This window comes from Anoplopoma fimbria, chromosome 9, assembly GCF_027596085.1.
Source record: "Anoplopoma fimbria isolate UVic2021 breed Golden Eagle Sablefish chromosome 9, Afim_UVic_2022, whole genome shotgun sequence".
Taxonomy (NCBI): Eukaryota; Metazoa; Chordata; class Actinopteri; order Perciformes; family Anoplopomatidae; genus Anoplopoma; species Anoplopoma fimbria.
This window is the reverse complement of record NC_072457.1, coordinates 23073394-23217572: the sequence shown is the minus strand read 5'-3', so window position 1 is coordinate 23217572 and position 144179 is coordinate 23073394. Positions and strand designations below refer to the sequence as shown.

The 144179-nt window shown below is 41.0% G+C and overlaps 1 protein-coding gene across 1 annotated transcript; it reads right to left on the bottom strand.

Moving 5' to 3' along the window:
• Positions 1-33888: 33888 nt before the first annotated feature.
• On the bottom strand, positions 33889-142816 carry LOC129096245 (alpha-1,6-mannosylglycoprotein 6-beta-N-acetylglucosaminyltransferase B-like). The gene is made up of 17 exons (XM_054604971.1): positions 142749-142816; positions 137782-137894; positions 103764-103914; positions 94497-94606; positions 90899-90975; positions 90262-90441; positions 86158-86322; positions 80036-80205; positions 54421-54552; positions 47210-47343; positions 45568-45704; positions 41507-41665; positions 41142-41288; positions 40460-40576; positions 36998-37072; positions 35159-35442; positions 33889-34161 (listed from the first exon to the last, which is right to left on the bottom strand). The coding sequence occupies exons 1-17, from the start codon at positions 142814-142816 to the stop codon at positions 33963-33965; spliced, it is 2418 nt and encodes an 805-aa protein (XP_054460946.1). The 3' UTR covers positions 33889-33962.
• Positions 142817-144179: the final 1363 nt, after the last annotated feature.

Here is a 144179-nt window from a genome sequence, read left to right as displayed (position 1 = left end):
ACCCATTGACCTCGATGCAAGGGAACCAAAAGTGCAAAAATAATTTTACAGGTTTTAGGACTAATTCCTGCTCCACTGTATAAGCTTTGAGCTGACATTGAGGAAGTTTGCAGCAGCTGAGGAAAGAAGAGACACATGACACAATGTACAGTACATGTGTATTCACTTAAGACTATATGTGCCCGTCTATACAGCTTACAGTGAGTGTATATGTGTGTGTTTGTGTGTGTGTGTGTGTGTGTGTGTGTGTGTGTGTGTGTGTGTGTGTGTGTGTGTGTGTGTGTGTGTGTGTGTGTGTGTGTGTTGTTGAGTGACTTGCTGTTTTTAAATATCATTGGTCCATTCTCCTCCATGCAAATTTGGTCCAAAGCACCAGAGTATATGCAGAATATTTTTCCATCCCTCCTCCAAATATACAAAGTAACACACACACACACACACACACACACACACACACACACACACACACACACACACACACACACACACACACACACACACACACACACACACACACACACACACACACGCAAACACACAGCAGCAGTAGTCACCCTATTGAGAATTCAAAGTCGCTTCCATCCAGGACGGTGTGATTATGCTTTGCCCTGCCTCTGGCTTGACAACCTCTCTCTCTCTCTCTCTCTCTCTCTCTCTGTATGACTCCCATCTGTCTGTCTGTCTATCTGTCCTCTGTGCCGCTTCATTGTTAATCATTCCTATTTACTCACTGCACTTGCCAAATTACCTCTGGCTCTCCATATGCAGCCTGTGAGGATCGGATGAAGGGACCAGAGCAGACATGACTGTAAAGGTGGGGTGTATGTGATGAGACGCATACGGACATAAAGGAGGACACAACCACTTGCCATCTGTCTCCACACATACTGTAACCACAATGCACAATAGCAGAGGTGGTATCCAGCAAGTTCAACCCTGTTTTGGATAAACAAATAACAATCATTACTGTTTAAGGCTTGAGTCCAGTGCAATACTTAAAACCACTATAATGGGTTTTGGTTTCTTATACTGACTTTTGAATTCATTCTAGTTCTTTTAACAAGTTACACATGTTTAAACTTAAACTACTATACTTTTTATACTGTATATCAATTACGCTATGTATGTATGCACATTTTTTATACGACTTCAAAGACTTGTGTCAATCTTTATTGTAAACTTTCTTGCATTAATTCATTTATCCAATTTATATTCATTTTCCACACTGTGCAAGATATCATGGCCAGCTGTGATCCCAAAATAAAGTTACCCAAAGTCATATGCAAAGACAAGCTGTGCAGACATATGCAAAACATATGGAGGCAGAGGTGCATAGAGGTAAGCTGATATACACACATGCACTAGAACCCACATGCAGACACACATACGGATGGACAACCACAAAAGTGCATCCCTTTTGCCAGCACAAATACACACTGTGTACGTACTGACAGGCACAGGGGTACAAAGGCTCACACAAGGGCATAGCATAACAATCCTCTTAAGTCTCTCCCCGTTGCCTTGAGGCCACCACACACATACACACTGTCTGCAAGGCAGAACGATCACAGTGGAGGTCACACTCTCAAAATTTCAGGCTTTGTGGGCGGATGATAGTGTAATTATGCAGCCTAGCTTGTTGGTCAAAGTCACCAGATACATATATTTCCATATTCATGCCTGTTATTTCCAGTTAAAAAGGTCATATGCTCAGTAGCTATTTGCATAGCAGAGTGAAACAGGGAGGTGAGTCTTCGGTGAGTCACAGGAGCCCGTGATGCTTCAGAGGCCTTTGGTTATGTTGCTGTTTCTGTGCCAGCATAGTGATGTAGCAAATTCCTGAAAACAGTTCTTGGCCAAGGAAATTTCAAATCTCGATTGTGGCTGATGAAGGTGTTAAAAAAAAAAACATTATTATCTGAGTCTATACTTTTTTTGAACAGTGTTAACAAATCAGATAACATTAGCTAACACCTTTGATAAGGGTCCCTTAAATTGCGTTGATAAAGGGTGCTAAATTCCAAATTCAAAGCATGAATATGACAGAGGTAATGTTTTTACAAGACTCTCAACATGGCAACAGCTGAGACATCGGCTAGCAGCTAATGGAGCAAACAATGGCAACAGTGCTGACAGAGCTAACAGTATTAACTTGGAAGGGGGTACTCTAGGGTTGGCGCTACGCTTCCATGACGACGGTGCGGGTCAGGAGGGCATTATTGTCTGTTACCACCATAAGAGCTTATCTGATAGATAAACTGTATATTGGTTGAATTGTTTCTAAATATCTACAAACATATATATATATTTTGTTATTATTTTACTGCAATATCATTGACTAATTGGCTGACAGACATTAACAAATTAGTGAAAAGGTAATAATAGGCTCCAATTATTGCACGTTTTTAAAACCTAGTATTCTAGTATTTGAATAAAGTAGTACTACATTTGATTCAGTTCCGATCTCTGAAATGCCCTGACTGGAAAATATAATTTTGCCGTGTTAGTGGGTCTGTCTGTGTGAATGAGTGGATTTGTATGTAAGTTTGAAAGTCTATAGGAAAAGGAATCTCGAGGCCACAAACGTTCAAGGACCACCTATTAAATGAAAGAAGCCCAGGGAGGGAGATGGATAGTGAAAGAGAGGATAAGAGTGAAAGAGGCCTCCCACAGAGACCTCTGAAATGCCGGAGGGCACTCAGGAACCCGTTTTTGTTGAGCTGGACTTTTCTCCTGCCTCAAATGAAACCTGCAGAATCCTTCGCATACCAACTCACTCAGCAACAAGCAAGCCCAAGCTAGAGGAAACTATGGCTTACATTAAAATCCGACAAATATTCCCTTTGTTTTTCAGATGTTCTAGTAAAATGTCTTGTAAGCCCTTGAAAGTATGCAATAACATTGAATCTACCCCAATGGCTGGTTTGATAATGTCAAGGATTAAACTGGAGTAAAGAATAAAGATAAGCAAAAAGTTTTAATCATCCATTAGCAGTTGTTGGATCAATCGGTCAAGAATTAATGACCCTGATTAGAATTGGCATATTTCAACTACATCTTCTCCAAGCAAAGATCTCATTGCTATAATTGGGCAGCTTTTGTCAGTTTCCAAAACATAAATTATCGTCTGCATTTTAAATCTTGCTCTCAGGGCTCTTAAACCTACATGCAAAGCTCCTCCATTAGACAAACTGGACTGATGCAAAGCAACAAAACTTTAAGGAGCAGATTTGCTTTAATTATGAGGTCCATCAACATTATCACCCAGCCTCATATCCACTCAGTGCTGTCTGTGTTGCTCGCGTCCAAGTTGTTACACAGCTAGCAATGGAAACTACTTACTGCATGATGTTCTCACGGCCAGGTTCAAAATCCACACCCCATTTAATCACTATAGTCATTATCCAAACTGAAGACTCATCTTGCCGGCCAAAAAACGCTCCATTAGGCGGGCACTGCCAGCCGCTCCAGATGGCCATTGCCCGGCTCAGCCACCATGTGGCAAGCTTGGACTCATTGAGACAGAGTGAATCATTTCGCCATCCCTCTCTGCATCCATGCATGGCAAACACAAACACATATTAACACACTTCATACAGACACATATCAGAACACAAACACTGTGATGAAGACAAATGGCAGATTGCATCAGGGTCACCTTTGTTTAGAATCACAAGTCCTGCCAGTGGCAGCGAGGCCGCTTTATATGCCACTACTCAATACTTCTACATGTTTGGTGATGTGATGATATACGCTGACGACGTGAATGTGTCTACCATCGGGATTTTGCCAACCCTTTTATAGTATGGCATCTATGCCTTTAGTATCTCCTTGCATGGCAACCGGACTCATGCAATGTAAGTGAATCAGGTGAGAGACGACATGGAGAGGCGACTGTCCGAAACAACAATGCTGGCTCCTTTTCACTGTTGTTTGATGGACAGATGGTTCATCCAATCACGTGCCAAGTATATTTTGAAAGTGCCTGCCCTTCTCCAAAGAGTTTCCAATGCCATCTTCTCAGATGATTCTATGCAACAAACAAACCTGGCTGGTCAGGTTAGGGAATAGCCACCTTAAACAGGTTGCAAAGGCCCATGCCTAAACTCAGCTTCTCTTGCATTCTGAATGTTGAAGTATGAATTCTTTTTTTTACTTGTAGCTATTTATAAATCAACAAGTCCTCCAAGCATGTAATACGACAAATAAGTCAATGCCTTCTATAATGACACATAAAAGAGCTTTCTGATCTTACTGGTCTATTGACAGAACAACATTATTTCTCTGTGCCTTCCAAAACCTCTATAACTCACAGAAATGGTCAGGTCAAGGGATCTTTGTTGTCATGGTGACAAAAATAACCAAGATTATAAAAAGTCTTGGACATGTTTCCAAAACATAAAAACTTCCCTGACTGTTGTCCGCTGCGACTCTCTTGATGTAAAACCATCAGTCTTTTAACAATTGTCGCCCATTGAACCCATGTGGTGTGAATCACACAAGGGCTGAGCTGATGGCTTCATAAGCAATGAGATGGATTACAAAGAGATCACATGCAGGGAGCCATTTGAGGGATGATGAGCTGTGTCAAGAATGTGGGAGCTCTTGAAATAATATGCCTATAAAATAAGATATGACAGAGTGGATAGATAGGGAGAATGAACAGAGTTGATGTTTACTCATATTGACGTATATTCTTTGGTTCACTGAGCAACAACAATGCTTCTACCACTGCCATCTTAAAAGAAAACACTATATTTGCAGGCCTGATCACCATACAATTTCCCAGCATAAAGCCAAATTGAAACAACCACACCAAAGCACTAAAGAACCCCAGAGATAGACTCTATTCCCTCTAGATGCTCACTATGTTCCAGCAGTCAACCACATGAGCTGGTTCACATTGCTAGACGTTGGATTTGATCACAAGGGGATTCGTTTATGCTCTGTGTGTCTTTGTGTGTGTGTGTGTGTGTGTGTGTGAGTGTGAGTGTGTGTGTGTGTGTGTGTGTGTGTGTGTGTGTGTGTGTGTGTGTGTGTGTGTGTGTGAGTGTGTGCATAGGCATGGAGCTGATGCTGTGTGATTGCCTGGATCTAATGTGCAGCAGGCTCTTGGGGAACATCAGCCCGCATGTCTACACACACACTGCCGTGGCAGAGAAGCGTTCAACTATTCTTTATTTCGTTGTATTTTTTAAATTCTTCTTACACTTTTTGTTTTCCCAACTCAAGTCGGGGCGGCAGTGGCTCAGCAGGTAGAGGTGTTAGTCCACTAAACCGAAAATCATGGATGAAAATCGTTGGTTCGGTCCCCTGTCAATGTCTGTCCTTGGACAAGACACTGAACCCAAAACTGCCCTCGAAGGCTGTGCCATCTGTGTGTATATGATAAGAATCTGATGTTTAGGTGACAGCCTCTGCCATCAGTGTATGAATGTGTGTATGAATGGGTGAATGTTGACATGTAGTGCAAAGAGCTTTTGAGTTGTCAGCAAACTAGAAAGGCTTACTATAAATGCAAGTCCATTTACCGTTCATGCCAACTCGTCACATACTGACGTTTTGTCAGACCCTCTTTGCATCACTTTCCAGCTCAGTGCACAGTCGCAGTAAACACATGGTTACACTTGTTAAGGTTTAGGCAACAAAACCACTTAGGTTGAGGAAAAAGCCATGGTTGGGCTTCAAATAAGTATGTATGCTAAGTAAAACGTAAGTAATGTAACATAAGTAAGTAAACCATGTCTCAAATATCACAAACAACACTGGGGGACAGGACACTTTCTCAACAACTTATCCTCATACAACCGTTTGTATGATATCTCACAAAAAGTTACATCTCATTTTTCGCAACACATGTCAGTGTCCACTTGTTACATGCATGTGGTCTATCCAAAATAATCTTCACAGAAAACGTACACTACTTAGTTTTAGGAATAGATCGTGAAATAACTAATTATTTATAGGTGACAAAACTACTCTGTTACGTTTAGGCAGAGATTGTCCTTTGGGTTAAATAATCATGGAGTGCCGTAACTACATGTTTAGTGCAGAATAATTCAACATTTACTTCTATTTTTTCACCGGTAACGAACAGCGGCCGCCTGGCTTAAAGATCGCTGGTTGTTGGCCGCCAACGAGAGAATGACAACGAGCTTGAACACACACACACACACACACACACACACACACACACACACACACACACACACACACACACACACACACACACACACACACACACACACACACACACACACACACACACACACACACACACACCTAATGAATAATTTCGTGAAGTGAGGAGCGTAGAGGTTATTCATTTACAAGGCACTTCCTCTGCTTTCATTCGGCTGTAGGGGCATCAGTCTCACACTGAATGAATCCCAAGAGAGAAAGAAAAGTAGAGATGGATAATTTAATATGCCTAATATATTGTATGCTGCTTATGCGTCAAATTAGGAACTTGGCACTGCTCTGACAATCTTCTTCAGTTTCCCTTAATGTACAGCACTACCCAAAGAGCCCAGAACATAATGTGGACAGGATCCAAAATCACTGTGCACACATGTACAGGCCAATGTGTGTCTGCATTAATGTTGATTACTGTTGTATTTGGGTTAGCATAGAGTGATTTGATTTCTGAGTATTCTTATTGCCAGAGGTTCATGGAGAAATTATGACGACATTTAGTTTGGCAAATGTACTTTTACTCAGCTATAGCATACAGGTAAAACAGCAGGCAGCCACCTCGGGGCCTGAATAGTGAAGCCAAGGCAGAACCGCTTAAAGGTGCAGTGTGTTTACAGGATTTGGTGGCACCTAGCTGTGAGGCTGCAGATTACAACCAACTGAAACTTCTACTGTGTGCCAAGACTGTGGGAGAACTATGGTGACTGAGGCAAAAATGTGAATGCCCCCATCAAGAGCCAGAGTTTTTTTGTTTGACTGCTCTGGGCTACTGTAGAAACATGGCGGTCGGCTTTGTGAAGAGTTGGCGCACTGTATGTAGATATAAACGGATCATTCTAAGGTAACTAACATATGCCAATAGATCCGCCTACATACTGTTCCTTTAAACCTTCATTCTTTCTAATGGCCATCAGGGGGCGCCTCCTCTGGTTGCAAAAAGAAGTCAGATTGTATAGAGGTCTATGAGAAAATCATTTCTCAATTGTTTTATTACCTCAGTAAACGTTGTAAACATGAGTTTATGGTCTCAATCTCTAGTTTCAAGTCTTCTTCAATACAGTATGATGTTCATTTGGTAAATGATGGTCCCATTTAGAGTGAAATAAACCATAAAGCAGGGTATGCTCTAGGGCGTGGCTAACTTGTGATTGACAGGTTGAACCACGGCGTTGTCCTGTCTGGGAGTTTTCCTTATTTTCGTTCTACAACTTTAAGACTTAAAGTTACTTAAAGTTAAGAGAACATTTTTGGTCCACTAAAAATGTATTTTTCAGTGTGTTTTCAGTGTCTTAGCTTTACCCTCTTGTGTAAATAAACAAGGTAGTAACAGCCAAAATGCTGAACTTTGTTTTAAAAACAGGCCACAAACCAATAGGTGACATTACAGTGACTACATCCACTTCTGATAAACAGCCTATGATAAATAGCCACCATGACTAAACAGAAAAAGTAAACAATTGGCAGTTTGATTGACGGGTGACCTCCGGGAAGTTCAATAGCACGGCAGCAGTTAGAACTTAGCACCAAGATAATTGTGGATAAACAAAGGATTTAAAGGATTACTTCAGTAAATGATGCAGCATCGAAGTTGCATAGAGGACAAGGAACAAAGAGCTTGTTAGCAGAGAGCGGAGCACAGGGGTCATATCGTCAACATCTATTACAGAGTTACATGAAAGTATTGAAGGATGATCTGAGCCAGTGGAGGAGAAAACAATCTCTGCTAAGCGCTGGGGGAAAAAAAGACAAATAAGATTGTCAGGGCACTGAATACTGACCTTGGATCACTGTGCTTTTTAATGTGTTGATGGACCGATAATGAGACACCTTATTATGAATGTGTCTGTAGGTGGAGGCCATAAGTTCCCTTCATTTTAGGTCCATTTTAGATGCAATGCTGGGAAAAACACTCAACTTATTTGCTTTCCTTCTCTCTAACTTTGCCAGTTTAACATTATTTGCCACACACACACACACACACACACACACACACACACACACACACACACACACACACACACACACACACACACACACACACACACACACACACACACACACACACACACACACACACACACACACACACAGACAACATTTACCTCCCCTTCTACCCTGCCTGCTGTGCCAATGTGTTGCTGTTCTAATTAAAGGCAAATTCCCATTGGGGCGGCTGAGGTCATAAAATCATCTAAGTGACAATAGAACTCAGACGGTGTTGAAGTTCCATCAGTCGCCCCCAGAAACACAAACACCTACGCTTATTAATACAATTCCTGTGACTGAGATGGAGCGGGGTATTGGTTGCGTCTCCGTAGGTGTTTATAAGTTCACATAATTAACATGAATACAAATTTGAATGTCTGCATGGCTTTTTCTTTTTGTTTGTTTCGGTGGATATTTAGTTATGTGTGTGTGTCAAGGGTTGCTGCTCTCATTAACATGCCTCTCTATTAGAGCAAGATGTAACACATCCGTAACAGCTGCATGGGAAATAACAACCATATCTTTTCATAATGCAGCCGCTTTAAACTGTCAGAAGAAATATGAACTAGCTGTAGCCTGAACAGTAGGAGGATTCGCCCCTTCCTCACTGACGAGACGGCGCAGGTGCTCATCCAGGCTCTGGTCATCTCCCGCCTGGACTACTGCAACTCACTACTTGCCGGAGCCCCGCGTCGGCCATCAGACCTCTGCAGCTCGTCTGGTGTTCAATCGCCCCAAGTTCTCCCACACAACTTCCCTTCTCCGTTCTCTACACTGGCTCCCTGTAAGAGCTCGCATCCAGTTTAAGACTCTGGTGCTAGCCTACAGGGCAGTGAAAGGAACAGCTCCTTCCTATCTCCAGGCCTTGGTCAAGCCCTACACCCCCGCCCGACCACTTCGCTCTGCTGCCTCGGGGCGATTGGTTGCCCCGTCGCTCAGAGGTCCCTGCGGCCGATCCACCCGGTCACAGCTTTTTTCTGTCCTGGCCCCTCAGTGGTGGAATGAACTCCCCACTGACGTCAGGACAGCAGAGTCGCTGCCCATCTTTCGGCGCAGGCTGAAAACTCACCTCTTCAAGAAGTACAACCCTGAGCCTTCCTCGTAGCACTTATTGCATTCGTATGTTTGTTGCACTTATTGTATTTTATTATTGTATTTGTATTAGTTTGTTGCACTTATTGTTTTCGTAGTAATTTGCTTCTGCACTATACTTTTGCTCTGGTTTATGCTTTTAGATGCTTGTTTAAGAAAGGAGATGCACTTATGACTTCTGGGGACTAGTAGTTCTCTTGAATACCTATGTTGAATACACTTATTGTAAGTTGCTTTGGATAAAAGCGTCTGCTAAATGACTGTAATGTAATGTAATGTAATGTAGTACATGTTGATCACAATTAAGAGGGACAGAAAATGACTCCATGAGGACGGAGATGATCTCCCCACTGAACGAGAAAGTGGAACATCTGATCCTTCAGTAAAAACACCACAATTTGAAAGCCCTCCATGGTGAATTTGTGTGTAAGTGAGTTTAACGTGGCATTTAGCAAGTTCTTTTTGGGTCAAACACATGCCTCTGATCATCACTAAGAGGGGCCGCATCGGTGACAAGCATCCCCTCCCTTTTAATTTCATATGCTGTGGATTTACGCTGTTTACTTAAAGATTAATCACACCCACTGTTTGAGCCTGTCCCTGCCTAATGCAAAAATGATAAAAAATGTGTCCTAAGATGAATAAGGGAGTGGTAGAAATAGAGAGAACAGGTCCCAATGGGAGGCTTTTTTACATGTTCCTACCTCAGGAACCATTAGTAACTCCAGGCTTCATTAACAGCCACTAGTATAACTTAACTGAATCTCTTCTTGTTACTTTTGTTTGTAAGTGCTTTTTATATATAAGCAAAATAATGCACTCATAGTTGTTCCAATGAAGGGAGACGATGGACGAGTCAAATCAGCAAAGAATGCTATGTGACATCTCCCATTTGTTTGTGGACAGCTGTTTTGAAGCCTCGAGTTCGGCATTTGGTCCGACGCCATCTTGTTTTTATGCAACTAGAAGTGACACACGAGGATGGAGCTAAGCACAACCGAACACTGAATAAGACCGGAAATAACGCCCGGGTAGTGACCTGTCAATCACAAGGTAGCCCCGCCCTAACGCGCACCCTGCTTTATGGTCTATTTTACTCTAAATGGGACAATAATTTACTAAATGAACATCATGCTGTGTTGATGAAGACTTGAAACTAGAGATTGAGACCATAAACTCATCTTTACTGAGGTACTAAATAAAGCGAGAAGTAGGGTCATTTTTTCATGGACTTCTAAACAATCAGACTTCTTTTTGCAACTGTCGCCCCCTGATGGCCATTAGAAAGATTTGAAGTTTAACGCAATTCAACATTGGCTTCACTTTTCAGACCCAAAGGTTGCTGCCTGGACAGGAGCACTAGTATATATAAAGTCCCTTCCATTACATTTGGACACTGTATTGGACACAAACACGTCAGCATTCATATCACATGCGACATGTACACTAGTAGACAATGAGAGTTACCTCATGTTTCCGTGAATAGTTTGTTTCAGATGTGATGCTAACAAGCCAGGATGTTATACTGTGCTGCTTGTTTTACTGAATTAAGCAATAAAGGTCATCGCAATAGTCTTGCCTTACCAATCAAAATAACTGGGCTCTCTGTCTGTCCTTCGTCTCTTTCTGCCCATCTGTCTGACACGCTTCTAAATGAATCCTTCTAAGACCCCTATTGTTTGCGGCCTGGCTGCTCCACACTTTATGCTGTGGGATCGTACTCATTTATAGCACTGTGCGTCAGCCAAACTGGGACGCCTTTCAGCAGAGCTGCTCAGAGAGATTAATCTGGTGGGGAGAAAAGGGAAAAAAAGGGAGAGGAGAATAGCTAAGTGCTAGGGAAGTGAAGTGTTCCTCCAAGGACCCGCGCTGTACACCTGTCAGCATCCTGAAGTGATTTATTTTGTGCAGGGATGATAATACAATTTTAATATAGGGCAGAAAGACTCTGTGGTACCATTTGACAACTCCTTGCTGAAAACATAGAGATAGTAGCAACAGAGAAAACAGCTGTATACAGAGATAGCTACCTTTTTATGGCTAAATAGTGTTTTAGATATCAAGCAATCTCTGTATATCCTTAAAGGTGCTATGTGGAGTTTTGTCGTTCAATGCATTTCCTTTCTCATGAAACATTTTTTATTTCACAATTAATCGAACATGGTTCACATCTTTGTTTATTAGCTACCAGTCTTCTTCTTCAATGTCTGCTCCTTTTCTTTGTGTGTTACTTACATCAACTGTGGAAGAGCATGCTTGAGTGCGTTCATGTGTGTTTTCTTGGGTGTGCGTGATACGAACAAAATGGGGACCCACTCTCAAATACATTTGTTCCCTTGCTCCAAGTGGTTAAATACTCCTCAGGGTAGCATGCACATGATAAGTGCCAATGTCCTTTATTCCTGGTTGAGCTTTTGTAGTCTACATTGGCCCGCTTGCTGTAAATATTTCTTAAAGTGGTTGATGCTGAACAGAGCCTCATCATATTGAGCTGCCTTGTGTCTTATAAATCACGTTCCCACACAACGACATTACTTTGGTAAATGTTTTTGAGGGATACATATTTTCTCCTGGATTACGTTTGTTTTTAATGTATCACAAGTATGTTTCTAAGCATAGTCCGCAGAGTCCATGTGGGGATGATGTTAGGATGGATGAGAGAGTCAAACAAACGTAGGACTTTTTTACCCAGCAGACCGCTGTTTGTGTCCAGTTTGAAACCAAAAGTCAAAGCTGGCTTATTTCAATTCACCTTCGTAACATGAATTTTAACAAACATACTCATTTTAAGCCAAACCATTATTATTTAGGGTCTGTTCACATGTTGCGTCTAACAAACAAGTGAAAATCGCTGGTCATGCCGCATTCATCGTTTGAGCCAAGTTGCTTTGGGAGTTGGACCTCCCCAGTCTTTAGTGTTCATGGTTAACAGATGGTTGTTTGTCTAATTCTTTCTTTTACTTTCTTCTATTTCTTGTCCGGGTCTTGCCTTAGTGTCAATTTTATGTTGCTCAGAAATGTGAATCACCACAGTCTTTATTTCAGTCCTTAAACACCTAATAATACAAAATTCCGCAATCTGATGATATGAAAACAGTTTTTTAGTTTTTTTTAATAACATCAAGCAGCGAGAAAACTTTTTCCAACAGGGTTGGGTGGAGGACACCACGGCATGCTACCTCCTTGATGCCTTCCATTGTGAAGGCAAAGCCTGTTTACAGGGCAAAGGAAAAATAAAAGGCTTCCCTTCACTCAGATTTCCTTGTGTTGACACTGGGCCACCTCGTTTCAACATCAAAGCATCCCGCTAAGACACTCACAAAGTGCCCTTCTAGCACTGAGTCAGCGTTTGTTCTGTTTGGTGTGTTTTAAGTTAACTGCGGCGCCTTTGCACATCAAATAAAATACACTCACCTTATAAGGCACACATCTTTGTACACCTGCATCAGCTTACTGTAAATATGTTTGAATGTCAGCAGACTCTCAGTTATGACACACAAATAGACAAGCTGATACAATGTTTCACTATCTGGGGGAAAAAAAAGGAATAAAGGGCAGAAGTGCAGAAAACTGGTGAATGTTAAATAAAAAATTTAAAAACACATCAACAGCATTAAGATAGTGACGCGGAAAGGTAGAGCAGTGACCCAATTCAAGTGTATATCTTAGTTTGCATTAGTTTGCATATATACTAGAAGGCTTAGAAAGTGTTCTGTAGCTGTAGTAAGAGCATCTAGAGTTTACTTTAACCTCCAAGGTCACGCAGACCTGAAATGGAAGAGAGCAGAAGGAGTGGAGGAGAAAGCGAATTCTGGGCTCATGTGATTTTTCACACTTCTGTGGCTTTTGTCCTTCCCGTCATCAAGCTTCACAGTTAAAAAGCTTTTCGCAGCTTGAGACAAAGTACACTGTGTAAGTGTGTGTGTGTGTGTGTGTGTGTGTGTGTGTGTCAGTGTCAGAGAGAGAGAGAGAAGAAAATGAGAACTATTTTCAGATCTTCTAGCTGTACAGATCTGTATGTAGCCATAGACAGCGAAAAAACGAATATTACATAATGTTGAACACATGACACATTCGCGCTAGCATTCAATCCATCACCTGTGCACCGACACGGGCACAATCTCCCTCGCTATTCCCTTACTCCCCCCCGATCAATCAGCAGCTATCTATCAGTGTGATTGTCTTGGTGATTTGCTCTAAGTGGACTTTCAGCCTCTGTAACATCTGTGTTTACCTCGTTCACTGAGAGCAGACGGATCAGCCTTTCTCTGCCTCAACTGAACATCTCCTCAAAGGAGAAAAATCACTACAGAGAACACAGCTCAACGGGTCAGATGAAGCTGCAGGGTGACATAAGGGAGAATGTGGCGAGATTACATGACTGAACAATGCTCACAGGGCTTTAGTAAGCTTTTTATTGGCCTGTATACTTAAGTACAATATTGAGGCACATCAACTTTACTTGAGTATTTTCCCATTTATCCTGCTCCCTACTCTTTATTCTCCAACTTGTATTTGACAGCTGTGGTAACTTGTTACTTTGCAGATTGAGATTATCAATACAAAATATAAAATCATATAGTTTTTGATGATATATTATTAGAAAGTTAAGCCACACAGCAATGCATAAAGTATGAAGCTGGAAAAAACAAGCCCCTTTTCTAGTGTAACATTAAAAAAAAATGATGCATCACTTATTATAATCCAGTAATATGATGATTCTAAATTATGGGCCTTACTGCATAATGAGTACTTTTACTTTTGGTACTCCGAGTGTATTTCGTACTTTTACTCAAGTAAGAGTTTGCAAGACTTTTTTATTGTATATTTACAGCGTTGTTACGTAGTGATGTAGGCTATCATATTTTTATCAGCTGCGTCTCTGCTCTGCTTAACTTGTCATCTGGGCTTCTTCTTATCACTGTGACATCAACTATAGGTCACCAGGAATTAATGGTTATGAAATAGATGTTCAGCCAGTGTCGGTGTGTTTTTTCATCATCATTGATCATTATCTGACATCTCCTCCTATCTTACCTCCTTACTAACAAAGGCAGTGAACTTTCTCCTTTATTTGAATAGCAGTTAAAGGTTAAATATCGTAATGTGATACAGAGACATACGCACATGCACTATATCTAATCTACAATTAATGTGATTATATTTATAGTAGGGGTCTTAATAAAATAATTTGATTTAAGATAGTTATTTTGTCACCAACAGTTATTTCTTCTTGGGTGTTTTCTTGCTAGTCAATTTAGCTTTTCTGTTACTGCTTATCTTGTCCATAGATTCCTGTTGTTCGCTGTCATTGCTCTGTTCCTGTGATCTATGTGTTCAATGCATGGGTGCACACCAAACCTACCTTGTGAAAACACAGCAATAAAGATCAACAAATCCAAATGCCTGGTCTGACCAAATCAGTGAATAAACACATAATCAAAACAACAACGAAAAAAACCACATGAAAATAAATGTTTTCTATAAGGGCAAAAGAGTATTTTCCATTTACCAATCAAGACCTCCACTGTGCTGCAGAGTTTTTCCTGAATCCTGCATCTTAATTCTTCTTTTACTTCAATATCTGCCCCTACCTTTTTATACGTGTTTGTGGCCAACATGGTCACAAATCCATAGACAAAGGGGGGAAATAAGAGAAAGTACTCATATATATGACAACTTCTGTCTTAATGAAGGACGATCTGACAATTGCGGGGAATCAGAAGCACTGGCAGCCTTGAGGGAGACACTAGAGCACCATCACCAACAGTTCAGGGCTGCTCGGAGAATAAACCTGTCCTTAATAGAGTGGCAGGAAAGAAAGCCCATGTTCTTTCTGGTTTTGCTTGCTCCAGAGTGAGATAAATTGTTTTGTAGTGTTGTAGAGTGTTGAGAAAAGGTTTATAGTATCATAGCTTTACAATGTTTAGACCCTCTGTGAATCCGTTGATGTCTTCCAGTCATGCTTTTTTTCTGCTTTATAAGGATGTTATTTAAGTTGCATTTGGCAGTTTTATCTAAAAATATACTCGCAATGAACTTTCAAAATATGGCAGCTATTCACCCCATTGGTTAGTTTGGTAATATTTATTTGTGAAGCTTTAAATATTAAGACTGAGCCAGTAAATTCTGTCTAAAGCAGAGAAAACAGCAACACATTGAACCAAGCATTCCCCTTGTTCCTCTTCCCGTTAACAGTTGAAATTATAAAGTAGTCCTTATACTGTGTAAGTGCAAACATTTTCAACAATGGCAAATCATTTGTTCTGGAAATAAACATTGAGTCTGATGGTTGCGCAGATCTCTTTATATTATAATGACCCTGAAATCCCCTATGATTAAGTCCTCTCATTCAAGTACCAACATCTTTTCAGTTGGATGAATGTCATCTTGTGAGGGCAGCAAGGTGCAGTTTTACTTGGAGGCCTGTAGCTGTTAGCTGCACTGTGCTGCTGTGCCACAGGGAGCTTCCTTGAAGTGCCAGGTGGTTGCCGGATCTCAATAACTGTTCTGTCTCCACAGCTGCTAGGGCAGTAAAACCTTTTGCTGTAGCTGCTGGCCAACAATATCACCTTGCCCGGAGCAGCAGAGGAGAGACAGCTGCCAGAAAAAGTCACCATTATTACCCATGTTATTTGCAGTCAACGAGCCGCCATTGCATGTTCCCTGTCGGGGCCAATTCTGAATTGGCACAGCACAGATTTGGTGTTGTCCAAATACATAATGGTTAACCAGCCACGTCTTATTTTCTCACACATTCTCAGAGGTGGAGGTGGAGGGTGGAGAAGGCAACAGGCGTTGCACTGTTTTCTCAGCGCGTCTGCCTACAGCTGAACATCACCACATGCTGTGCTCTTGAGGTTGTGACCGGGTTTCTTCCTCATCTGCCAATTTAAGCCAACGTTGATGTGTCAGAGGAGGACATGGTTGATGTGTTTGTTGACGTACATGCAAACAAGTTGAATTATTATCTCCAACCCCTACATAGACCTCTTTGGACTCTTAATGCTGTGAAGAATGGCTATTAGACTTTCTCATGGGCCTAACATAAAAAAAGCTGCATTCTTAAAGGACATATTATACTGGCCCTAGTTTGAGCTTCCCAATTATTGTAGTGTATTTATGTTATTGCTACACATTTACTTTTGGAAATAAGCCTTATGGCTCCTATTGCATCCCAAGTCATCTTTCTTTTGGCCCAGAGCTGTAGCAAGCCACCATTTCTTGGTTGAAGTGTTGTGCATAACGCTGAGGGAGCCTCTCTCATAAGGAGCAGTCCTGCTTTATGAGCAATCTTCTTAATATATCAAAGGTGCCTTTTGTGTACTAAACCTACTGTATCATAAAAAGCAGCACTTTTCAAAGTCTGACACTGTGGGCAACTACTCAGAGTAAATTAAGCACATTGTGCCGCCTCCAACAGAGAAAGTACATTGTTGCCATGGAGTTAGGTAGTGAGCTGTGTTTTTTTTTTGTTGCCATTATTTATTCACATTTTGACCAATCGGCACCATTTAAAGTATGCTGGATCAGCTTTTTAGCAGTGGCTGTTCGCAGGGTTCCCTGTGTTTTCATGGATGTACATGAAACCATCACTGGATTACTTTGATACTGAAGAAATCTTACATTGTGCTAATTCTCAGGCAAGTTGTGGAGTTAAAGGTGCTAAATTTAAAATTTGAGCATATCTAATGCCTACACACAACTCTCAACAAGGCAATAGCTGAGGCGGAGTCTCACAGCTAACAGTGCATACTATGACAACAGTGCTGACAGGGCTAGAAAAGGGGGAACCAGCAGGTGGGTGCTATGCTTCCGCAACGCAGCCGCCAGCTTTATAACTTGTAATCGTAGTATGAGAGTGTAGTGTATTTTATCATATTCTGTTATACCTTGTTGTAATGAGGCCATGAAGTTGTTGCATGCTGTGTGATGTTGACCAGTTAGGGTTCTTAAGAGCTGGTCTGATAATGATCTCATGACCAACGTATGGCGTGACAGCCTTGTTTATGGTGATGTTTACGCAGACAAAGAGACTGGGTACTCAGGAACTGCCTGAACAATGACCTCATGACCTGCATAGGACATGACAACCTTGTTTATAGTGATGTTTACACAGATGGAAGATTTTGGGGTCTCAGGAACGTATTTCAAAAAGTGTAAGTTTCAAGGTGTCTGAATGAGGTATTTACTGCTCAGCATGTTTTATGCCTTTGTGCCTATTGAAGTGATGCACAAGACACATATAAGGCCGGCCCGAAGGCTGAGAGCCTCAGTCCATGCTGAATCTCTGTATGGGCTCCATTCTGCGCAGAATGATTTCTGATGCATTGATTCAATGAAGAAATTGTTGAAACTGCATCAGAGGACCTGGACATCTTCCTTTATCCTTTGATATCAAGTTATTTACTACAAGAGCAGCGCAGAGCAGTGCCCATGAGCTAGCATGCTCACATGCAATAAAAGCAAGCACCGCCGATTTGGCTATGTCAACAAAGCATTGATAAGCTGGGATAACAACACACACAGAGGGAGAGCAACTTCATTCCATGATCAGGTAAAGATCAAGGTATCAACTTGATCTTTACATTTCAAATAGTTATTTGCTGCTATATTATAAAGAGAAACTGTAAGGAGTAAGAAGTGTCTTTTTTCTTGATAACATAAAATTATATCCTCAAATTGTGTAAACCAAACTGAATTTAAAATATGTGTATCGTGTTTGTACGTTTAGATTTGACTGAATTATGTCTCAGAGAAGAAGAAGCCTTAACTGCTGGTCAACATGTGGACTGTTCTCAAACTGGCCAAAACAAGATAACTTCTTGTTGTTTTCAGAACAACAGCATGCACCTTTCCCTTTCACCTCACTCTGTATCTTTGCCACACATATCAGTTCAGTCCATTTACCATTCTTATTTAAGAACATTGAAATAACGACATATATTCCAGGTAAGGTAATGAACAAACTAACGAATGGAAGTTGACAGCCAAGATCTGATTGACAAAAATATAACATCTATTGCTGGTTTAGAAATGACTAATCAGGCAGATTAAATGAGTTGGTTTCTTCTTGTTCAGGCCTTTAAAACGGTATCCAGAGGACATAATCCTACTGCAAGAGAAGCATGTCAACCAAGGTAAGGAAATGCTGTTACAAAATTGACAAGAATCAACAAAGTGAAATATATACTCAGAGAACAGCATCAAAGGAGAAGAAAACTTAACTCAAAGCTGTGAGATCGTGTCTGTGTGTATGTCCAGGGGGAGTGACAGTCCTCAGGTAAATGAGAAAATGAGGAAACATGCCGAGCATGTCAAAGACTGCATAGAAAACTTCAGCAGAGAGAAAATACACATTGGGATTACAGATACCACTGAGAAAAGATCAACCAGGTGCATATGAGGAGCATTTGGAGTTCCATATTTCTTTTGTGGCGTCAGCTCTGCAGAATTCAGATTAACTCCCGTCTCTGTCTGAGATACCACCGGGGACAGCAAAGCACTGGGAGTGAAGCGTAGTGGATGTGAAGGATAATGTAACAGAAAATGAATTGGGTGGTTGGCTTTGTCTCTTAGAGAGGGACGGCATTCCAATATTCTTATAACACTAAATCCAAATTCTGCAAACAGAAGACAACTTCCTCTAAATATTATGTGCTAAAAATATTGTCATGGTGGAAACCAGCTCTGAAAATTTGAACTAAATGTCTCATAATTATTTTGTATGCAAATAACCTAATGTTGAACAACAAGATGGAAAATGGGTTATTTTGTTCCCTCTATAAAGCCTGTCAGGCAGCTGCCTACAAGGCTGAATATTTCTCTAACAGCAGGTGATAAGGAAACTGCACCATTTAATACTCCCCCAAAAACTTTTTTATTTCTCTAACAACATGAATATTGATGCATGTGCCACATCATGTCTACTTGACATGTTACCTCACTACTCCATGTCAAGGCTGAACCCACGGTCGGATAGCAGACACACTTTGGGGCACAGTGGTATTATGATCAGAAGATTTAGCATTTATGTGCACTGTTACTTTGAGAACAGTGCAGTAGGGGAAGTATTGAGGAAACCCAGCAAGGAGTCCACGACTGAGCGCTGGGTTTAAAGAACAGAGCTGCGTGTGTCCTTCAGTTTGTCGTCCCCTGTGGCGTCTGTAGCCAACGTGGAAGTGTCTTAAACCTACATTCTTTCTAATGGCCATCAGGGCGAGACTCCTCTGGTTGCAATAAAGAGTCTGATTGTATAGAAGTTTCTGATAATTTACCTCTACCAGAGCCCTATATGGCGTCTCTAAGTCATTCCTTCACCGTCCAAATATGGTCACATCCGTTCACTGGTTGCAAATAGCAAAGATGGCGACGGCCAAAATCGACAAACTCGAGGCTTCAAAATGGCAGTCCACAAACCAATGGGTTACGTCAAAACGATTAAGTTCATTTTTTATATGTTGGGGCGGCTGTGGCGTAGTGGAGAGTAAGGTAGTTCTCCAATCAGAGGGTCGGTGGTTCGATACCTGGCTTCGGCAGTCGATGTGTCCTTGGGCAAGACACTTAACCCCAAGTTGCTCCCGAGTTGCTTGCCATCGGTGTGGACTGGATGTTGCATGAATGTTAGTTAGAGTCTGATGGTGGCACCTTGCATGGTAGCCTGTCATCAGTGTGTGAATGGGTGAATGATATGTAATATACTACTGATTGTAAGTCGCATTTGGATAAGAGCGTCTGCTAAATGACTGTAATGTAATGTAATGTTATATACAGTCTATGGTTATGTTGAAAGGGCTGTTTCCCACATGTCTTCATGAGAAACCAGGGGGCCCTAAGCAACTGCTTACATCCTTTAATGTGAAAAGATGGCACAGAGCACAGGGTTAACAAGAAGCATCTGGCCGGAAATGGAAACACGGCCTTCTCTGTGTCCCTGCTTGATATCCTTTATCCCAAATCGACACAGCAACCAAAGCCTGCTGAGCCCACAGATTGAACCTTGAGAAGAGAGTTTAAAGGGAGTGAAGGATTTTGTGCAGCAGTAGAGAGGCACAAGTTACCAGATATCAGAAAGGGTTTTCCTGCCATCACAGCTACTCACCCTCACCACTCAGAATACATTCATAACTCCTTTTGAGATGTGGAATAAACACTGTACAGAGAGTGAAATTGAATGTGTGCTGACAAAGGTGGCAATGAGGAATGTGTACTATTTTTTCAGGTAAATTGTTTGTTGTACCTGTTGTCAGACTACCATCTGGAATTTACTCACGCGGCAATAATAGACAGAAGAATAGCAAAAATACATTTCCACATTCAGCCAATATACAAGGACAGTTCATTCTGAGAACAAGCTGGTGTTTTATGGTTTATGGGAAGGGTGAAGTCTGCTTATTAGAGGGAGGGTAACAAGCCCTCATTTCTTGTTTTCTGTTTTACGTTGTTTATAACTTGAGATATCACTTTGTTCTTGCCAGCACAGGCGTCAAATTCCGACGCTTTGGCAGTGGTGCTCCCTTGTCCTGTGTCAAATCTGAAATTGTGTTCTTTTTTACTGACGCTCTGTTATGCGTCGCTGAGTCACATGATGTTCCATCCGTAGCTTATTTTTTGTTACAAGTGTAACTAACTCTAATGTGTAACGTGTATTATACAAAATAATATGGCACATTGGTTTTCTAATTTTCTCGTATAATTCAAAATTTAATTCAGAAATTTAATAAAATGAATGTTATAAAAGTGTTCCTCCTAATCTTCGTGGAATACACATACAATTTGCAGGTACATACTGCAGAAAGTGAAACATAAGATGATGAAGTATGATTTGAGATCCTGTATAGTGGCATTATTCTCCACCATCTGTGTTGTTTGCTGATTTTTAATGAAAAAAATGCTAATTCAGAGCAACCAGCTGTCCTGCTTTGTACTGTACAAATAAATGGCCTGAGGCTTTAATACATAAACTAGCTAATTAAACACCTAATATCACTGACAATTTTCATTATTGTTTGTATCAATTACAACAACTCATTGCCTGAAGCCATTATGAGGCAGGGTCACCTCTTAAGGATGTAAGATGTCAATGGTGAATAACTAAAAATGAACTGTTGTGATTAGTTTGGGCCCAAGATTTTGACCTCCTGAAACAACATGAATTAATAAAACTAGGATCTTGATACCACCAGCACAGGGTGAAAAAAAATGTTCTATTTAAATTCAAACACTGGCTGTAGTAATGCGAATAGTCATAGCTTTGTTGGGTCAACACACGGGGATACATTTGATTGTTTTTCAGTGCAATTCACATCAACCCATGAGTGTTCTGCTGATCTGACGCCCTCTTTGGTAGGATGAACACACAACAACAGTACTTCAAAAAAAAGTATTTGCAAATTAAACTGGCGATTTCAGAAGTAACTTTTTGTGAAATATTCACTTCTTTTAAATAGTTTGATGAGGAGAATGATGCCAGTGCATAAAGCGCAGAGCTGGACCAACGCAACTATTAGCTCAGCTTAGCCTAGTATAAAGAATGAAGGAGCTAGCCTAGCTCTCTCTTAAGTTTGTAAATATGTGTAACAACACTTTTAAAATTTATACTTAGTATATATATATATATATATATATATATATATATATATATAGCTGTCAGTAATTTTTGTAGTATAGGTTTTTGTGCCGGCATGATGGTAGAAAATCTGGCAACTTCAAAGGTCATGTACTGGAATTTTGTACTGTATATGTACTGTAACTCCCACTTAAACCAAAAAAATCTTTATTGATTTTAAACCACAATAAACAAATACATATCTAAGATTTCTGAGTGAACCTGTCTCTGATTTGACGCACCATACCTATAAAAAACAAGGAGAACAAATCCCACAAACTAAACTTCTCTTCTATTGACTCCCACACAGCCCGTACACACCCTATAACTCCTCATACCCACATTCACAAATTCACAATAGGTACATTTTTATCATTTCTGTTTTTGTTTTTGGATTAAAAAAAAACAACGTTTCTACAACGTGTTAATTAGTGAGCTGTAGAAGTGCTGGGAGACAGAGCCAATAGCTGTTTAGTTTCCAGTATGCTAAGCTGAGCTAATTGCCTCTTGGCTCTAGCGCCAAACACATAACAAACATGAAAATGGTATGAATCCTTTCATCTAAGTCTATGAAAGAAATCAAATCCCCCCCCCATTTTATAAATATTGACATGAACAATTCTAGTGATTTGTTTGTTCAGTTGCAATTATACTGGTTTTCTACTTACAGTAATCTTAGGAGTTATCTCCTGTTTGCAACATCAAATCAATTGGATGAAGTTTTTTCACCATCTGCTGTTTTGATAAAAAAGCAGTTTGAGAACAGAAAAGCCTAACAAGATCTTACTGGTGTTTAATGTTTCTGACAGCTGGGAGAGTGATCGACTCTCGGGACAAAAGTATTAGTTTTGAAAAGACAGAGCTTAAAGTGAGACAGACACTCTAACTATAAACAACAGATTGGATTTCAGCAAAGCACAGGTTCCCCCAAAGTATTCCTTCAAAGTGTGTAGATACTTTCAAATAAATGTTATTATTCACCAGTATATACTTAAAGGCCCTAGAGACTATAATACTGTACGGTAAGTAAATATATTTTGCTATCATTCATATTGGCTTACCACGTACTTTCACGTAGAGCTGTATCGCTTCCTGTCAACAATATCTTCAACGTCCATCACACATCTCCTGAGGTTTACATAACCACGCTTGGAATTTTAAGTTGAATTTACATTTTATGTGGAGGGTTGATATGTACATTATTTCTGATGTATAGACTATGGCAAACCAAGGCTACTAAAAGTGTCTCATGTGTGTCAGTCTGACTACATATCATCATAATCCACCATTTTTTCTGTCCATGTTGCCTCTGGCTGATCAAAGCTCTTTTCTGCTGCAGAGGAGTCCCCAATGTGTACTTATGAATAATAATAATACTTATGAATAATAATTAACACACACACACACACACACACACACACACACACACACACACACACACACACACACACACACACACACACACACACACACACACACACACACACACACACACACACACACACACACACACACACACACACACACACACACACACACACACACACACACACACACACACACACACACACACACACACACACACACACACACACAAAACATGTCTTGCTGCAGTGTTTTGTCAACCTGAAGTCACTACTCAAATGAACATGCTTTGAGCTTGCAGGTAACATGATGAAAAAAAAAAATCTGCACTGGGTTTAGTCTGACACTTCCATTTAAAACAAAAAAAACAATATTATCTTGTGATTAACTTGATGTTGTATTTAAGATCTTTTAAACCTGCTTATCTGCCACGTCTACTGCAGTTAGTTTGTCATCATTGAGTGATTGTTACACAATAAAAGATTTTAGCAGTTGGTTTTCCATTTAACTTTCTGTTGCTATTGGTTACCACTGCTGGCACAGTCACGTCAAAGAGGTTACAATGACAAGAGATGACAGCATTTTGGCTGCCTAGATTAACATCAAAGTTAAAGCGTAAAGCATCAGTTGTGTCAGTCACGGATAAACACAAGCAGTCCACCTCCATTAACTGCTCAAAAGATCAGAGTAGGAATATAGACATTGGTTTCCCAGCGATCGCAACAGATAATTTGTTAACAGTGTTAAAGGTGACCCGTTGTTGTAACCAAACGCTGACATTAGAGGAGGCAGCAGAATAATTTCAATGAGTTATTGTAAAAAATGGCTGAAGAGCTGAGAGCCAAAATGCAGGCAGGTAACAAGAAAATGTAAAAGACTCGTAAACAGCAACACTTATGCACTCATGAAAAACTAACTCAAGGAACAACTGGGCCGGTATATGTAGCCAGAGGCTGAGTGGGGAAGTGAGAACAGGTGAGCAGGTCGGGTGAATGCAGGACTAATGAGGGACAGGTGAAACTAATCAGGGCGGGGCAGAAAATCAAAAGGGGCAGGAAAAACCACAAAGGCAGGAAGTGAAGTGATCTGAAATGATATGAGAGGCTAGTATCAAAATAAAACAGGAAACATGGTTAAACTAAATCTAGGAGCAGAGCAGATCATGGCGGAAGATTGCTTTGGAGATGAAGTAGGGTACAGCTTACAATTAAAAAATGTAAAAAGGAATGTCACTATTTTAATTACTTAATTTTATTAATTCATATTAATGTTACTTATTTATTTTGATTACTTTTGCATAACATTTCTAACAAATGTTTTAAACTGGGCAATAAAGCTTCACAGTCCTAAAAACATATGTATTCAGATTTTATTCAGTTAAATTACTCTGTTCAAAATACACCAGTCAAATGTCCCATGATATTCCCAAAGCTGCTTATGTAACCTTCTTCTTGGTTCGGTCAATACTCAGTGTTTCCCAAACATTTTTTTCTGGGAACCCACTTTTTTTTAAATGAAAAACATTGCAACCCAATTCAAAAAAGGCCTTATCTATAAATTGTGAGAAGAGTAAGTGCGTAAATGAACCTCCCTGAAACTTTTTACTGCCATTTCCACATTACCTTATAATATATTGAAAAGGTAAACCCACCAATCCTGATAGGTATTACTACAAGGAACTTATATTTTGTATTCATTTTGGCGGTCCCTGTGAACAAAAATGGTAGCGTTCCACTCACCAGAGTCCCTTTAGAAAACCTCTTATTTTACTGTCTGATATTCTGCTCACTCAGGTCCGGTTCTGGTTCTCCCGTGCCTCATTTCCCTCTAGCAGAGGACCACCCCAGGCTCCATAGAATAACTGTTGGCATAATTTATAAATCTTTACTCTTTCTACTGGGACTCGTTTGGACTCTATGTGTTTATGTTTCGTAGATTGATAACAATGCTGTACCTGCTAGCGGAGCGGTGCCTCTTTGTTTCTTCCTGGCATGAAGTACAATGTAATTAAAGGGAAACCCTGTCGATTTATGCCAGCTTTGTATCGTTGCAGTGTGGGTGGTGTGTGCTAATGAATAATGATACCTCCTTCCCTCTTTGTTGTGTCCACAGTGAAACAAAAGTTTCCCTTTAATTTCACAGCTTGTCATTTCTTTTGTTAATCCCGTGTCTTTGTTTCAGGATTTCTTACAGTTATCTACCTTTGGCCTAATTATTGTTTATGGAACCTCATCATCTTTTTCTGATTTGTAATCACTCTCATTGAATTTGTTGTTGTTACAATTAAAGGCCAACTGCTGTCTTAAAACCAAAGTGTAAAGCTGTGCACCTACTTCTACAGAATAGAGCTTTGCTTAGGTCGAAGAAGGACAATAATCTTCAGAGACCACGTGACCTTGTTTGCCAATAAAACATAATAACTAAATATAATTGTAAGATGCAACAACACATTCTGCAGACATCCACATAGTCCTAATGAGAGGTGCAATCAGGCACATTAAGTGAAAACACTCGGGTGGGTGCACCTCAGCTCTCTCTGAGAGGTTTAATCAACCAAGGAAATTAAAATCACCTGTGTAGATATATATTTTTGATTTGCAGGGCCTTTAATATGTATCGACTGAAATCTTCAGGGCAGTGAAAAACACATTGACAAACTCTGTACCAAAAAAAACAACAGTAAAAGCCAATCTCCATTGCCAGTGAAATGTGACTCAGAGCGCCATGGTGCTTAGCGTGCTATTACAGCAGGCAGTTTTAGGATGAAATAGACAAAAGTTCTTACGCTTAAGTGGACAGAGCTGCCATTAACAAGATACAAAACGAGGCAAATGTTCCCTGCTAACACAGAGTTCCAATTTTGTTTCTGTTGTCCTCATTAATGCGGTGTGTCGTTGCCTGTAGACCGTATTTGCTTTATGCATTTTAAAAAACTTAAAGAGAGGCAACATAGACAGACGACGGAGGAATCTTATATCTGAAATGGGTTATCTCTTAGAAAACAGCGTGTGTTAAAGAAAAGAAAATGTACCTTGATTTAAACTCCAAGATGAAACTGAACTCAGGCAAGGACTATAAATTAAATGCTAAATTATTACAATTTAATCAGCACAACTCAACATGTGGTCTTTGTTTACGGGGGAACATTTGGGTCACTCTTCCCTTCTCTATTTCTCACACGATGGCTCGCTGTAGGTGTCTGGCTTGTTGGCTTCCTTGTTATGTGATGTGGTCAGCGTGTGAAGTGTCAGGCGTTCAAGGTTGATTCAGACATCAGACAGGAAGCCTTGGACGAATGTTAAAAGACGCTCTCACTCCCGTCCTTTTTCAAAGGGGCCTCTTCATCTCCTTGGCCCTCCTGCTGAGCACCCTCAGTGGGCAGAGGGAAGCTCGGGGCCGGCCCCTCTACAGGCTCTTTCGCAATCTTTCATCATCCTTCCTCTCTGTTTATGTCTTTTTTTTCTTGGTTACAAGCAATTGTTCTCTTGCTTTAAAACTAGACAAAAGAAGAGACAATTTGTAAAGGATTCTCATCCCTTTTTCTCATTTCGTGTTGGGACAAATTGCTACTATGAGGCATTAGAAACAACAAGGCAGCTTGTACAAGTAAAAGCTTTTTGTTGCTTTTGAACTGTTGCTCCTTCTCTTCAGTGGAAGTGTGCGACTATGTTTCAATACGTAGCCGGTCTTAACAACACACTGAAATGTGGTCACTAATATGATGTTGACAAAAGCAGTGTATGTAACTTTGACATTGAATCTCTTTGGGCCCTGGAAACAAGTGGGAACCAAAGTGATTGTTTCCTGTTTCATTTCTACCAAACACTGATGGCAGAAATGTCTTGCTTTGGATTTCCAGTTGACTTGACCAGCATGTGACCAATAGAAGATACAAAATTAAAAGTTCTATATTTATTAAGGATGTCATGTTGGTTATTTTAAAGTTCTCGAAACCCAAGAACACATTATTATGAAACAGAAAAGGCACATTCTTCCCAAAAAACGTTGATGTAATGCAAAATGTAATAGCTACATGGTCACAGCTGTGGTTTCTGAAGTTGTGTAAAACGCCTCGAGTAGCATGACATGTTATGTGATAATTATGTTTGTACCGACTTCTGTGTTTTAATTTGGCACATCATGGCTTTAAAGGAATATTTGAACGAAAACTCAAAAAAGTGGAATAAAACTTAAATTGTTTGTGCTTGAGCCTGCATTTCATTTACCACTTTAGTACTTTCAGTTTTAGCCGGCCAAACTTCGCCAGCCATGAAAGAAGCAAAGAGGAGCATAGGTGAGGAGGGAACGTGGTTAGAGAGGAGATAACTGTGGAGCGGGTGGGCAAGAGAACAAAGAAGGAAGAAAAGCATGCAAATAAACGCACACACACACACACACACACACACACACACACACACACACACACACACACACACACACACACACACACACACACACACACACACACACACACACACACACACACACACACACACACACACACACACACAACAACAACCACACACTGCTCCTAAGGTGTTATCTGCACAGGTTATTGTTACACACGGCTTTGAGCCACACACAGCCTGGCTTCTCATTTAATACTGAAGGAATTAAATAAGGAAAAAGAGCGAGAGGGGTTGGAGGAAGGGGGGAGGGGGGGGCACCTGGGGCATCGCTCATTGATTTGCGCCTCTTTTATTTACACACAACTTTATTTATTCAGGCTCACATCGGCACTCAAGAGGAGTCTGGCAATTACCTATGCATTATTGACGAGGATGCCGCCGACCTCTTGTGGCTCCCTTCTCCACCTCTCCTCTCTCCCTCTTCCCTCGTTCCCTCTTCTCCTTTTACATCTTCTTTACTTTTGTCACCCACCCTACTTCCCTCTTCTAATTGCCTCGTACCTCATCTCCTTCTCCGTCCTTTATTTTCCTTCTTCCTTCATCTTTCGCTGCCTCCTTTACTCTCTTCGCTTTTCTTTTTTTCTCCCTCTCTATCTCCCATTTCCCCGGTGGGTCTTGATGTATTTTACTACTAAACATAGATGAATCACCATCTCCATCTTAAAGTGTTGGAGATTCATGCAGGGGTTATGTTACACATTTAGTTCTTCCTTTTGTTCTCACTTGATATTATGCTATTATATAACACACACACACACTCACACACACACACACACTTTCACTATGGTCTCCTGAGTTTGAACCATGCTAATCTTCAGTACTGGCACATTGGGGGAGGTTGTTTTCCAGAGACAGAGAGAGAGAGAGAGACTGAGAAAGCAACACATCAGAGGCAAACAGGAAATGGGCTCCAACTCCACCTTGATGTGAAAAGCCCAGCGGAGATCTGACCACACGACTGAAGGCTCTGGATGCATCCTACTCCTCCTCCACCTCTTCCACTTCAAAAGGAAGTCGGCTTCATTAAAGAGCTTTGCCAGGAAACGTGAGGAAGCAGCACAAAGAGACGAGTGTTTGTCTTCACATCTGTAGGTTTAGCTCGCACTTAGGAACACGCACATTCACCGAAAAAGCTTCCACTTAATTCTAGACTTCGACACAGCGGGGACATGTGTGATTATGCATGCACTTATAAAATGAAAACACACACAAATGTACGCACAAGCACTCATATTGTTGAATACTTTGAGGCTGAACCAAGGGTACTGAGGTAAAGACAAGTGGAAGTATGGTAATTAGAGCAATGCATGCAAGTAGCAGCAACAATGTACAAACAAATCAAGTGTGCATCGACAAAAACTGTAGAGTCAAAGGTTTTTGCAGGCAAATTGGACCACTGAGAGCCCATAGAAAAATAAACACTAACACAAGATTGTGTGCGTCCACGTGTGCAGGCCGCCGTGTCTACACGTTCACGCGTTTGTCAGTCTTCAGCCGAGGAAACGGCAGGTTCTGACAAACAAGTTTCCTGTGAGGGGTACTTTATCATCTGCATTGGCTCAGTAATTATTCAGCTGTGTACACTAATCTGTTCCTCTCCTGATTAATTATTGTTTAAACAGAATACATAATATGCTTAGATTCAAGTTCCTTAACAGCGGACGGACCAAAAAGGACTGATAATAAGCTAATTAATGCTGCTTTGTAGACACAGTCGCCCACGCAGCCTGGAAACACTGAAAACAGTGAGACAAAGACACACACGTGGGTTTAGACAGAGAGATCAGAATATAATCAGTATATTTTGTTCAGTTCTGTACTTATGTATAATTTTTAGGTAGTCGTACTTTGCTTGGGTATTTCCTTTTTTTTGACTACGTTATACTACTTTATTTCGAATGCTTCACTTCAAATGGTTTTCAGGATTAACTGCTTTACATAAAACTAACCATATTTTCGCCCCACCAGCAACACTAAAAACTGATTTCACATGAATGCATCAGTAATAATAATCCAATTCAAAATCAAGATGGCATGCTATGGCACGGCGCAACTCAACTTGCTCTTTATTGTTTTTCGGTACCATCTCGGTGGAGGCTCCAAGCAAGCTGAGTCGATTTGGAAAGATGGAGTTACAACACTGCAGACCAATTGACAGAGTGCAGACGTTCCTGTGCTTGGTTGCTGATGAACGGATTCAGGGAGCGGATGAAGAAGATGTCGCAGCAGTTTCACGCCGCTTTCTTCAGCGATTAGCTGAGTATCCCACCTCCACTGAGGGAGCACTCTCTGTATTTAAAAACCATATAGAGCACAGGACCTGGTACTAAAAGTGATTTGAGCCCAGACGACAACCTCTGTGGTCGGAAAAGTGAATGCGGAACTTTTCAATCTTTCTACTGGCCATTAGGGGGCGACTTCTCTGGTTGATTAAAGAAGTGTGATTGTATAGATCTCTATGAGAAAATGACTCTACTTCTCACTTAAATTATTACCTCGGTAAACACAGTAAACATGAGTTTATGGTCTCAATCTCTAGTTTCTAGTCTTCTTCAATACAGCATGACTGGTCTGGGCTTTATTAGTGACAAGAATAACTACGGAGCAGAATAATGATCAAAAACGTTGCCAATTAATTAAACCCTTGGTGTTAATATCTCGTTCTACAAATCTACAGGTGAGTTCCCTCAGTGTTAGCCTCTGCTGCTCTTTCCTGCCAACCAATCTCCACTAAAACCAAATTGTAAAATCAGATATATTGATTTTGAATCATCTCTGTCATTTTCATGTGCACTCCTCAGAGTAATTGTTTAATGAGAGTCTTCATCACGCATGGACGCTCCTTTAAACAGGAGGCAGATGAGCTGTTTTCAATGAAGGAGGCTTGATTAGGCGTCTCCCTCAGTGATCAGCTATTTTCTGTGGAACTGTTTCCCACTGTGGACCTTTTCGAGCGGTAGATATTACCATGATGAAGTCTTGACGGCACAATAATAACTGTCCTCAAAGAAGCAGAATATTTATTATTTTTGTCATTTTGAATCAAAGACAGAGAACATATGGACTAATAAAGCATGTAGCATTGACATTTAAATCCACTTATGACACGTTGTCTGGCGCTATTTATTTCTTTTGCTTTACTGCTTTGATTTGTATATTTCTGTCTGCATGGAGCATTCACTCAAAATGAATTGTAGCCCGAAGGCATTTTGGGAACTGTTAAGCTCAAGCTGTGCGGCGTATCTTCCCAAACGGCACACACACACACACACACACATACACACATACACACACACACACACACACACCACACAAAGTCTCTGTCCTTCGGAAGAAAGTCAAAAGGTTTTGTGATGGGGGACAAAAACAGGAAATGGGCAGCTGTTGGAAAAATTTCCCATGTGGTTCCTCTGCAACCATGTATAAAGTTTGAAAGTCACCTTGAGAGCAGATAGACCGACACAGACGATACCAGAAGACAATTGAGACCTGAGACCATAAACCTGGTCTTCTGTGGATTGCAATCATATTTAGCTCAATTGCATCAGTAATTTAATTCCATTGTAAAGCAGGAAGTAGCGTGAGACTCATTTGGTGCACTTAAAAGTTAAGGCGTGCCGGTCAGAGAGACACCCAGAAAGCATTTCACTTCTTCAGTGCAGGCCTGTGTTCAAGCGCTGTGTCTTACTAAATGCAAACGTTTTTATGTGATTGACAATGTGAATCTGTTAATTCACCACACTTCATTTTCCATACGTAGAAGAGAGAGGAATAAACGGTAATGTGTTTCCCCCAAAATGTATAACTAATGCAACATGTGCTCCGCTTTTAATTCATATGAACGAATGAATTATGATGTGACATCATCACACATTGTGCTCGTTGATTTGATATTGGACCCTTCTATTGGCTGCAGGGTTCATGGAGAGAAAGAAGCGATTTTTCTGCATAGGGCCTAAGTGCTTTTTTATGATCATTGTAAATATCTCACTCAAGAAGATGGATGAATTACGGAGATGAAAAGTATTCACAGCGATTTGAATTGCCTCTGGTGTTCTGAAAATTACAGTGTGCTGGTGAATGGGGTGACATTTTTTTTCCCCGTGCTAGTGCAGGTCAATGAGGATTTGATGAATCTACTTTGGCATTCCCATTTGTGATTTATTATTCATTTAATTCTTTATTCACTGGAATCGAGACCAAGAGCGGCTCTGTTTCTCTAACTAAAACACACACACATATAGTTAATAGTTAATCAAAGAGCTGTGTATTGATTATACAGATGGCCTTCATCACTGTTGTGGTTAATCTGATCCGGCTCAAATGAACAAATGCAGATATACTGCACTGAATAACTGTGCCTCTGGCCTCAAAGCAGCGGCTTTGGGTCGGCAACGCAGTGAGCCGTATTATCATTAGCAGCCAGTTAAGAGTAGTGAGTGAGGAAACATCAGGATGTCAATGGCAGTTTAATAATACATTGTATTTTGAGAAAGTGTGAGTCCCCGCAACCACAAGAGGTCCTTGAGAATGCATCCATAACTAGCCACCCATACTATTTGACAGTTTGCTGCAGCAGAATGCGAGATTAGCCGTGGATGGACACAGATGTGCACACTCACTCACTCGAGTGGGAGCATTATTCTCACGGCAGAGATAAATAGCCAACAAAGTTTTCACTGAATAAAAGTTTGCTTTGCATTTGGTGTAAACAAACCATTTGCAATAAAACTGGTATCTCCTTGCACAGGCTAGAATACAGCATTCATGTTTTTTTGGAACATGTGGTGAAAAGGAGGACAGAGATGTCAAAGATTTGGGACACCTAGACATAAAGCCATTAATTACGAGTGACCTGGACAAAGGACGTCTGGTCACTGCAGCCCCAGTGAATGTGTTTGGGAAAGTCTGGTCTGTCCGAAAATATGGTGTGGAAGGATCACAGCTAAGAAGACCGAGATGCTACCAGGTGTTTGTCATCTGGAATAATGAGAAAATATTCATTCTTTTTTAGTTGTGCTCTTGGTGCCAACAGTTTCTCTACACCTGCTTTTAAAAGCTTTACGAGTAATTCACTACGTTTCCCAGAATGCCGCTGGACAGCCTCCAGAGTATAAAAAATGTAGTTAGAGTAAAGGCATATTGATGCCTATCAGGAAAATACCGGACGTTAATCGGAAACCTGATTTCTCGCCCCCCATCTCTGTCACTTCATCCCTCGTTTCTTATCGCTGCTTCGACCTGTGCTGGCTGTCGCCTTCATGTGAAAAAAATCAAACGTTTCTCCCTCCAGTTAGATTGATGGAAATGCAGATGAATGTGAATGGTGGGAGGATTGTAACAGATGGGCGTAGGAGCAAGAACAGAAGAAACACAAGAAAGGAAGTCCCCGAGTGAAAACCAGACACAACATAAAAGCCACCTCAACACTTTGATCTGTTCAGATTTTTTTTATTTTCTGATTTTGTTTTCTCCATAATAAAGCCTGGAGGACTCTTTAAAAATCCAGTTGAGAGCTCTAAAGGCTTATTTATTGAAAAATAATCTTGCACCCATTATTTTTGTCCTCTGTCCTCCTCCTCCTTTCCTTTTTGCGACAAGAGATGATTGCATTGACCGATGCTGCCTCAGACTTTTGGTTCAGTCTGATAAATTACTCTGTCCATCATTGGAGGACGAGAGTAAAAGCGAGGGAGATAACCTGGTTGTCCATCATCCTTTGTCCAAGTGCAGAGAGGAGATTGGATATTGACCCGAGGTTGCCTTCTCCAAGCCAACTTATTTGAAGACTCTGTCATGGAATGACACTTTATCCCAATATTGAGTTTCTCTGCAGTTTCACACGCCTCTTTAAGTGCATATCTTCCAACTTAAACACCTAACTTTTGGTGAGACGCAGCTTCAAAAGATGAAATAATGTGTATCATATCGCCAGTAAACTTCTTGTAGTAACTCTTGTTGGCATTAGTAACCCAGCCTCTTCCTCTGGTTGTAGTGACACCTGCTATCATTGGAGCGCTGTTAACTCTGTTAACTCCAGCAAGTTACAGTACACAGCTGTTATAACAACCAAAGTCAACCAGAGTCCACACTTATGACCTGGCAGCTATTACATCCTGCTTTTAGCTCTTCTAATCCATGCATGCCTGTTCCTCATTATCCTACATTTACTGTTTTTTCGGCTGTTTGTCACAGCCCTACACTTGTACCGGCCTGCGGGTGCCTTCCAGTGTCCCTTCCAGTGTCCCTCGACCATCCCGCCAATCGGTGTCTAATTCTTTTGTGTCTGTCCTTCACCTGTACCGTCATTATAGACAGTCTCTGCACAGCGCCACCTGGCCCCGGCGGAAGTCCCTGCACGGGCAAAGGCGTCTGTATTTGGGGGAGTATCCTGCACAGCTGAAGAGGAGCGGTTCCCGCTGGAGGCCGCACTCCCGCCGCACCACCGAGAAGGCTGGGAGGATGTGGTTGATCTCGGAGTCCACCACCTCGCACTGCACCTCCAACCTGGGGGGGGAGACAAATGAGCAGAGGTCTGAATACATCATAAAATAACAGCTCACCGGATTTAATGACAGAGAAAATGTTCTGCCGAAGAAAAAAAGTAATTTTTTATTTGAGACAGGTAACAGGAAATACATGGAAGGAGAAACAGGAAACAAGATAAATTTCTTCACTTTCATCACACTTCAGATGCAAATTTAAAAAGAGAACGACGAAATTTAGTGAAAAAGTGACAAGGAAGTTGGATGAAACGGCGAGGCAGGTATGAGGTGTCAGTGTGAAGAAGATAACTTTCGTCAGAGAACAGACCCGAGCTTTGAGGAGGAGTAACAGAAGAGAAACAAAAGGAGAGCGGCACTATAAACCGAGACCGAGAAGTAAACACAAAAGACTCTTGGAGGATGAAAAGAGCAAAGAATAAGGAGCTGAAAGCAGTCAGTGGCGGGATGTTTTGGAGGAGAGACTCAAACACCAGCAGGCTTTCACTCTCAGAGCTCTGGAAACTTAAGTTTCTGGTTCAGCTGCCTGGAGCTGGTACAGTAGACTAAATAAATACCTGGTGAGATTCAGCCTCACCTGTTCTCAGTGTCAACTAATATAAAAAACGGGCAAAGCAGAAATACAGGCTTAGATGCTTTAACTTTGTGTGGATGAATTGTAACCACCAGGAGCCTTTTTAAATACAGAGCCTTGGTTTTCTTTAAGGAGAGATTATTGTTCTGAAAGACGAAAAAAATATCAGAAATTTCTTGTTTGTTTCCAATTCCTCTTTATATTCTAGACATGATTGACAGTTTTTTAATGACGGATGATCTTCTTCAGGAAAAGTACACCAGTATATCGAGAAAAGTTGTGATGCGACATCAATTTCATTTTGTGGGCACGACAGGAGTCCAAAGACTGCAACTGAGGACTTGTTACTATATACAAAAGTGTGTACGTATGCAGCTTTCGCCCATGTGGGGTCCGTGTAACTCAGATGGACTTAAGGCTGACTTACCCGCGAAGGGCTTCCTTGTTGTTGATGAAGCGGAAGTGAGCGGGCTCACAGATGAAACCATCCGAATGGCAAGCCTCCACACAGGACTGGCCCTCTTGAGATACGAGCAGCCTGAGGGAGCTGAGAGGAGGCCAGGCGGGGGGCGCCGTCACATTGGACGCCCAGCCAACGGCGGTGGAATTGGGCAGGGCCACAAACAAAGGTCCTGTAATCCTGCTGCTTCCAGAAGGACCCTGTCTGGAGAGGTTGGCTGGAATGAAGGGAGGCTCTAGGGCACAGAAGTCCTGGAGGGGGAAAGATATAGTAACCTTCATTTGTGCGAGTCTTTAATTTTGTTAATAGGCAAAATGGTGAGACAGCTCAGTGGAAAGAATATTAAAAGGTTTGGTTCACATTGAAACTTTTCTTTTGTGCATAGCTGCATTCCAAAGTTAATATGAAGCTAATGAAAGGCTTCAGCGCTCTGAGTGCGCCAAATCAAGTGGGGATCCTTCATCTGCCATTGATCAGCAAGGCAACACTGTCTAAGGGAAACCAAAGAGCAGGAATTTTAATAATTAAAAAGACAAACATTAAAATATTTCCACTTAATTGGACTGACTTTTGTGAAACATTATATTAGCTATAGCTAAACTTTTGAATGTGTTTCTGCATAGAGCGAGGACGATGGATTTTGTTCCTCATCACTAACATTGAAATCTCTTTAGGAAGGCACATCTTTGCAGCCAGTATGAACATGAGGAGCCATCACAGCAAGTTAACAAATTTACATATTTTCAGACAGCGACAGGTTTCTGATATCGATGTTTTGTATTTTGGATGGATTGGTCAGAGGACGCTACTCCACCGCCACAGCTGCTGGCTATATCCAATACTATTATTAGCCTGTATCAGAGCTGCAAGATTCTGTTCCTACCTACTGGAAACAAAATAGAGCAGGTTTGGTAAATAACACATAATAAATATATTAAGTTATTATATAACTCATATCATAAAAAGTTTTTTTGGCCAAGACCGGGTGATCAAGGATCTAAGCTGATGTTACTCCAAGACAACTTTTGGTAATTAATATGTCAAATCACTGCATTGTTTTCCTTGCATTGGTTTCCATGGTTGCCATGATCACACGACAATTTAAATCTATGAATAAGGCAGTGAATGTGAGTTTAAGAGATCCCCAACTGCCCTCTCGCTTTGTGCCGCTGCTACAGTATGCTAGTGTCTCATTATTACTGCTGCATGTGTGCATTAGTAGAAGGGATTACCAATTGTGAGAACTGGTCTTCATGTCTAATATTGATAAATCAGAGTCTCCTGTTTCCCTTCCGACAGTATTAATGCTGCATTAGCGGTTTTCTGTATCCAAACTACAGTTTGTCTGAGGGTGGGAATATAAAAAAAAAAAAGAAATCGTTCTTTCCTCCCAGTCCTCCATCATCCTAATGCCCACACTTCTGCTCTTTCTCCTTACTCATCCCTCCTCATTAGTGTCAGGAGACCTTCTGCTTTAGAGCTGGAGGGCAGATATGTGGTTTGTAATGAGAGTTAGCATGTAGATTAATCATAAGCCTACATACGTGAAGTACAGAGATAATGACACACACACACACACACACACACGCACACACGCACGAGCAGACATACACAATGTTCTGGGTGTTGAATGCACACAGTGAAATAATGAAATATTGAGCAGAGTGGGGAGTTTGAGAGCTGCTGAGAAGAGTGTATGTATGAAAGGGAGGGACGACTAGTGGGTAAAAGAGAGAATCACTGCATGTGTGTGTGTGTTCTTTCAGCGCTCTGTGTACATCTGTCTCTACGTGGACTGAACCTCACCTGGTTCTGTATGTAGGCATGTACTCTCTCCAGCATCCCCTCACAGGTGTACTCATAAGGCAGATATGGCTCAACCTGAAAATGACAAAGAAGCACAGTCCACACCCCATTCATATTTACATATTTTGCAATGTACATGATGTTGCTATCAATTCATTGTACACACTAATTGCAATAAATTGTCGCTCCTCTTTGTTCATCTCAACGGGTGAATGTTTCTATTGTCAGATTTCTGCGATGCCTGCTTGGAAACTCATTAGGCCTCATTTGCATACCAATAGATCATCCCCTGCTGTGATGTGTTGGATGTATAACTAAAATAACATTTTTGATTGTCCTAATTAGGGATTAGCTTTACATAAAAAATATAAATATAAATATAAAAATATATATATATAAATAAAAATATATATTATTTTTACGGTTTTCGCTAATACCAGTTCAAGCTAACAAACCAACACATGCTGGACGAATGCAAAAATAGTTCCAACTGCAGTGCTTGGATTATTAATAATTGAATTAGCTGATGTTATAAAAGTACTTTATATTGTTCATATCTTAATTGGAAATCGGCCGCACTCCATGAAATATGTCAATCAAATCTCCATGATTGACTTGAAGGAAGTTTTTACAAAAGTGTAACAAACAGAAAGACTTTTCTCCACGTTTAAACGCTAACAGCAGAGATGGAAGCGGCTTGTCTTTATGCCTCTGTAAATGATACACGACTCACCAAATTGCATTTCCAATCTGAAATCTAAGCAGTCTGATGTTCAACCATGTGTGAAATCAGACTTGGCCCATTTCAAGTGAAACCACTGTGAAAAAAAGTATGCAGGGATGATGCAATTTTAAAAAGTTACTCACACTGCAAATCTGATCAAAGCCCCGTGTTAATTTACTTTGTCAGCCGGAGCAGAAAGTAAACACGTGCACGGGGGGGGACAAAAATTTACTGTAACAGACATCCTTCTTTTCTTTCTGTCGTAATTTCCTTAACCAGGCAAGGTGACATGGAGCATGTTCTCATCTACAGGGTCGGAAGAATTTTACAATAGTACAAATCACAAATATTTTGCACAGACCAAAGAAGTCGCAGTTTGCAAAAAAAAAAAACAACAACACCTTTTATTTACCAAACTCTTAACATGTCGTTTTCACCTTCTATTAAGTCTAAACTCAATTGAATCAACTACAGCATAGAATATTGAACCATAATTTGGCCAAAGACATGCAAAGGTCTTCCATCACAAACAACTCGCCGGAGCGATGGAGGATAAAAAAGACTGAAGGTCGGAAAGGAGGAACGGATGAAGGAAAGGGAATAATGAAACCACGAACTAGAGAGAAAGAAAAAAACACACACAATGAATGAGATGAAGAAAGGATTTATTGGAACATGAGGACTTGTCAGCGAGCCAGAGATTGCTTTGTACTGCCTGACTGAACATGAGCCTCTGCCACACACACACAGCGTGACTGCTTGAGTGTGCGTCTTGAAGTCAATGGCTGTAATGTGTGGGTAAGGCTCTGTGTGCTGATAAGCCTGATCTGTGCAACTTCAGTGTCTCTCCAAATGCGGATATAAATGCAAGGAGAATAATACTATCTGACTGTTTGTGTGTGTGTGTTTGCTGGGGCGCCGTGCCTCCAGTGAAGGGTGAAGGGGTCCATCAGCTCTCTCTCAGTGGTCTGACAGTGCAGATGGAGTCGGAGCAGTCAGCCAGGGCTGCTGAGCTGTAGCTTGTCTGACATCACAGATGCATGCACACATTACCTTTCCTCTAATCTCCATGCACACCTCCTCAAATCTGCTCAAGGCACAAACTAGTACGGAGCATTTAAAAGATAATGCAGACAGATGTCTTCGAACTGCTCATGATCCCTCAGTGTCCTCCATGCAGTTGAAATTGATGCTTGAAATTGATGCTTTGTTTGTATTTTTTGAAATACAATATGAAACTAGAAAAGTGCATTCAGTAGTAGTAGCAGCAGATATTTGCCATGTGTGTCTGCAACAACCGACCCCCCCGTCTAGACCACTAGTGTATCAGACATGTTCCTCACTCGCACGTCACACTCAACAGATATGCTCTCATGTTAAGTTATGCAAATGTCTAAAATCAGAAAGGTGCACAGAATAACAGTTTCTCAAGACCTCGAAAAGTTTTTGAGCATGCAGCTATAACTGGCCGTCCAAAATACTAAGCAGTTTGCTGCAGAAGAATTCCAGATTAGCCTTGGACAGACACAGAGATGCACACTCACTCACTACTCAATCACTCTCGCACATGACTCATCACATGATGAGTCATGAGAAAATAAATGAGAAAATAATTAGCTAGATGGCTGAAATGGAAACAAAGAATGCCAAAGCCATATTATTTAAAGCCATATCTCCTTTAACTTTTGTGTTTGTAATGACACAAGGTACTTTTCTGCAGTATCCATGCACGGACACACTGCCTGAGACTATGCTTTCTCTCAACATTAAAAGCCATGTGTAGAATAGTGATCCACTGCTTGATCCCTCATTCAAAGTGGTGATTTCATGCTCTTGATGCACCTGAAATCTTAACTTTTCTAAACATACTTAGTTTGAAATATGACAGGTTCATACTGAGTGTGTCCTTCAATTTTATGAGAGCAGAAAGCTTTCGAGACCATTCAGACGTTTTGTCTATCTGGGTATCAGTCTCCCTCTCAATCTCTGTGTTTTTCTGTCAGTAAGCTCATCTCTCTCTCTCTCTCTCTATTCTTTTCCCATTTTCTCCCCCTTTGTCGTGCTTTTCAGAAAGATTTAATCTCCCTGGTTGACTCCTTAATTAACCTCTCTCCCACACTTGGCAGTTCCTACCATCCTCATATTCTCTTTCAGCCCACATATCCTGTGTGGACGAGTTCAGCACTGTGCAGTATTAGACTGCTACCTACACACCGACATAGTTTGGAAAGCGCCACTGTGGCAAAGCTACAGTACAGTTTGTCAAAGTTTGAAAACGCGGTCCAGTACTTTACTTTAACTTCATCACCGCTCCCTGATGGTAAAGGCAAACAAATAACTAGAAAACAGAACAAGGACATCTACAAATCTAACCTCACTGAGTAAAAGAATAGAATGGTTTATTATCTGATGGAGTGAAATTGTATTCTTTTTTTATAGTTTATCTTCTTGTTTCATGACGAACTGATTCACATCAGAGAACTGATTGCAATCCCAGCCCCCCAGCATTCATATTCAAATCAACCAGGAGGATTTCATGAGGTGTCCGTGCAGAACATCTATGATGCAGATGACTGATTTGACTTCAGGAGAAGCTGAATGGATAGAAAATGCTTTTCAGTTTCAATTTAAACTCATTGTCTGACAGCTTCTCTGACATCAGAGTGAGTTGAAAGCCCCGCCATACAACGTACACGTCTCATTTTCTATCGTTACAGAGAACAGCGGGTTAAAAGTACCTTGGTCCTCATGATTTCCCTGATGGCAGAGTCGAATTCCAGGGAGTTGTTGTAGTCCACCGTCATGACGTGAGGTCTGCCGATGTACTGCTCTGCATAAGGGTGCTGGGAGGACACCTACAGAACAAACATGCAGGACCTACAGTAAGAGCTCTGTGTCGAAAAAACAATCAGGTGTCTTAAAAGGGTCATTGTGGGGAGTTGGACTATCGTGCTTATTCATAACTTTTCCTAACAGTACTGATGATGCTGTCATTAATTAAAAAAGCTTTTTATTTTGGATATTTCTTCATATAAAATGCCAGTCTTATTGTACAAATAAAAATATCTTATTGATACACTAAAAGCAAAGTAAGTTGGCATGTCAAATATTTGTAGCTTTTATGAAGATATTATTTTCAGGGCAATAAAGAATGCAATGGGCCAGAAAAAAATATTGCAAGAATTCCTCCAAAGTTGTGTTCATTTTAATTAATAGCAACATAGATCGAGTTGTACCGGGAACGCCATGTTCCGGCCTCTCAACAGGCGCTAACATGTGCTGTCTGCTTCTATGGTTTGTGCCAGTTCTTTTAAAAAATCTATTGATGAATAAAGTTACTTGGCATCTTGGCTGGTAATGAAAACAGCAGTGGCCAAAATGTGACTAATGGTGGGGGAGTAATGGTCATAATGAGCTTACCTCTCTAGAAGTTGGCTTGCCTCTGAAAAACTCATGATTGAGAGAGCTGTGAGGTGGGTGGAACTTGGGCTGCAGGAAGATGCAGCCATTGGCTATCGCTTCCAGAGGGGCGGGGCCTTCGTAGGGGAAACCAAAGCCAATGAAGAGCTAGAAGAAATATCAGGAATGTTATTTTGTAATTATGATAAATAGTTTAACATGTCTTAAGGTCAGTATTGTAATTTGTTGTTAATCAGTTTCTGGATAAACGTGAGAGTACTGTAAAAGACAGAATTGATGCTGCAAATGAAGAGTCTGTATGCACTCAGAATGACACAACCAGTGAGAATATAAGTATGTAGGGAATGTTTTCTTCGATTTCTTGCCTTGGCCTTGCGCAGCAGTTGCTGCAGCTCATGCTGGGGCAACAGGCCGTGGTTCTTCACAAATGCCGGGACCTCCGGAGGTCTCTGGGTCTCATAGTACACTGTGCCGTGGACCTCCATGTACCTGTGGAGAATCTGCAGGAATCCTTCCTTACCCTGCTGGAGGAGGAGGGGGAAAAGATGGGTTGGTGAGATTGAGGGCGGTGGGTCAAGGGTTGAAGGTGTATGGAAAGGAGTGTGTCAGAACAGCAGATAGAGGTATATTATTAAAGAATGTGTGTCCAAGTACAGTGTGCTATGTAAGGTTTCTGATATTTGTGTGAGCCGTCTGCTTGCTTGTACAGTACAGTGTTTCCATGTTTGTCTAAAAATCTTAGACTGCATGCGTGTGAATGCAACTTTAAAAAAATAAATCACCTTTTACATATGAACACACTTGGAAAAAACAACAGAACTGTGGAATCTCAGCAGGTTGACATTTTTCTTTTTCCTTTTTTTGTTTCTGTCAGACGTGAACAAATACTACAAGATTCAAAAGTCCTGCGCTGCGAGTTGAAACAACGATCAAATCCCCTTTTCAAGCTGCAAAATGCTCTGACAACCAACATAATCATAAAGAAAACATTGTCCTTAGTGTGTGTGTGGATGTGGCTTACTCAACTTTTTATGCCTGTTTGTATTTCGATGTCCTTGTTCCATCTACGGAGTGTGTGTGTGTGTGTTTTTGTACGACAGTCCAACCAGAAAACAAGTCCTACGGATATAGACTTCAGAGAGAGATAAAGAGGAGAAACTAACAGCTGCAGGCTGTGAATAGTAAACACTTCTTTCTTATCCCGGAACAACTCTCTACTACTGCTACTACTCCCCTCTTTTCTTGCATACACATTGGATGGCTTGGCCCTGCTTATTCTATTACCTAGTGAGAGTCTTCCCTGCACATGCTTGTCCCTGAATATCTGAATATCATTTATGAAATTCACAGGCTATTTACTGAAAGAAAAAAAAAGTTGAAAAAGAAAATGTCATAGAGCTCTGAAGCGTTCAGCAGATAGGTATCTCCTTTGCAAAATGATTGTGCTTGGGTTTGTGTGGGTGGGAGAGGTGCGATACAGGCATCACTTGCACTTACTCATAACTTATCTATACTTATTTTCCACAGAGTAGGAAGTCAAGGTTGAACATTATGATTGGGAGAACAAAAACTAACCAGCATCAGTTAAAAAAAAAAAAAAAAAAAAAAAAAAAAGAATCATACGAATGGAGCGTAACCCTGGGCCAGAGTATTGACTCGGCTTTCTGGTGTTGAGCAGCTTACTGTATCCCTGTACTCTGGTGTGGCCACCCGCAGCCTTAATTGGAGGTTGTAGCGATCGATAGCTTCCTCTGTGAGGATTTTCTCAGCCAATTAGGAGATTAGCTCAAGCGCTAAGTGTAGCAGACAACATGAATTAGCAAAAGCAGAAACACGGGTGTGGAGTGGCGGAGTGCAGATTCCACAACCTACACAGCTGTGTGTGTGTGTGTGTGTGTGTGTGTGTGTGTGTGTGTGTGTGTGTGTGTGTGTGTGTGTGTGTGTGTGTGTGTGTGTCCAAGCTAACTCTCTCGACCTGCATTAGATTAGGACTAGTAATAAGTATGTTCTGCTGTGCTGGTTTTATTCCTCAACTAATTTCTTGTAATTTAGATTTTTAAAGATGAACACGTTGAGTTCAATTTGCACGGCATGTCGAAAAGGTGGTGATGATTAAAAGGAAGCATTTATATCCATTTTCTGTTAGTAAGCATGATGAGGTATTTTTGTTGACGGAACGTAGGTGGAGGCAGAATCATTTTCTGAATATGTTAATTATATGCTGGCTAGCAAGTTTTGTTGGCTTGTTTTTTTTTATAATGGCTAAAGAGAGTTAATCTCACACTACAGTCCCTCACTCTCCACTAGGACCACAGTTGGACAAATTTTTAGTAACATTAACCGGTGTTGAATGGAAGCAGGGTGGAATTAGCAAGGGAGCTAGCTAACTAGCCAGCAAATTAATTAGTACAACTTAACAACCTAATGCTTCATCCACACACTCTGGCTCATGGCAACACATGGCTCATGCCAGATAAGTGACAACTTTGTTTGAAACTTTTTCATTAACCATGGTTGCATGAAAGCATGGTGGAACTAGCAAGCTTAAGTAGGCAGCCATCTGTGAGTTATCGTGCTAATTCCAACAAGCTTTCATGCTACACTGGTTACAGAAAATTACCCAAGGTGAAGGCAATCTCTCAACCTCGAGAATGATTTAGCCTTCTGAGGTGCAGAAGCCGTGAAGGCAGAGGTTAGCAGAAGGCTAAACTAAACCATTAGCCACATTTTCTCTCCATCTCTGAAACTTTTGGCAGATATTGTAGCTCCCCAGAGCCTAGGATCACAGTTTACCATCTCAAATGAATGCAATATTTGATTCTAGCACCCAACAACCCAGCAAGAGGCATTTTGGATGTGGAACTTTAGCCCACAACTCTGACGTGATTTGCGTTTGCCTCCAGCATTTCCTTTGTTTTGCCTCTAACTGAAACCGTGACGTTATCATGACGTCAGCTGTAAAGGGGTCTGTTTGATGAGCCTCACTCTTCTTACTGTTAATACACCTGTCTAGCTTTCCTTTCTTGCATGTCAAATATGTTGTTTACAAAGAAAGCGGTGGCAGACTGACCACACAATATTCTTGTTAAATTAGGGAACAATCGGTCCTTGATTTCAAACAGAGGTGGACCATAGCAAGCTTCTCATTTGTAGCCGGCGAAACACAAAATACTGATAAAATAGCTATGAATAAGGTGGAAGCCACTTGAGAATACCAACATCATTAGTGCTGCATTTGCCACATTTTCGAAGTAATGTTCTCAGTTATAAGAAAATTGAATCATTGTGTTACACCACTAAACTTACATCCTTCAAATAACTTTCTGGCCTGACAAGTCCTCCGCCTTCTGACAGGTAACGAGGATAAAAAGATAATCACTGTCATACATAAAACTCTGGAAGAATAATGGCTAACCCTGTGAATGCTGTGGTGAATCTCGACTGCACTTGCTTCTCAAAAATCAGTCCCCTGGATCCAACCCTGACAATGATTGTGTTTGTATAACTGCATGTGTGTATCCCTTGACATGTTAACAGCTCGGGGTAACTTGTGCTGTTTTGCATATATCTAGGCTGTGAGATGGCCTTATGACTAATATGTGGTGAAAGTAGCAGGTTCTTACCTGAAGCTAATGAGCATCCGGCCGGATTCCCCACGAAAGAAAGAAAGAGATAGGAAAATAAAATCAGACACGTGTTTACATAAAGAATACAACAATGGGGAAAACAAAAAAAGATAGAGCAGACTAAAGTGAGTCATTAATGTATATGTTCTGCCTTTTCACCAGGCTTTTGTAGATTAAGCTCTCGTACTTTTATAACCCCCCTCCCCCCATCTCGCTTCTGTGCTCGTCTCTTTCACAAGCCGAAGCTATAAAGAAAGCCAGGGAATTGTACAGTCACACAGTGGAAAGTGCAGAAAACAACATCTTTATAATAATGTTAACAATGGAGGCACAACTGTGCCGCTCTACAATATGCAGAGGAACAAGCAGGCATCTTTTGAGAAGAAAATTGCCTGCAAATTAAAGCTGTACAATTGTATGTATTGAGCCGCATGAAGCTGAGCTGTAATGGTGCAAAGCAACGGGGGTGTGCAAAATGCTGTCATTGGATTTTTCACAGTAATATAATGTGGGGGGTATTGTGTGTGTGTGTGTGTGTGAATGTGTTTCTACGTTGAAAGAGACTGTTGTCTTTTTTTGTGATTTAACAGAGAGCCCTTACCATGTATGTGTGTATTTGTGAGAACTTACGGAATGTTTGCATGACTGTACTTGAACATGATTATATATGCAGTCATGAAATTCATGGTTGCCTACATGTTTGTTCAGTGTGTGGGTGTATTTGCTGTATATCTACTTCGTGGCCCTCCAGGAAATCCCTTTACTTTGTACATGTTAAACATTGAGCAGTGATTTGTAGCCTGTACCTTCCACATGCTGGCCTCTTTCCCATACACCACAGCCATGTTGTTGACTTTGTTCTGCTGGATGCTCCTCTTCTCCGTCTCGTTCAGCTCCTCCGAAACGAAGCCCATGAATGAGTTGTCTGGTGTGTGAGCTGAATGTGTGTGTGTGGTGCGTGCGTGTGAGAGAGAGTGGTAAGGTAAGGCCGGATAGTAGTAAAGCAAGAGAGAGAACAAAAGAAAGAAAGTTTAGTTAATAGAGAGAGACAGTGAAGAAAGAAAGAAAAAGAGCAAAACATCCTCGTTTGCTTCAGTTCACTGGCTAAGTGTGATTATCGACCCACTAAGTATTATTTATAGTGATTGTCATAAAGCCAACTGCTGTTGATGTGAGGCTGAGATGGTTTTGGCAGTACTAAGGTGTACTGAAATGTTTTTTAAAGTACTGACTTTAACTTTATATTATCAAAACCAAGTACATTCATGACTTTACAGCTTTTTATTGCATCAGTTAATGCCAATTTAGATTTTTTTGCCATGTGCATTCTCATAAAATGAATAAAAGTAATAAATCATGGCTCCTGTTGCTCTCTCACAAGTATTTAGCTGTTAATAAAGGTTGAGTCAGTCGTAATAGCTAAGGACAGTATGAAACGTTGGCGTCTACATTGGGCCACGTATTGACGTTATGATGATCCTGCTGTTGATTGCCAACTATAGCTGAAGGAGCGTGACATTGTTGAGTAGTGAATGGGAGAGCAGAAGAAAGTTAAGTTGTCAGTGTTTCAATCAGGGCCAGTGAGGAAACAGACAACAATGAGGGCTTTGAAAACAGCAGATCAGTCATATTGTGTAGCATGGATCAGAAAGAGGAAAGTGAACGAGATGAAGAACAGATACAGCTTGAAGATGCGGTGTTGCTGAAAATAGCTGCATTAGACACATTTTTCCAAATTAATGTGAACAAGCAGCCAGACCTGTCAGAGAAAGTGAAAACACTGTCAAAACTGGTGACAGATCTCTGTGTGTGTTTGTTGGGTGACAGTTTTAACTTTTATGTTTTGTCAAGGTATAAAGTACAAATGCTTTGGTTTGCAAAATTGAAGTCATAAATTAACAAGAAAAAACTATTTTCTGGGTCAAGGAACCATATTGCTGCACTATGGAAGGTTGGAGAAACCTCATCATAACACAAATGCCACTGTTAAACACAGCAGTAAGGTGAGTCGCCTTACTGCTGTGCAAATATATTGCAAAATATATTAATTATATTATTGTAAATTTATGTTTATAAAAGAACAAAGAAAGAACATGAGAGAAAAAACACCTATATGTATCTTTCAGGACCTTCCCCTCGCTCAGACACCATCCTTACCATGAGAACACTACTTTAGGCACAACCAAATTCAGACGCCGGCTGTCGTAAATTTACAACTTTAATCTTGGAAATTCTGAGTTCTTTCTCCCGGCTTATTTATTTATTTGTTTTACCTAAAATAGCCCTTATATGCCATTGTAGATATGATATTTGATATGAAAGTTTAATAAAAAATGTGTAAATCAATATAAAAAATTCTGTTACACAACCATTAGTATACTGACGAAAGAAAACTGATGAAAAACTAATCAAATCAATTTGTTCATGAGGGTTCTTTCTTACGGAACATGGTCATGTACTGCCTGGCGTTGAGGTTCCAGTAGCCCCAGTTGGTCCGGTAGCCGTGCAGCGTTGCGTACTCCTCATGATTGTAAGCTGGCTCCGTGCCAAACGTGTCAATCACTCGGATATGACATCTGTGAAGACACGCGGATTGCGAGCACAAACTGAATGCATGGCACAAAAATAAAATCTGTCTTGCACTTTTAAGTTAATAAATCTGTCTCTGTGTGATATAACCTATTCTATTTCCAGGGAGGGAGGTTTGACATGAAAATGACAAGATAAAAAAAAGCACATTGAGGTTGAGAGGTTAGAGTTGTGATTAGTCACTGATCCAGGATTACAGGTAAACACTTACACTAAAGCATTGAGGCAGTGCATCAGGGCACACACACACACACACACACACACACACACACACACACACACACACACACACACACACACACACACACACACACACACACACACACACACACACACACACACACCACACCCTTGGGCTTCTGTCTCTGTGACATAATACATTTCCTTGCCCCTCACCCTAACTTTAATCATCACAACTAAATGCTTGGCCCAAAACATAACCCAAACCTAAACTATATCTACCCTAAACTCTAAAACCAAGTTGGGTACTTCAAAAAAAGCAAAAACGTTAAAATGTCCTCACTCTGGGTTCTTAAACTCACATTGGTCCTCACAAAGATAGCTTCACAAGTATGCAGACACACATATGCACAGACAGCTCGCGATGCCCTTGTCTGTACCAGCGAGTATCTTCAATCTGGCCATTCTGTTAGCTCAGGGGGATTAACAGGAGCTAAAGGTGGCAGAGTCCACTTTCTCAGCTCTCAGACTTTTTCCTGTCAGATAACTGTCTGTGTGTCTGTGTGTGTGTGTGTGTGTGTGTGTGTGTGTGTGTGTGTGTGTGTGTGTGTGTGTGTGTGTGTGTGTGTGTGTGTGCATAGCTTAGTGTGAAACTGAGTCCAGTGAGATTTTTTCATTTAAAGAAGTCACTTTACTGTTTCTTGGCACACCACTGGCCCTGCAGTTGTTCAGGAGGTTTCTATTTTCAGATGCTAACTTTCTTATATAATGTTTTATTAAATTATTGTATCACTGGCTTTGCTAAAGAATCTGGACAATTTGTCATATTCTATACATCCAAGGTACTTATTCTCTTGAACAAGATCAACATTTCTGTATTACTCACTTTCAATGTTTACAATTTCATAGAAGAGCATTTTGCTTTTTATTCAGGGATCTGCTGCCCAGGCACCAACATTGGTGATTATTTATATATTGTATTGTGTAAAAATGTTTCTCTGATGGCATTCCAGTCTTGATAGAGACAAGATGAAACCCTGAATCTTGTTTGACACTTCCAAGATATTTATTTTAATGACTGCAGCATCCAAGAGGCCAACCAATAAATTGTCAGTGGTATATGTCGGAAGGCAGCTTACAAACATGTTCTTATCTGTAAGAGAGTTAAAAATAAAGGCACTTATCTGTTCAGCCTTGTTTTGAGGCATTAAGGAGATTCTGCACAAAATGTTGTGTCTATTTTGAAAGGGTCAAAGAAAGCTGACAATGAATTATTAATAATGATCTCCAACCTGCGCTATCAAATAACGTCAGCTCTGAAATGTTGCAAATGTTTCTGCCCACAGATAAGAGGTCCCCCCAAAGGGAGGCAAAACAAAAAGGAGTGGAAGAAGAGGGGATAAGCAGAAGAGTAGCTGAGCTGCATATCTATCGGGAGATCAGAGTATGGGGCTAATCTGGGTTAAACGGCTGCTCAGCATGGCTCAACAGTCCTCCGGGTTGAAGGGAATATGGCAGGGTGGTGAGTTGTCACGCGCAGTTGAGTTTCATCTTTAACTTTAGGGGAGCAAGACAAAATCAAGATTTGACTGGACAACAGCAGGCTCTTTACTTTAAAGCAGTTTTATTGATTCTGCTCCACCTGCCCCAATGAGCAATTAGCCTTTTCAATCAAGTTTGTTTTCTCTTTGATTACCATGCCCGTCAGCTTTTGGTGACAGTTTACTGATGTCAATCCACAAGCCTTCTTCTCTATCTCTCCTTTTATTTCCATCTCTTAGTCTCTATCTCTCTTGTTTTCTTAACTGTTGAGGGAAAAACATTTGCAGCCTCGAGAAACGGTATGATAGAGCTAAAACAGACTATTTATGCTACAAATGTCACTGTTATGTCTTATGTTTTTTTTCCTGATGACACGGATGATAAAATTAAGTTTTAAATGTCTTTTTGTTGATTTTATTTGGTTGTTGTGTAATAAAAATACAAAAAACAAAACAGATTAAGAAAAAAATCCTCAAACTTGACCATATGTTCATTGAATGTATTAACATTGTACGTGCTACAATGTGCGATTACATACAGAGTCATCTAATAACATACTACTATGTTGTATTAATATGTATCAATACACCAATATCCTTATAGATGCACTGTCAACATTGAAATGTCAAGTGTTGTTTAATTAAAAACTGTGTATAGTTTGTTAAATGGTAAATGGTACTCTAAGGGCACTTTCAAAAGCCGTGGTCAGTTTGGATGGAGAAATTGATACTTTTGGTTTGTTTTCTATCTATTTTGAGTTTCACAGTGCACAAATTAAAGCGACCAAATGTTAAAAAAAATTGCTGAAGGGTGTGCTGTTGAGTAAATTTTTCTTTTTCTTTTTGAGAGGTAATGCAGACTTTAAAAATATCGCCATTTGTTTTTTTACTTTGACTCGGCACTGATTTTTTGTGTGCTCAAATCGCCCTCTTCTCCACTTTATCTTGAGTGACTATACACACCAGTATTTGTGGACTTATTAACACAGTTGTTAAACTTCAGCACATGTTGTAATCTTAGTGTTTAAGAGCTTGTGTTACACAAAAGTATAACAGTTTGTTAAAATAAAAACCATGTGCTCCCATGGAGTGCTGTTCAAAGACAGGTTGAATAGGCATGTGAAGACACATTAAAAATAAAGAAACAATAACAATGGTTTTTATATTTTTCATGTTAAGCCGTGTACCTTTATCTTTTTTTTCAAAGTGCAGTGATGTGTGCAATGCTTAATAATAATAATAATAATCAATCCTTTATTAGTCCCACAATGGGGAAATTATTTCTCTGCATTTAACCCATCCCGGAGGAGCAGTGGGCTGCAATGAAGCGCCCGGGGAGCAACTTGGGGTTAGGTGTCTTGCTCAAGGACACCTCGGCATGTTGCCGGTAGAGGGGTTTGAACCACCAACCTTGTGGTTACGGGACAGGGGCTCTACCTCATGTGCCACAGCCGCCACAGCTTCCTCTTCCATCTATCATTTATCCCCCATTACTTTAGCAGATGCTGCGGCTTACTCACTATGCTACACCTAGGAGTCTAAGACTTTGTAATGGGGAACAACCGGAGCATGCTGAATACAAACCGGAGCCATTGTGTTTCTTTTATGTTTTCATTTCAATTGAGTGTAAGGTCACTGTTGGGGAAAACTCTGAATGATACAGGTGAACAGAGCTGGAAAGGGGCCAAGGAACATGCCAGGGAATATAGATATTAATTATGTCAGAGGAGCCGTTAAAGTGTTGTCAAAAGACCTAAAGGTTGTGCCCCTGATTGATAGACTACAGTATATGTTCTATAGAATGTCTAGAGAAAAGTTGCCCTTTAACCACAAAATCAAATCAGTTATTCTTTGATTCTAATTCTACAGAAGCAGAGAACGGCCGTGCTAGCAATTGCTATCTCAAGGTCACAAGTTATTAATTCTATGTCACGAGATAACAAAATAATCAACTCCTTACATCGAACAAACACAAGGTTGTTTCGTCATATTACTTATAATGTTTATCAGAGATCAGGAGTACAATGCCAGTATTCGTAGATAACTATGGTCAAGCAAACAGTTGGTTATAACATTCATTTTAATCATGGTAACTGCTTGGCGTTATTATTATCATAACTATTTTAACACCACTTTTAGCATTGTCTGTTTTTTATGCCTCAACTCCGGAGACCTCCGTGGCCGAGGGGCATTTTCGGCCTGTTCGCCTGTATGTTTGCTACATTCTAGTGAATGAGATTCTCAGGAACGTCTCTGTGTGAATTTCTGCAAATTGCTCACTGTGACCTCACAAACATTGACATTTTGGACATTTTGGTTGGTGAAGGCAAGGTGGTTATTCTAGTTTCCGTAGATAATATGTACATCACCTTGGAGAGGTACTCTTAATGAGTTTGAGCTAGATGATAACTTTACCATAATCACAACAAACAACCAACAACTGTGACCTCAAATATACCTGCTCTTTTGCCTAAAGTTAGCTGTGTGTACTTGAGCTTGTCTGGCATCTTAGAGATTTTCCCTTGAATATCTTCTCTAATCAGCCTTTTGTCAGAGCAGTAAATTCAACACGCTGTGGAGATCAATATGCTTGTCCTATTATCAGATGAGTTGGTGTGATTTAAGACTATCTGCTATCGGCTTTTCAGCATCTTTTACGTGCACCGATACACCCTGGGATGCACACAACAACACACCAAAAACAGGACAGCATCGTGTTGTCCAGGCATAATTAATGGTTGTGGATGTCGGTGGGAACATAAAACAAAAGTAATTAAAGGGAGCTGAAGGGCCCCGAAGCTCAGAGCACTTGATTAATGAAGCCTTTCAGCCCACAGGGCTCAACAAGAGAGAGAGAGTCCAAGATAGAAAGAGAGTGAGAGACAGAGAGAGAGAGAGGGAGAGGGCGAATTAGTACGTCATTGACCTGTCCTAAACCTCTGGGGATAATGGAATTATTGGGTTAACAATATTTTTGTACATGTAAAAGGTCTGTAGAGTGTAAAACCTGAAGTCCACGCCTAAAAGGAGTTACTCTTCCCCTCAGAATCACTGCTTCTGAGCTCCTGAAACGGCTCGATTGAATTCTCTCCTTCACTTATAACTTTATGAGGTCACAATGTTACGTAAGTGACGTAAAACTCTCTGGCTAGTTTGGCCCTCAAACAACAAAAGAGGGAGACGGAGCTGAAGCTCCGGAGGAAGAGTTTTTTGAAATGTGAAACGTTGTCCAATCACAACAGAGGCAGACTTTGCTTTCTGGAGGGAGGAGCAAGCGCTACAACGGAGCGTTTCAGAGAGAGGGTGAGAAGAGGTGCTGCAGGACAGCCAGGATGAGAAAAACAAGGAGGATTATGAGCATTAACGCATGTAAACATGTTGTAACTGTAACTAGAGATAAAAATATGCACCAGGAAAATAGCATAATAGGGCCTGTTTAAAGCTTCTAGTGTGTTAATACATCTGCACCTGACCAAATAATTGAATATCCCGGGTGGGCATCCTTCTTCATATAATTGAAATCAGCAAAGATAGATGTTCCTTGTTCCATCAGTATTGCTGTAAACATTCAGACAATTCCCTCATCATAAGCTTTCTGTGCAAACAAAAGAGCGTCTCTTACAAACACTAAAAGTCACATTCTGTTAGGGAAAGCAGAAATCAAGACTCAGCGCCGTAATGACGGAGCGGTAAGACTGCTGACCTCAGCAAGCAATTAGGTGCCGACTGCTGGCTGAGTGGCACCTTGTCTGGGGAATTGTGTGAGTGTGTGTGTGTGTGTGTGTGTGTGTGTGTGTGTGTGTGTGTGTGTGTGTGTGTGTGTGTGTGTGTGTGTGAGAGACAAACCACAAGAAAGACAGAGACAGCAAAACAGGTTGCGTGCTGGGAGAAATAGCTACCCAGCCCACCCCTAATGCTTTCTCTCTCGCTCATAATTGGATTTTAAAAATACATACGTGGTGCGGCCCTTTATATGTGGTGCCAGGTTGACTCTAGACCGATCCACTCTTTTTTTTTGTGGTATCTCTTCTCCTCTGTTCTCTCTTTTCTCCTTTGTTGCCGTCTCTCAACACACTTTCACCATGTTATCTCTTCCTTCTCGTTCATTTGGCCTCCTACTCACACAGTCCCTTTCCTCTTTTATCTTTCACTGTTGTTTTTCTTTACGCTGGTAGCAAGAACAAGGAAAGCAAAATGTCAATTGCTGCCACCACATACAGAGATGCCAATTTATTGGACCGGGAGAGATGTGAGGGGAGGGGACGGAGGGGGGTGGATGCAAGCTGTTTTTAAGGGGCTGGAGAGGACAAGGCTCAAGCCGGACTTTCAATCTTGTGTATTATGTTCTGTGGAAACAACATGGAGGACCTCTGAAGATAACACAAGCTTGTATTGCTGTGCTTTGCTGGGTTGTGCAGCTGATGTTTTTATTATATATATTTTTTTTTTACAAATGCACTGTGGCACTTTAAGTTCTTGAATTGGATATTGCTTTACTGTTCTCTTGCTGCGGTCTCATGACTGTCATGGCCTAGTTTCCAAGTTGTTCCATCTTTATAGCAATGCCAAAAGCCATTAAGCACACTTTTGTAACGGCACAAAAAAAACAACAAACCTCTCAGCCTGTGTCTTTTTAACGTCTCACTAATCTTTCTTCTTTCTCACGAGGCAGATGTCTCCTGTTTTTCTTCCTGTCTCTTCTTTTCTCTGTGTTTAATCGCCACCCTGCTGCTGACAGTGAGCCTCTCAATGCATTACAACAACAGCAATAATAAGCTGCGGAAACGGAGCTTGATTGGAAATCGGTCCACGCACAAACTCATGCTCATGCGCATGTCGCCTTGTCAATTTCTCATATGCCTCCAATCTCGTACTACTTGTGATATTTATATTATTCTTGCTGTGAAGAGTAATGGTGCATGACAGGTGGTGCAGTGCCAGTGTGTGTGTTTGTGTGTGAAGTTGTTCCAGTAAATCACAACAGACAAAATCTCTGTGCATTTTGTTGTCTTTAACTGTATGTATAAGTGTGTGTGTGTGTGTGTGTGTGTGTGTGTGTGTGTGTGTGTGTGTGTGTGTGTGTGTGTGTGTGTGTGTGTGTGTGTGTGTGTGTTTGTTTTCAGGAGTGTGTTTATCTGACAGAATGAGTGTATGAATTTAACAAGCTGAATGAGTTACAATCACACTGGACAGAGACATGTGCAGCTTATTACCGGTAATAATTAATCCATAAACGCATCCAATAAATCCACCCGCCTGCCTGGAAAGTTGCTGAAGCACACAAACGCACTTATGTACGGTGAAATACACACACAAACACAAACAAAATGGACACCCACTAACTTGTGTTTCTTGAGCGAGAGCCCCATGTGCTGCTTCATCTGCTGCATGCCGTGGTAGTCGGTGTAGATGAGGTCAAAGGGCAGCGGGCCGGTCAGTGGGCAGCTGCCTCTGCCTGGGGGCACACCGAGGAACCTGCAGCACACACACATACAAAAAACTCAGAGTTCAGACCATGACTGATAGAGAAGAGAGAACATTCACTCTGAAAACAGTGTGAGCACAAGAACTGTACCGCGAGCATTCATTATTGACTTGGACAAAAACATTTCAGTTTTGTTTCAGAAAGGAGCGGAAAAGAGAAGGTGAACACACAGTACAGCATTGTTTTACTGTTTACCCCTTTTTTGGAGTATTTCTATGGAGGAAAAACCTACAAGTGGAACATTTATTTTGGTGTTATTCATTAATCATTATAAAAATTTGTATTAGACCTTTATTGTTTTTCTGCAAGATTACGTTTTTCTATTCCATGTTCACATTATCCTGGAAATCATCATCTATCAGTGCATCGTATCATCACTGGTCATCTGTCAACCCGATCTCTAATAATAGAGATCCCAGTTCAGTCCGGCCTCATGCAGTAGCTGATTAGCAGGAGTGGAAGCTTAAAGTCCACATTGTTATTAATAAATGCCTCTGGGCAGTAATCAGGAAAAGGACAATCTCACACCAATTTAATTTAGATGTACTGACAGTGTTAGATATCTTTATTACAATAAAGACCCCAGATGTGATACTGCAAGGCTTTTCTCTAAAGTTTGAAGGTTTATAAAGTAAGGGTTATGTTATCATTGCACTGCATTTTTATGGACTATTATAACCCAATAATGAGCATGTTATCTCTTTCTGTTGCTCTCGCAATTATCACACTTTGCTGCTTTGAAAAATATGCAGCTGGTTAGCGTTCAACTTGCTTTCATTTGTACTTTTGTTTAAAAATTCTGAAATGGGTTAACAGTATTGTGATAATAAGTGTATTACAGTGATATAAATGTCATTGTAGCACTTAGTGTGAATTCATCACATTCTGAGCAGTACAGTACACATAATCTACGGTATATAGATTAATTGGCTAAATTGGCTCCAAGTTTGATGCTTATTACATAAATTTAATAATAAGAACATCTCTATCTCTCTTTTGTTTATTCTGTTTAGCCATTCGAGCCACATCGCTCAACACAATAGTAGTCTGTTGATGTGTCAAACCACCATGACCATGGAATGTCATGACAGATAGCTGAATAGACAAAGAGCTCTGTCTCCAGACACTGAACTTCATCAGCAGAAAATCCTGTTTGATTGACAGCTGATCTCTGAAGAGTGCACACACCACAGCGGTGAGGTCTTAGGGCAAAAATATGGGCAATTTATTTTCGAAAGAATCAGACCAGAGGTAAACATTTTTAGAATGCATGCCCCTTGAAGAAATCAAAGCCCTCAAGCCTGGAGCTGTGAAGCTCAACCCGCTGAGCTACACACCGACACAGTGAGAGAAACAGACCGTGTAGATGGCTGCATGACACCAGAGTTGGAGCACAGCATGAAGAGGAGTTTAAACCGAGATGAACTGTAGTAGTCACGCTTGAGGGTAGTTTTTGCATTGCGTGCCAAACTGATAAAGACCACCAGCACTATGGCCTTCAAAATATGTGGGTGACTGCGAGACAAAGTAACCAAACAAGGTGATGTGAAGTAATCAAATGCCCATCACTGCTTATCTCCCTTTGCTCTAGGAAATGGTTTCTCATATCAAAGTTAAAAATCTCATTCCCTGGAGTGAAGGGAATAAAAAAAAAAATACTGTTCTGACTGAAAGTTAAATTAAAGGTGTGTTTGTTGATCAGATGGTATCGTATGGGTTCAATCAAAGTCAAGCGAAGGCGCAGTGGGGAGGCCTTTGGCAAAATATCATTCAAACAAACAGGATGAAAAGAGATGAATGCGTAATGACCTGGCTGAATTGAACATTACAGCCGCAACATCAGCAACAACAACAAGAGATGGTTAATGGATGGAGGGACATAGAGGGAGAGAAAAAATACAGAGTAGCTGATGTGTTGAGGTAGTGTGTGTATCTGTGAGGTGCTTTAATGTATAAGCGCTTAGTGTCTGTATGATTTATTCCTGCTGTGTTGGTATACATACACACATACAACAGTATAAAACAAAGTAGAGAGAAGAGATGTTATTTAAGTGCGTGATGTACTGTGTCCAGTTTCCCATCCTTGTTTGACTCAGTTTCAAGTTATTGATCGACTAAGGGCCTCTCTGTTACCGTGCCGACAGAGCAGCTATTGGATATCTAACCTGTGAGTGGCCTGCTAGCTCTTACTTAGCTCTTATTTCTGTGACAGATGAGGCCAGAGGCTAATGGAGACTTTAATGCAATTCGTACCCCCGGTGAGTTTCATCCCGATGTGCTAGTTTTACGTCGGAGTCTTTTTGGCTGCGCTGTTCGTACAAAGGGTCATTCGATAGTGTTGCGTGGCAGCACTTACATGAGCTCTGCTGGCAGCTGTTGAACGCCACAAGACAGCAGCGAAAACACACAGATAACAGAGTTTGATGTAGTGATTGAAGTGAAAGATTTGCAGTGTAATGGGGGGGGGGGGGGATGATTCATCCTTGTACTACTTTGGACTCGAAGGTTGGGAACTGTGACAATGAAAAAGGGTTGAATATAGCCTCAGTCACACACGGAAGCTTTCAAAATGAGGATATTCAAAAATCTGGAAATGATTTATCTTTTATGGTAACATAAGGTATTTAATAAAAGCAGTGTGGTTTTTTGTGTTCATATTTGTGATTAATAGAAATGTGTTCATTGTGATCTTTTCTGCTTCTTTTTTCAATACAATTTACATTTTGTAAAACAGAGATCCCGAATCAAAAGGAATAAAACAGATGAGCATACACAGGGTGATAATGTCTTTCTAAAAGAATGAGCTCTGCATAATCTACATCATATTCTGTTCTTCAATAAATATTCTTCAAACAAACAGAAAAGAAGATTTGCTTTAGGGATGTTTGTGTCTATTGTCAATGTTACTAAAGTAGTATAGAGAGTAGTAGTCCCGGTAGTTATTAAAGCCCCAAGAAAATAAATAATTGAGCCGTACTTCACACACCCAATCAAGCACATATAAACAGTTATGTTGTAGTTATGAACCATTGTCTGTCCAAAATGTCAAAACTTCATCATTTTGAATTCTTTAAGACATTTGTGTGAAATTGTCATAAATTCTTAAGTTATGGCCCAATACCTATTTTGTGTTGTCACAATGACCTTGGACCATCAAATATCTAATCAGTTCCTCATTGAATGCAAGTGGAGGTTTCTGCCAAATTTGAGGAGATTCTCTCCAGGCATTCTGAGATATTGACTCATGAGAATGGATTGGACCTGAGTCTGTTGTACTAGGATGAATCACGACTGTAGCAGAAATGGGACAAAAATCTTCTTAACTCAAGGTCCCATTACTACCTTTTGCTGGAGTTTTGAGCTGCATGCCTGTCTTCACCATCGAACAACCACAACTTTAACTAGTAAATTAAGATCATTTTGTCTAATTGCTTTGTCAAAAAATTTACTTTATTACTATCAATTTATTAGTTATCCACCCACCCACACACACACACATATACATATATATATATATATATATATATATATATATATATATATATATATATATATAAAATATTACGTTTTACAAAGACTATGTACTTTTTACAAAAAACGTACATCAAAATCATCTTAACAAAGTTTTTGGTTCAATAGTGCTCAATATGAGATTGATAGCATATCAATAGCCTCTCATCGGCTCTCTGCATGGCGACGGCTGAGCCTGCGCCTCACAGCTAACTTGACTCACATTACAGTGCAAACAACCGCAAAAAAAAATCACAAGTCCATATGCACATTGAAACTGCAATTGATCCTCCTGTCCACACTGGCTCTGAAGAGATCTCTTCTAATGTGATCACTATGTGATACAGGACAATATTCACGGTCCTTGTTGAAAAATTGAGAACCTTTCTTTTACGTGGGTCCATGAAAAAGTTTCACGAGTCCACGTCCCTTATATTTCAACCCACAACGGCTCATAGAATCACACTGTAATGTTGCCTGCGTCAGAGCGTTTTAGAGGCTAGCCGCTATTTGCGGTTTGAAGCGCTGTGACACATTATGGAATAGCATGATGGGATTTCAAGTGTGCACTCTGCTTGGAGTGTGGTGCCCCTTATTAGTCTAGTATTTCCATTAGCGATACAATGTCTGCCTCCATCCTTATAGATAATGGAGGACCCTCATAGTTAGACAGGCATATTCAAAGAGATCATTCAATGAGAACCAATCACATTTCAGAGATGACTGTCAACAGTCAACAGTATTTATTACACTTGTTACAGAAATTATATTTTAATATATGCCTTAGGTCCTAAAGTCTGACTCTTTAAGTCAAGAATGAGAAAAGCTACATTGATGTATAAAGCTTTGGACAAAACACTTAAACAGGTGCTCACAAGGCCTCACCATGAGGGCTTGCTTTCTTGGCACAATCATTTCTACTAAAATATCTACTGTTCTATTAAAAATGAAAGCACAAGGTCAAAGATGAGCTCTCTCTCTGGTGTGGAAAAGAAAGAGAGAGCAACACAGCAGATTGGAGTAGGAAAGGAAGAAAATGTTTGAGAGGAGGATAGGGAGGGAGGAAATAAAGTATGAATGTCTTCTGATGATGCCTGGGAGTGTTGGGGTGAACATTTAAAACCACGGTTTTACAATGAGCAAACACTCCCAGTGTACCCCCAGGTTTCCAGATTGTTATACCCATTGTCCTCCCAGATTGCATATTCTCATTTTTTTTTTCTTCCATAAAAGAACAACTTCAATCTCATTTACCCATCCCCTTTGCAAGTTTCTTTCTCCTCCTCTCCCATAAAAACCTCATGACTGAAAAAGGGTTGAATATAGCCTCAGTCACACACGGAAGCTTTCAAAATGAGGATATTCAAAAATCTGGAAATGATTTATCTTTTATTGTAACATAAGGTATTTAATAAAAGCAGTGTGGTTTTTTGTGTTCATATTTGTGATTAATAGAAATGTGTTCATTGTGATCTTTTCTGCTTCTGCAGCCTTGAACATTTTTTCAATACAATTTACATTTTGTAAAACAGAGATCCCGAATCAAAAGGAATAAAACAGATGAGCATACACAGGGTGATAATGTCTTTCTAAAAGAATGAGCTCTGCATAATCTACATCATATTCTGTTCTTCAATAAATATTCTTCAAACAAACAGAAAAGAAGATTTGCTTTAGGGATGTTTGTGTTTATGTTAATGCATCGACATATAAGCACTATTGTCAATGTTACTAAAGTAGTATAGAGAGTAGTAGTCCCGGTAGTTATTAAAGCCCCAAGAAAATAAATAATTGAGCCGTACTTGTATCACACACCCAATCAAGCACATATAAACAGTTATGTTGTAGTTATGAACCATTGTCTGTCCAAAATGTCAAAACTTCATCATTTTGAATTCTTTAAGACATTTGTGTGAAATTGTCATAAATTCTTAAGTTATGGCCCAATACTTATTTTGTGTTGTCACAATGACCTTGGACCATCAAATATCTAATCAGTTCCTCATTGAATGCAAGTGGAGGTTTCTGCCAAATTTGAGGAGATTCTCTCCAGGCATCCTGAGATATTGACTCATGAGAATGGATTGGACCTGAGGTCACAGAGCCCTTGACCTTTGACCTCAATTATCTCATTAGTCTATCAAAAGTGGACATTTGTGCCAAATTTGAAGAAATTCCTCTCAGGCGTTCCTAAAACATATGCCTGCGCCGAGGCATAAAAAGCTATAATTCATAATGATTGCTCCACCATCTCTGGTTATTCATTGCGGCCATAACACAACATGTACAATTCATTTTCATTAAGCAGTGCTGCAGCTCAGTCAGGCCTTTTGTTTGCCTGCAGATGTCTATCAGTCACTCCGTATGTCGGTCTGTCTGCGATAACGGGCTGGACGGGAACAATGAGGCCCGTGAGAAAGGGTTTGATAATTCCAGTAATGTTAGCTGGGATTCAAAAGAATAAAAGAAAGAAAACAAGAGAAATACACAGAAGAAAAACCCGACTGTAATGTACCAACAATACAGAATACAAGCAGTTACTTGGTTCATCATTTTCCATCAAGAATGTGTTTCTCTCATTCTTCTTCTCTAACGCCTCTCTTCTCAGCTGTTTACCATAGCAAATCAGCCAAGGGTGAAAATGAGTTGTTTACTCCTGAAATAGTCTAATTTTTCTCGTTCTTTTGTTAAGGACGGACACAGAAGGTGTAAATCCACATTTTGGCCAATATGTAAAATTTACCCTGCACTATTCCTGGGGGCTTGGATTCAACACATTGTGAACATTTGTTGTTCACAATGTCAAATTATCATGGATCAACAACTATAAAGCGTTAATGCTGTTCTCCCAATCACATATTTCCACTGAATATTGGCTGATAAGGATCGACAGTAAACCTTTAATTTACACTACGATGGTCTAAAGGTGTAATCATCGGTTCACATGTGTGCCAAACGTGGGGGATCGTATGGATCATGGATCAATTGCGTTCTGTAACACCACTACTACTGCATCAGTAGGTCATAGGATCAATTGATATTGGGTTACCTCATTCCGCTATCGGTAGTGACTTTATAGAAATGTATTAAATGAACATCTTTGAGATTCTTCACTTTAAAATAGATTGAAGAACATTTTTGAAAATGATCATCATATGTTTATATTCAACCTTCCAAAGCCGTGGTTTTATATTCAGTCATTGCCTAAGTACGAAGTCAAAACTAAAGTTGTGGGGTTTGATGCAGGTGTAGTTGCAACACTGACACTGTTGGCTGGCAGTGGTGGAATATAACTAAGTACAGTAACTTAAGCACTTTACTAAAATTCGCTGAACAGCCCGACGTGTGTGTTCAGTAATTCAGGCTAATTAGACCTCTGCTCAGGTTGAAGGTGGGCTGGAGCTTTGATGGGAATTCACGAGGTCACAGATCTTCATCTACCATTAAAATTATTAAGGTGTAATTTTGTTCCTCCCTAAAAGGTTTAACAAAGCTAGCAGGAGACTGCAGATAACATGTGACTTGCAGATAACATGTTTTTAATAACCTACCTGAAAAATGTGAAAGCCATGTATTTTTAAAATTGGTGATTTTTACATATAGTTTTTGCTGAGCTGAAGCACTACATTTTGTCTTTGTGTGTTGAGAAAATGACCTGCCTCTTAAACATAATTAGCCAAATAAATCTTCTTGGTTCAGCTGGAAAATGCATGAAAACAAGGCTGACTGAGCTCAGGAAAAGTGGACTTTTTATAGATAAGTTGGTTGACAGGTGTCAAACTTTGCTCAGCCATAAATATCTACAACACTAAAACTGCAACATTAATGCAGCGGAAATATTAATCCAAAAGCATTATAATTAATAGTATAACACAGACAGGGCGCATAATACTGCATAAAGGTTATTTTATTTTTGATACTTAAAGTACATTTTGAAGTTACATTCTTTAAATCAACTAAGGTTCTTGAATGCAAGACTATTATTTTCATAGTGTGGTATTAGTACTTATTCCTAAGTGATATAGCTGAATGCTTCCACCACTGTTTGCCTAAGAGGTATATATTTAAAAGACTAAATATTGGGTAAACCATATACAAAGTCAGTTAACTAATCATAAAGTAAGCATTTAACCAAATAAAAAAATCAGGACATATAATTCAAATCAAGTTGTGTATTAACTTTGACATATAGAAGAAAGTCATACAGCACATAGTCCGTGTAAACATTGTATGTATCAACACCTTGTAATGTATGAAGGCTGACACACAGAAAAGTCCCAATACTCAGGTTCAAAATAGACATCAACAATACACACACACACAAACACACACAAACACCCACAGGATGGCAGCTATCCCAGACACAATTCAAGTGCCATGCAGGGCCACACAGGAGTCCAATTACCCAAGGTTCTCTTGTCTCCTGGCTGGCATCGAGTCAACAAGCCCTCAGACTGAAGACACATACACACCTACACACACACACACACACACACACACACACACACACACACACACACACACACACACACACACACACACACACACACACACACACACACACACACACACACACACACACACACACACACACACACACACACATTTCATTGCCATGTAGTATGAGACTACATGAGTGAGGGTAGACAGGGGAGCAGTGTACCAATTCATATTCATATCTATACCTATATCTTTAAAGAAATGATGTAGTCCAATCATAAATTGCAAGAATATTGTATTTCAAAACTACAAAACATATTTTTGCAAAAACTTTGAACTCTTTGCTCAGTCAGTGTGTGAACAACCAACATAATCTCTGTGAAATGCTGTGTATGCATGTGTTTGCAGTTCTTCTTTGTGTGAGTGTGTTACTTGTTATGTATTCCTGTGCATGGTACTATATAGCTATTTCGTTCAATACCAGATGACTGTATTGATCTCCTATGGAGCAATTTAGCAGGGTGTTAGGGACACACAAAAGCACAATATGAGCAATAACACACAGTGTAATGCTTGTGGAGAGCTAATATCTGTCATTTTGCCCATAGGTCTATTACTGTATGTGTGTGTGTGTCCTCGTTAAGTGGAGCAGAAATACAGATATTTGATCCTTTCTCACTCCAGCTCCCTGATATCTATACCCAGTGTGTGAGTTTATGTGTGTGTGTGTGTGTGTGTGTGTGTGTGTGTGTGTGTGTGTGTGTGTGTGTGTGTGTGTGTGTGTGTGACTGTGTCTGTTTGAGTATGTGATTATAAATGCATTTCCACAGTATTCAAGTGTGTGTGACGTCTGTGTGTGTTTGTCTGCATGACACAGAAGTTGAAGGGCATTCCAATCAGTGCTGACAGCTAATGTCATCCCCACTGTCCCGGCTGACAGAGGGCGAGACCGGGTCAACAATGAAAAGAGGATGGAAGCAGCTGAGACTGTGACAAGCTCTGCACTCGTGTTGTCACGATACCAAAATTGTGACTTTGATGCAATACCCTGTCTAAATATCTCGGTATAGATACCGAAACGATATAAAGGCTAAAACCGTAAACATCAGTAAAAGTAATGGAATAATAGATGACAGAACATGGAACTTACATTCTTTTATTTATTCATTCCATTTTTTTTAAATGTATTATAAAAAAATGTACACGGTATACAGTATTCTGATGTCCCCTATACTTGAGTTTATGTGATAACTCTGAAAGTAAACGTTGTATTCGCAACCAGATATCACATTAAACGTTTAAAAAGACTGTATTTGTAAAACAGCGCCCCCCCATTGGCACTTCAGTAGCAGTTTAGGCAAAGAGTGATCCTGAGGAATGGGTAACATCGAGAGGCTTCAAAAAGAAAAAACTTCAAAGCGAATAAATTCTGATGAAGTTCTCTGAGAAGTGGATGAGGGAAAAGCTGCTAAAATCAGGAAGCCACCACTTTAAAAACGCGCTGTGTTGTGTAGAAGTGGTGTTTCTGAAAGAATGTCACTCTCGCCGTCAGACTGCCTTTCCTTTCTGTGTCTTTCATGCTACTGGGAATCATGGTAAAATAATAATTCCAATCCATATTAAGACAATGTAGTTCACAGTATTAATTGTACCTTTTTTTAATGGATAGATATGATCATACCTCTCCCCTTACATAAAATAAAGACATGACAAAAACAGAGTGCTGATAATGTTTAGCATCAGAGCAAGATCAAGATTTTCTTATGGCCAGCACGTTATATCTACTGTTTTGAGCTTTGTATTTCATTAACTGAGCTACGTCGATTTACATCTTCCTCAATTTTTATTATCAACAAAAAAAAATGCACTGGCAGAATGTCATGAAAATGTTTTGACTTTTAAAGCAGAGCACTTTATTTTGATCTAATTTGATTTTGTCTTTTTTCATTCAAGCGAGTCAAAGCTAATTAAAACAATCCCCTGGACTTGACATGACGTCCAAATTGTTTGCAATTTCCAAACCAAAACAAAGCAAAGTGACACTTTACGAGAGTAAAAAAAGCGTTATAGAATTGCAGGTCTAAAGCTTTCATCCAGATTGTTTTGTAGATTTTAGCACAAAACTGAGGAAAATAGAGACCTGGTATGCAAGATGTGAACATGTTTACGAGCCTAACTGACTGTAGACAATTTCAAAGAAGGGCAACGCAAAACATAAAATAGTGAAACCAAAAAAACCTTGGTGCTGAATGTCATGGAAATGTTGCCTTGGTGTTGCATAAGGTAACATCAAAAAGTTTCTGCCTGAAGAATTGGTTAAAAGTTTATCACCATCACATGATGACAAAATTGTGCAACAACCCCTCTTATGTGTGGACCCCGGAGGCAGCTGTAGGCAGCGTTATACCACCACTTTAGGGAGACTGCTTTACATCTCAATAAGTTACCTCAGTGATGTGTGTGTGTGTGTAGCATAGACGGCTTGAATATATAAAACTCCTGGCTGAAAAAGTAAACACTGTTGTAAATCAACATGTTCTTAAGTGCAATCAGATGATTGACTCAAACGTCGATGTATCATCAGTTTCCACATCCCCCTGTAATTACACCCAGGGAATAGCAATCTGCGTGCGTGTTGGCAACATTTCTCTTTCTTGACACACACACATGCACAACCACACACACACACACACATACATAATGTACATACCATTCAACACAATCTTTTAAACACAAACACTCAAATGCATCGAAACACACATATATATATATAAATATACGGTCGTTCGATAAGCAGCTGACAGGCCCCAGTTATCAGCCAAGGCAAGGTGCACTAGATAAGGGAGCTGCAAGGCATCATAAACACCAATACGAGAGAGAGAGAGAGAGAGAGAGAGAGAGAGAGAGAGAGAGAGAGAGAGAGCGGAGGGAGGGAAAAATCAGAGATGAAAGAAGGAAAAGGAAAAAATTCACCACTCCTGTCAGAGATAATAAAATTCTCAGATGAAGAGCTCCAGTGGAGAGTGGAAGAATTAGAGACACCGGGGGAGGGGGGGGGGGGGGGGAGTAAGGTGAAAGGAGATATGACAAGACAGTTGCAAGGGATGGTTAGTTAGAGAGAGAGAGAGATGGAGAGAGAGAGAAAGAGGAATAACTGTGTGGGATTGAGTGAAGAGATTAGGATGTTAAAACTAGTAAAAAAGATGGATAACAATATCCATTAGAGATAAAGTGTATGTGTGTGTGTGTCTGTGTGTGTGTGTGTGAGAGAGAGAGAGAGAGAGAGAGAGAGAGAGAGAGAGAGAGAGAGAAGCAGCAGTACAATGATAATAAGACTATGGATGAAAATGTGAATTTACATAAACATACACACACAGATACATTCCTACATTACCAACAGTGGACTATAACATTACTCCAACAAAGTGTGGACCTCTGTTTCTGGTCATTTTGATAAAAACAAAAATGGAATAGAAAAATACTGCATACTGCAGGGGACTGTCTGTACCCATTTGTTTACCTTGTTTACCATACAGACTTACTTTGTATCTTTAAAAAAAAAAAAAACTGATAATAACCCCACTTCTATAACTTCCAAGCTCTGACTTTGGTCTCTGGGTGAAATGTGAATTTACATAAATGCACGAGCAACCCCACATACGCCACACACACACACACACACACACACACACACACACACACACACACACACACACACACACACACACACACACACACACACACACACACACACACACACACACACACACACACACACCACATATGCACCTTTTGCTAATAAAGCCAGCTCCTGCTTTGTCTCCCAAGGCGTCAAGCAGTCCGCCCTTTTCTCTTCGTCAGCAACTTTTGATCTAATCCCACTAAATCAAGAAGAATAAGAGTCGGCATTGGTTGTGACGGAAGCAGTCGAGGGAATTGAAAGTGCACACACTCACACTCACGCACACACCAGCGGATGCAAATGTAAGACCACACAGCTCGCAGCTCACAGACATATGAAAATGCATATGGTTTGATACGGATGTGTAAATAGATACTTTGGCGCATTATGCTCTCACACATGGTGCAGATCAGATAAATCCACTTTGCAACCTGCCACTGGCACTCAGGAAGGAACGAAACAGAAGAGGGGTGCCAGTCAAATGTTACAGCAGGCAGATGCCTTTCACTCAGGAGTGGAGCGAACGCACACATATGGATGAATGTGTCGGAACAAACACTCACAAATCACCCGAAGTCAAGCGGACGTGTGGATGCAAGCGCCGTCACACATCCCACCACACACACACACAGATGACTCAAGTGAACTCATTAGCACTACCCCGCTGACACGGCAAAGCGCCAACTGAGAACTCATTTTCAGCGATGTGTGTTGTAAGCCATTGACCCTCTGAAGCTGCACTCAGCTGCCTGACTTGAGCTCGAGCTCACACCTGAAATTAGATTTACATACCCCACACTGCCGTTGGTAGTCAAGCGACAAAATCAAGCTGTCATATGCATCGTGCCTCAATAAAACACAGTAAAAGTCTGCAGCGTTGTTTTCATCAGCTACTGTCATGACTGCAGCTTAATGACTTTCATTAATTGTTGAATAAGAAGCATTTTTCAAAAGGTTTGGTGTTTTTCATGCATGTTCACTAGGGGAAAGAAAACCGATAATAACAGTAAAACAGGAGTTGAAGCATCTTTCAGTAATGTGACATATTTCAAAATTGAACTGAATATGTGGATGGAATATGTCCCTGATATTTAATTGGATAAAAAAGTGGGATTAGTGATTATAGCATACTTGTGTGATACAGATTTGCAGAGATATTGAGCTGTAGAACAATTCACATCCATACACAACATCCATGCGCAAGTTGCTTGTTCACACATAGAGCTGAAATGACTGGAGCAGGCATGCAAAATATCAAAAGTGTTAAATCTTATAGGGTATATAGAGTTGAATCTGCCAATTTATTCGCACGCTCAGAATTTTTTTACATGGTCCTCCCATGAAAAACGACTGAATCGGCCTTTTCAGCAAACGCCCTGAAACAAAACATATTTTAATTCAAGTGAAAAGCCCTCTAGTGGCCATTGGAATTATGAATCCTGTCTGTTGGCAGCAAAGAAGGATATAGTGTGCTGTTTGTTATAAAGCCAAATAGTCTTCAGAAGGAGTAGTTTATAGTGGATTGTAATCTTTGACAAGGAAAGTAGATCTTTGCTTCCAGTTTCATACTCACTTACTTTCTGTTATCCATAATCACAATTGACCCCCGGCCTTAACCAAATAGTCTTTAGAGTGGGAAGGCTCTAGGGTTGGCAATGCTCGTCTGTCTGCTTGTCAGTCAGTCCTTCACTTTGGTCAACAACCGTTGAGAAAAAGTGGGGGAAAGTGGTTTCTGTGCGACGTAGATGTTATAGACTCTCCTACGTCTGCTCACATCTCTCTATCAGACAAATGGAGCAGAAACAAAATGTCGGTTTGTTCGGTGAAGGAGCTGTAAAGATGTTAGAGCAGCGTCTGTCTGCACCCACAAAAACAACTGCCAGTGTGTTTTATAACTTCATGTGAGCTCAGTATTACCCAGAATTTGCTGCCAAAACCAGAGATAGAGAGAGAAGAAAAGGCCGGGTGAGATAAAGTGGGATATCCACGGGAAAAAAAAGGAAAGGTGAGAGAAAAGACAGCAATCTATTTAGATTTGGAGAAATCAACACCTTTCTTCCCTCAGCCTAATTTCAAGGCTGGCTGCCCTAAAATGGCCCAATTTTCTCCTCAGAGAGAGCACGGAGATATCAAGTGTATTGACATCAGTTGGAGCCCGTCTTTGACAGCCCGTTGCTTTTCAAGCCATTAGGAAGAGGAAACAGAGACAGCATCGTTGAGTAAAATGCTCTGGGTTCTCGTGTTAACTCTTAACAACTCCACGGAGGCCTCATGAGGTACAGTATGCAGGCACCAAACCCAATTACGCTTGACTTTGCTCACATCAGCTGCACTGCCTTTTCAATGAATATGGAGATAACAAGAGCTCTGATATAACTAACAAGCACTGTCAAGTTTGCTAAAGGAAAAAGTGGATAATGAGAGATTTCTGACCCCTCTTTGAGCAGTGCTCGGCAGAGACATGATAAATAAGTGTCCGGTTTGATTATCATTTAAATGACTTTAGGTTTTGTAGACACAATTATATATTCTCAGAGTTAACAGTGACCAAGTACACAGATAAAGCTGAAATGCTCAAAACGAAACGCTGATAAAAGTCTGAACAAATTAACTAAGGACGAGAAGCCAAAATTTGAGAACACCATGTTTCACCATAATTGATGTTGTAACTATTGATATTTTTCTTTAATGCATGACTGCATATTTTCCCTATATAGAAATTGATGACTATGTGCTTGCTCTGCATGTGCTGCACACCGATTTATCAGTTGTGGTCATGCACCATTGCACTGAGAACCAATTAAGAACCATTATGATGTTGATAATCCAGGGCTCCTTAGTTCTCTTAAACCTAAAATGAACTTAGTTCTGTCTGCATCACGCTACAGTATCTGAGTTATTCCATATTACTCCGTTTAACCTTAATGAATAAAACTGTAACGCTGTATTAATACTAGCCCTGATAACTTTTGTTGGGTAACGAAAACATGTGTTTTCATACGTGATACATACATACATGATAGGACACTATACAAAGTACAGTTAATGCAGGCTTAGTGACACATCATTTAGCTGTACAAAGTTCATATTTCACATGTGTTTATCTAGTGCACCCGTGGTATTATTTTATTTTATTTTGAAAAAAAAACACGATTACTGAATGTAATTAATATCTTTTCATCCAGAATTATTTATTTAAAGATTGGGTTGGCAATAAAAAATAAATCTGCTTCAATGGCGAACACAAATTTGTTCAAACTAGGTAGTGTTGGCTGCCTCCGCTGAGTGAGCGACAAGCTAACAAATTCTTCAAAATCAGTTTCTTCCGCACATCATTTCTCTAGGTTTTCTAGGTGTCATTATCATCTGTTTGTCAATGCTTGCTAGATTTTCCCACTAAGTTTAAGGCCAATTCAGGCAAAACCCGACAAAGGCCAATTATTTCCAATGGCTTGTGCTGCGTCACGACGGCTTTCTGATGTATGTCGAACCCATCGGCGAGCGGAGATAGAACCAGGTTCTGTCTTAAAGGGCCAATAGCCGAGATAACAACAAAAGAATAGTTCACTGAGGGGTTATACATAGAGCATTTTAGGAAAAGCCAGATATTTTACGACATGAGATTACACTTCCTCAAACCTCTCCTTTCATGTGCTTTTCCTTATTTCTTTTTCTGTCTGCCTTAGGCGGCTTTTCGTGAGAAATAAAGCTCGGTGAGGGAAAGAAGGTTGATGAATGGCTGATAGCGTTGGTTTTACTGGCGCTCGGCTCAATGTTTCCCCAGGCCTTGGAATCTATTCAGGGCTAAAACTCCCCTCCCCTGCTTCCATTCCCAGTAAGAGGAGATTGAAAAGCCCTCAGCGCCTAGGTCTGGGATGACGAACTACACACACTTGTGCAACACACACACTGCGTCGCTCACACATCCCCTTGATGTACCCGTCTGTCTAGTTTTTGAATCACTTTATTCAGCCAAAGACAACAGTTTTGGCCTTGTAGCTGGTTGAGGCTGACCTCCCTTGGCCTTTAACTTTCAATTAAATGAATGAAAAACAGCATTTTGCAAGTTCTGTCCTGTGTCATTGTGCTAAGTGTTCATTTATGTAGTTACATGCTAATCATGTGTAAAAAGAAAATCAATTTTGAGTGTTTTTATGTTTCATTGTATTTTTTTTAACTAAAATCTCAAAATGTCTTCTTTTTGTAAAAGGTAACAATATTTTTGATGACTCATCTTGAACTACGAGGTGGTTATACTATTATATCAAATGAAATGGAATGTGGGAATGATTAGCTAAACCTCCCATCATATACATTTAAACCCCACTTGACGGGTAGCTAGCAGAGAGATATTTTAGTATAAGATGTGTGTTTGGATATCTGCTGCCAAAACTTTGCAATTTTTTTAATGATCTTCCTCCTCCTGATCTAACTAAAAATGAAGGAGTTGTGTATGGATGTGAATTGTTCTACAGCTCAATATCTCTGCAAATCTGTATCACACAAGTTATGCTATAATCACTAATCCCACTTTTTTATCCAGTTAAATATCAGGGACATATTCCATCCACATATTCAGTTCAATTTGGAAATACGTCACATTACTGAAGCTAAAGATGCTTCAACTCCTGTTTTCCTGTTATTATCGGTTATTTCTTTGTTGGGTTTTCTTTCCCCTAGTGAACATGCACGAAAAACACCAAACCTTTTGAAAAATGCTTCTTATTCAACAATTAATAAAAATACAAACAACAATACAGTAGAATAACATCATCTTAAAAAATATGCATTTAATTACACTGAAAAACACTTGTTGCAGCACTATGCTATCCATCCTAGCCGAGAACAAAGAAATGTCTGGCTGAATACCTTCCAAGTCATGTTATGGATATTCGCCATTGCTTACGTCAGAGCCCAAGAGGAATTGTGGTGCTTTAATGACATGAGTCTATGCTGCCTTCTAACCAATAAGATAAAGCGCTCCTTTGTTTTACGGCGGGTGATTACTATTATAGTGCCAGAGCCCAAAATATGGTATCCGGGACAGTCCACCTAGTCTCAATTTATATTATTACAAATTTTATTCATTGTTCTCTTTCATGTTCGAGAACTGCTCCAATGGGAGTGGTATGAATCCCCAACGTTACAAAAAAAGGCGTACCAGCAGACACAGTCATGTAAGTTCACCAAGGATTGTGCTAAATCAGCTAAAGAAGCATAGGCACAACTTGTCCTATTTGTATTTCCCAGTCCCAGTTGTGTCAAGCAGACCAATTAGAGGAGGAGATGTAAGTCAGAGCAACACCAGTAACAAAAGACAAAGTCACCCATGTGCCACAACTGCCTTTTTTCCCCCCACCTCAGTACTTAAAATCTGAGACAACAGATGAAGGAAGTCATTACCAAGAGTGTGGTGTTGTGTGTGTGTGTGTGTGTGTGTGAGTGTGACTGTGTGGCTTCAAGGGGTTATATGTAAGGGTAAGGGTGATGAAATGCAGTAAAAATCTGGGAAGCTGCTAACAAGAACATTGATTTTAGCTTAGAGGGGAACAACATAGAGACAACGTGAGAAGGAGCCAGACGAAGAGCAAGGGAAAATAAAGTGAAGAGACACAAGGCAAGGGAGGAAGAGTGAGGATAGGCGCTTTAAGCAGAAAGAAATGATGCAGACGGAGCATACCATTCATTTGCACGCTCTAGTTTTTTAACAAAGAGACAAGCTGACGCTCTATCTCACATACCAAACACACACACACACACACACACACACACACACTTAAAAAAACATTTCTCACAACTGATTAATGTTAATGTGCTGCAGTTTCTCTTATAAAGCGGTCTACCCAGAAGTCTCTTTAGGAGTTTCACACACCTCAGCAGCTTCTCTCGAATAAAGAGCTCGGATACATCCTCCCTTCATAACTCAAAGTTTGGATATTTTTAATAGGAAGGCGCTTCTCCCCTGCACTTACAGCCAAGTGTATAATAATGTTTTGAGTCATCTGCTTTACAAGTTATTTCCCCCCCTACACCTGCATAGATTTTGTTGCACGGCAGTGTCAGAAAGAAGAGAAAATTATAAAAGTTATGAAATGAAAATAAGAGAAAGCAGCGATGTAAGGAAAAGAGAGAACAGACTAATTGCCAGGCAGAACAAAGAAAAGCAAAATCAGGGTTTTATAAAACATATGGGTGTGTGTGTGTGTGTGTGTGTGTGTGTGTGTGTGTGTGTGTGTGTGTGTGTGTGTGTGTGTGTGTGTGTGTGTGTGTGTGTGTGTGTGTGTGTGTGTGTGTTCCTATCTGCTTTGGGCAGGTATAATAAGGCAGCTAGTAGCTAGCCTGTGGGAGAGCAGCAGGTGAACCGAGGTCCCCGACTCTAGACTCTCTACAGGATTCAATTTAATGATGGCGGAAAGGTGAGGGAGTCAGGTTGATGGGGGGTGATGGAGTGAGAAGACACATGGGGAGAAAGAGAGAGAGGGTTTATGGGGCACAGAGTCACACAGAGCGCGACTTTGACTTTTCATGGACTTAACAGAACAAAAACAGAAACCCCTCAGAAGAAAATGGGGAGCCCAGCAAACTCCCACAACCCCCCACGGATTCACATCCACTTGCTTACTCCTATATCTGCATCATATTTCTGCATATGTTTTTGCAAGGAAATGTATGTTTTAGCTGGAGGTGTGCAGAGAGAATTGTTTCAGAGTTTGTCGAGCCCACAGCTCTAACAAAAAAAGTCTTTGACTTGTGCACTTTCATACTCTAGGAGGTTGCCACAAAAATAATAATACATTTAGGTCAGAATACATTCAGTCTGTTGAAAGCGAGAGAGAAATTGTAACCAAAAGCAACTGGAGACACTGTAAGAAATTAAAAGAATGTGAAATATCCACAAATAGAGTTGAGAGCACGCACAAGACAGAAAAAGAGAAAAACAGTGTGCAACCAAGAGAAAATCTGAAGACCAATCCAATTTGATAAGGCATTACGTAACCTCAGTGAATGGCTCTTTTTGCATTAATCTCCGGGGTTATGCAAGCCATTTCTGGGCCAAATCGCTAGACTTATAGCAATGAGCTTATGATGCAAACTAGCTTTAGTTCTTTTACAGCACACAGTCATGTGCCTAAGTAGTACACATGGATTCACAAGCACTCTGTCACGCAAGACAGACAGACACGTCTGGATACTGATATTGCTGAGGTGGTGTGAGCATGTATAAAGTAGGAAAGACAGTGTAGAGGTCTGTTTACCTGTTTTAAGTACTATGAGAAACAGCTTGAAGCAACCGTGGGATTCACTGGGAAATACAGACTTATCCAGGCTTAAAGCAATTGAGATTGCGTTTGTTATGGGAATGATTGACTTCAACTGCAACTGCAACCTGTTACTAAGAGTGCTGTAACGACGGATTACGGCCCCTACAGAGAACTGAACCATTATCTTGTCTACCGGGGACAAGGAAATGTCTGATGACACATCATCTTTTGTGATGAAACACACAATTACAAACCAGCTGCAATAACTGTAGCAGTAATTCAGGACAATAGCATTGACTCATAAAATGTCGGCTGCAACTCATTCTGCAAAGGCAGCACTAAACATCAGCTGTAACTCATGAAACCAGAATCAACCAATAACGGCTACCAGTTGGGTTCAGAGGGGCAAAATGAGAAAGGGTCACATCGACTGAACAGAGGATAAGGTTTAAGTTGGGGTTGGTTTTAGGTTAGTCTGGATAAATCTCTTTTACGCCCCAATGGCACAACGGAGCACCACTTGAGCTCATGGTCTGGACAAATGGGGCACATGAGCGCTCCACATGCCCATCAAGTGCCCCTTGATGTGCATTTTGGGCCATTTGGACCAACTAGATCATCACCCGGGCACTCAAGTGTACTTGTACTGTGATGTGGCATGAGGGTCAAATAAAGGGCAATGCCATGTTTAAATTCCATTTCAAAAGGGCACTTCAGCACCCCCCTTCTTTTTTTTTTCTTTCCAATCACCACAGCAGTATGTTGATGTTGATTTCAGGTGTAAAAGAGTCTTTAGAGTGTGAGGCAAATGAATAGAAAAGAAAAGGCAAGTTCAATTGGGCCTATGCATGAGCAGAGCACACTGTGACTCTCATTTTATTGTGACTGTTATGCAAAGTGCAGGGATCCTTTTAGTATTGTAATATAGTATCTTCCTGTAAGTCGCTTTGGATAAAAGCGTCTGCTAAATGACTGTAATGTAATGTAATGTAATGTATTGCTGCTACAGTATACTGTACATAGGACTTTATGTGATTTGGAGAGATCTGAAAGCCTTCTAGCCTTCTAGACTTCTATACAATCAGAGGAATCACTTCCTCTGATTGTATAGAAGTCTATGGGAAAATGACCCTACTTCTTACTTGATTTATTACCTCTTTGTAAACATTTTAAACACAAGTTTAAGTTCTAAATTCTATTTTCAAGTCTTCTTCAATAGCGGATGACGTTCATTAAGTAAATGATGGTCCTTTTAGAGTATAATAGACGACGCAGCAGGGTTTGAGGGCAGGGCTACTTTGTGATTGACAGGTCACTACCACAGTGATGTTCAGTCAGGGAGTTGTCTGTGTTTTCGGCTAAAAATTGTAACTCTTTCATAGTGTGTTTTCAGTTCATGGAAGTTAATTGTAACCGTTTTGGTTGCCTGCAAGTGTCTCGAGCAGCCTTTCGTTGTACTTAGCTCCACCTTCTCGGATCACTTCTGGTCGCAAAAAACAAGATGGCGGCGACCAAAATGCCAAACTCCAGGCTTAAAAACACGAATGTGTTATGTCACAGTGACTTCATCCACTTATGAACTCTATCCATTGATATTTACAATACTGTGCATTATTTTAGTTTTAACTTATATAAATACTGTTTGTGTTTGTGGGTGTCAAATGTTAAGAGTGAAAAGGAGATATAGTAAAACAGTACTAGACGGAACAACACGAAGATCCATTTTTCTGTAGTTCTCAAATCAACACCAGGACTGAAAACACTTCACACATGTCAATGTTAGATGTTGTAGACCTCGTATCTGTCCAGTCCCACTATCCAATTATCAGCAGATCTCAGTGACAAAAGAGACTGCATGCTTTTTGATTCCCTACTCCTTCTCTTTCCTTGACTGTTTCTGAAGTGTTGATTGGCTGTAACTTTGTGTCTTTCCACCTCCAGCCCCAAAAGTCCCAAAGTCTGATCTCCATGGCAACTGAGACATAATCTGCAGTTGGGATGAGGTTGTGAGACTTGACACCTCAAGTTCGAGGAAGACATGGAGAGGGAGTGCACGAGACAGCAAGTGGCGAGTCACAGAAAGAGACTGAGAATCTAAAAGCCATGAGAACTGAGTTTGAGGGGGAGAGGGGAGAGTATTAACTTCAGTTGAGTTTTAAAACGATAATAAGGATATAATGCACTTGGAAAAATAGTCACTCTAGGGAATAGAATTATAATGGCAATAATCCATTTGACTATTTTGCTGGCCAAATATGGTCACAAGAATTAAATATACAAAAAATAACAAATCAGTATCTATACATGAAAGCATTAGTGAAACCATCACTAAAGCTTTGTTTATGTTAATAAATTATACAATAACATCTGAAGAATTGAACATTTGAGCAGTTTTTAACCAAAATTTTGGATTCTGGATTCTAGAAACCCTTAAAATATAAAAGGGTTCTCTGCAGAACGTCCTGGATGGGTTCTAGATGAAACCATTGGAATATAAAAGGGTTCTTTGTAGAGTGCCCAGGGTTGGTTCTTGATGAAACCACTTGATAATCACAGAGTTCTCTGAATAATGCCCTGGGTGGGTTCTAAATATACAATTGGAAAATAAAAGGGTTCTTGGTAGAACACCCCGAGTGGGTTCCGGGTAGCACCCTTTTAAGGCGGAAAGCTTCTGGGTAGAATCTCCAGAGAGGGTTCTGGGTGGCAGAACATATTTTTTAAGGGGTTCTGGACAGAACCTTTTCAAAGGTTCTACCAGAATTCATAAAGGGTTCCCCTATGAGTACAAGCCAAAGAGCCCTAAATAGTTCTAGTGAGCATCTTCATTTCTAAAAAAGTACTGTCACAGTTCACAGGGTGGTTCCAGAATATTCTACACTCCAAAGGGCAATATGTTCCTCTCCTGTGCCGGATTATTAAGGGTTTCAGTATAACAGAACCTTCAATATTTCTCTTCACAGCAGTGACAGGATCAGGCACAGAGGTGCTGACCATCCACCTTCAGTGATCTGCCCTCTTGAGTGTGTAATGGAGAGCAGACGGAGCCCTGTCTTTCCCCCTTCTCACACTAATCCATCTCAGGTGCCTTGCCAATCTAATTGGCACCAAATTCAGCTTAATTTCCATCAAGCTGCTCGGTTAGGCCACATTGTGAAGAGTGCACACTCAGCAGAGACGGGGAGATGCAAAAACCTGTATTGAATTAACTTGGGTTTGTGTGCTGTTGTGTGTGTTTGTGTGTGTGTGTGTGTGTGTGTGTGTGTGTGTGTGTGTGTGTCTGCAGGTGAATGGTGCAAGATAATTTCTTCAAAAATGAAGTACTGTGCAAGATCCAAAACAAAGGGATGGAAGTCATCAGGGAGCATTCAAAAAAAGGAAACGTTGTTTGCATATTTGAATAACACAAGTCCCCGCCCAATCTGCACAGATGCCAACTCAGCGCTTTGCTGTTCTCCCACTGTCCTCACTACTTCTCTATTCACATTTTTTTATCAGTCCATCACCCTGCACAATGGCAGCCTTGAGACTGATAAAAGTCACAGAAAAGAGTTATCAAAAGTGATAACTCTTGTGAGGGGAAATGATTTTTCCCATATCAATATGAAACGCAGGCCACGACACAATCAAGAGAGCACAAAAAACCCATTAGAATTCAGTGTAGTTGAGGTTTCACCCATATAAGTAAATCGCTTCCCAGCTGAATCAATAGAATATGTTTTAGTCCATATGTTCTGGTTCATCTTTCTCTCTCAGGCTTTGTCAGTTGGCCACGGTATGCTGGTGGGTTTCTGGGAGCTCTGATCATGCATCTCTAGTGAATAAGGTCCAGCCACCTCATAGTAGTACTGACTGGAAACTACAAATCAGTGTGTGTGTTATACACAGTAACACAACCCTGGACCAAATCATCCCCTCAGTGGCTAATTACAGCTACCTCCTGCTTCCTTCTCAGCCAACTCCAACTCTCAGATGTGGCCATGAGAGCAATGTATCACAGACACAAAAAAACAAGCACACACAAACCATTGTGAAAGTTGTGGAATTGTGGAGGTGGATTGACCCTGGGCACTTTAGTTTTTTTTCTAATGCTGGTCTGTCTGTCTCGCCCCCCAAGGAAAAGCGAACAAATGTTTCTAAATCTGTATCTGGACTCAACTTCCACTAAGCAGCGTCTTTTGGGCAATTTTGTGTCTGCGTGACTGGTTTCCCATTGTCTCGGTCCGCCTGCTTGTGCAGATTGTCATTGCCATTTGTCTCTATTTTTATCTGGCTACATCTTTGTGTATTTCTGCAAGCACATTATTTGGGAAAGGAGGAACAAAGGGAGAAGTGCAGTATGTCCACAAAAATGGACAATACTGGGAACAACTGAGAGGAAGTAAGTTGAGACAGAAACTATTTTGAGAGTTTACAGGTGAGCTGCAAGAGACAGAAACTGTATATTAAGGAATCTGAACTATAATAAGACTGTAGAATATACACGCAAAACCAATGTATGAAAGAAAAAAACATTCAATTATATCACATTGTTTTGTGTTGCGATAATACTCTATATTATTCCATTCTTTCACAAGTAGCGAAAATCAAAATTCATGCTTTTCAAATCACGAAACACTGTGTAGTTGTGTGTGTAGCTTTGTGGCGGGAAATATGGTGGATAAATATGTCTACTACAAAGTATCACAGTACAAATGAGTATCTTACAGATCAGTATGCCACGAATAGCTAAGAACAGAACAGTGTATCCTCTTTTAAGCAGCATCTGCTTGTCCAAAATTGATTAAATGTTGGCTGTAAGGTTTTTTAAACATTTGCCAAATATCACTAGAGACACAACACATTTGTGGGGAACAAGAGTGACGAAGGAAAGGCTTTCATTTTGTAACACCACTCCATGACAGCCAAACCGCATTACCATCTTTGTTCAACCGTAACTCTCCTTTTCTTTTTGTCTAACTGAAGGGCAAGGACCAAGGGAAATGAAAGGTGTGAGAACAGAAAGTTGACACGCCAACAAAAAAAACACGATTGGACACGCTGCATAACCCTTTTTCTGTTTCACTTTACTGCAGCAAACCATGGGGAAAGATCGACATCAGGAGGCAAAGTTGACGTTGCCATTTCTCACACCAGTGTTTTGTAAGGACCGAGTCATGATCCGAATGCAGTTTGAAGAAAGATTAGACTGCTGCCCCAAGTAAACCAGAGCTCAATGCTATTTTTTCTTACTCAAAGCCATTCCATGTGGGCAAGGTGGAAGGAATAATTCTTCATGCTGCTATGCTAGATGACCCTTCAAAAGCCGCCTAAAACACGTCGCCGCCCGGGCTCAGAGAGAGAGAGGTTTTAAAACGAAGGTCCCGAGACACTACAGTGACACGCACTGCGTAAAAAACGGTCCAGCCATCCATTTTTGAAGTCTGGCAACTGAGCTTGGCCTTGTAGATGTACCTGCCATCTCTAAACTCATTTTTTTAAAGAATATAATTCCTCTAGATTTTCATACTCTCCCCTGCTCCCTGCAGAAGTGTTTTATGTCTACCAAATGACTGCCGAAGGCTTGGGGTCAATACGATACTTCTTCTATGATTTGTGAGAGTTGTCGCAGGCAGTGCACTGTGGAAGGAGAGTACAGCGGGGTCTCTGCAGACATCATTATATTGATCTATACTCCATATCCGTGTCATTGCCGTGATCAACGATGGCAGAGAGACAAAGACTATCGGCCCAATCAAGTCTGAACAAAGACATCGGCCGTCTGCGGTGTGATTCGGTCGTCTTCTCAGACTCATACCTATTCAGTATTCTACAGTTCAACGTCAGCCATCCATCTTCACCGGAGCCTGACAACCTGTTTGATTTATTCAGTCTCGACCATGAAGTGGATACCGCATAGACTGGACGAAACAAGCCGGAGGGATCTCGCCTAACGGGCTTTATTTACATCCATCCACTCGTCTATGTGTGTGTGTGTGTGTGTGTGTGTGTGTGTGTGTGTGTGTGTGTGTGTGTGTTGTGTGTGTGTTGGCTCTGTAGCGGTATCCGTCAGCAGAAACATGCAAGTGTGCTGACGCAAGGGATAAAAAGACACGCCTACACAGTCGCACTGACGGGAAGCTGGGGAGTGCGTCAATACCAGTTCAATGCAGCAACAAATAAATCAACAGGACCTTTGGGCCCTGGTGCATAATTGGAAGTGGGAAAGTAGTGTAATTAGAGCGCAATGCACTCTGAAACATTTCAACTCCAATATGCGTACCTACAAGAGCACATTAAGAAACAGGAGGGTTGTAAAACGTCATTGGTTTTAATCACAATAGTCATCTAATTCATTTGGAGCAGATATTTTGTATCCTAATGACAATGTTAAATACAACTGTGACAGGATGACAATATAGTAAAAAATGTACACAGTTAATTAAACACGTAGATGTTAGAAATGACCATTCCGTTTACTTGTAGCCTTGACCCTGCCAACACTGGTTGATTGGGTGAAGGAGAAATGGGTTTAACATACAACAAGCACCATCACCTGTTCAAAACCAACAACCGCTAACAAGTCAAGCGCAGTTAACTCACCCCTGCAGCTCCTTGACGGACATGGAGATCTTGAGGTTATGTCCCAAAACGTGAAGCGCAGTGAGGATGTCGGCCCACTGGACCATCTCTCCCAGAGGACCCCCCTTCAGCACTTTGGGGCTGAAAACATCTCCGGACTCCTCGGTTAGGAAGCCTACGTGGACCAGGATCTGAATGAGGACAGGGACACAATGTGGCAGAGAGATTCAATAAAAGTTTGCGCGGAGAAGATCACCAACAAAAGCTCCATATGAGAAGAACGTCGGCCGTAATAAATACAATAGGTGTTGACCAAATATTCAAGATCATTTATATTATCTAAACTACTTTGATTGGAAGTAAAAACAGATGTGAGTAAACCTAAAGTATGGTAAGTAAGTAAAAGTTGAACTAGAGTGAGAGATGTTGGTCTAAAAAATGGGATGGACGTTTACAACTAATTTTAATTTGACCGTTAAAGACTTATTTTGGACAAATCTCATCTATTAACTTTAGTACAATTTCATAACCAAAACGACTTGCAATTAATCAGAATTACCCCTTGTTGTCAACAGGCAGTTGTGAAAAAAGGCGTGAATGTGTTTCTGAATAATTTCCTCTAAACTTAACAAACTGTTTACTGACATTAACAACAATTCTCCCAATACTATTTATGTCCTGCATTGTAAAGTGGAACCACTTAATTTGTAGATTAAATGCAAACATCCTGAGTAAAATATCTAAAAAGCTATAATTTAATTTGTTTATTTACCGCAATTTGCATCTATTGAAGTTTACGGTGCTGCGGTAACTTATACACACACAGAATTCACAATGTCATTAAGTACATTTAATTTAATCTGATTCATATTATATCGTTTATGTATGTGTGGGTACTGTACTGTATAAAACTAAGCTCCTTGAAAGTTAAGCCTCTGCAGTGCAAACTGTTTTAATGAGTTTGAGGATTAAAATCATTAGAATTTAAGACTCTTCCAACAGAAAATTATGGAAACCGAAAAGTAAATCTTTTAAAATCCCCAAATGAATTATCCCCTCATGCTCCAAAGGAACAGCATGCGCGTGTAGAAATCCATTCTTATGGACAACTCATTTCACCCTATGCCTGTATAGATAACTGCTGTGACTAATTCCCAAACACCCAATGGATCCCTTTTGTGAAAAAAAAAAATTGTATATCACACCTAAAGGAATTATCACAGTTTATGTGTTGCATTATACAAACTTTGCTCTTACAGGCTGCAGTCTTGTCATGCATGTCCACCTAGCTGCTGTGTAATTAGTGCAACCCACCAAGAAATGAGCAACATGTTGCCTTTCACAGCGGATTAGACGCACGCCATGTCCAAACGCTGCTCTGCTGGCTAATCCCGATTAGCCAGCAGAGCAGCATGAACACCTCCATGCAACATACGTAATGAGTTTAAGGCCAACTGTGTGGAGTTTGCCAGAAAGTTTTGACGCCTATGGCTCACTATGTCTCTCTCTCTCTCTTTTTCTCTCTCTCTCTCTGCTTGGATGTAAGTGCATGTGGGTCCTGTGTTTGTACACTCACAGCTTTGAACTGCAGAGGTGATGATTAAAAGCCTCCAAGAGCTTTTCAGAAGCGTGCCGCAGTGCGCTCTCATAATACTCTCTTCCCGTCTCCATCAAGCCACATTAGCCACAATGCACTAATGTTTGAAGGCTACCGTGCAGGCCGCAACAAACAAACGTACACACTGCACCGACACATCACACATCTTATGATCTTGGCTACGATTATGTCTGAATAACAGAAAGAGAGAAAAAAAAACAATGGATATTTATTTTTACTAATTTAATATAGATATAAATATATATATATAGTCATGGAAGGTTATTTGGTATTATAGCTGTTTGAATCCAGTTAAACTGCTCAAGTCATCCTACTAAAGCTAACATGTAAGAAATGTGTGGACAATGGTGAGCACTAGGCAGAGTCAAGCTCCAGTGAGACTCCAGCTGGCGTGAAAAATCCCCTGATTTAATAAGCCTGCTCTATTAACTTCTGCTTCATAAAAAAAAGATAAGTGAAATTTAATTACAGTTTGGGTGGCAGATGGCAAGAGTGAGAATTTCGCGCACCGGTACTGTGCACTCTCTTGGCTTGGTGGCAGGTCGGCGGCGGTGCTGGTGAGAGCGTGTCGCGCAAACACTGGCAACCGAGCGAAGATGGAGACAGGGGGGGGGGAATGCTCCTAAATAAATATGAGAAGTATCACACCGCGGTGGCAGAGCTGAATAGCTGTGGATTGGATTCTAGAAATCTGGCACCTGCACACAAACGAAAAGTTAATGGGGAGAGAGGTGAGGGTGCTTAACAAAACCTGGCAACTTGCACCTGTGATCGAGACTGCTGAGGGGGGATTTCGCTCTCTCTGTAATAGGCAGTATTTATCTCCATTTGCAAATGTTAATTCCCCTGTACGGGAACCGGATTAGAGTGGAGCTCAATGACACATATCAGAGCAGTAACCTTTACATCACAGAGCAGGAATCAAGAGCTAGAACGGAGAGGAGAGGGAAGCTAGTGCGTTTTATCGAGCAGAACGCAGCCGACACAATCGCACGTTATTGATCACGCGTTCGCACGGAAATGGAGACGAACAGGTGGGAGGAGCCGCACAATGGGAACATTTCAACTGATGCTGATGCTGCACTTCCTCATGAACTCCTGTATCGTCGCCAGCTGCCTCCCTCAGGAACCTGATCTCACACGAGAGGGTGGAGCTCTTTATGCAGAGGACTTATGACGCTGCCGGATGGTGTGTGTCTGTGCGCCGATGGGTGTTGAATTTTGTTTGTTCGATTGCGTTTGTTTCACATTGACATTAATCAGTGAACTCTGTGTGTGTACATGTGGATGTTTGGGTGTGATCAGTATGGATTCTAACTTCTTCATAGACCTCAGGGGATTTTCAAACGGATCTGAAGCTACTCTCTACTGTTAACGTCCCGTGGGGATTGAGCACAAAGACCTGCCCAACCCACTGAGACGGACAACAAATAACACTTGCATGCTCAAATCTCTCGCGCACCTTTACGCTACCCCGTCTGCTGGTCCGTGTGTTCATGCACCACCACATCTTGCAAAAAAATTTAAGCCACAAATCAAGGTCTTTTCACAACGTTGTCCCTGTTCTGAATGTGCTTTTTGGTGTGTGATTATATAACGCATAAGAGAAGCTTTCATGTGTTGGTGTTAGGACCTTTTCATGTAAAATATGTAAAATCCTTGGAAAGTCCTTGGCGCGCAGATATGCAGGCAGGAGAGTAGAAGTGGCTCTTAAGTATGTGGTCCCTCTTGCTCTCCCTCACTCATCACTAACTGGCTAACGACAGAGGAATGCTAATGCACGTCTCAGCATCTGTTAGCACAAGACATGGCATGAATGCATGTGTGTTTGAGTGTGCGTGTGTGTGTGTGTGTGACCCGGTTCACCCTGGCCCTTATGAAGGTCACAGCTGTCTGATGGAAGGCCACGGGTGGCAACGCAAGCTGGCGCTGCCAACCACAGCTACCCTACCCTTAAGGTCACCTTCTCCGTCATCCTCCTCCGTCTTTAAGCCTCTACAGACTTGCTTTCCTCTCTTTATTTCTCCTCACGTCTTTCATCGTCTACTTTTACTTTTTCTTATCCCCCACCCTCGCTTCTACTCCCCACTTTCCCTTCCATATCCCATTAGTCTCCTACTCTGTCTGCACTTCATCAGTCAGAGGTCAATTAAGTCTCAAGAGGGCCGACAGGGGGAGAAGGGAAATTAACAGTGTGGCATATGCTGACAAACACACTAAATGTGCGCATTCACGAAGTCGACACAGATGCACGGAAAAAGTTGCTCGCTGAGACACTTAAACTGACTCCAGACAGGCAGTGACTGTGCTGAAACAGGATAAGGTCAGCGTCCTTGAATCCGTGCTATCGTCTCTTTAAAGCCTCTCCGTTGTGCCGGGGCTTAGCTGAATATGTCTGGTATGATGTCTAGAAGAAAAAAGGAGAGCCGCAATTTTTTCCTACACAAAATATTCCATCAGCTACGTTATAATGGCTGAATGGGTCGACCCGGGCTTTTGATTGAGTTTGATAACGGCACAACTGTATCTGCTTTGAAAGTGAAGTGTAGCTAAAGGTTGATTATATTCTCTGAGCTCCATTTTTCAAAGAGGAAAGAGGCAGATTAATCACAAAATAAGAGATTTACTAGAATAGGCTTCTTCTCTTCATTTAGTGATGCACCCTGTATATAAAAATCTCTCAAGCGTCTACCTCTCAAATATATTTGACTGTATGACTTGACTTCAGAATAACATTTCTCAAAGTTTCCAGGGTCACTCTCTTGAACACACACACACACACACACTCACACACACCTCCCCGTCCTTGCATTTGGCACTGAGAGTTCAAACGCATCATCCTTTTTTCCCTGCACGCTTGCCTCTCTGCTCTGCTAATTTATTCTTTTTCTGAGTAAACATCCAGCCCGCTCACAATCAAAGAGAAAACCAAACAAGGAAACAGAACTGAACCAACAGAAACCCTGTTGGAATTGTGAAGACTGCACACTCAAGCAGAATGCTAAAGCTGCCACTGGAAGCGAGGGATTTTGTCAAAGCCAAAGGTTAGGCGAGAGCACGGCCGCAGTCAATTCACATCACACAATGTTTATACCGAGGTCAGAGTTAATTAAAATCAAACAGGGTTCTCAATTTTAAAAGTGAGCGGGTCGAAGTGAACATGAATCTTCCCACGTGTGAGGAGGGAAACGGTTGAAAAATGGTAAATTTGACTGGTACAGACTGAGATTTAATTTTTAAATAAAATGTATGAGATGCAGCCTTCGGCTTTTACTGAAATTATATTCAATTATCAGTCATGCACACAACCACACAAACACACACACACACACACACACACACACACACCCTTTTCCCTCCCATTTCTAATTATTGTGATAAACAGCTTTTGACAGGGAAGGCTAACTTCTACAAACACCAGGACATCTGCTGTTCAGATATCTGTGGCATGTTCTAAAGCTATATAGACTGTTACAGCAGCCATGATGGAGGATAACAAATCCCCTCTGTGCACTACAAGAGAGGAACACATCAATCTCAGAGAGAGAGGACTATTTCCACCCTTGTTAACTTATTTTAGAGAGAGAAATGGGAGCAAAGAGAGACATTTTTGGGGAGAAGGAGCAGAATGTGTCTCTCAGTCTGCCCCCTGACATTAACTCATTCATTCATCATTATTTTCTTAACTAAGAGATTATGAGCCTCCTCAGAGAGCGGGGTGAGAAATGGCATAGGTAGGGAGGTTTGTGTAGTGAAAGATTACATGCAGAAAATAGGTTTGTAAGACTTCCAAAGTTTTTATTATATATAGCTTCCGTTGACATTTAGAGAAGCCTTTAAACCTCACCCTTATTTTCATATCTTAACCAAATTTTTAATGAAAAACTCAACATCCACAGGCACCTCGGCCTTCAAGTCTTTTGTTCCTTTCGCACCTCGTGACCCCTCTCTGCCTCCATCAATCATTTCCTAATCCACATTCTAAAATACCTTCCCCTTTACCATTTATCCGCCTCTTGGCCATCCTTTCTCATCTTATTCTTCTCACTCCGACTGCAGTAACAACCTATCATTACCTCCTCTATCATTTTACTCCGACCACTATCCAAAGTAAGAACCCTCAAGAAGCATCTGAGAAAAGTATTTTTATGCCCAGCTACTTGAGTGGAAAACAGTGTTTGCCATGCCGGGGATCTTTGAATTCAAATGCTTTTAGCCAACCTTGAATCCCCCATTTAACTGGTAGAAATATGTTGATCACTTTAAAGTCTCGTACTGCTACTGTACTTTACTGTGCTTTTCTTACTGTACCTTTTTTGAAATAGACTTTCACTGTTGTGCATTGGTTTGTATTAAAACACTCGTCCCACCACTCTTTGTAAATTGAATGTCTTTCTCAGCTGCACTTTGCATTAAGGCATGACAAAAAAAAAAGAAGTAATTGAAGTACCTGATCACAACTGAAATAATAAACACTTCCTCTATCATCAATCGCCATTTTGTTTTTCTCCGTTCCTCCTCTCACCTTCTTCTGGTCCCTCCATCGCTGCTCCAGCTTGGCATCCAGGCGGTTGGCGGCCGTCGCCCACTGCTGCGCGAGGCGGCGGATTCTGCGCTTCATGAAGCTGAGGGACTCCTTTCCTGCCCCCACCTGGTCCAGCAGCACAGAGAGGTCTGTGCGGAAGGCAGCCTGGGAAGGTAATCGATTGAAAGTAGAAGAAGGGAAGGAAGAAGTGAAGAAAAAGCATGATCATGTAGTAATCAGGCAAATGGAGTACCACAGTCATTTGATATTTTGTTAATCTCAAGCTTTTAGCTAAGCTAGTGGGTAAGCTCTAGGTATGGCAGTGTTAGTGGTTCCACCCTCTTGGTCCAGACTGAAAAATCTCAACAACTACTGGATGGATTCCAATAACATTTTGGGCAGATATATATTGTGCCCAGTGGATAAACCCCACTGACTTTGATCATCCCCTAACTTTTCGTCTACCGCCACCAACAGGTTGTCAATTTTGGTTTAGAGTGAAGTATCTCAGTAACTGCTGGATGGGTTACCATGTGATTTGGTGCAGACATCCATGGGCTTTTTGAACGTTGGGGATCCTCTGATATTTCACATCTAGCCCCATCATCAGTAAATAATTGAATTGGTTTTCTTTACAATGAGCATTACAACCTCATAGAACCAGTTAGCATGACTGTCTTACTTTTGTCTTTTATTGACTAGCTTGGGTAGGTAACGTTGGATAAACCAGCAGGTGTAAGCTAGATCAAAATAAGGATCCAACCGAAAAAAAATCACCCCAGTGATGCAAACTCTTCTCCAATCAAAGTAAGTAAACAGCATTAGCTCCAAAAGTTGCTAAATGTAGCGCTGAAGTCGCCAAGTTGGCAGCCAGTCCCTTCAAGCTTCCCTCCAAAGCCACTCCCACCAAAAAGATCATAAAGAATGTAAACAACGAACATGGCTATTGTTAGGGCAGTAGCTAGCAGTTCATGGAAGACTCCTCTGAGTGCGTGCAGACAAGAAGGTAGCCTGTCCAATGATTTCATTCAGCCCTAGGGGCTAATCCCAGTCCTGCTACAGCCAAGGATAACAGATTTTAATTATTTTTTTGGTGAGAGATCTATTGATTGCTGTTGGGATGAACATTTCAACAAATATAACAAAAAGGTTTCCAAAAGTTTTGGACAGCAAGTAAAAAAAAGCAGTGGATGTAACCTTCTACTTGTGTGATGGTAATTCTGTATTGTCTGAAAATGCAGGAAACACTTACTGATAAAAAAAAGAACAAACCATTTTGCAACATGATGCAGTACTTTGCTTGTCAACGTTAATATTTTACAGAAATATGACTGAGTCCTCAGAGAGCCGTGTTCACTTTGCCATTTGTTTTACTACAGTATTCAGAGGCTTGCTTTAGTTTCCCTTGTCAGAGAAAAGTTACAACAGAATGCATTTTCTAACTAATGCTCTGAACACTCAATATGTTTCTCCTCTGAGAACAACCTTGGCTCAGCCTTGTTTGTGCGCTAGATACAGGAAGACTGTAATCCGCAGCTCAGTAATTTGGGTCACAGGGTAAGATGAAGATATCAGTCTTCATTTAAAGTGACATTTTGCTATACCTCCTGAAAAATTCACTGCTGCCAAAAATAAAGCGCAAAAAGCGAGGCGAAGGCATACACACAAGGACATAGTGTGCAGACATCTCTGTAATAACAACTTTAAACATTCATGATTGCTTTGTATTCCCAAACACACTGTAGAAGGATGACCACCCCGCTGTAACTAGGAACAATTTTGAAGTGTCCATTTGGTGAACATCATAATTCAAACCTTATGATTACGTCACTTCTTATCGCTCTGAAGGCCCAGAGGACACCTTCACCTGCACTACACAGGAACAAAGTAGTTCATACTCAAATTTAGGCAACTCCATTGGCCTTTGATAAAAAGCAGTTTATTTAAACCGTAAAATTAAGGGTTGAGAATTTTCCATTCTTATATAAGCCAGCAAAGGGAATTAAGGCTCAAAGATGTTGACTGCTCAAATTATGAGAGCGAGAGCTATAACTAGATACTTAATGTGCGAGTACTTTTTTGTGGGTGTGACCCTGCATAATGCTCACACTGGTGTTAGTGTGTATTAGTTTGTCTGTGTAAGGAAGGCAAGAAGGGATGCAAATATATATCCCGTCTATAAATGAATTGCTGATAACAGAAAATGTATATTAATATGGTTTATCCTGATAATGAAATTGGTTGTTGATAAATTGTCGGCCAATAATAAGATGCCAAATTGCTTATACACAGTCCGATTCAGTAGGTGGCAGGATGCACCTTTAAAGTTGGTCTGCGATCCGCCAAACATGTCATATCTTGGCCGTCCTGTCCCTCAGAAGTGAATAAACAGGTTTTGAAAATCTTTTAAAATGCAAAAATGTAAAAATATAGCTTATCTAGCTGCTTTTGGCCATGAGAAGAAGGTAATTATCGTTATCGGTATTGACTGAAAAACAAACCATATTGCGCGTACTTGATTTCGAGGATTATTCCACAATTTCAAAGGCAATGTTGAGGAAACTAGAGGGGGAGGAGAATGATGAGGGAGATCAGGGCCTGTCTTAATTAGTAGAGGGTGAAGCGGGTGAGATGAAAGTTAACTATTATGTAGTGATGGGGGCAAACTGCTCCTATTACTGAACAGCAAGTCTTTTGAACAAAAGGACAGTTAGCACTACTAAATGTTATTCTCCCTATTTGGATTGGTCATGTGACTGACAACTTAACGACCACCATAACTCAATCTATTCGTTTGTAATTTTCAGTTTTTCTCTAAAGCTGAAAATAAAAAGACAGCAACAATTTAGCATTTATAATATAGTGAGAACAATATTTTCTGATGGTATTTTTAATTTAGTAAAAGCAGTAAATAATTACAACACAACCAATGTTGTATTTGTCACTTCCGGCTACTAAATAAAAACAACATTTATTTTCCTCCCTCTCTTTTCTACTCTGTCGAGTATTCATGTCATGGTTATTTATTTTACTTCACACTACTTATTTGGTTGGTCTTCAATTCAAAGCTTTTTTTTTTAAACCCAGAATGCACTGAAAAAAATTCCACAGTCAAAGCAGCATCCACAAATCATCATTTGTGGGTTAAAAAGTGGACAGTAGTTGCATTATTTCTTAAATACATGACAGCTAAATGAGAAAAATATGAACGAGGTGAAATACAACAAAGGCTACTCATTATATGATATGAAATACCAAAACTGTTGCCTTGATTCCCCATGTTGTTACACATCCTCTGTTAACTGAGCTTGTTAGTTTGTTATTTGTGGCATTTTCAGCAAACTGAGGTGAAAGGTGAGGTATCCGTGGAAGTAATAGCCACAAATAGAGAGACAAATATTCTGTTAACAGAGCAGCAGGTCCTCCGCTGTCTTGGCAACAGATTCAACTGTATATTTAAACAGGACTAAATGCAGTCTATATTATCTCCTCTGAAAGATGCTACAACTGAGTAGGTTTAAATGATTAAGTTTTGGTCATAAAATGACTGTGGTAGGCGTTGTGTATGGAGTTAAGTTGTGTTTATGATACCTATGTAAGAAGTTGCTAGTTGCTGCTTTCGTAGTGCATGTAAGTGGTATTGTTAGTTGATACGATATAAGTGGTGAGCAAAGCATAATCACTTGTGTATTTACTGTACATCTTTACTGTCAACTGGTAGCATTCAACAACTGTGCTTGGGGCTGGGTATTGGCTCAAAGGTATCCTCTGAAAATAATCCAATACAAATATTATCTAAACTTCTTCAGTCAAACGATACCTGCATTTGATCCTTTTTGTGCCAAGATCTAGAAAAAAAATTGAGTGTTTGTATGGTTTAGCCCACAGCCAATCATCGGTAGGGTTCTTTGATTTAATTTGATGTGTGATCTAAAGAGCTCTAAACAGATGTTTTCAGATATCTGAGCCAGCAGCTTGAACCTAACGGTGCTAACAGCGTTGGTATCACTTTAAGACACCCAGCCCTAACTGTGGGTTTGCATTTCTCAGTATTTCAGTGTGTCAGTGGTGTCTGTTATGCATGTTTGTGAGTGCTCCTCTCACCTGTCTTTTGTGGGCCTTTGGCTGTAGAACATACTGGGTCGGGGGGCTGCTTTGGTTCCTCCAGGCCAGCGGGGGGCAGAACCACTCCACCTCGCTCAGGTAGACGAGGAAGGAGCAATCTGAACCGTCGACGCCGTAAAAAGCATAGCAGGGGTCCGATGTCCAACGCGCACGCATCCACTAGATAGTAAACAGAGAGCAGATGAAGTGCGGGTACCAAAAAAAATCATATTAATAATTTATAAACTATTTTCTTTAACAGTGGTTCCAAATCCCCAGGGCCGGGCACGCAGGATTTGCTACTGGGCTGCAAGGAAATGTAAAACTCAGCAAAAAAAAGCTGAATAATTATGATAAATGTAAATAACCTAAAACCTGGCACGATTTGTCTCAACTTTATCTTTCCTCATCACGTCATGTGACACCTCCCACCAAAAGGATAGTTATTTTTAGCAGCGCAGAGGTAAAAAGGTCTAATGCATTTTACATAATATCCTAAAACTATATTTTGGTCGTGACATCCCTGTTAACCCGACCACCACCTGTCGTCTGGTCCACAACAATGCTGTTGACAAAGAAAATGGGTTGCTAACACCTGCTGTACCATCATCAATAAAAATATAAGATTGACACTCACATCTACTTTCCCAGGGCACTCTGGAAATCGGGGGTCTCGTGGTACTTCACACTGGCTCGACGTCCCATCTCTCACTGCTGTAGAGACACAGAGTGAAATTTAAACGTCTGTAATAATACATGCACATATATTATTGTAGGCTGAATGCACCGGGATCCCCTTCTTTTTTTTAAATATGGAGCTAAACGATAAATTGATATATAACTCCTATGAATGAGATACTTTGCTTCACCCACAATCACTGCTTCATTAGTCTGGGCTTAGCTCTCTTAAGTCAGTTGGCTTTTAATGTGAATATTTATTCTCTGGGTAAAATAACTATTCCAACAGCAAGCAACCAGTGTAAAATCATCCATCAGCTCATTTAGCAGCATATGGTGCATGTCAAAGCCTCTTAAAAAATGCAAGTTTTACTTCTGTAATCAAATCATTTTCACAAATTGACTGCAGACATGAACTTGTTTGACCCACAGGCTCAACCCCTCAGAACCACCATGTTACAGTATCACTCGCATAAACGCCATTGTTCCACTCGACTGTGAACGTTTTTATGGAGATGTTCGCTTCCTCCATCATCATTAACATCATAGCTTCCAGCGTATGCCATATGCGTCATCGGCAGCCATAAATCCCTGCGGTTTCCCCCTTCACAACATCCCATCCATATCTGCTCTACTGCAGTGCACACTATTCACTGGGCCTGACACACACACACACACACACACACACACACACACACACACACACACACACACACACACACACACACACACACACACACACACACACACACACACACACACACACACACACACGCCCCGTCTCCCGCTGCTGCCAACCATCCTAGGGGTTACGCTAGCAAATCCGTCTGCTCACTTGGGCTACACTCACTGCATTAATTGCTCCACTGACTTAGTTAACCGCTCCTCCGATGCTGATGTGAGGAAAAGAAGGGAAGAGAGTGACAGAGATAGAGAGAAAGGGGGACTGAAATTATGTCGTCCAAGATGAAAACAAATCCAGGTTCATTTTCTCATTGTTTCTCTGTCTTTCAATCCCCACTTTTTTTTTTCTCTCTCTGGGCCAACAAATTTGGCTTCCCTCTTAGGTTCCGTACGTTTCCATTTGCCTAATGAAAAAGAGACATTTCTCCACACAAGTCTTCCCTGAGGCTTCTCTCCAATCGACTGCAAACACACACACTGAGACACACACTGCTTTCAAATATGATTACAATAGCAACCGCGGTAGGAACAATTGTAAAATGTGGTCAACTAACTAGATAAAAACTTGACTGCTGTCCCTGCAAGACAGAAAATAAAAGCCTCGTCGGTGCTTGAGGGGAAGGATATTCTAATCACGTCCTCTTTCTCTCTCTCTCCTGTCGTTCCCCCTCGCACATGCCTGACCATGAGATAAATAAACCGCCACTGAGCCGTACGATAATAAAGTCTGCCGGCAGTGTTTCAATTCATCTGTGATTAGAGAAAGCAGCAGTGTTTTCATTTTGCCGTGTGCCGTCTTCCCTGCAGATGCAGTGGGGGGGGAAAAAAAGGAGATGTAATGCTCATTTATTCTCATGTAAAGAGTTGGGCAATTACCCTGAAGAGAAAAAGTGGGGGAGGAAAGAATGATCATAATTCGGGATGTATTATGTGTCTGTGCAAAACTAAGGTTTCGATTAAAAATGTGCAAGAGCAAGACAAGAGAAAACAACAGGGTTCGATGGATAAAGCAATAATGAGATATGCAGTGATGACCACAGTGGCCCACATGTAAAACAGCACAGTGCTGCCAAGATGAATGGACTTGAACTAATAGCTTTCCTGGTTTTGAGTTATGTTAACCTAGAAAATAAATGCTGCAAAGGTTAAACTTTCAGATCTTAATGCTTTAACATTTTTGGTTTATGTTTTTGATAAACTTAAAGAGTAACTAAACCCCCAAACCATATTTCTCAACTGAAAACCAATTTATATGTGTATAAAGTGCTGCAGGAATTAGTCCTCTAACCCAGAAATGAGCACTTTGCACTTCCGGTTTCCTTGTCTCAAAGTCAATGGGTTTTTGGTTAGATATATGGAATAAAGTCTGTGGTTAACACACGTTTAAGATACTTAACGTTTTAATGAGTAATTTTGAATTTTTGACGTGTCTTAAGAAGGGCAGTGGCTAAATGAGACTACAAAAACATCATCACGCTGTCTAGTCCGCTTTTCCAGCCTTGTTTTGTATACTGGTGCTCATGCGACCATGGTGTAGTTTGTTTATAGCCTAACATTAGCTTTTCACTTCTGCTTATTTCATTCATGCTTCAGAAATCCTAAAAGTGGTGTTCATTTGTGAGGATCATCTTACTAAACAAAACATGTAGGTATGATAAACCTTTGTTTGCCACAGATCTAATATTCTACAATGATCCAAAATCAAATGGAAAAATCCCAAAACCTTTTTGTTGTTGAGGGAACCGGTACGATGCTAACTTCAATCAGGTCAAAAATATTGACATGTTATTGCAAATTATTTGAATTTTGCATATTGTGTCATAAATAGGCCTCCTATCATGAACGGTAATTTAACAACAATGAAGTGTGGCTAAAGTAACATAGGCACAGCCCAGCAGTTCATGCAGCGATTTTAATGTTCTGTAACTGAAGCATGAATGCATGGTAGAATAAGAAAGCAATTTCAGTCAATTTCAAGTCCACAGAAAAGAGAGAATAGGCTTATTCCACACACACACACACACACACACACACACACACACACACACACACACACACACACACACACACACACACACACACACACACACACACACACACACACACACACACACACACACACGACAGAGAACCAGCCCACGATAGACTCAGCTGGCAGCCTTAGCTGTTAGCTAGCTAAACATTTAAACTGCGTGTGTGTTCCTCTCACTCTGCATGTGTGTGTCTGCATATCTAGTTTGTATTATCTTCTGTTCTGTTTGGAGTAACAGCAACAATTAGAGTTTAGCTTCAATACAAGCTGTCAGCTGTGCTTAAAGTTGAACATTTCTGAAGAACAGCACTTAATGGGGTTTTTTTTCTTACTTTGAAGGGATGTTTTTAAGTTTACAGTGCACAATGTACTGTATTGTCCTAGTTGTACTTTCTTTCCAAGAAGTAGCTAGTATTGTGTTTCATTCTTTGCCGTTTTGGGGCTTCTGCCAATATTACTTTTTTTTTTATTTTTTTTTATTCTAGATTTGTGTTCTCGTGTATTAACTCAGGTGTAGTATTGTGAACTGTTTATTGCTAATACCATACTGTATATGCTGTCACTAACACTGGGTGTCATTTCATGCCATGTGTGGACTTTGTCATTTTTGATTGCGCATTACTTTTAATGTTCTTAGTGCTGATCTACAGCACGATGAAGTCTCTAAGACCACTTGAGTCTCTCAGATTAGATGCTGTTTGTATCTAATACACAGTTCAGGAATCACACAGTCATGACACTCACTTATTTTTTCAAACTCTATGCTTCGTAAATCTTGCATATGTATACATTTTGTATATAAATTTCGCACTGATGATGATGATGATGATTGGTACCGTACCTCTTCCTTGCAACATGCTGCTCTGTAGTATCTGCTCCACCCTGGTGGCCATGTTGGAGACATTCTGAGCGATAGCTTGGATCCTCTCCACCAGGCCGGCTGGTTGAAACCTGCACACACACACACACACACACACACACACACACACACACACACACACACACACACACACACACACACACACACACACACACACACACACACACACACACACACACACACCACAACACATAAACAAAGTGAAGTTGGGATAAAGGCGTGTGGAAATGAGAGGAAATCTCACATTATGGAAACTAAATTTGGCTAAAGAGTATAACTTTCCCAAGCTTTTATCACCCGTTCTTCCTCTACTGATGGTACCACCTCTCTTCAGTCACTGGCTAGTCTCTCCCTCCGTCAGTTATTCCAACCTTTTAGTCGTGTCATTGTTGTCCCTACTTCTTTTTCCCTGTCTCACATATTTCTCCCCCTCCCCTCCCCTTCCTTGCCTCTCCTTCTCTACTTCCCCTACTTTCCCTTTTTACATCTCAACAGATATAGAAGTGTTAGTTGGAGATGCAAATTGTTAGACACTTGGTTGGAGCGTGAAATAGAAAAAGACCTGCGCTGTTAATACCACTTCCTCTGCAGGGCGAGAGACTTCCCATTCACATAATAAGATGGGTGGGAAATGTGTGTATGTGTGTGTGTGTGTGTGTGTGTGTGTGTGTGTGTGTGTGTGTGTGTGTGTGTGTGTGTGTGTGTGTGTGTGTGTGTGTGTGTGAGTTTGTCGAATGTACTGTATGCGTTTCCGTCCGTGTGTGTGCTCATTGTAGTTCTGCATATTTCCGAAGCATCTGACTGCATGATTGCACATCACGCAAAGCCAAGCCTGCGTATCCTCACATAACCATACGGCTGTGCCCATTATGTCCATTCAAATGATTTTATTTCAGTGTGCATTGTGTGTGTGTGTGTGTGTGTGTGTGTGTGTGTGTGTGTGTGTGTGTGTGTGTGTGTGTGTGTGTGTGTGTGTGTGTGTGTGGCTGAGTGTGCCTTCCTGTTTCTCTGTATTGTCCATCAGCAGATGGTATTAACCCTCATTAAAGTCAGAAGATGAAACACAGCTTAATAACAAATCATCAGAGATGATGATCAGAATTATTGATTATGTGTGTGCGTGTGTGTGTGTTGTGTGTGTGTGTGTGTGTGTGTGTGTGTGTGTGTGGGAGTGCGTACAGGATGGAATACAAGGCTTCCTTACTAACTAAATGCCAAGAGAAGCTGCAGGTAAAATGAACTAAAAAAAAACTACAACAAAGAAGTCATCATCCTATAATTCTACTGTAATAATTGCTGCTGTAGTCTTATTATATGAATCATTTATGTCATATACATTGAATGTGTTGTATCTCTGTTATGCTGTTCATTCTGTACACATGACATCTATTGCATTCTGTCCATCCTGGGAGAAGGATCCCTCCTCTGTCGTTCTCCCATAGGTTTCTTCCTTTTTTCTCCCTGTTAAAGGGGTTTTTTAGGGGAGTTTTTCCTGTGCCGATGTGAGGGAAGGACAGAGGATGTCGCATGTGCACAGATTGTAAAGCCCTCTGAGGCAAATTTGTAATTTGTGATTCTGGGCTATACAAAATAAACTGAATTGAATTGAATTGAATTGAATCCTCTAGTAGTGCATATATATTTCAGGGGGAACGGATTCCTCCAAAACAACCCAATCTGCAGGAATGTGACATTTTGACACGATATTGAGTATTTCTGACACATACATTATTTCTGCATGTCAGCCTGCCCATCACACACTAGGGGATCATGGACTTCATTTTCTTTTATCAAATCATACAGCTTTGTTCATTTAGATTCCTGCAAGCCAAAACTTACTTTTTTTTAGTAATTACAATTACTGCCTCACTGTTTTATGCCTCCACCAATCAGTGATGATGCAATTTACATCCATCTCCTTCAAAAATGTAATCACTTTGTCATTTTATCCATTTGGGTGAAATTGTCATAATTACTATACGAATTGCCAAAAAATGTGAGGTCACAGTGACCTTTGACCACTGAATTACCAATGACTGCTGGATGTTTGGCACAAACTGGATGTTTGTGCCAAATTTAAAGAATAACCAACAGGCGTTTACTATGATATAACATTTCTGAGAATGACCGATGGATGGACAACCTGTAAACACAAAGGCATGAAAAGAAAAACGTACCAAAATCCAGGCTGCCATCCATACATTCCCAGTATAAACGGTATTCAGTATTTCATATCTTTATACACATTTAATGTATTTTAAACTTTCAGTTTCTATGTTGTATATATATGATGTCTTTATGTACTGCATGCTTTTATTCTTTTTTGACTGCTGTGCAACCAATTACCCTTTGGGGACAAATAAAGTGAGAGTCAAAGCAAAATGAGACTTCAGCTGAGCATGATACTCCATCCATCCGTTGCAGCAAGCTAAGCAAGGTAGCATATCCGCCTTTCTACCTTGCCTTGTCCTCCAGCTCTTCCTGTGAGATCCCAACACCACATGGGGTACATATTCCTTCGGACAATTGGACATGCCCAGAATACCTCCACAGAATAGTGTCCAAATCACAAGCAAACCACCTTCACAGATCCCCTTTAACATAAAGGACCCAGGCGGCCCAGGCACTCTGCACATACATTCAACCAGTAAGCCAAAATATGTTATTTTTCAGGATTGTTTTTGCATTCTACTACAGAGTTGTAAGATGAATAACTTTCAATTTTTTAATTTTTTGTTAGTGTGGTTATTTAGTGCTACGATTGGCCTTCCTCTCACCTGTTAAAAGACACAAAAGGGAAAATCTCCACAGCGTGAATAAACCTCTCCAAATACCCTCAGCGTGAAAGCACGCTGAAACAGAGTTATCTCAATAAAAAGCATCTGACAGAACTAATTATAATTTCACTTTCCCCATTGCGTGCGAGTGAAGCAAATACAGCATATGCGTTAAAAAGTTATTACCTTATATTGCCTTATAATGAGAGCCAGCATTATATTAGGCTATAAAATGATATCAAAAGTATTATTACATGGAGCATTTCACAGAAGATGAGCAATTACAGCTACTGTGGTACCTAAAAGTTGCAATGTATTTTGCCTGAAGGGCAACGCCTTTGCTCGGTACGCTGAGTAACCCTTGTTACTGTAAAGCTCTCTTTGGGGGAATTTACTGTGACTTTGTAAGTTGGCCTCTATGATACGTGACCTTCTAATCTCACCTCCAACATCTGCTACAATGTGAACTCGTCCCCAGAGATGAACGCAGAGAGAAGTCATAGAAGGAGCGACGAAGGGCAGAGAAATGTATGAAAGGCTGAGAAGGAACAGAGAGGACTGCAGGAGGAGATCCAAAGAGGACGAGGAAAAGAGACAGACAAGAGACAGGTACGGCGCGAGAGTCGAGGAAAACTGGAATAAAATCAGGCGGAAAAATAAAGAGAAGGAGATCAACCATCCTCAGCAAATAGAGCATGAGTACCGGGGGAACCTTTGTGTTAAGAAAGAAGGAAAATAATCAAATAAAGAGATCCTCTGCGCCTTCGTGTGGAAGCCAACAAAACAGCTTGACTGAAACATTAAACGATGATTATGATCAAAGAATACAAGGATATACATATTTGATGGCCCACAGTTGCGTGCTACTTGCAATGAAGCTTCCTCCCCTTTTGATGAATGTAGACAGTTGGCTCTTTTACAAATGAGGGGAACAAAACAGAAATGAGGAAGAGCAAAGAAGAGACAAAACGAGGGGAAAGTATAGGGGGGAGCTAATACGACAAGAGGAAATCCACTGACGGATGCCGGGGAGAAGTAGAACAACTCTGAGGGGAGGAAAGTGAGAGAGAGGCGGTAAGAGAAAATCAATGATAACTACAGGAAGAATTTCTAAGGATACAAAAAAATGTGTTCTTGTGCTCTCCTTATCTCTTTCTCCCTCCCTCCCTCCCTCTCGATCTAATGAGCTCATCCTCTTAAGGGGGAGAGGACAGTTCTGACAGCATCCCATCAACCAAAGCTGTCTAGGGCAAGTGATGCATGTGAGAAGGCGTGGGCTTGCGGGTTTGTGTGGGTTTTTTTTGCCACCGTCCAGACTTATTCCCCCTGTGGCGTGTTAAAACATCACACTAGACCGCTTTTTTTTTTTCACATTCACAAATGCCAACAGATGTGCATGAATGCACGCAGACGCTCACTCGCCACATCTGTTGTTTCATGAGAAGGGAGATGTACAACAACATTATTTAGCATTTAAAGTGAAACAGCGCACTGACAAATATTAACCTCAATATATATATATATATAAATATAAGTTATAAATTAAAATAATTGACTGAACTGTGATGAAACACATCAATGCTGGTGTAAATATAGACATTTCTAACCAGATGTATAAAAATCAGCACCTCATGGTTGAAAAAGGCTCAAAACATAAAGTAATTCCACCATTTTTTCATGCTAATTTTACAGTAGATACAGATAAATGAGCACAACAGCGGTCAGGTGGCCAGTGGCAGCGCTGTTTTCTCTGCTCCCAACTGCTAAGGGACTACAGACGGGAAGAGATCAGAGGTGGCGAATTACTACAACCGCAGAGATACTACAACTGCAACGGTGGGTCCCCGAAACTGGCGCCTGATCTCCTCCTGGCGAAGTAGTTTCTCAGTGGCGGGGAATGAGTTTGAAGGGACTGCGGGATATAACTATTTTGTTCATTTGTGGTCTAATAAACAGTAAATGTATTAAATTCAGTGCCCCATGCCATATTGCTATCTTTCAAGATACTGTAGCTGTCATATTTGTCGAGGCTGTGCCAAGGCTCGCGAAATACAGCATTGGGCATTGTTTCATCTCTTAGCCTCCAGCTCATGTATTTATTAATTTTTTTCAAAATGATGCAGCGGATGGACTCCGACCTGGGGGGTGAAGTTACAAGTTTAAGAATCTCCTTTGCTTCGCTGTGTTCTTCCAGCAAAAGTGCAGTATGACAGTGACCTGAGTACTGTTGAAAAGAAGGACGCCTGAAATAAAGGTTGCTACTGACGGAGCTTCGATGGGTGCTTAAGGAGGAGCAATAGGTGAAGCCAAGCCAGGGCAGTGATCTTCAGAGAGCGTACGCCTCGGGGGGAGACTTACCAATCTCTACTCTCATCAGCTGTACAGCAAAAATGGAGAGAAACAACTCTGCATTCTCTCCCCCCCCCCCCTCTCTCGTTTTCTCAGGCTCCCCTCCCTCTCTCCATTTTCTGCTCTAACGAGTGGCTGCCCCGTGGGCGAATCACAGGCCGGGGCCTCAGACATCAAGTCCCATTCGCCGCTACACGGGAGTGTGTCAGCACCAATGAAGCTCAAACAGAGATGAGACTCCCGCCCAGTGTGTGTGCGTGTGTGTGTGTGTGTGTGTGTGTGCGTATCTTTCTGTGAATATGTGCCTGACTGGCCTGGATTTTGGATATATTTTTCTAAAGCTCTCTCTTCCCATTTGCTTCCCCCCCCACGTGGTAAATCATACTTTACCACGTCATTCATATTTCTCACACTACCCTCTCTGACTCTGTGTCTAGTATTTACCTGTAAGAGTGCAAGAGGAGGATGAAGAGTCAGGTTAGTAAAGAAAAGGAGAGGAGAGGCAGAGAGACAGAGACAGGAAGACAGGGGAATCGAGTGATGGAATGGAAATCATTGGATGTGTGTGTGTGTGTGTGTGTGTGTGTGTGTGTGTGTGTGTGTGTGTGTGTGTGTGTGTGTGTGTGTGTGTGTGTGTGTGTGTGTGTGTGTGTGTGTGTGTGTGTGTGTGTGTGTGTGTAATCCTGCAGGCTTTGTCCTCGGTCAGGGGTCTGTGCCTTGGGCTCATGCCCAGACTGGTTTTAACAAGTGTTACTTTTAGTGAACTAATACATGGACACACAGACACAGACACACACACACGCTCGTTATACACATATTATTCTCCTTCTTCACCGGGGAGCTATCAAAGCAACATCATCAATACAAAAAGTGTGTGTGTGGGCGTGTTTGTTGGTGGCCATCGGTTTGCTGAGTCGATATCCTTTTCATTTTGGATTCCAGAATTAAAACTTTTACTCCAGCTATTGAAGCGGCTTCGCTCTGAGGATCCATTCAGCCCAAACCCAACAACAACGTACTCAGAAAAAGAAAATGGATTTTTTCTTTTGTTTTGCTCTGATTTTGTGATTTTGTTTTGTTCACAGAGCGCCGCTCTCGAAGATAACGACTTTCAAGTAGAACTCGTCTGAGCATTAAACAAAGGGATGTGAACTTCATGTAGCAGAAATTGATGCGATACATCTCTGAGCTCGGAGGAAGTTTGCCTTGGCTCGCTGAGTGATGTTTGGTCTCTGTGGGGAGTGTGATGTTTATAACCCATCATGGTTTGCATCAATTTGTACAAAGCATAATTTTTACACGAGCTGCCATGTGTTGACGCTTTCAAAGCTCGATCTAAAAGTAGCAGAGAAAAATAATTCATCATTCCACCGAATCAGAACGTAAACAAAGCAAAACAGTTGTGAAAATTAGCAACATGAAGCTGAATGTAGGTGTTTCAGGTTCATTTTGTTGGTGTGATCACAGATTCTGTAACAACCAAAACACTCCATGTTGCTTCATGTTGGTCATTCTTACAGATGTAGAGAAAGGGAACGTTGCAGTTTATGGAAATATAACATTTTACAAATACTATAATAATGTTCTTGACAAATAAAGATTAACATTTTGTGAAAAATTGACCTTAACTTTGAAGTTACTAAATCAGCATTGCTATGTCTGCTACGAATGTGAGTAATAGGTTGAATGCCGGTTGTGTGTAATGGGGCATTTAGCCAAGCTGGAGGCTCTGCTGCCGGGGATTAAGCCCCCGGCCTCTGCAGCGGTAGCTCCTCCTGTGCCACTCAGGCTCCACCAACTAAACCCTATTAGGATTCTATTTTGATCGTTCACGCTATATTTCACCCTCGCAAGACCAGCTCTGCTATTAAAACATGCAGAGCTATTCATTGAATATGAAAATTAAACTCGTTAAGGCTACTGCAAACTCTGTCAATTGACATCTTAAATAATCTAGAAGGCGCCGTTCACTTGCATGTCGTTACCATGGAGATTTTCCATCTCTAACTTCCATCCCACGAGACGTGAACTCTGCAGAAAGTGCACTGGTATTTTTGGATGATAATTTAAAAACAATTATCACTCATTATGGTTTGTTTAAGAATACCATGCAGTATGCTATGCCCCTTATGGTGTAATTATCATGATTATGTGATAGTCTACTCCTAGTAAGTAGCTTTTCCACTTATTTAAAGAGACAGTGAACTATATCTGTCTGTTATTTATCATTTACATTACATTACATTACAGTCATTTAGCAGACGCTTTTATCCAAAGCGACTTACAGGAAGTGTATTCAACATAGGTATTCAATGTTGTAGGTTGACAGCATAGTCACTCAGGGCAAACAGATCATTAACTATATTTAAAACATGATAGTGACACAGCATTGATTTCAGCTCTTGGGTTTGACCCTTATTAACCTCATCACCGTAGTCCTCAATCCACCAAGACCGCCCCCTTCAAGGCAATAACTAGAAATTGATTTCCGCTACAGTAACACACTCACGTACCATCCTGCCTAGAGTCCCTGACAGTAGAGTCCTTTAGCAGGACACTTCTCCCCAGTCTTGCCCCAAAGAGTTGAACGTCTTCCCCCACATTAAACAGCCCATTACTAGACATTGATTGCAGTTAACACCAACGTCAGACCGTATTAATCGCTCCATCCTTCCCGCTCCAGTGCCGCCGCGCAAATCTGAACCTGAGCGCTTATCCGGGATCATTTAACAAGGTTTCGAAGAAGTGAGGGGGGGGGGGGTTCTGTCAGTGTGTATCACATCACCCCTCCAGACCTGCGCCGAGTTTAGTCAGTCTGTTTGAAAATGAAAGTCGAGAAAGTGGCGTAAGAGCGGAGGGGGTCATTGGATAGAAAAGACAAATTGGATGTTTGGGTACAAAACGGGAGCGATTCAGAGGAGTCGTTTGATAAAAGCAGTCGCGGCAAGGTCAGACAAGACTCGTCTGTTTGCGGCAGTGATTTTAAGGTAATAGGCATCAATTTCCTCAGGCGGCCGTAAGAGAGGAAAAAAATGAGCGTGAGGATCATAGGGAAATACAATAACCCGAGGAGTAAAAAGAAAAGTGGAGATAGAGGACAAGACTACAGTAGAGATAGAGAGGTGATGTGCAGTATGAATGACAATGAGGAATATATATCAATATGATGGTGGCATTATGTTGCATGACATGCCATAAAGGATAAGTAATCTTACAAAGCGCCGCCAGCTGCTCCCTGTATTTATCTGATATGACTAAAGAAACTCCAGATAGGGTATCATTAAAGCGTTATCTCTGTTATTATTATACTTTTCCATTTACAAAGGGACAGAATCATGCTAACACTATTACAGCCATAATATGCTTGTTTTTCTCTGAGGATTGTATATATTTAATACTAAATACTTTAAGCAAAGCGAGGTAAGTGAATCTGAATTCAAGTGCATTTTTAAATTACGACTGAATATGATTTTTTTTTTTTTCATAGGATTTAGGATGAAGTTCTAGTGCAAATAGCAAAGTGAGACATCTACATTGTTGGCCTGTCTTTTTGCTGCCGTCTCAACCCATTACACACAACTTGATTGGAAGATGCCTTTATCCGCAAAGTGAAAGCTTTGTTTTGGAAAGAAAGTCACTTTTTTGCAGCGTAATATTTGTGTTCTGTGTGAAAGTACTCATGACAAAAACAACAGTTCAAAAATGTAAACTAACATTCAAATGAAAAAAACGCACCCGGGGCTTGAATGAGAAAATTAAGGTAGAAAAAGAATGATGTGAATTGTCAGTCGTGCACATGCCAAACATTTACTATGCCAAATTTGAAGCCTTGCCAATTATGTAAAATATTGCCTAATCACTTCACTATCACAACTGATTTTTGCAATTTGGTAAACATCAATGTGTTGTTAACAGATGAAGACCGGACTACACTTCAGAATTCATTTAGTTTCTAAACCACTGAAGAAAGTCTTCAAATATTTTTGGGGTGAGTCTCGCTACAACCTGTTACATCTGCGGAGACTGATTGCTATAAATAGAATGTTGGTGATTACCAAAACCAGTTAGACACAGTATCAAACTGTGAAATGGGAACGCGTACCTGTTGATAGCAGAGCTGAGCTCATCCAGGCGCCGTGCGTCAGTGCTGGTGGTGTTGTCCAGTTTGGACAGGCTGTCCATCCTCTTCAGAATCACCTCCAGCATGTCACTGATCTTCCTCAGCACACCACGGGACTCTACGCCTCCCAGCACTGCAGAGTGGAGACACAAACATGGGAGGAGAGAGGGTGGATGAATGAGAAGCTGGACAGCGGAGCACATAACAAACTAGCAGAACAGCATGCACATTAATCACAAAGCCTGCAGCTCTTCTGGCTCGCCGTGCTGCAGTTGTTTTTTGGCCGTGCTCTTGTTTTGGACAACTTGTCTGTGTGCACTTCACTGTTATGCAGATCAAAAGCGAAATTCCCTTCTGTTTCGCGCCAAACCAGATGCGAGATGCAGAAGGTTGTGGGAAAACACTCACAATCCAACTTCCTTCTGTGATGACTACCATTGTTCTGCTAACTCAAGAAATGAAATGAAGAAAAAAATGGACAAATCCTCTTAAATGAATTAACCCCCCAGAGTCAGGCTGTAATTTCTTAAACTTCCCTCAGGCCTGTATCTGTTCTCGTCACTATCCCAATTTTCTTTTTTTCAATTAATAAAAAAAACCTCATGTCTCTGATATGGCAGTTTTTGGGCGCATGTAAAACATCTGTTCACAGCTCTACATTAAACATTCCGTGAGTGACACACACAGGAAAAAAAGACCATTTTGTGTAGGAGAAAGACAAACCCTACCATTATACTTGTTTAACCTCATAAGAACATCCCTTCTTCACTTGAGCCTGTCCATAATTCCTCATCTTCAAGTCCACAAGTCAACAGAGTGATTATCTCCATCTTTAACCCGTATATCTAAAGCTTGATTTCTCATTTCCTCTGCCTACAGCGACACACTTCACCCAGCGCTGCATTCTGATCTCTTGTCGTAAACCGGCTTTTGTTCAGGCCAGACCACACAACCTGGAATCTGATGCCTGAATACGGGCTTACCTTTATATCCTTTGATACCCTTTGATATGAGAATTACTTCAAGCAAGACTATGAGTTATGAAAAGCCAGGAACTAATTACGCCAAGACTTTTTTTCCCCTTGCCTCTCTTTAAGCCATGTCTGGGTGATGGCCATTACCTTTCTTTTCTTTTCACCCAGCACAGCAGTGAGTGCTGTGTATGTAGGTGTGTGTGTGTGTGGAAAGACATAAATACATCATTGACCACCAAAAATGAAAAGTGAGTCTCTGACACATATGTGCAGACAGTGAGGAAGACTGGTAGAATATACTCTGACTGGATAAAAGGTGTACAAGACCTCATTAGGATAATTACACCGGCGCTGCCAGGGTCAGAGTGTCAGAGAATTCATAATGGCCCAGGACGAGGGAGGTGGCTGAAAGGTGGACACACAGGAAAACCTTCTCATTTAATGTCTTTGCAGAACTTATATCTCCTACATACGTCTAACTCGTCTTTTTTTAAGTGCTGGCAGAAATAAGCAACAGGAGAATCTTACGATTTAACAATCGCTGGTGATAATGAGCGCGAAAGAACATTGTGGCTCAGGTAGTGACAAATAGCTTGCTTCATTCTTTTATTATCCCTCCTTCAGCACAAATACAGTATAAAGCCACAAAGCAGATGTAGTGAAAGGTGCTTGTTCTGTCAAGCATCAGAATGACCCATCACAGTAACTGTATGTAACATGACATGAGAATGATGGGAAAACATCTGTGATAACATACTTGTCTATTACATCACCATGTTTTTCTACACCTTTACACCCTAAAAACACATTTTTCAACTCTTACTATGAGCGAAGGGGTCTCATGTGAACACACATGTAAATTAGAAAGTTTTACTCTATATAAAAATATCTGTCTTTTTTTTATTTCTGCGTCATAAGAAACTGAATTGAATGAAGATTTCTCTGTGCATGCCTTTTAGTGCATGCGAGCGTGCCCAACTGGCTAGCTCACGCCAGCTCTGCACTGCGCTCATACGTTACAGCTGATAACGCCGTCCAAACCGGCGTTTCACCGACCACCCGTTTCCCCTTCAGGTAAACACTGTTAACTCTGTCAGCGCTGTTGCCGTTGTTTGCACTGTTAGCAATGATAGCTTCAAGCTGCCGGCTAAGCTTCCGCCATGTCACCGCTGAGAGGCAATCAAAATGCAATATTTATACAGTATATATGCAAATTCAATAAGTAGGTGAACACAAACGCTGGAAATGCAAAGACTAAAATGCAAATGGCTTTTGGCTGACAAACAAGCCACATGAGGTGTTCAAGACTTCAAATTCAGAAGGAAGGGAATGCTTGATAATGTGTGTTTTGGTGATGGAAATGTAATTTCAGTGTGTACACTGTGGATGCATCTCAATGTCAGTAATGTAAGTTTACCCAGGTGTATAATAAATCCATATATGGTCGCACATTATAGGTAAATAGGGTCTGAGGGAATCACTTCCACTTAAATTTGATGCCGTCAAAACTTTTTCACATATTGCAGTAAATGGTCTGGGACATAAGGGACACACAGGTCAGAGTGTATTCTCCTAGCCTCCCATCAGAAGACTTGGCAGGGCCCATATTGACACTGCAAACACCTGGATTACTCCGTCCGACCACTCTGTCAAACCCCGTGTCTGCTGCTTGACAGGTAATTACAGCCAATGGGCTCCGGTGCCTAACGGCTCCGATGCAAGGTCATTGTCTGCCTCGGTCTCCTCTAACAGCCGAATCCTAAGTTCAGTGAGTTATCTCTTCAGCGACAGTTGTATTTGTCTCAGACTGGCAGTGTCATGTCCTTTGCCCATGATGGATCGGCGTGTCAGAGTTTGCCGGTGGGTCGCTCTGATGACATCTTTGTGATAATGGATATCATCCATGTTGTAGGAGCAAGCAAATTGAAGCAATGGTAATGCTGAGAAAATGCTAAATTATATTATTAGGGGTGAACAAATACCGGCATTGTTTGATATTCAGCATTTCTCCCAGAAATGATGGTCTTGGCAAAACCTCTCAAAAAGCATTTGGATGATCCAAAATACCCAACAGCACACCATTACATTAAAGTTTCTTTATTTTGCAAAAATCATGTAGAACTTGGATACTGTTTTAATTTGGCTGGTCCTCTTTGTACTTCACTGCTTATAAATATCTGATAAGTAGAATAAGAAAAAAATCACCTAAGTAATAACATAACACAGCCCTTGCTGATAGATAACAGCCACAAACTGTGATGTTCAGCAGTGCTGCAAAGGGGTGAAATGAGAGTCAAGGGATCGAAAAGTTAATGAATAGATCTTTGTTCCAATGGTCTAATGTATCAAATATAACTTCAAGTCAGGGGGCTAATTGTTCCCTGTGACTCTTTGTTTCCTGATGAATGTCTGTGTCAAAAATGAAGCCACAGAAGCCGCACTCCCATGGATTGCAAATGACCGACTGTAATAAATGAGCTCTATCTTTGAAAAGCTGATCCTAGTTGCGATTTCATTGGGTAACTTGATGAAAGAAAGCTGGAAATCACTTTAATGTGTTCGACTGTGGTGACCAAACACCAATTCAAAGGACAAGCGACAATATTCCCAATAGCTTGCTTAAATGATATCATTACTTAGGAAATTATCTTATCTGCAGTCATCAGATCTGCCTCACTCAGATCTCACTGGTGTAATTTATTGGCAGTTGAAGGACACTTTGTCCACAGATACTGTATTTGATGGACTCAAACGGAAATAACCTTTAAACAACAGATGAGGTAGTTTGACTTGCTCCATCTCAAAGGGCAGAGAAGTCAAAAACCGGGAGCACCTGGAAAAACACTGATAACAGAAATACACAAATCAAGATATGAATGAAAAAGCCAAGTAACAACCAATTTCTCCCTCATTCTGATCAGTCTTCTATGGTAGTTAACGTCCTTCACTGTCGCCATTGTTTAGGCGATGTATTGACAAGTTCTAACTGTTCAATCCAATAAAAAGAGTCAGGAAAACCTTGCATGGCAAAGAATCTGCTCTCAGGGGATGTTGAATTCATTCCATTGTTAATCACCGCAACCCATTTTGATGCAGCACAATAGCTTCGAAATATATTTAACTGGTCTTGAACCAGCACAATTTACTGAAACGCAAAAGAGCCAAAGGTCACAGGGTTGAGATAAAAGGGACCAAAGTGGATTAAGGAGGTTTCTGACCTGCAGCAATAATTAATACTTAAATTCTGTGAGGCAAGCAAGTCTGAGAATTGGTGTCTAATTTGCATAACTCCACTTAAAGCACCTCTGATCTTGCAACAGACCAAAGGAGTGAAACTGACCAAAGACTACAGTGTAAAAGGAACCAAGCCAGTTGTTAGATCCATCCAGAGAAGAGTTCCCTGATGGCCCATTATAGTTATTGCCCAGAGCCCATGGTGTTATCCCTGCTCTCAGCTTCTGTTCAACCTAGCAAAATCCAATCCAGCCTCTGCAAACATTTTAAAGTACACTTGGAAGATTACAATTGCAAATGCGATCATAAGCATGAATGATGAATATTCCATTACTTGTGAGAAAGGTGGCTAGTTCACCTGCACTATAACACACTGAGGTTTTATAAAAGCAAATTTAAAAGTGCGAGTTGAATCAGCTCTTAATAGTGATGGTTGCCTCAAGGTCTAAAATGCCACATTTGGCAAGTTTGAGGAAAAATAATCTGGCCAAAGGCGTCATGAAACGGAGTGATGGAAAGAACGGTGTGTCGTAGTCAACCGCATTTGAGAATCTCGCCAATTATAAACACATTGTTAACGACAGCCTTCATGTTGAATTTGTTCACCTCAAACCGTGCATGCATGTGTTTGATAAAAGCTGGTTGATGCGTCACTGCCCTGCAGTTCTAATTATGCTGCAGTGGCACTTTCGATCCCAATAGAATTAAAAAAATGAAGAGTGTTGATTTTGAAACTGACTCCGAATAACCAAATATTTACTTTAAAATGAATTGTGCTGCAGGTTATTTACTATGCATGAAGGAATAATTATCGAGAGATCAAACAAAAGTGTTTTGTTTTTTTGCGGGGGGGGGGGGCCTTCAGTCATGGATCGTATTCGATTTGCTGCACTGTCTGAGTGGCTACCTGTTTGTGTTTGTGTAAGATAAATGCAGACTTAAGATTCAATGAGAGAGTCAGAGCAGTGCGCTAACGGGACAAAGCTGCCGGCATTCTATTTCATGCCATGTTTGGCTTCCCCCACTGGCATGCGGGGGAATAAATCAAATCACACACACAAATAAACACACACACAGTGGCGTTCTTTATCCACCATACTGGACTGAATATTTAGTGTCACGCTACATCATATTTCTCCTGAGGACTGAAATGCGTGAAGCGCGAACATAATTCTTGTTAGTGTCTCCAAACAGACTACTGAAAACTGAGAGGGAGGCTGTTTGTGTACTGTATGCATGTGTGTGTGTGTGTGTTTATTGTATCTACTGTCCAGTGACTCTCAAAGTAAGGGTCCTTGGCACTTTGCCAGGGAGTCTGTGAATGGTATTCAGATGAATTTCTTTAAATTCTGAAAATAATTCTCATTTATGTATAGTATTGTTTTAATACATTTCTCTTGTGTTGTTTTTTTCACATAACTGAGACTATAGAAGTATAAAAAAAAATAGGCCAGATCAAAGTATTCCATGTGACATGCATGATGGGGTCCTCCATATATTCTCTATCTTTAAGGGGTCCTTGGCTGAAAAAAACTCTGCTCTAGTCTACACAGTGGGAACAACTAGCCCAACACTAGTGATTGGATATTGCACAGCCAAATCCAGTTTCACTAACAATACCAGTGTTAATCTTTTACTGGTCAACCCCGGTTATATCAATAACATCTTTTTATTTGTATTGCCAAAAATAATGCCAAATATCCATTCCAGTTTTTCCCCTATATTTATTCTGCAGTGTCACACCCCCGTTGGTCCATAAACGAGACAGGTGTTGGTGTTTAGCTCACTTGTCTGTCTTAACAGCAGGACAGTCGAGTTTCTAAACTGCTTAATTCAGGCGAACAAGTGAAGTGGAGATAACATTATTGGTACTGGTTACAAAAAAGGCTCGATAGTGAACTCTCGTCAGGTGTTTTTGTGTTTTTAGCTGAGCTAGACCTGAGAATATTCCATTAAAGGTGCACAGTGTATTCCTTAGCCACAGATTCCAAAGATATAGGGGTCAGTAGTTACAGCCATTAGTTCTATTACAAAGCCAACTTGATTTGACTTGTCTTTCAAACTTGTTGAGCTTAAATACATATAATGTTGTCACCGGAAAAAAAACATATTCTCACCAGCCATACTACTGTAAAAATAATAATAAAAGAAGTCTTCTTCTACATGCACGTACATAAGATTTAGTAGTGTAACGGACCATTGTTGATCCCTCATCCGTACGGATCCCCACTAACGGTTCGGTACGCATGTTAACCTCGGATTAATTACAGTTTAACGTTCACCATCAGAGTGTGAAATTAAGCTTTACTGACGATCGTTATCCGCCAATACTCAGTAAAATATGCGATCAGGACATCAGCATTCATGCTTTCTGTTTGCCGATCTCTGACAATGTTACATTGTAAACAACCAATCTGTGTTTAAATTGACCGGACTGAAGAAGGTTCCACTCAGTCATATTATTATGTGTTCAGGCTATGTTCAGTGAAATTGAGTATTGGGGGAAGGTAAATTATAACATTATCATGAGGTGTTTAAATGTGATCTTGTAAAATCTAGTGTTGGTGAGAAACTTGAATAAATCCAGTTGTTTGGAAGGAGATGTTTTCACAGCAATAATTGTCTGAGCAGAAAATATATATTTTATTTCCTTATCATTTAAATTGTGTGTTTCATGAGGAAAAAAAACACCTTAAATTACTATAACAAAGTTAATGGATAACATTTAGAATTTTTGCTGTTTTACAAAGTTCAGAGCAGTTGAAAGGATTTTTGGGATCTTGGCAAAAAATGTAATAGTCTGGAGCCTTGTAGACCAGCTCCTAGAATCAAACAACAAAGGGTTTCTGCCAATCATCAATGATCGGCAACAAAATAACATAATCAAGGATCTCTCAAAGATATATTTGCTCCATTTTCTCTTTTGTGCCGATCAGATCTGTGATCTGATCCATGATACGATCCGAACCATGAGTTTCATGATCCATTTCACCACTAATAAGATTTGATGTCATCACCCTAAAAATAGTAAAAAATAAGATTTATTGCAATTGTGGTTATATAAATGTGATTTATGGTGCTGTCGGATTGCTAGACCGCACCGTTGGTACAGATGCATGCCTCCATTTGTGTGTGCATCGAGCAGTAGAAGATGTTGTTTTAGAAAGGCTAACAAATATGGATTGTTGCTGAATATATTTTTGACATAAGAGCGTGTTGTGAATTTTGGAAATGTTATCATTTTGTCAATAAATGTTAACTTTCTGACTGCTGACGGAGCACTGCATCGCTTGCTGTGTGCGTGTTTGAGAGAGAGTAAACGAAAGAGTGGTAGAGAGTTTCTGTTCTAACGCCTATATTAGTGAAGCTTTATACTTTTGGGTAGAGCCCTAGTTATGGATATGATTTAGACTGTGATATGAAAGATAAGATAATAATATTAAACGGCACATGATGTAGTATAGTTATACCACGCAACAGACTCAAAGACACTTAAAAGTAATGTTACATATTTAAAATACAAAGTTAACACTCTTTTATGAATTGCAGAAAGATTAGCCTGAATAAAGATCATTTTATTTCAAAGATCTCTCACACATTGAGCCGCTGTCCCCTAGGGTTTGGATGTTATGAAAATAGAACAGAACATCAACCCTTACTGGAAAAATGGGTTCCCAGTAATTTCCCAGTAACTATTTGTGAAAAAGGCTTATGACTATAAGGCATGTAATGTGTGCAGGGTGGAATACAATGAATTCCTCCATTATGGTTTAATGCAGGGCAAAAAGAAGGCTCTAAAGTGGTGGGGTTCCTTCCATCAAAAGTGTGATTGCGCCCAGCGGTGCCTGTGTGATTATGTGTGTATGTGTATGTGTGTGTGTGTGTGTGTGTGTGTGTGTGTGTGTGTGTGTGTGTGTGTGTGTGTGTGTGTTTATGTTTGTAAAAAGAATAGAGGTCACAGAGAGGGCACTCTACAGCTGGGCGAATGGGATTTTGCTCTGCTTCTTTGTGAATAACTGCACAAATTATGAAGGCAAAATATCAACCATAATATGAAAACATATTAGTGTATAGAGGTGTTTAGATGTTCAAAGCCACTAAACAGTTCAATATAGACAGTCTACAGCTACCGATCAAGTGTGGCGTGATACCATAAAATAGCATTTTAAAAAAATGATAAAATCTGATCTGGAAAAACTCAGCTGAAAGAAGTGAGAAATGAGTATTCACCTGCAGCAGAGTTATGGGGCTTTGATAACACTTCCTTGTCTCGACATATCATGGGCGATGGAGATCCGTCATTGAAAATGAAAAATGTCTTGAAGCAAACTCTCTATCATTTGATACGTGGTGGGTTTGTGGGACAGCTGTGAACTATAATCCTCAGAGTCAGCCAATTATTTGTGCATGCATGTGTTGATAGCATGTACGTGCGAGTGTGTCTTTACGATCGTCTCTTTAAGCATGGTACACTGTAACACACGTGCATCTGTGTGCAAAAGGGAATCGTGTGAGCCAGAATAAGATGGTGTTCTGATTGGCTGGAGGGAGGTTTTGCATATTCATGAGAAAAAAATCATTTGTTGTTTGATGAATGCTGACAGAAGGATCCTGCTGGATATGAGTTGACACAGCTTAATTAAATGGAGACCCATGTCATTTTGTCAAAGGAGCACACACACAGAAAAACACACACACACACACACACACACACACACACACACACACACACACACACACACACACACACACACACACACACACAATGGCAAACGGTACTGAAAGCTACATAAACAGAAAAACCCACCCCCTAAAATTGTGACATAAATTAATGATATTACATCCCAGTAGATCAAATCTGAACGCAGGGCTTCCAGCTGGGGCTCCGAAATCACTATTGGCTCTGTGGTGGGTCCTGTCATTCACTGTCACCTCCAGGATTTGTTCGCAACGACATTATCATCACAATCTGTCTTGGCTCCTCGATAAAAAGAGAGGCTTGTTCAAAATCACTAAAACTGAGCTGTGAGACACAAACAAAACACCCACATAACTAGAAAAGTCCAATCAGAGGAGTGCAGACGCCAGGTGTATTTGCATCGACCTGCTGTATTGTTTGTTTGAAAGAATACAATTAACAACTGTCTAAGACAGCTTAAGGAGTTGAAAAACATACTGCATTTAAACTCAAAAACAAGCAGCGACATATGAAGGCAATTTGCTCAAAGTGCTATCATAAGACACGTCATGCAATCTCACCAAAATCAGAATTAAACTCTCTAAGCTATCTGCCATCTGTACAGCTGTGTGCGTACTTGGAGTTCCATTAGCGGTTAGCCCAACACAGCGTTCAAAACAATATAAGTGATCCGCAGAGCAGCAGCCGAGGGGTACTCAGCAGTGAGTATACTGGTAGTTCCGCTAACTGTTAGCCAAACGCAGCGCAACAACTGTTATCCCCCAACTGTGGGCGCAGAGTAGCAGATGGTGGGTGTCGGATATACGCACTCAGCTGTGTTATCACTAGTGTCCCCGGTTAAGAGTAGTGAGTGAGGAGTCAGCAGGCAGTCTATGGCAGTATCAAACAAGCAATAAAATGTATTTTGAAAAGGTGTGAGTCACCGCAACCACGAGAGGTCCTTGAGCAGGCGGCCATAACTGCTGAGGCATAATGCGAGATTAGGCGTGGACAGACACAGAGGTGCACGCTCACTCGCAGACACAGGCACAGGCACGCATGCAAACTATTGCACGACCCTCCTGGCGGAAATAATATCCTTGAGTTCATGCACACACACACAAATAATATCCTTGAGTTCATGCACACACACACACACACACACACACACACACACACACACACACACACACACACACACACACACACACACACACACACACACACACACACACACACGTATACCTCTGCATATTCCCCCATCTCTTCCTCACTTCTCCCCGACTCCATCTTTCCACTTCTCGCTTGTCATCCTCCTAAAGCCCCGTTCTTACACCTTCCCCTAATTCTTCATCCTCCCCCTCTGCTTCACCCTCCCACTCACCCTCAAAGGAAATAACATAACAGTAAAACCGCTCTCTCACCCCGCGGCCAGACAAACAGACAGACAGACAGACAGACAGACAGACAGACAGACAAACAGACAGATAAACAGACAGACAGACAGACAGATAAACAGACAGACAGACAGACAGATAAACAGACAGAGAGACAGACAGACAGACAGACAGATAAACAGACAGACAGACAGACAGACAGACAGACAGACAGACAGACAGACAGACACAGACAGATAAACAGACAGACAGATAAACAGACAGACAGACAGACAGACAGACAGATAAACAGACAGACAGACAGACAGATAAACAGACAGAGAGACAGACAGACAGAGAGACAGATAAACAGACAGACAGACAGACAGACAGACAGACAGACAGACAGACAGACAGACAGATAAACAGACAGACAGACAGACAGACAGACAGACAGACAGACAAACTGGTGCTTAATGCTCCTCTATCGCTCCAATCTCCAGTACATCTTCTCTCCTCATTTCTACACCCACATGCAATTACTACAAATGAGATGCAGTTTAATTATTATGGCGCAGGAGATCTACTGTTCATTAGCTAAAGAACGGCGGGACTGAGTGCCGACAGAAAAAGAGTGGGATGTTTGTTTTTTAAGCTGCACGATAAGAATGGAAGCATACGGTGGGAGCAGGGTTCAGGCAATTGGAAATGAAGCAAATGAAGCATGATGAAAGTGAAATATCACGCTGGCAATAAAGTAAACACAATGAATGCCAATGATGTAAAAGACAATTCAATAAGATGTAAGACCACACATGATGGGGATGATCAATAAGCCATTTTGTACCCTACTGAATAGAATAGAACCAGCTGGTGATGGTGGTATTAAACCTGCTTTGCTCCATCTTAATTTCCCCCTCTTTTGAAATATTTATTGCTCATCTGGTTTTGACATTTTCTCACCATTTATCCAGAGATGTCGAGGCAAATTGGTTTTCATGAAGGGAGATGGGACAGATGAGAGGATATTAACAGACACAAAGAAAGACAGATAGATACAATGCCTATTAATGCTGACAGTTTCTGTCACTTCTCTTTTGAATGCTTTTTGAAGTGATGGAGGAGGGGACGGAGAGACACTTTGTATGGCTGTAATCTAGCTCTTTGTGTCTCAACAGTTCAGCTTCAGTTCAACCCTCATCCTTCCCACAATTTGCTGATATAAAGCCTTTGTAAGCTGTTGTTTCATGTCATTTGCACTTTTTGTTTTGAAGATGTAAAACCCCGAAGTGGACAAGATCTCTCTTTCTCTCTTTTGGAAATGTTCCACCATTTGTCCATCTGCCATATCCCCACTTAATCTTTAATTCTCTTTCCTTCTTTTATTTCCTCTCTGTCGTCTTGATTCATCATAGTTTACCTCATGATGATGACAGAAGATTAAAAAACTGGCATCGCTGAGCTTGCAGACACACAAAGCACTTCAGACGGGGAGAAAAAAAGAATAATATTTGAATAGAGACCAAATTGCAAACGCGCATTTGCAGAATTAGAAGGCTAATGTGTTGACAAGTGCAGTGTGTTTGTTTCTTGATGAAATTGTGATGAAACGGGTTGATAGCGCCGCAATCGCTATTTCAAACCACGATTTCAAATGGAATACAAAACAACACATTCCTTCATCAGATAGCAATGCATTATTCCTCTTGGAATCACACGTAAGCAATACAATGTGTTTATCTGCTGAACTGAACGCTGACATTTACGACCTCCCTTGGGATTGCTAACCACTACACACACACACACACACACACACACACACACACACACACACACACACACACACACACACACACACACACACACACACACACACACACACACACACACACACACACACACGCCAAATGAGAGCACGCATTCACACCCACCCTCATGCACCATCCCGACTAGCTTGACAGACACAAGCCCTGGCCCTCATTACCATTTCCAACACCTGCTGAAGTCGCTGTCTCTCAGAAAGCATTTCTGTGTTGACTTTCACTTCCTCAGCACTCCGCTGTTCAGAGCAGACACACACACACAGCCGCGGGCGCTCCTTTCACCACAACCACGTCGATGTATGTTAGTGTGACGGAGCGTTGGGTTCTGCACCCGGACTGGCGGAGATCCAGAGCTCGAGGTTTAGAGGGTGTGAGAGTGCGTGTTGGATGGGAGCGGAGGGCAATACAAGAATGTAGATGGGGACTATGTGTGACGTGACCTTTTCGCTGTTCTGTGTGACGCATTCTGCTACAGTGTTTTCACAAATGTGTGTGTGTGAGTAGGGCCGTGCATGATGCTTTGTCTCACAGGGGGATTTCCTGGAAAGAGCAGGGAGAATTTGTGTTTTGATGAGGGTGGATTTACAGTTTTGGGTATTTGGATATCGTTTTTTGTTTTTGCTAACCCCTCGGATTTACAAATATGGATCAAACTCACCAAACCGTTTGCTTCTTATTTAAAAACAAATAAAAAATAACTCCAACACGACATGACTAAGAAACAAATACCGGCACTACTTCCCACACCATAAACGACGGATTAAGACAGCAAAATATCTTAAATAGAATCTCCAGTTCATAGATTTAGATTTTACTCTCATCAGATTAGGTTCAAGTCGTTTTGATCCTCATTGACTTCTATGTGCACAAGCAAAGCAATAGATGTCAAGAGTGAAAAATCCAGCTGGCACATTAAACTGCTTCCTTTTTGGCTGCCATTGAAGTAAATCGGAGTTTCACAGTGAGACCAACATCTGTGAAGCTCGTTTGGCTCGAGAAAAGCACTGTTAAATGAAAAATCCTAGTAAGACACAAATAGATGCATCATAATAAGATGGTTGAAACATGCTCGTGTTTTGTACGTGCATAGCTGAGCCCTCGGCAGTAATTGCATGTGCTGGATCTTCTTTGCCTCTCCATTATCTTTCACTACATCACCTGAAGGCATCCCATCAATCTACATTACAATGAAACGTGGTTGCATTTTTAAGGCCCCGAGGGAAGGACGAGGGAAAGATGGAGGAGCGAGAGAAGGACAGCAGTGAAGTGGTATTCGGTGGTCATCCATAGTGTTTTTCCGCAAAATAACAAGATACATGCCAGAGGCAAGTGTCACATTTGCTGTCATCATACGGAATACGAAGTTGTAAAATAGTGCCATGCTTTTCTTTCTCTCCTCGTCCTCCCTTCCACTTGTAATATAATTCATTGCACATAAGCACTTGCTGTCTATTTGTTTTTAGCTTCTAGAGATGAGCTGACCTGTGAGCCGGCAACTCTTTCTGCCAGGCTTAGTGATGACTATCGGGGATTCATTCTCAGCTGGAGCCTTAACATTTTAACCTACCTTGCACCGTATGTGCAGACATTTTAGACTGTGAGTTTTAAGCAACTGTTGTATAAAAGTCAGAATAAGCCAGAGGGCAGTTTATTTGGTGATTATGTGGAATGTGGGACTAAAAAAAGTTTGCATCTCCTTCAACTCTTTTGCTACACCTCCATCCTGTACAGATACTTGCAATGTGTGAGATTAAGAACTTTAGTTTAAATGATTTAAAAATTGAACTAAAATGATCAACAGGATGTGTAGAGGTTACAGTGTTGACGTTATGTAAAAGACATATGGCGTTGCAGAGATATCTACTAAAAATGAGCACGATAACCAGCTAGCCCCGCCCCCTCCTGTCTAGTATTACCGCTTGCACCTCGAGAGGCCGTAGTGAACATTGTAGCTTTCCTACAATCTGCCGTCAAAGCTGTAAGAAATAAACATCTACTGAGTTGTTATGAAATCAATGACTTATCATGAATAACCATACAAGTGTAAATCTTTCATGCAGCAACAGCCAACAGAAAGATAAAAGGCAGGACATTAACAACTAAATTAATTTACAAAAAATTAACATCAAAATCGACAGATATAGCGAGCTTTAGGCCCGGTTCCACCCGCACTCCATGCAGCTCCAAAAAATGTTTCCATTCAGCCATCTGATCGGCTCTTCTATCCTGGAAATTATTCAGAACAAGATAACGATCTGGAGCGCCAATGACCTGAGTAAAAGGCATTAACAACACAAAACATCAAAATCGGATATAGCGCTTCCAAATGCAGCTCCAAAACTGCCAATCCTGGAACAAATCCAAAGTGGCTCACAATTCAGGACGTCGTACTTTCCTCCTTGACACCCTCTCACTCCCTATTCTCCCTAAATCTAATCCAATAGTCCCTCCCTGAATCTCTCCTAAAACCTATAAGTGTTTGTCTCTATAATTCAGCCTTCAGCAGAAAAATTTGCCTCCGTCAAGGCTTTGCTCCGTGCCGAGAGCTTTGGCAGAAGCTGTTGTTGTTTTTTGGTTTTGCTCAGAGGCACACTTCAACACCCTGGCACATTCAGTCATCCCGTTAGCTACTCTGACTCACAGGTAATGAAGCAGAGGACTGCTGTGTGTGAGAGGAAAGACGTAACACTCTCGGAGCCAGAGTGGACATTTGGCCTTGTGATACTGGGAGTCTGGGTCGGAATCTGAGGTTTACACATGTTTACAGACCAAATGACCAGCTCGGGTCGGGGCACTTTTGGTGTACAGTGCAAAAGGTGTTTATCTGGATGCTTTTAGCCAATGGCAACAAGCTGTGCCAGGTGTTTTACAGAGTCAAAATAGAAAATGAACCACACGCTTGGAGGGACACAGTTGTTGCCTCAAATGCAGAAAAAAGTGGTTGATTGCACATTTCTTATTATGCCATATTAAGTTTGATTCGTTCAGATTGGGAAAATAGGAGTTCACTACAACCAAATAAATGATTTGTGGCTATCATAAATGCTTGTATGCAGCTCCTAAAATAAAAAAGGGATAAACAAAAGCATTTTGCTGAAACAGCCGTCGATGCTTTTCGCAAGTGCACACTTTCAAACTTTTAGCCGCTGATGGAATTTTAAAGCAGCAAATGTTGTTTTTATCCTCCCCCCAAGATGAGTGCAGCAGGAAACAGAGGGAATTGTTAAAATTTTCAGGAAACACAGCAGCTACAGCAGCTCTTCTCAAAGCCGCACTAAATAATGAAACGCTTTTATTATGATTTTATGTATGAATGATTTTCCACCTTATCATGACAAAAATAGTACATATCCAAGCAAGGTTGCAAAGTCTCTGTACAATTTACTAAAGTTTGTTTCTATTTGTTGTAACTAACAAAGTATAGTTTGTTTCTTTTTCTGAGGACTTCAGACTTTCTTTTAAATGAAATTAACCGATTTAGTGTTCTTTTTAACTTCCTTTGTTGGTTAACGCTAGCTAAATCCAAGGACCCAAAGTTTAGTTTATGACAAACCGTGCACACTTGCAGCGGAGTTACAAATCCAACCGCCTGCTCCAGTTGGATTTGTGTTTGGTCCCGCGGGATCCCAATCCCAATGCAGCTCTCTACTCCGTTGTGTTATCTGGAGCAGGCTGCCGCAGCTGCCTTCTCTGTCTCTGAATAACAAGGATGAATGCGAAATAATAAATAAATCTGATTGAATAGAAGTCTATGAGAAAATGATTCTACTTCTCACTTGATTTATAACTTCAGTAAACATTGTAAACATGAGTTTATGGTCTTAATCGCTGGTTTCAAGTCTCAACACAACATGAAGTGAATTTGATAAATAACGGTCCCATTTAGAGTCAAAAGACCGTAAAGCAGGGTATACTTTAGGGCGTGGCTACCTTGTGATTGACAGGTTGGTACCTATGCTTTGTCCGTTCTGGGAGTTATCTGTGTTCTCGTCTTACAACTTCAACTCTTTCAGAGTGTGTTTTCCTTTTTTATCCCTAAAATGTCTTAGTTGGCCCTTAGCTGTACTTAGCTCCACCCTCTCGTGTCACTTCTGGTGTGGGTGGCTGGCCAAAATAGCAGCAGTCGACAAACCAATAGGCTGAGTGCGGAGTCTCCAGCCTTCATTCACTTCTGGTTGCAAAAAAACAAGATGGCTACGGCCAAAATGCCGAACACAAGGCTTCGAAACAGCAGTCGACAAACCAATTGGTGGCATCATTCAAATATGTCCGCCGATAGACAATCTGTGTGTAGCTCACTCCCTAAACATGCATTGTTGTGGAAAAATTGTATTAGACATGAATAAATGTTTGATTTCTCCTTCACACTCTGCATGCAATAAATGAACAGATGAGGTTGAGATAAGACTAGGACCTTGTAGACATCCCCCGACTCAAACAGTCTGGACAAAGGCTTACAGAAACAAAATTGTTTTGCTTCCTCCAAGGTTGCGTGGCTACACAGGATTCTGAATGACATGGGACATACTGTATAAGTCTGTATAAAACTTATGTTACTTTAAGTTTTTTGGTACATCTCTGTCCATGGAGGCCAAAAGCCTCTCTGATCAGATTTGTGTTGTAAGAAACCATGTATTATTTTATTCATCTAAGTAAAGATTTAACTGAAGTATAAGTTTTCAAACACCATACACACACAAAACAAACACCTACACATACTTAAGCACAGACTCTGATCCGTCTCCCTCTCAGCTTAATCTGACAGCAGCCTCAGCTTCAATAAGACTCTGTTTGAAGCTGAGGCTCTGCGGGCTCTGCCTTAAATGCATGATATTTCAGATACCTGAGACACTACTGTGTTTTATTCTGCTGATTCTGACGCTGAAATGAGACGTTAGTTAGTGTAAAGGGGGAGAATTGGAACTAAGTGTGCACTGTGTCGACAACATTGTGGTCCACTTAAAGGTTATAGTGTGGAAAACATTACAGGTGGCCTGGCAGAGACATGCGCATGCAAAGCCTCATCCCATTCACACAACACACACAAATCACAACACCATGCATGCAAAGAACACACTAATTAAATCCCACAAGATGGCTTATTAATAATTTACAAATTCCCCTGTGCTGAGGATGTTGTTCTTATGAAATATTGATGAAAGCGACTAGACAGCTCCAAGTATGTTTGTGTTGTTCCCTCGTGTGTGAAGGCTGACAAATATATTATTGAATCAATAGTTATTTGTGTGTGGCATATCTAAAGATGTGCATGTATGAAATCCAATATATGCCCTATATGCAAATTGTATTTCTCCTAAAGCTGAAATGTATTAAAACATCGGTTGCCTGGGTGATGTTTAAGACCGACCCAATTTTTGGCCCATTAAGTCTCATTTCTTTGCAGACTTTCTGTGTAACAATGCCAATAAAGTCTCTTTGAAGAAAAGGCGTCACACACAAAGTGATATAAACCTAAGTTGGTGTGATATTACTTTCATGTCACAAAATCTTTGCCGCTTCTCTGGAATGCAATTTTAAAACTTTAACAAAAAATGTGATCAAATCCATTTCCTGGATGTTCTAGGACTTTTTCATTGTTATTAATTTCCCATCTAGTTTTTGCTGACTTCCAGCAGTTTAAAGGAACAGTTCACAACCAAATCAAAAATACATTTTTTTTTTTACTTACCTACAACTACGTGAAGAAATATAAATACTTCTAAGTCATGCTTGCGGGACCTCTCCCTTAAACGGCGGTGCTTTGCGACTGATGTCTCGGTGCATTATGCATCGCCTCAGCGACAGTGCCCGTGCATAATGCAGCCTCAGGAGGCTTCCGCTATGCCCTTTCGGCCCCGGACCCCCATGGATAGCGTCGGAGAAGGCTGCCGTGAGCTCTCTGACTTGTTAGTTCTCCATGAAATGACTTGTGAAGGACTCAGTCAGACATTTCTCTGTTCACTGCTAAGATGGAAGGCATAGCTCTGCAACACATGTCTGTCAGTTTAATCAAAGGAAATCGTTTTGTTTTTTTATTCTGTTATTCTAGAGCATTGTTGTTTCTACTGTTATTTGTTATTAAAAGGTTTTGGTGTTTTTTTTTTGCACATTTGTAATCCTGAGGGGTTAAAAAAAAAAAATGAATATTAAAATCCCAAATTTGAAAGCTGAATATCTACCCAACAAACAATTTTTTGAAAAGTGGAATATTTTGGTCGGGCCCATTCTAGCTCCATACTGCTGAATGTAACATCATCATTGTGCACTGGAGAAATGCCTGTAGCTTAAGGCTGACAGAACTACTGTTGAAATATTGGCATCGATTCCTTCCACACCCCCACCTTTGTCAAGCAAATGATGAGCGTGGTCGCTTGGACACGCACAACACAGCTTAACCTAAACAGATTTTGTCCGGTCGTTGACAGCAGTGACACTGATCGGTCTGGTAACGATGGTATGGTATCGATTTGTTCAGCTGCAGACAGCAGACGTTTACTTTTAAAAGGTAGAGCCAGCACTCCACTTTCTGCCAGCAATCTTTTTTTTACTTAATGGTGACACAAGAAATAAGACCCAAGTGAGGGGAAATACATGAGACAAACTAATGTCCATGATAAGCGGACACAGTAGTTTGTGTTACAGAATCCATGTGATAACATGGCAGCGACAGACACCTCACTATAAGACATCCAGCGCAGAAAAATGTAAAGGGCCTGCGTTTAACATGGCAGACAGATGGCAACAGAGACAGAACCAAGTATACATGTATAATATAGCGTGAGGACAAAGAGAGGGACTTGTGTATACTTATGGGAATAAAACAATGGACGCCATGGACAGTGGGTGGGTTACACGTACACAGATATATAATTTACAAGGGCAAACAATCTCACAGGATCATATGACGATACACTAAGTGCTCTACAGCTGGGTGCATTTAAATCTAGATGTAAAGTTCATTTAATTGCTATGTACATCTTTTTTTTTTTCTAGATGTGAATGGAGCATGGATTTTATTTGCAGAAAGCTGTGCTGAGGAGCTCGGGGCAATTTCCTCAATCGACTTGCTTAACTGTCTGAGCTCAGCTGCTTCAAAAGCTTGTGGGTATAGTCGGCCGCATGCGTGTGTGTGTCTGTGTGTGAAAGAGAGAGAGAGAGAGAGAGAGAGAGAGAGAGAGAGGGGAGGTTGGTGCATATACATACGCCACGTCCTATGTCTGCTGGGAAACTATCTGTCCACTGTTTAGTATGTGTAAATAATCTACAGCATGGACTACAGGTTTATACGTATTCCCAGATTCCCCCGACCACAGGATGCTGAGTCGGACACATTTCATTTTTCTCAGACTGATAGCTTGATGGGAGCCACCAAGACTGACGACGCCTTGAGCGAGTCCATTAAGGAAATGAGCTCGATCAATCAAAATGGATTAATCAAACTTGATCTCCTGGAGGCAGATGGAGAAATTTTAATCTGGATCATCGAAATGTCAGCAGGGACAAATACGACATGTCGGCCTGACGCATGCCCACGTACGTAGGTGCTCCCATGAACATTTGGATGCATACATACAAAGCACGATTAAGTCATTTTGAGACTGCAAAAGAAAATGCTAAAAGCTGTAATTAGTAACCTTACAACATTGTAAGTGTTTTACACTTTGCCTCTAGGACTGCAACTTAACTTGCGCTTGAAATAAACAGCATAAAAGTCACATTATTATTTGTAAATCCCAAGAAAAGCGGCTGTACACCACCACGTCGCTTGTGAGGTGAGTGCTTCTGACAAGGAAAAATGGTTGCGCTTGTTAGAGCCGTTTTCGTTGTAACGTGATGCATTTCTCAGCAGACAAATCTGCTGAATGTTACGTGACAGAAACAAAGAATGAGAGATTTGGGAAAAGATTTTTCAAAATTGCTTTTTTCCCCTCTGTTGTGCCTCGGCACGTCTTTTATTTACTGAGGAACGGATGGGCCCTATCATCCGAGCTGACAGGTAATGCCATTTTAACTTTCCCAGAGAGAGGATGAGCCCAAGGCTTGGCAGTACAGCACACACGCTACAAGATCCGCTCAGTAAGCTGCTAAAAAGATGCTTTGAGTGAAAGAAAGCCGTCAGCAGACAGCACGCACGTCTAGGTAAATCATTGAAGTGCTCGTTACCATTCAATTCGTGGCCGCGAAAAACAAGAAAATGTGCGACAGCATGCATAGTTGCATATTGTAAACACACACACAAGTAGGCATTCTATAGATTTCTATAAACACATCCATTAATAACTATCCCACAATCTAGAACGTCCTGTGTCAAGAAGACAATACACACTAATACACGTATTTCTCAGACTCAACCTGTTGTAGACTTAAACACAGGACTTTCACACAGGAGGCCGCTGTCTGTGTCCTGTGTAAAAGCAAGTAAACGTTGAACCTTAGGTAGCATACTTAACTCCAGTTACTTAACTTGCATACTTATTTTACAAAACAAACACAGTTATTTCAATCATACCATGATGTTTTCACAAGCCTAACCAAGTACCTTTGTGTGGTTTTGTTGAGTAAGTAAAAACTTAGTAAACCTATGTTGTTTATTATCAAAAGAGACTGTATGCATGTAACAAGCTGAAGTTTTCTGTGAACACAGTTTAAAGACACTTTTAAAGAAACCGACTTATTTTACGCCATCCTCGGCACGTCCAAAACTGACACTTTAGGGGTACCTAGAGATTTTTATTTGAGTTGGGAGTCCTAACGTATTGCGTCTTAGAAGATGGAATTAACAGGCGTGAAGGTTGATCAAAGCTTTTCTTAAAACATAAAAATAGATATTGAAAGTTAGTGTAGGGTTAGCATTATCGAAACTGGATCAAGGAACATACTATGACCAGATCACAGTTAAAACCTATTCAATCCAACCACTGAGCAGACTGCAGAAGGCCCAAAGAAAAATAAAGAACCGTTGTGGTTCAACAATGATTGATGGTCACTTACGTTTTTCTGGACAGGGAAAAAAAAATCTAAATCAAAGGGTATTTTCGAAGTAAGTATTCTCCCTGGGCGTGCAACACTGCGGGGGATTCACTAAATGGTAGTTTGAGTGATTTAATTATTATTCTTTTGGGTCCAAAAACCCCAACACTATCTCAACTGTAAATAATACAGTTGGTGTCTAAATTATACTGTTTTAACCTTAAGAGGAAAAACATCAGTATAACAGCTGGTTCCAAACATTTGAACAGTAGTGTATACACGCTGTGTGACATTATCTTTTATAAAAGTGTTCCATAATAGTAGCCAGTGGTTTGATACATTTCTTTTTTTTCTCAATTCTAAATTGACAGTCAAAGTGAGAGGTGAGATTATGAAGAGAAAAACTGCAGAATTAAACTTCTTCATCTCCGTCAACTATAACATTCATCAAAAACCAGACAACTTCACCTCATAGGGGTGAAAACGGAAATCGGTTATTGGACACGGATGCTGATAAGGCAACCGTTAGAAAGTGCTTTTGGAAAAGTGTTTGTGTGTGTGACAAAACCGGCGGCAAACATCCACAGCTTCCTGACATTATCGCACACTGCTGACAGATGTGCAACATAACGGCTATAATCATTGCTGCTGGTGTGATTATTGCTGCCGCGTGATTATTGGGAGCACAGGAGTGCTTGACACTTCTTGGTGCGTGTGTGTGTGTGTGTGTGTGTGTGTGTGTGTGTGTGTGTGTGTGTGTGTGTGTGTGTCTCGTGGTCGAGATAAAGAGAGAGAGAAGCGAAGAGGGGAAAAAGAGAGATGCAGTGAAGTTGACCGTAATTTCAACTGACTGCGTGACGAGTGCGCAAAACACAGTGTTTATGCATTTGTGTTCTCAGCACACATGCATCTTAATTTAGCTCTGCGCCCATGTGTATCCCCTCCTTCAAAATGAAAACATCTTAACTCTACACCCTCGACAATCACTCTCGCCTCCTTTTCACCTCAGAAAAGACAGTTAATTTCTCCAGGCGCTGCAAACAGGGCCTCCACACACGTGTGTACAAACAAACGCACACCGAGATGAGGTTAAGTCCACCTGTCTAGTGCTAAGAGGGACTCAGTGGAGCACCAATCATTTCACTCACTTTCATGTCTGTTTCTTTTCTCTAGTCAAACTGCTTCTCTCATTCTCTGACATCTCTCAGAAGGAGCTGTTTTTCTGTGTTCATCTTGTAGGAATTGAAGGGTGAGGTAGAGTAGTAAAGGAAAAAAGATTCTGTCTCCAGTGTGTGAGTATAGCTTAGAGAGAAATGGAGACAGGGGGAGTTGCATCTAGTTTTCTTAAAATCTGTGCTTTTCTGGGTCATTTGGTTTGTTCCATTGGTGATTGTAAAACTTAAAATCGGTAATAGATCGGTAATAGAAGTTTATTTATTTTTATATCACATGCAAATACACTTGCAATTGCATTTTTTTGTACATGGTTGTTTCACACAAACTGGTACACTAATTTTAAGTGTGTTTTGTATATGCTTGTATAATTATGTGGAGGCAGTCGACTCCATTAATATTGATTTAGGTGTTTTCTAGGTCAATTGAAAACTTGACCCAAATTTTTAATGACATTATGTTTAGTTGTCAAGTAAAAAAAATAAAACTCATGTCAGTAACTAATTAAGATTGTAACATTGGCAGCATATGCAGGTAATTATTTTTATGTCCCTCTGTGTGAGAATTCCAAAACCGCTGACGAGCATTTAGTGTACTCGAACTGTGCCAGATCACAAAAGACAAACTAGAATCCCTGCCTCGCAGTTGTGTACCTCCGCCAACCAGTCAAGTGGCACTTTACATCCATGTCTGTCCAAAATGTCCTCACTTCATCATATTATTCTATTAGACGATTGCGACCTTTGACCACAAAAATTCAATCAGTTCCAACTGGAGTCCAAGTGGACGTTTGTGCCAAATTTGAACAAATTCGCTCAGGGCCTTGCTGAAACATCACATTCCATAGAAAAGCTGAAAGCAGAAACCCTTCCAGTGTGGAAGCATAAAAAAACAAGACAGAGAAAATGAAAGGCGACATATTGGCACGACAGAATGAGAAAACAGCTGCACTTTGAATGCAGCAAAGGGTGCAAATTGAACAGGAGTGTATTGCTCTGTGAAAGCAGAGCAGAGATTTACTCATACTTATTAGAGGGATCTCTCTCATGCATTGTTTTTCTGTGTATCTTTACTGCATCACTGCCGCCCTAAGAGACGTGTCACCTCCTCCTTTCAGCGCTTCCTGAAATAGCACCAGGGCCCTCACAGGCATAGTGCTGCTTCATAAGCGACTAATCCAACAAAGCCCTTCATATACAGTGCATACGTACAATATATGGGATTTAATGTGCCACATATATACGACGAGTGTTGGTAACCTGAATAATTTATAGTAGCTTAGAGTGTGGCATGTCTTTTTCATGTGTGTCCTTTTGTGACAAGGACAGAAGTATGCATGGTTGAGTCTACTCAGTTTCATGTTGGAGTTTGTTTCCCTCATTTCGTATATAAATTGCAAAATATTGCGGAATTATTCAAACAACTTCCCATTACACCTAAAGTGACCCTATTATGCTTTTCCACTTTCCCCCTCTTCTTTAGCGTGTTATATATATTTTTGTACATGTAAAAGGTCCGTAGAGTGTAAAACCTGAAATCCACGCCTAAAAGGAGTTACCCTCCCACTCAGAAGCTCCTGAGCTGCCTGAAACGGCTCCATTGAATTCAATCGAGTAAAACTCCTTCCGGCTAGTTTGGCCCTCAAACAACAAAAGAGAGAGACGGAGCTGAGGAAGAGTTTTTTGTAATGTGAAACGTTGACCAATCACAACAGAGCGGGCTAGCTGACCAATCAGGGCAGACTTTGCTTTCTGGAGGGAGGAGCAAGCGCTACAACGGAGCGTTTCAGAGAGGGTGAGAAGAGGTGCTGCAGGACAGCCAGGATGAGAAAAACAAGGAGGATTATGAGCATTAACGCATGTAAACATGTTGTAACTGTAACTAGAGATAAAAATATGCACCCGGAAAATAGCATAATAGGGCCTGTTTAAACCAAATGTAATGATTAATGGAATTTATGTAAAACCTCCCATTAAATTCATTGTGATAAACTGACTGTTGCCACTGTCCTTTCATTGCAGTGCTCTTTGTGCAGATTTTTTCTCTAAAATAAAGATTTCCAATGCTCCCTCATTCCACCATCTGGTATTGACAGAAACGATGAAAGCCTCAGTTGAAAGAACAGTGATTCTTTCTTGTTTTTGTTTTTTTTTCCAAACAAGGCAATCTTCCTTTGTGTATTTTCCAAAAGATAACTGTACAAAACAACTACAGTGGGGAGGCCCTGACAGCTCCAGTGTCATGGCAATGGTCTCTTTTGTTTACAATATGCATTGTCACAAGACAAAAACAGTGTTGTTTTTTCCTCGTCAAATGTAACATAGCTGCCATTAGCATCCTATGATCTTTTGAGTGCCTTTGCGCATACATCCATCTTTCAAAGCATTTCACGAAAGATCATTTTAGATCTTTTTCAACTGTTGGAGAGACAACACAAGAGGCAAGCTCTACTTCACATTAAAAAGGACTGGCTCTCTGATACTGTCTACAACTGATGGTTGTCTGCTAACAATCTGAAACAAAGCTTCATTATTTATAGTCAAATCTGTCACTTTGAAGATATTAAAATGGCTCAAAAGGCTTTATTTCTTCGCCTTTTCATCACCCTTCCAGTGCTCTTTGTGTCAAAGAAATGAATTCCCCTGCATGATTATTACTGTCACTTTACCGTCAAAGGCAGGAGTGTTTTTTCTTTTCTGGCTGTGGAAGAACTGTCAAACTGCATTCAACACAGGCACGCATGTAAGAGCAGGATACGCAAAAGTGAGCTGAGGAAACAAAGAAGAAGCTACATTTTACCTATGATTATTATTTGTCAATTGTCGGGCATCTCTGAGGGAAAGAAATGAGAAGGAGGAAGAGGAGGAGTGAGAGGTAGGTGAAGAGGAAGCTCGAGGAAAGCAATAATCTTGAGTCATGCTTGGTGTGCTTTTATCACCTTATCAGCCCACACCAGTGAAGGAACCAGACAAATACAGCTGCCTTTTTTTTTGTCAACACAGACATAATACAACCGGTAGTCTTTCCAAAATTGTCAAGCGACACACAGGCCGCGATGCCGTAAAACACCATTAGTGTATATCTGCGGAAAGGGAAGTGCAGGCATGCTGGAGTGTGACGCTATCAGGACCGGAGAAAAATAAGCAGCTTGTGGCGGAGGAAACGATGAGCTAGCGACCTGTAGACAAAGCCTGATGCAGGCTGGGTAATTGAGAAGGCATATTGCTGCAGAGTAACCTTCCCAGAGACATAACCATAATATAATGTGCAGTGGAGAAATTTCTCATTTACGGCCGGGTAATAGCACTTAGGTCGGAACAATGGCCACCTCTTCTTGGTAATTGGATAGGCTTTCTCATTAATATGTATTGGTGTTAGGAATTGGCTAAGGATGGAATAACACGGTGAATGGCCTGAAGTTTGCACAGAGGGGAAACAAAGTTTGGGGAGTTATAAATGTCATAAAAGTACAATAGTACAATGTGTAAAATAGATACAGGTATAAACATATTGCACTTGTGGGTGGTAAAGATACAGAGCAGCTGAGAAGAGCAGTATGCAACCCGTTTCTAAGGACATAAAATAATACAGCTTTACTCTTCCCCGTTTTTACCTTTCATAATAAAAGCCCTAGACATAGACGCTGCATCACTATTACCGGGGAGAACTTAAATTAACTAAGAGCTCCTCAAAATAGCTTACAATATTTATTTATCACAAAAATGCATGTCTGTATTTATTATGAATGGTCTACCAGCCAACATTGATAGGGCACATTTTAATTGTGCGATAGCAATGATGTAATTTAACTGCACAAAGAAATTGAAAGCAAAGGTGTCCGAAATTAATTAATTTTGCAGATGAGCTCATTATATATGTATATATATTCCTCTGCATAGAACTCCCTGAACACTGAGTTGGGAGTATTGAATGAGTGAAGGATTTTGGACACAACCCATGAGCTACATAATGTCAATTCTGGGACGCGAATAATATTGCTGCCATCTGATCACCTTTGTATCTACACAGATACTGACTTTTAAGACACGTTTAAAACGATGGTGAATATGGTAAATGCCTAGTCATCAGTTTTCCATTCATGTAGTGTGTGTTTCCCATTCAGCGGGTTTCATAACTTCACCACCGGAGCACTGTGTTCAGTGCCCAGCAGAGGTGTTTTTGGTTCGGGCCTTTGAGCGCTTTGGCAGTGTTCACAGGTGGGAAGCTGGTGAGGGATCACCACGTGACACAACAATAGTGTCTCCTGCTGGTGGTTGGTCTGGGTTCAGTGTCTCTTCATATTCAATTCCTCTCCGGGCCTTGTGTGGAAGCAAACAGCAAAGCGGCAACATACGGAGAGGGCTTAGCAGTTTTACGTTACGGTCCCTCGGGTCAACGCTACAATTGCACGTATGCAGGAATAAATTGTAGGGGTTGAAAAATAGACCCGTCAGAAAGATTACCACAGTGGGCTATGGTACTGCCCCATCTAAACTGTTCCAATATGTATGTGTTTCTATGACTACCAAATACAGCTCCAACATGATTCATCAGCTTCCTTTGACCACATTCATTATTTTATCCCTGAAACTAAATGACTACATATAGCTCAACGCACTTACTGTTCCTTACTTCTTTCTAACCAAAGCCTAACCAAAGCCCAATCCAAACCTCATGGGATGGTTAGTTTTGTTCTACATACCCACAAACTTGTGGAGGCCTTGCTTATGTCTATGGATGCAATTTGTCTTAGCTCAGTCTATGGATTTGGATCCAGAAGCATTTGTCATGATCTGAATGCAAAATGCTAGATGATATAAAACCAGGAAATAAACTAGGCATATCAAAGAGTTGGGTATTTAGTATAACATGCAATCAGTTCTTCATTCCTACCATACACAAGCTAAACTAATGCTTCATTCTCAATCTTGATCAGGTAAACTGGAATTTCCAAATGTATCTTTTTATTACATATTCCACACCTAAATGCAATAGGGTTTCCAGTACTGTTAGGTAATGGGAGTACCACCATATACTATCCCACTTACTCTAAACTTTACCTTAATTTGAACTCTGTTGATGTTAAAGTAACTAGTTGAAAATAAGACTCCAGTAAAGAAAAAATTGTCAAAATTGCCTTAGTTAAAACACTTAACTAATGAGGAAAGTATTTGGTCATTCCCATGTTCACCTATGTCTCTTAAGCTGCTGCAGCAATTATTAGGTTGATACCATTTGTTCCAGATTTGGTGCCAAATATATTTTAAAATAATTCAATAACAATGATCTGATGAAAATCTATCCATTTCTCAAAATACAACATTCAGACGTAAAGGCCTTGATGAACACCATATAAATGTCATGCTGTGCTTTGGTATCTAACACTTTAAACATTTGGACATTTCTACAAGAATTGCATTTTTCAGCAACTGGACAGCGAGCACTTCTATTTAGAAACTGCTCAGAAGCCCCCTTATTGTCAATACACCCTCTGAAAGCTCTAGGTTTTTAATTTGTAGTTTTAAAGTTACATGAGGCTGTGATTATCCTGGAGGGTACAGGTTGTTTTATACAGTGACATTGAGTTTGACTAACAGGGGACTAAAATCATCACACTTGATTATCATCGGGCCCAGTAAATCCACACAGTCAGATTTCCAGTCAAACCCAATTCTTGCAATTCCAAAACTGTTTAGGGACCCCGGTATGGAGAAATACGCAAACACACCATTTTTAGGATATGCAAAAATAACATTATTATTAACTGAATGCAAAGAACTGCATGTTGTTTGCCCAATACTGCATGATATTAGCATAAAGTGGGCGTGTTTGTAAAGGGGGAGTCCTGGGTGCCCATAGTGAGCAGGTGAGAGTGATTGTGCTGACGAGGTGGGTGTGGCGGACAGGTGCACTGCATGAGGCTGATTAGGTGAGTGAGGCAGAGTGTGGTGAGAGAGAGAGAGAGAGAGAGAGGGCTGGGCTGTGAGCTGAGAGAAATAGACAGAGTGCAGGAAGAGTGAACAGGCGTGACTGTGACAGTTTTTCCCTGCAAACAAATATATCCCAAAATTGGAGCGCTATTTTGCCCCCTTGTTGCTACAGCGTCTGAAAGACAGGAATGTTGGGCGGGATTGCCGGCGACGCAGTGAGTAATGTAAGATTCTAGATTCTGTTCTTCTATCTTTCTATACTTGTGAGGACAAGTCACGAATCCATAAATACACCTACTCAACCAGAAAGGCACACATACATTCCCAAACTATTTATATTTTTTGGCACAGAGTTGATGGTCTTATCCAGAGGGAGTCAAAAACCCATAACCTCCGAACCACCACCACCCACACACACACACCCACACACACACACACACACACACCAACACACACAGTCCATTCAAACTCCCCAGGCTATGAGTGCACTGATAAAGTGTGCTCCCCGACCGACTCCCCTGCTGCACCTAGCACCAGCGACACGCGGAAGATTGTCATGCCAGATTTGTTCGACATGAAGCGATGGGAAAGAAACATAACTGCAGGGGATGTGTGAGAGAGAGATGAACATCCAGTGTAAAAAAAACATGAAAGGGGACCACAGAGCGGGGGTGTCTAGTGTGTTCAACGTGGACCAGCTCCTGCATACTGATGTACTGAAATACACACGCACTCTATCATAATCAAAAGAAATGCGTATGCACTTAAGCTGCCATTACTTGTTAGTAAGTATTCCTCTCGGTTGAGGTCATCTTAGGACATGGTTAGAAATGTATTTTGGGAATGTGACACATTGGCGCGAGTCCTGTCCTGACTGATGGCGTGGAAACGAAAGAGCTGAACTTAATGCGAGTCAAACAACCATTAGTCTCGGCCCCCTGCTTGGATCGGAGCGCGGCGGCATTTCCAAACAGAGTGCTCTCGTCGTGGCGGTCTTCCATTTTCATAAATCGCTGTCTGTGATTGACAGTAATCTTAGCCATAAAACCGACAGAGATGAGAGAACTGCAACATTTTAAACTGAGCCAAAAATATAAAATGATATCGTCTGTCCCAGCAGGGAGCAGCCTAGACAGTGAGAAAGCCCCGAGTCTTTCAGCTATAAACAAACACTAGAGAGACACTAGTGAGAAACATGCTTAGGGTGAAGGGACTGTCATGGGTCCTTGTTGATGTAATAAACTGCCGAGTATAAACACGCTCCATAGGGAGGGCCTTTGCTCCAGCTAACATCTCCCTCAGGTGTGAAGTATTTGAATCTAGAGAAAAAAAAAATGTGGCTATGCACCTTTTTATCCATCTTTTTTCATCATTTTCTTTTTTGAGCAGAGCAACCTCTTGCAAGTCTCATACTGTTGCTTAATCACAGATGCACACACAAACTCACACAGAATCTCTATTCTACTTCCACCTCCGTCTTCCTCCCCCACTATCTGATTTGCGCCATTGAGCCCCAACCTCTCCATCTCCGGCTCACGGCTCTTGATGAGTTTGTGAATCACTGAGGAGAGACGGGGATTTGAGAGAAAACCCGGCACTCTGAACCTCCACTGGAAGCTGGTTAATCCACAGAGGTGAGAGGTGGCGACACAAATTCTGCTAATACCCAAACAATCGCTATCAGCGCAACTCCCACTGTTGTGACAAAGCCCTACACAAATTTGCCTGTTATTGTGTGCAAACAGCAAGCTAATATCTGTGTAAAAATGCCAACGCCATGATGCCAGAAGAAATCCTGTGAATTTGATTTGTAAACAGAACAGCATCTTGTCTACAAGTGTTCCTGATGGCCTTGTTGCCAATACATCACACACGATGACTGGGCTTAGATGACAGCTCATGACATCATCAGACGTCCTCCGCTCATTTTACATTTTGAGATGTAAACACAGTCTTTTCTTAGATAATAGAAAAGTACAGCGGTGACTAAAGGATTGCTGTAGGCTATTGTGGACATAGCTGTTATGGATATGTTGCATGTAAGGGTTTAGATAAGCTATCTTCTTTAGCTCACACTTGTGTATGAAAGACTTATAATCCCTTAAATCAGTCATCTTTTTCATCTCCATCATCATACTACATATCGTTTTAAGTATCTTTCCCACTATTGCAATGGAGCGCTTTCATTTTCAGGTCATGTTTGAGAGACATCCGAAGGCAATGGACAGCGCAAAACAGCCTTCGACAGCTGCCTGTGTAATGTAAAAAGGCTCCGTTTTAACTTTTGAATAAAGCTTTTAAAAGATAGATAATTAATGGCATGAGTAGGAAATCAAGCTAAACATTTTAGACCAATGCTTAAATAAGAGAACTGCTCCTGGGGCTGAATCATTTTAGACTAGGAACAGGAGGCCTGTATAACATAGTATTTAACAAGAACCTCATTTCAGTTAGAAAAGAATGGAAATGAGGTTCAGTTATTTGCTAATTATGTCAATGCAGAGTCTTTCATTTCCGCATCGTGATGCATCTTTGAATTAAGAAATTTCAAATAAAAGGCGATGAACCATCAATCCCCAGCTTACATTTTCACTCCCTATAGCTTGTTAAGACACCGTTAATTATGTAAATTGCACTTAATATTGTGGGTCTTGCAATTTAAAAATAGTACTTTTGCAAATTAGAGTTTAATATGAACACAATTAATCAATTCTAGTTTCTCCCTCAATCAGATTTTTTTGCAGCTGTCTAATGCTCACAAATATGTCTGTGGAATTTTTTTTAATCCCAGTTTATCACCTAAGTGAAACGTCTTCAAGGCCAAAAAAAATGACCACAGCTAAAGTCACCACACAATAAAGTAGCCCTGCTTTGCTGAACAAAAGCTGACATTTTTTTTTAATTTGGCAATTGTGCATATTTTCACATGGAAGGTCAGCCAGATTTGACATGTTGTTAATGAAACATGGAACTGGGACTGGGACTGGAACTGTGTGTGTGTGTGTGTGTGTGTGTGTGTGTGTGTGTGTGTGTGTGTGTGTTCTGTGTGTGTGTGCCTGCTGCTCTGCAGGTGGTGACTGGAGGCTTAATGAAAGGGCCAGTTGTTTCGCTGGGCTGATTTGCACAGAGCAGATGGATCGGTCTCTCGGTCTCTCTGGTCTCAATCTTGTCCCACATTGCTGCTGTCGCCCCATTTAACAGCCAATTTCCTGCCAGCTCATCACAAACACACGTTTACACCAAACACACACACACACACAAATGGAGAACGCAGTAAAAACAGTGTGAGGTGGTAGACCACAGAGACGAGCATGATGGGGAAAAGGAGGGTGAAAACAATGGGGCATGCACAAACAAATGTGCCCTGGCACACGGTTGATGATAGAGACACAAGCGTCTTGTGTGCATAGACAAGCACAAAAGTATTTAAGCGCGTAAAGGGAAACACACAAATACATGTAGATGCACACAGACACACACACACACACACACACACAGTTAAATCCTATGGGGAAGCACCAGTGGACACTATGCGGTTTTTAATGAGCTCGCGCCAGATGTCTTCCAGGCTGCGGTGCATGACTAGTTGATTAATCAAGAACATTTTACTAAGAAACACCGACACATACACACTAATCCCAATTTATCACACAAACACAGTAATCTCAATTGATCACAAACACGGTAATCTCAAATGCCCCCCCCCCCCCACTCTCCATCCACTCCCCATTATCTCTCACACACACACACACACACACACACACACCACACAAAAGCACACTGCGCCTGATTTTATAATACCCTCCTCCATCTACGCATCCAGTTAAGACGCTATTTACTGTTTTACATTTCCACCGGTCCATCTTGACAGATCACAGCACACATACGCGCACACCGCCACCTGACCGAGTCACACTTGACGTAGCACATGCTCCTTGTTTCACATGCTCTCGCACGCAACCACGCATGCACGCCGACACACAGCCTGCCTCAGCCGTTTTTTGTGCGTGCACACACATGCTACACACGTGTGGAAGCGCCCACACACACACACACACACACACACAGGATTCCTTATTCCGACCGCAGGGACAGCGATGAGTGTCTGGCCTCGACGAAATGGCCTCTGACTTTCAATCTCGGCACCTTGTGCAGCAGTGGCACTCTTTTATTCTCTGCCTCGCCACTGGCAGTCAGCCTTTACACGGGGGGGGGATGTCATGTGACATCGCCTGGCCGGACTATCTGTTAATGACATCTCACTGGTGAGATATGGAGTCACTGGACACAGGCTTCAGTGTGCATGCAGCGAATGTATGGCAACCAATGTGCAATGTGGAAATTCATGCAGTTATAGTCGTAGAATATGCAGAGAAGTATCTCAACTTTAATGTGTGAAAATAGGACTCCTTGACTGCAGGTAACTCTAATGTATTGGTTTATATTTTCATTCAAATTCACGACTTTAACCTCACTTGCTCTCTCAAAACTCCGCTCTCACCGACCTGTGCATTCTCACATCTCAGCGTGGAGACCGTTAGGCGCTTTAATGAAGTTATTATTATTCACTTAAGTGTGTGAGCAGGATGACGCCTGGCCGTAATTCGATTTCCTGCGCCTATTCATAACGTTGTGTCCGACCCCTTTCTCTCCCATTTGTCTTCAGTTCCCTGAACGCTCTCTCTCTCTCGCATCCTGTTCCTCCTCCTTTTCTGTCAATACAGAAACCACGGGGGGAGGGGTGGTTCGAAGCCAAAACTCAGCGAGAAGTGCCCCCCATCTCGAGTCTCACTCCCTGGGTTCTTTGAGGTGTCTGACCCAGCATTGATCCTCATTCTACCCCCCCTCCCGTCATCCTTCCATACAAGATCCTCATTCAACCTTTCTACTTGCTTGCCAGTGGCTGATGTAAGTCCTTTATACTCAACTTAACCACTGGCTCAAGACATTCTCCGGGAAATATAGAGAAATTCAATACGTCATACCACTTGTGGTGTACTGCAAAAGTTATATAGGCTTGCTTTAATGGACTTCCACTTGATGGAGAGTCTAGCCAGAGGACCCTGAGAGCGTTCAGGCGAGCTGTAAAATGATTTGTTTTAGGCCCGGTCCTCTGAAGTCATCAAAGACGGTGCAAGAAAAAAAGTGATTTGCGGTCGTTCTATCATCATAGAGTAGATTCTATATCTAGTTTGTGTTTTGTAAAGCTGCAAAGTACTGTCAGCCGAGTGAACAGCATTCCACCAATCATGAATATTCACATGTACTTTCATCATATGTGTCTCATGCACACAGCCCGAGCAAATACTGTTGCTGTCATCTCGTGCCGAATCACTGAAAAATAGCGAGGGTGAACCCACCCTGCTGTCACCGCCGGGGATTGGACCAATAACTTCCAAGCTACTCTCTAAAAGGCGTCTCTACCTCACCTCCCACTCTCCCTATCAATCTTTCTTTGCAAGCGTGTTGATTTATCTCTCACCACTTGACCACAACTATAGCAAAAGCAGCTTTTCTGCTGAGGGTTATGCGAATGAAATTTACTGGTGGTGCTGGTTCTGCAATGCAATTTACATTTACTTGGCGGTTTGTTCGCCTCGTCCCGCCATCCCCGGCCATTTTTATGTTTCCAGTGACAGGTGGTGCAGCTTTGACAAAGTGGCAGACGTCAGTGAAGTGCCAGCAGGACCGTGGAGAGTTATAGCACGGCAATATGCAGTGACATCAGAGCATTTCAACTCAGTGGAGGAACTGTTTATACCAAAGCACACACACACACACACACACTCTAGCACTCTCTCAGAGACACACACACACACACATACACAGCACATGTCAGTACCTTCTGTGCGGATGGTGAAGGGGGAGTCCCCCAGTCTCTTGGCTGAGAACTGCCCCCCCAGAGAGGTCATTAGAAAGCACAGGCTGAAGAAGCCGATTCCCACCACGAATATCCTGCAACACAGAGGGAGGAGAGAGGGAATAGTTGAAATGGGATTTAAGACAGATAGACATATTTACAGGGAAGGGCAGGTAAATAGATGTTTTGCTGCGAGTCGTCGGGGGAAAAAGGAAGACGAGGAGAGAGAGGGGAGTGGCGGCAGAAAAATGGAGTGGATAAAGAGTGTGAAGCAAAAGGAAGAATGAAAGCAGACGATGAAGAAGAAGAAGAAGAGGGGAGGAGAGAGAGAGGTGGAGACAGTAGAGAAACAGCAGGCAGCACATCCAGAAGGCAGAGAACAGATAGAGCAGCGATCACACACGGAAACGTAGAAATTTGAGGCCGAAGGGAAACTTGAAAACAGTTTAGTGTTTGGATGTCATCGGTTGGCATATACATCTAGGACGACTGCCAGAATGAGGGTGGGCGGTTTGTCCCCAAGTGCAGGCAAAATGCGATTATTTTCGTAACATTCAAGGAGTAAAAGGCAAAAAAAAAAAAAAAAGGGGCCAAAAGACAATAAGAGTGTAAAGTTAGCCAATTAGGCAATTCAAGTTTTTGAGCACAAAAACTAGTCTCACTCACGCCTCTGTTTGAATTACACAAAATGAGGTCAACAAAAATGGGCTATTCAGTAAGCAATAGTCTTGACTGACTGAGTACAGTAAGTGATTGGAGACAAAATTCACAGTTCTCTATTTAACTAAACTAATATTGGGCTTCAGCAGCCAAATCTAGCGGGTAACCTCGTCGCAAGTATGGATAGCAGGAATGATTTCAGCCACCAGTAACTCTTGCAGCGAATGCATGGCCATATCAGTATTGTTTTTAAGATACACTCAAACTAAGCCCCTTGAACTGGTCACTGGTGATCTTATTTTACAATCCACCAGGATGTGGGTTCCGATCTGTAGTGCAGATCTTGCTTTGAAACATAAACTTCTTCTTTACCCCACTTTGTGGCTCAGATCTGATATTCGAGACGCTACCGTGCCTCAGAAGGGGATAAAAAAATGAAAAAGATACTCCGTGTGGATTCTCCCTTGTGAGACAGCCATGAGAGAATCAGATCGTTGACTTAAAAGAGTTGAAAATCAGGACCTTTGTATCAGTCTAAAAATCCTGCCCTGCCCTAGTTAAGCTTCTCGGTTCACTGAGTATGGATCAGAGGTTATCTTATAATGCCAAGATTCTTTTGGGGGAACCAGAGAGGCAAAGCTGTCTGTGATCCTCATCCGCTGGACAAAATACCAGCCAGCCTCCGTGACTAACAAGTCCCACTTAAAAAATGCTCGCTGCTCTGCTTCTAACCCCCGGAAGAGAACATTCTCACAAGATTTTGTAGAAGTGCAGTACAAAGGCAGAATCAGATGGGACAAAGAATGGTGAACACTCCGGTGCTTATACTACCTATTTTAGTAGCTAAAGCAATTTCCCTGTCCTATGTCCTCATGTCCCATGTCCTCATTATGTATATTTGTTTGGATAAATGCATTGTAGTTTTTCAAAATTGTATACAAGGCTCCTATAACAAACAAGTATCCAGCCTATGAAGAATGTAAAGAAAGCAACAGTGCAGTAGTAATCCGATAAAACAGCAGGAAGAGAAAGTACTTTGGTGAAATAATAATCACAATTCGCTTCATAATTTATGGCAAACTTTGCACCCCTGGCCTTTAAACTTATAACACCAGCCCCAGAGGTTGGAAAATTGAACGTTAACAGAACAAATGCATACATTATTCATAACTGTTGCTTTCAGTTCAAAGCCAGGCGAGGGCTGTTTGCCTTAAAGCACGGGGCCCACTGTGAAATCCGACAGCACTTCCCGAAACGGTAAGTAGCTCCAGTCACGCAGAGTTCCGAACGAAAAGGTCTTAATATTGATGAGGCCGTAAAAAAATGAGTTGCTATCAACGGCGAGGAAGAATGGCCACTTAAAAGAACATTTGCCGGAGTGATCTGATTGACCCAAAGGGATCAGGATGATGTCGAATAATCTGTTAAGTGTGGAGCGTGGTGGTTTGGCAAGCTCCCCGGGATGACTTTATGTTCCAAGACAAAGCCGATCTCGTCCCTGAGTCAAGGACAGACAGTGGGAGCACAGGAACATATTGACGGAGTATAATCATCATCATCATCAAGGCTCTTATCTAATGGGTTGCATCAAACATGATTACAGCTATACAGTCGGTGCAGTTAAGTCATTTATCCTCGTTTACCAAACGTTTCGGAAGCAAAGTGATCAGATTACAATTTTTAAGATGGATCTAATGAATTACGGCTCTGGTTGTAACAAGACAAAGTGTAATTTTTGCATGAATACGTTCCATTTTTGCATTAAATTAACACTACCCTCAATTCCGATAATCGACTTAATTTGCTGGTGGAGGAAACCGATTATTAGACAACGCTCGGGAGGAGCACCGTGATCATCGGGATCACCAACAAGCTTCAAAGCGATTTGGATTCACACTCGATTATTGATTTACGCTAAAACACGGCGATGTCAAAATCCCGGAATCTAAGCAGCTGGCACACTCACTATGGTTCCTCATTTACCTCTCTGCCTCTCCCAGGACACTGTGATATTATAAAGTAATAATTCATTACCCCCCCCTGTGTTCCGAGCATATTGCGGAATGAATTAGAATAGCTCAATCACTGCCAGCGGACCACAGCGCTGTGATGCATTAACTGCTGTGAATCCAATCCCAAACAATCATTCCAATGAAGGGGTTATTTGTCAGGAATATGACGCCATAATCCAGAGATAGTTATACCTGCATGGATTATGCATTTACTATATACTACCATATGGTCGGCAAGCCAAGTAGGTGGAAGCTGGAAATCTGGGTTTTTCACACATTTCAGCTCCCCCCGGTATTATTTTGTTTTTCATTCTCATCCTCGGTGCCTTGTCTTATTACAGTCAGGAAAACCGAAGAGGCCCCAATGACAGGTTTGAAAAGATAAAGGGGTTACGCAGAGGACGTGAAGGGAAATTGGCAGATTTTCCGGCTCACCGTGAAGTTTTTTTAATACATTTTCATCTATTCTCTCTGTGATCTACGGATTATTAATCCTGCTGCGTGTGTGTGTGTGTGTGTGTGTGTGTGTGTGTGTGTGTGTGTGTGTGTGTGTGTGTGTGTGTGTGTGTGTGTGTGCAGGAAGGCAACGCTGTGATTGATAGGAAGTGAATGAAAAAAATAAAAAGGAAAAGAAAGATTAAAATATTTAGCTCATGTGGGGGTGCAGAAGCCGGCCCGATGCTGTCCTAGGACGATCGTTTCCTCTCTTATCGTTTAGCCCGTTTCCCAAAGTGGCGTTAGGTGGGTGATACGAGAGGATTAGGCCCTGGTCCTGCCTGACGAGTCCTTAATTAACAGGCTTAAAGTAAATGCTCTGCTCCCTGTAATTGGATCAGAAGTAGAGATCTGCTATCAGCTAATTGGCTTCCTCACACATACAGACTCATCAGATTCTGCCTCCAGGTACGTGTAGATGGTTTTGAAGCGACAGGAGCTCTGCCAGGCGTGGATGGAGGAGATAGAAATTGCGGTGTCTTCCAAGGAAACTTTTTACTGGCGCATGAACTAGCCCAAGATCCAGGATCTCCAGGGCAACCTGGTGGCTCACCAAGTAACATGCAAAGAATTAAGGGGCTGAGTTCTTGCCGGTCAAGGATCCAGCCTAAGGCCCCTGTCCTTCGATTAAATAAAGCAGAAATAAATAACATAAAATACTATTTTAAACATATCTCTCTTTACTCCCTGAAACCTGTCAAGTGACGCTCCAGTGATCTAAAGATGCATATTTACAATAGCCACAGTTCAAGTCTGTCCAAGCAACGTTATATGTCTAAATATTTTTGTGTCTTTTTCCTGTCAAAACTATCAAACGAAGGCAAAATGTCACCAAATAATCTACAAGTCAAAGTCAAATGATTGAAAAACACTATCTGACTTGGCGACAGATCTGTTTTCATTTTCAACATGATACACACACACACACACACACACACACACACACACACACACACACACACACACACACACACAAGTCAACCTGTGACGAGCTATCATTGTCCCTGTTTGTCAAGTCTAGCTTGGCTTCATCACAAAATGCTGCCTAATTGAGTGTGTTTGAATAAAGTGCTTGATCCACTGAGAGGCAGCAGGTGAAGTCATGTCGGTGCAGCACGAATGTAACCATCACCGGCTGTAGCATCGCCTCAGTCCCTCTGAGAGAGTGTAAAGAAAGATCCCACAGTGCTAGCAGGTGGAAAGTGCAAGGTGGATCATTGTATCCACAGCTTTGGTAGCACTGCTAGACATTGGTGATGTTAATCTCTAACTCCCACAAATAAAGAAAAAAGGAGAAATAAAAGGAATTCATTCAAAGCCTGCCATTATTCTATACCTCTTAGGGCAAATTACATAAAGCAGGTCGACCACGCATGGCTCAATGGACTGTACAGCGTATGAACTGTTTAAGTGGTTAACATGTGGAACAGATTTCTCTTTACATCTACACAAACAAAGCCCAGATGCACAGTGATAATGGAGCTACCCATGCAGTGGGAAACTAAGTTAGATCTCGCCTCGCTGGTGGTTTCGGGCTTTCTTCCAGAGTCTCTTTCAGGATGTATGCATAGCTGCTGTGATGTCCCTTTATCCATGTGGATCTTAATCCAATTCATCCAGTGGGGAAACATCTGGTGCGTGTGCGCAGATGTGCATATATCTGTGTTTAGGGGAGTGGTGACACATCATGCCATGGTAGTGCATGTAAGCAGTAAACACATTTTAAATCAATAAAATAATAAAAAAATAATAATATACTGTCTTCAGCTCTTTGTCTCTTACCTGAACGGTTTGAACGTCACTAGACATCTTCTGACCATAATTCTACCGTCGGTGCAGCCAGTAATCATTTCCCAAAACGAGCGACCCCTGACATGGTTTCTACCCTCCCAACCTGGAACTGCACGTCACCAAACATGTTTATGTGCGTCCCCATCCAGAGGTCCAACAGCGCCGGTCAACTCGGTTGATTTTTTATTTTTTTTTATTTTAGACGCACAATGTAACTATAAATGCTTTTTTTTGGGTGGAAAGTTTTGTTCAGCAAGTGTCCTTTCCTGTGTCTGGAAACGACATAAAAAAAACAAAAAAAAAAACGTTATTCCGACGTCAAATAACCACTTCACTGAGGAGAAGTGGGGTGCAGGCTGTGTCCTCCGTCCGAGTCATATCCGATGTGAGTTCTGTTTGCAACACAGATGTTGTTGTTGTTGTTGTTGTTGTTGTTGTTGTTGTTGTTGTTGTCAAACACCTGGGGATAAAGTGAGCGTCGGGCGGTGTCGATGCTGTCCGTAGTGGAGGATTCAAGGCAGAGGAGAGCCGGCGTCACGGAGGTGTGAACTTGACGGAGGAGCCGGAGCGACTGTGGGAAGCGGCCGCATCCGACTCGCTCACTTCTGAAGAGGCAAGCGAGCTCGAGTTAGACGTCCTGTTGGTGATTTCAGAATAAAAGCCGTGTTCGTGAGCTATTCTAGTCATGGCAAGAGGCTATCTAAAAAAATAAAAAAATAAACAATCATGCAAAGTCGGGTTGTGTTTTATTTATAAGACCGCAAATCACACAGTGTGCCCCTGAGGAATTTAGAAATAATATTTGTCACATGCTATCATCTTACCCTATGGTGCTCACACAAAACATATCAAAAATGCTTTACTTTATATCCTAAACAGAATTTGTAAAATTAAAAAAAAATTAAAAAACCGTGTTGTTGTTTGTTTTTGTACTTGTTATTCAAATATATAATGAAACTTATATAGAAAAGCTTAAATCATAACCTACTCAAAACTGGGGGGAAATGATCAAAATGAGAAAAAAAAAAAAAACATTAAAAGTGTCTTAATATGTATTTTTTTTTTCTTTGTGTGTGTGTGTGATCCTTTGGGCTGTATATTTGCCAACATCTTTTTGTGACTGTGTCTCTGTTATGTTTGATGTTATTGTGCTGAAAGTAATAAACAAAGTGTTCTGCAAATCACGTGTAAAGAGACCTATTTACTGAAAAAAAAAAAAAAATGACAAAAGGGTTGGCAATCCATTTCAATGGCACACTTACCCTATAGGCTGGAGGCTTAAGCGCTTAAATAAACAATAGGTGCGTACACATTTTGTTATTTTATTCTGAAGGAGAATCCCCACAGTTTCCTGTCTCGTTGTAACTTCCTCAAGCTTATTTGACGCCGTTTCCAGCTGCACTGATGGACAGATCCGGATGA

What these genes read in the sequence shown, in the direction of transcription:
- LOC129096245 (XM_054604971.1), bottom strand. Translation starts at nt 142,816, where the DNA reads ATGATTACTGGCTGCACCGACGGTAGAATTATGGTCAGAAGATGTCTA. An exon ending in AGTGCCCTGGGAAAGTAGAT is followed by an intron (nt 90,442 to 90,898) that starts GTGAGTGTCAAT and finishes TTTACTATCTAG; the next exon opens with TGGATGCGTGCGCGTTGGAC. An exon ending in GGGAAATCATGAGGACCAAG is followed by an intron (nt 37,073 to 40,459) that starts GTACTTTTAACC and finishes TGTCATTTTCAG; the next exon opens with GTTGAGCCATATCTGCCTTA.